At 41.4% G+C, this 103,684-nt stretch overlaps 1 protein-coding gene across 9 annotated transcripts; it reads right to left on the minus strand.

The window, feature by feature from the left end:
• Nucleotides 1-10,039: 10,039 nt before the first annotated feature.
• On the minus strand, nucleotides 10,040-88,814 carry LOC143018296 (uncharacterized). Of its 9 annotated transcripts, none has more exons than XM_076173635.1 (40): nucleotides 88,613-88,813; nucleotides 80,268-80,348; nucleotides 76,106-76,194; nucleotides 75,774-75,850; nucleotides 75,092-75,261; nucleotides 74,857-74,941; nucleotides 73,475-73,596; nucleotides 72,755-72,899; nucleotides 71,571-71,674; nucleotides 70,335-70,439; nucleotides 70,026-70,166; nucleotides 69,089-69,203; nucleotides 68,334-68,485; nucleotides 66,796-67,104; nucleotides 65,738-65,872; nucleotides 64,196-64,354; nucleotides 61,793-62,143; nucleotides 60,205-60,585; nucleotides 58,319-58,699; nucleotides 57,038-57,397; nucleotides 56,403-56,783; nucleotides 54,614-54,994; nucleotides 52,868-53,248; nucleotides 51,267-51,647; nucleotides 47,671-48,051; nucleotides 45,861-46,286; nucleotides 44,079-44,261; nucleotides 43,396-43,554; nucleotides 42,565-42,780; nucleotides 42,042-42,209; nucleotides 41,416-41,646; nucleotides 37,145-37,318; nucleotides 36,469-36,765; nucleotides 34,150-34,290; nucleotides 30,551-30,724; nucleotides 28,015-28,137; nucleotides 21,509-21,628; nucleotides 16,173-16,355; nucleotides 15,526-15,641; nucleotides 10,040-11,486 (listed from the first exon to the last, which is right to left on the minus strand). In XM_076173635.1, the coding sequence occupies exons 1-40, from the start codon at nucleotides 88,649-88,651 to the stop codon at nucleotides 11,471-11,473; spliced, it is 8,133 nt and encodes a 2,710-aa protein (XP_076029750.1). In that variant the 5' UTR covers nucleotides 88,652-88,813; the 3' UTR covers nucleotides 10,040-11,470. The 9 variants fall into 9 exon arrangements, with proteins under 9 accessions (XP_076029750.1, XP_076029749.1, XP_076029748.1 ...); XM_076173634.1 differs by having other exon boundaries at nucleotides 21,509-21,625; nucleotides 56,391-56,783; XM_076173633.1 differs by having other exon boundaries at nucleotides 56,391-56,783.
• Nucleotides 88,815-103,684: the final 14,870 nt, after the last annotated feature.

Raw genomic sequence — 103,684 nt, forward strand, 5'->3', positions numbered from 1 at the left:
CCTGCTCCAAACGTCATCATAATCTGTAAACAGATGCTGCGACTACCAGGCTCCCGCTGACCTCTGCAGGACGCCCAAAGGTCGAGGCTGGTGTGTCGGAGCGATTCTCCCTCCTGATCGTTCAATAAATCTTCTCTTTATCCTCTGTCGAACTTTGTAGGCTATTTTTATATCATTCTGTATGGATCATTTGTTTTATCGAAACCCCTGAAACTTGCTAAGATTCCAATGTATTTCTTATTTAGGTCTCGGAACCAAGGAGAAAGGAATGTTTGTGGGCAAACGCAAAATGTATGCAACAAGAATCTATAGAACAGGTTTTAGTGTGCCGGTCTTGAAAGTGGTATTGTGAAATGAGATCAGGTACAGCACGGTAAAAAGAATTAATTATTTACAATATGCAGGCACGTGATTAAAAACGCGTATATATGCTCTTGTATCGTGCACGCACTTGTGTTTTTTTCTTAAGCACCGTAACTGAACGTCATTCGTACTCCCAAGTGCTAAACTAAACGTTTCAGTATCCCTACATATTCTTTGGCATCCCTTTCGTCTTCTCATATACCCACAGTATGCATTGTACCATCTTGTGCAACTGTATAAGTGTTGTACTCTCCCATATTCACTTAATTTTTTACTCTGAGGCATTAGTCTCCTCTGATGTTAAATCCCAGTTTACTTCGTCATGTGCATAACAAGGAAATTAATTTCGAAAATATTTGCTATGATATTTCAATCCTAGGTAAGCCACAGATGTAGAATATTTAAACTAGTTCTATATTTTCTTGCATTTGTACCCCAGATGTACAGACGACGTGGGTCAGGGTTGGAGGGACTTCGGGATTGCGTTCTACACACTTTTCCTCATACTTTGCTTCTCCCTTGCGGTGTCCGGGCGAGGAGAAGGCAGAGACGCCTGGCACAAAGGCCCAGGGGGGCCAAGAAGAGCTTTCGCAAGACACCACGGGGAGAGGTTCCTACTTCGGAAGCCCGAGTTCGATCAAGACTCTGGAGCAGGCACTTCGGCCACCCGGGTCAGGGTGGCCGTTACGGGGTCTCTTCGTGACGATTGTAAGGGAGGCAAACAGGAAGAGCCTTGTGAGCACATGGCCTCCCCTGACAAAAGTCCCCCACCCCAACCTGTTTAGAATACAATAATCAATCAATTTATTTCTTCGCCCATGAGAACGGAAAGTGTGCAAGATGCTTAGCACTTCATCCTGGAAAGAATGCAAAGTAATGCAAGTCTACCAGAGACCTTGAAGAAGTCGTCGGTAGTTCAGGCTACTCCATCATCGTTACACACGAAGGCAAGCCCGAGAATGTCATACTTCCCACATCCACAAGATTTACCTGCCGGACATTTTGTCGAACCATCAACTAAGGGCAATGCTGTAAAGAAAGTAAAGGTTAACACATTAAATTCGCAGCCAAGACTAGAGGCGGGATCAAGAAGTAAGACCTTTAATGCGTCGACCAGTCTCAATGGACGCTCACCTGAAATTGGGGAAACTGCACAAACTCACATTGAAATTCAAGGCACGGCTGACGTGAGGCAAAAGTCTCATGATCCAGACCTATTCTCGGCCTCCCACTTAACCTCTCTTCAGTCTTCAAAATTCCGCTCTTCGCTCGGTCCAAATCCAGTGAACCCACCAATAACCTCTTCTTAGTCCGGAGGCATAGTACTTCCTGAAATAAAAAAAGTAACACAAGAGCTTCTGAGTGTACCTCAAAGCATCATGGTGGACAAGTACGAATTGCCGAAAAACGATGACATGGAGTTCTCTGTGGCAGTTACGGCCAATGGAGAGGTCACTCTACACCTGTACAACAAACACAACCTGAAGGACTACATACGTTTCACCCTCAGGTACAACGACGAAAACGTAGTTCGCCTTGCCACCTCACACAAGCACTCGGCCAGTCAGGAAGTTCACAAATTTGATATTCCTCACCAAGTTGACGCCAAACAGTGGACTTGTTTCTATGTCGTCCTTGCGCGTCACACGGCTGTTTTCCGTATCTGGAGCGGCGACTATCCAATCTGCGTCTCAGACGACGATGACAATGAAGTCGACTTCCGTGATTTTTCCGTTTTTTCGGTGACATCACGCACGTCGCTCGCTTACTGGGACTTTCTTGGACATCGCAAATGTCGACAAATAATATACTAATACAAGGATACTGTAGTGACAGAAGAAATGTTAAATATTTTAAAGTATGAATAATAATAAAAAATATATAAACGCATACCTACACATGTGGAATGCAACTTCTACAGTGTGGCAGAATATATTTTTCTTTTTCTTTGTCCAGGGTGCGAATTAGGTTGGCTTCACTTGCTAGGGAATACACTGCACTGGTATTTGTACACACACGGCCACGCGCATGTGTAAACAGTAATTTCTTATCTTTTTTAGTGTCAGAGGATCCTCTAGTATAATGATATTCCTTGGCTTTTGCCAGAATAAAATCTCTGTCCCGTACTGGATATTTGGCCGTTCAAGGAGTAGAGGTGACATGGGGTGTGAGACTGTTTATAATCCTGTAGTGCCCAGAGGGTGATCTTAATCTGAATAAAATTGTCAGTCTTTAACCATTATTTCTTTTTAAGTGATGCTGGGGCTTTAAGGTTTAATTAAAAGTTCTTTGAACCCTTAGGGCACAAAAATCCCCCACCAAAAAAAGATAGATTGTAGGCAATTCACTCAAAGAATCTCAGTCGATCCTGCGTTTTCGGTTGGCAGCCCTGCTCACCATTCCCCCCCCCCCCTCCGCAGAGCCAGCTGAAACTTCAAGCCTCTAAACCAGGGGTTTTCATCAGGGGTGAAATTCACCTCCAGGGGGAAATTTTGGGATTTCTTGGTGTGATTTGTGACCACAGTCAGTTTACGGGGTGGGGAAAGGAATTATAGGTTTTGGCCTATCTGGCCTGTCACCTGAGCTGGATTTATACTAATTTGGGAAAAATATATACTAATTTGGAAAAAATAAAAGGGTTTTTAGTAATATTTGCATAGTATTTAGAATGCACCTTTTGAAACAAACAATCTTGGAAAGGAGGGGGGGCGAATGACATTCTGACAAATGGTGAAAGGGGTGAATGGGCCAAGTAAGGCTGAGAACCCCTGCTCTAAACATTTTCATATTTCTTCACTTAGCTCAGTGTTCACCTATTTCAAAGTTTTCCATCTCGATAGTACAAAGAAAATAATTATAGCGAGTATAAGATGAGGAATATAATTTTAATATTTATACAGCATTTTACTTATTAATTATCGCTGTGTCCCGTCATTATGAGGCTAGTTAATAAAAAAATTACATGTGTTCTGTAATATAGAATAGTCATGAATATGACTGCTTTCACATATCCCATAAAGTGACACATAAAAGAGAAAATGAAAGGTTTATAGGATTATCTTTTGATACTGGACGTGTGGCGGGAAGCACAGCGTCCTGCTCCCCTCCTCCACCCCCAATCAATCTCATGAGTCACAATTGGACATGACTTGAGTACATACCGATCATGGTTTTTCGATCTCGATTGGTTTACGGCTTTCATCATCTCATATTCATAATCTTCTCGAGTCTTTGAATACGGTTGTACCAACGTATATGGTCGGAAGAGTGACACTCAAATCGGAAATTGAAATATATAGATATGAAAAAGTTTGTGAGTTACATCGTAGCGAAGGGTGAGCAGGGCTGTCAACCGAAAATGCAGGATCGACTGAGATTCTTTGAGTGAATTGCCTATAGAAATGGTCAGACAAAAATCTGTAAAATTGTATAGGTGTTTTCAACGGTTAATTTACTATTCCTGGGGTGACAGGTGGATATTCTTGTATGCTATTTCCCTCGGGGCGGTGCAGGTGGGAGGCTGTTGTTGGTTCCCCTTGTCACTTTCACAAATTTTTCACTAAGATCTTTCGGTCTTCCAGAATCTCTTTCCCCATCTATATTTCACAATTATCTTACATCTAGTTCTAGTGCTGGTCACGAACAAAGGTCCTTCATGAATTGGGTCGGAATTGGTCTTTTCCCAATCTCTCTGTACTTTCCCCATTTCTGATAAATATGCAAACCATTAATGAACCTTGGGCCACTTTCTCGAAGGTGTCATGCTTGATGTTCATCTCCAGGTCAACCTTGAGTTTTATCTTGCCATCTTAACCTTTGGGACTTGTGCCCCTTGAAGTCCATTGCCAAGATTTGGATACTATGCAATTGGGATCCACTGGCAAGGTGTTCTGCCCATCTCAACCTTACAGCTCCCATGATATTTGTGATAAGCAATTCTGTTATTCATCTTGTATAGTGTCTCCTTCACACTTGGAGGTCTGGATGATGGACGGGTCCGCCATTGTTCGCTATAACTTAGTTTTCAAAGCTGAGTAGCTTATTCTTATTGGCAGGTGATATTCTGTCTCTATGTAACCCTTGTGGTAGGGGAGAAAGAATACTGACACCGAGTGTTTCCACTTGAGTCGTAAAAGGCGACAAAAACGGGACGGGGATAGGAATAGGCCTCCTACTCTCTGTAGCACCAAAGGAGACATTCATAAAAAAGGCAAAGGCAAAAGAGGGCCTGGCAGTTTTCCAACCAGAACCCTAAGGTTTGGGTATTTTGATGTGTGCGTGGGTGTGGTACAGACGACAGCAAAAGAAAAGAGATAGTATGTGTGAGAAAAAAGATGGATGTGTTGGCATTGAGTGAAACTAAGTTGAAAGGGAGGGGCGAGTTTGAGTTTGGAAGTGTAGTTGTGGGGGTGTCAGGAGAGAAGAGCGGACGAGAGAAGGGGTGGCTATACTAGTAAGTGAAGAGATAGGTATGCGTGTGGTGGAGTGGAAGGAGGTTTCTTCAAGGTTAATGTGGATGAAGGTGAAACTGGGAAGGGAGATGTGGGTCTTTGTAAGTGCATATGGGCTTGGTAGTGAGAAGAGTGTAGAGGAAAGGGAGGCTTTTTGGTTATACTTAAACGAGTGCATAAAGGGTTTAGGGAGAAATGTCAATGTAGTGGTGTTGGGAGATCTCAATATATTGTATTGCATTGTGTGCTACATATGTACATATACCAAGGGCTTTTTCCCCCTTACAAGGGAGGTAGCCAAAAAAACAAAGACATAAAATCCACTCCATCCCCATGTATTCCACTCCCATTCACCCTCCTCATTCCTTCTTATCTTGACTCCTCCTGGATGACAGGTCATCCCTGCATCTCGCCCACTGCCCTGGGTCAGAGGCAATGTAGCAAGAGACAGCAAGGCCGCTTCATTTAATCGGCGATCCCCCTCGTGCAGAAAAAGAGAAGACGGGAGAAATCCCTTTGGGCTGCGTCGAAAATATTCAAACATACTCCCTCGCCCCATCCCCACCCACTCCCGTGCATCTCAGCATCATCTATACACAAGCATTCTTCTCTCACTCTTATCTTCTGTCTTCTCCATTCCTTCCTCAACAGACAATCCCCTCTTTGAGAACGCCCCTTTTACCCCATCCATCCACCTCATCCTTGGTCATCCCCTCTTGCTCACTTCTTCCACACCTCTTTTACTAATCTTTCTTCATCCTTTCCATATGTCCAAACCATCCCAATACTCTTTCATCAACCCTATATCCCAACTCCCTTTCCACTCCCGCTCTCTTCCTCACCTCGTTTCTCACTCTATCCACCCTAACAACCCCTGCCACACCTCTCAGGCATTTAATCTCAAACACATTCAAACTCCCCCTCTCTTAGTCCCATGCTTCCGCCCCACACAGTGCTGTCGGTACAATCACTCCCTCATACAGCCTCCACTCCCAAAAGTCTACCCCTCACCACATTTTTCAATCCCCTAAGGCATCCCCCATCCACATTCCACCTCCACTCTTCCCCTTCCCGCCACATTTGCACCCAGGCATCTAAAGCCATCCACCTCCTCCAGTCCCTCCCCTAATACTCACCTCCAACCCGCCGCCATAATCTCCAATTGTACATCCCATCACCACACCCATAACTATCTTCGACTTCCCTCCCTCCCTCCCAAACTCCGTCACCAACCTCCCCAATCCCTCCCCCGATCCCGCCACAAGCAGTTTCGTCAGCAAACAACAACTGGCCCATCTCACACTTTTTTTTTTCCATTTCCCCTAACCATCTCCAATCCCCGGCCCTCCATCCCAGCGTCCACCTCTCGCACCACCACATCCATGCACAAACTGAACAGCCAAGGCCACATCTCCGGCGAAGTCCCACATTTACCTGAAACCACTCACTCTCTCCATTTCCAACTCTAACACAAGATCTACCACTCGTAAAAACTCTTGACGGCTCCCAACAGCCCGCCTCCCATCCCACACATTTGCAAAACCCTTCACAACGCCCCCCCCCCACTTCCACCCTGTCACAAGCACCTTCCAAATCCACAAAGCCCCCCAAAATAAATCCCCACACCCTCCCAAACCCCCCTCACACATCCACCCCACCACAAAAATCCGACCTACGCAGTCCCCACCCGTCCCAAACCCACATCACTCCCCACCAATCACTCCCTCTACTCCCCTCAACCACACTCAACAAATCCGATCCCTCCGAAACCACCACACTCACACCCATCCACCCTCCCTGTAAAGCGGAACTACACAGGCACTCCACCTCTCTAAGACAAACACCAAACAACCTCACCAGCCAGTCCACCATCACTGCACCTCTCACCCCATACCAGTGGTCCTTAACCTGGGGTACCTCAGGTACCCCCAAGGGGTACGAAACCTTAAGACTGGGGTTACGAGACATGATAACCAGTGCAATGGTACTCTATATTCCCAATGACAAAGCAAACAAGGTTTGTATCGCTAATCCTTTTTCATATGTTTCCATTGTATTTGTATTGGATGGGGGTACGAGACATGAAAGCCAGTGAGATGGTACTGTATATTTACAATGAGAAAGCAAAGCAAGGTTTGTATCACTAATCCTTTTCATATGTTTCCATTGTATTTGTATTGGATGGGGCTACGAGGCATGAAAGCCAGTGAGATGGTACTGTATATTTACAATGAGAAAGCAAAGCAAGGTTTGTATCGCTAATCCTTTTCATATGTTTGCATTGTATTTGTATTGGATGGGGGTACGAGACATAAGCCAGTGAGATGGTACTGTATATTTACAATGAGAAAGCAAAGCAAGGTTTGTATCACTAATCCTTTTCATATGTTTGCATTGTATTTGTATTGGATGGGGCTACGAGGCATGAAAGCCAGTGAGATGGTACTGTATATTTACAATGAGAGAGCAAAGCAAGGTTTGTATCACTAATCCTTTTCATATGTTTGCATTGTATTTGTATTGGATGGGGCTACGAGGCATGAAAGCCAGTGAGATGGTACTGTATATTTACAATGAGAGAGCAAAGCAAGGTTTGTATCACTAATCCTTTTCATATGTTTCCATTGTATTTGTATTGGATGGGGGTACGAGGAAGTTTTCTGAGATATCAAGGGGTACTAAGGGCACCTGAGAAGACCACTGGCCTAGACATGCCGCACGACACCCATTCAACCCAGGCGCCGCGCCGTCCGCTCTCACCATTTCAGCAGCTGCTCTCACCTCCACCCTCCCCCGCAACCACCTCACCCCCCCCCCCTAATGCACTCCGCTCACTGTCCCCCTCCCCCTCTACACCTCCCCTTCCTTTCCACCACTTTCAAAATCCTCTGCCACACTCTCACGCCATATCAAATCCGCTCTCCTCCCCCATCCTATGCTTTACTTCTCTCTCTTCCCTGCACCTCTTGTTCCACTCCGCAACCAATGTGCGAATACTCGTTCCTCTTCTTCAACATGGTTTCATCATGCCACCAGTCATCACCCTTCCCTCCACCTCCTCCCGTCCTCCTTGCTCCACACAACCCGTGACTCAGCCCTCGATTCCTCGAACCACCCCCCACCCCCTCGCACCCAAGCACCTCCCCACCCCCGTACCCCTCCACCACAAAACGATCCGACGTCCCCATGCACGTCCAAACATCTCCCCCCCCCGGGTCACCACCACACAGTCCACCAAACCCCCACCCCCTCCATCCCCCACCCTCTCCCACGTGCACTCACGTGGGTGGGAGTGGATTTATGCCTTTGACTTTGCCTACCTCCCTTGTAAGGAGAAAAAGCCCTTGGTATATGTATTTATATACTAAAGGCTCTTCCCCATCTTATCATGGACATACCAAAGTCAAAATGCAAGTACCCACTCCCATCCACAACCCTTCCCCCCCCCCATGTTAGATCCTCACATATGATCCTTTATCCTTGTATCCCAACCACTTCCCTGGTTTAGAAGCAATGCAGCAAGACACAGTACATCCACAGCAAGCCTGCTTCATTTAATCAATAACCCCTTTATACAGAGAAAAAGAATATAGGGAGAAATCCATTTGGGCTGCCAAAATATCATTCATTCATAACATTTTCTCATGTATGTTGGTGCGTGATTTAACATGGTCTTAAATCTCACATTAAATTCATGATTGACAGCAATTATCCTCCCATAGAAGAGCTCTGTAGATCATATGGTCCAATCTATAGATAATGCTATGATCTTAGCTCAGTGTATGTGTGTCTGCAAGCACACATGTGGACATTATCTATATTTTATTCACCTCCTTGTGTTATAGTACAAAGCTATGTTTGGAATGATTGTAGCCACATGGTAGGACAGACAACCAGTAAGGGTTTCCTGTTCTTTCTTTGGCAAGATGGATGAAAGGTGCTCCTTGACTGCAGAACAGATACTGGCCAGAGGTCTCACCCTCCTCTTCAAGTAAGTGGAATCTTCCACCGATTTCAGCATAGACAGTGTGACCCCAACTCATTGTTCATGCCATCTTGCTTCAACACTGGTCTAGGGTCATTGTGCAGGTTCTTGAATCTTGGCAGCCTCAAATTGCCCCTTACACCACTGTCAACTTTCCAGTCTGAAGTTGTGATTACATAATCCTCTTCTTTTCTCCTTTCAGTTTGAACCATAAAGTGTTTGTTTCAAATTCTAAATCCCAATGGCTTTTAGTCGACCACCATGACATACAACAGAAAATTAGTATACAAGACATACTCAATTTGCTGGTTGGAGTTGTGCTTATAGGATCCTCTCTCTTTCCCTCTACTCATCAAACTTTACCTTAAATCTATTCATGCTGTTGGCCTGGATCATATTTTCATCCAATTTGTCTACACCTTTATGTGGAGGGCTATATAGTAAGCATTCTGGTGAAATATCACCTTTGATTAAATTTTGTAATCCTTTTCGTCCTTTGCTTTTGTGATCACTTCATCTTCCATTTTCAATATTTTTTTAAGATTACATATATCTGGCTCAAACCAATTTTCACCTCAAACACCTTGCACTCCTCATTTCCCACACCATTACAAGATGCAGATCCAAATAAAAGATCCTCACTCCATACTTGTACATACATGCATACATATACCAAGGCTTTTTTCCCCCTTACAAGGGAGGTAGCCAAAAAGGAAAAGGCATAAAATAATCCCCACCCATTCCATCCCTGAATACACTCCACACCCCTCTTATCTTAGCACCTCCTGGATGACGGGTCATCCCTGCACCTTGTCCACTGCCCTGGGTCAGAAGCAGTGTCGCAAGACACAGCACATCCAGAGCAAGGCCACTTCATTAAATCGGCGACCTCCCCTCTCCATCCCCCCATGCATAAAAGGATGGGTAGAAATCCCTTTGGGCTGCATCAAATTTTGCTCACACATACTACCTCACCCCCCATTCCACCTCATGCATCACATCATCATCCATATACAACCATTTTCCATTCACCCCTATCTTCTGTCCTCTCCCGTCCTTCCTCAACAGACATTCCCCTCTTCCCCAAAGCCCCCTTCACCCCATCCATCCACCTCATCCTAGGACATCCCTTCATGTTCACTCCCTCCACATCTGCCCTCCATACCTCTTTTACTAGTCTTTCTTCACTCATTCTGTAACATCAAATAAACTAAATGGAAATGAAAAGGCTTCTAAAAGACTAGGAAGATTTATTATTACACTTTGGTAACTACAATAATGCAGTTACTGCACACAAGCAGTCACAATTTTTCATTCAATCCAACAGTAGTTTAAAAATATGAACACTGGAGAATTTATTTACATAAAGTTTAAAGTGTAGTTTCATCACACAAACTACAAGATGCAGTTTGTATGCACACAATCTACACTTGTTATTCTAACTTTAAAGCCTATGGAAGAGCTACCTTTACAGCCATGTGTATATGAATTATCAAACATATATATCATGTGAGTCCCAAACTTACCCTTGTGTACCAGTGTTTTGAATGAATCTTAATAAAGATAAAATCATGAATAGGAAAGCACATAAGAAGTATTACTACGAGGCACACACAATCTTATTTCTAGGAAAAAAGTTAATGTAGGTCCATTATTTTCAGAAAAATGGTGATATTATGCTTAGTAAAAAGTGTAAACTATAAATTATTTATATCTGTATAGGAAACATGTACCTTGTAATAAACTCCGACTTCAGCGAGGTCAAACTGATATAGGATAGGAAATAATACAATAAATGTAATAAAATAATCTAAAAGCTAATTGTGAAGGTACACGACCTTTACACAACCATTTACTTTTGTAGACCAAGATTTTTCTGAAAATAATGGTGTAGGTAGAGAAGATATATATGTATGTATGTATATATATATATATTTAAATTAATTATGTAGAATGTAAGTTGAGAGAAGCAAGTAAATGCCTTGGGGGATTCAAAAGTGTAATGAGAAATAGACATTTGGGAATGGATGCTAAGAGGAGATTGTATGAAGGGATGATTGTGCCAACAGCATTGTATGGGGCAGAAACATGGAACATAAGAGAGAAGGAGTTTGAATGTGTTTGATATAAAATGCCTGAGAAGTATGGTGGGTTGATAGAATGGATGGAGTGAGAAATGAGGAGGTGAGGAAGAGAGTATGGGGTGGAAAGGGAGTTGGAAGATATGGTGGATGAAATAGTATTGGGATGGTTTGAACACATGGAAAGAATGAGTGAAGAAAGATTAGTAAAAGAGGTGTGGAGGGCAGAGGTGGAGGAAGTGAACATGAGGGGGGGGGGTTGCCAATTACATGAAGTGGCCTTGATGTAGAAATGCTATGCCTTGCTTCCGACCCAGGGCAGTGGGTGAGATGCAGGGATAACCCAAGAAAGAAGAAGGGTTGGTGAACGGGAGTGGCGTATGTGGGAGTGGATTTATGCCTTTGACTTTGGCTACCTCCCTTGTAAGGGGAAAAAAAACCCTTTGTATATATATATATACATATATAATTAGTTATAAAATAAGTATTCAATATATCATTCTAAAGTAAAACAATATTTCTTCTTGGGTACTGGAGAGAAACGCCTAAGGTCATGTCAACTACCAGTCCTGCATCTGCTGTGCATCACCTTATTCATTCTGGGAACTGCAAGAAAAAATAAAAATATAAGATTTCTATACATGGCAGACAATATGAGCACAAAACAAAGGGGTAAAGGGGAAGAGACAGGGGGAAACAGGGAGGAGAAACAGCACAAAAATTATTGTAGGTGAAGAACACACACACACACACACACACACACACACAGAGAGAGAGAGAGAGAGAGAGAGAGAGAGAGAGAGAGAGAGAGAGAGAGAGAGAGAGAGAGAGAGAGAGAGAGAGAGAGAGAGAGAGAGAGAGAGAGAGAGAGAGAGAGAGAGAGAGAGAGAGAGAGAGAGAGAGAGAGAGAGAGAGAGAGAGCACATGCCCTGGCAAATGCTTTCAACAATTAGAAAGTAGAATTCTACTAACAGTTACTATATGAAGATCTTTTGGGGATTTTATAGACAGCCAACAAGTAAGACAAATTTAACTAGAAACCAGGTAAAAAAAAATATTTTCTAATGACAGAACATATCTGCCAGGGTTGGCAAAACATTTAAAAGCAGTCATAAGTACAATAAAGATAGACAACTGTTGACCAGTCATGAGTAATGAATGTATCAAACCAGTTTTTCCTGCAACAGCCCCCCCCCACAAAGGAAAGACTATAATTTGGTTAAAAATGTATCATAAACAGAATGGTACAATTTCATATCATGCACAAAATGAAACGATATATATATATATTCTTAAAGTAAGGAGATTTTCAATCCGTACATATGATTTGACGATTTGGTTCAACGTCACAAACTCCCCCCTATCAGGAGGCTAGTACAGTGCCCCTTACAGTGGACTTTATAGCGTGGAATTTAACAAACCATGGTCTTAGTCCAACTCCCCCCAAGCAGGGTTCGAATAGTCATCATCTCGACCTTCTCTGCAAGTAATGATGACCTAACCCGCTCAGCCAGCACACGTCTGATCCACACATACACCCAGGGCTTTTCCACCATTACAAGGGAGGTAGCAAAAGTCAAAAGGCATAATTCCACTCCCACCCATTTCATTCCCACATACTCCACTCCCATTCACCACCCCTCTCTCCCTCTTTCTTGGCTCCTCCTGGATGACAGGTCATCCCTGCATCTTGCCCACTGCCCTGGGTCAGAAGCAATGCAGCAAGGACAATTCATTTAATTGGTGACTCCCCTCTCCGTCCCCTCATGTAGAAACATTGAAGACGGGGGAAAACCCTTTGCGCTGCATCAAAATATCATTCATACATAACCACTCCCTATCCCCACCCACTCCCTTCCATGCAACACAGCATCATCCATACACACAACCCTTCTCCACTCACCCCTATCTTCTGCCTTCTCCCTTCCTTCCTCAACAAACATCCTCCTCTTTCTCAATGCCCCTTCTACCCCATCCATCCATCTCATCCTTGATCATCCTCTCATGTTCACTCCATCCACCTCTGCTTTCCACACTTCTTTTACTAATCTTTCTTCACTCATTCTTTCCATGTGTCCAAACCAGTCCTAACCATCCCAAACAATCCTCAAGATGGTTAATGTTTATAATTATTACTTCATTTCACAGCAACTGGCAATAGTCCTCAGATCTTCCATATACCTTTGGATTACTGTGTTGTGTTAGCATCAGTGTCTCTATGTCAGTGGCTGCAAATGTAGGGAGAGGAGGGCAGTCACTGAATGTCAGTCCTCCATGCATGAATAAAGTGTATGAAATACATCTGAAGTTGATAAAAAATCCTGGGTCCAGACTGGGGACTGAGCATCAGCCTCTCAGGGCTGCACCCCCTGATGGATGTGAGTGGGTTGATGGGTTTTGAAAATGGGAAGCAACTTTGCTGTCCATTTTGCAGGACCACACCGTGCAAGAACTCGTCTTTGGTATTTTTGACATTTCAACTACAGTAAGACCTCTCATTAACGGACGTTGATTACCTGTGTTTGCGGTGTTTTTGTTGTGTTTTCAGTGTTTTTGGTGTTGTTGTTTAGTGCGTGCAATCACCATGCCACCCAAAAACCACTCCAAATCAACAGATTATTCACATCAACAGACACTGTTACCCCCCTTTTAGTCCGTTAATGAGAGGTAGTACTTATTACCAACTCTGCAAGGTTGGCTAGGTATGATAGTCTGTTATAGTTTGAGGATTTAGCACCATATACCCTTCTAATGCCACATGATAACTCGGGAATTCAAATCACCTACCTCTGGCTTCTTGTTTACAGATGTGGCGTCCTAGTCTGCTCAGCCATCACACTTCCAACAAATATTTAGAAAAAAAACCTTTCCAGTGACTACCAAATGGGCTTCCAGTTTCACATGCATATCATTTTGGTAACTAGTATATCTAGAATTAGGTGTCCTACCCCTTAAGAACAATTATATATTAAATTAAGGAAAAATTATATTTCCTAAGTCGTTATATCATACATCATTATTACTAATCATGCATTTACACTTATAATAACTTCATGCTGATTGACAGAAAAATACAAAAATGTTCTTATGACTTTAGAATCAAATTACACCATTCACTTCATCTCTCCTGCCATACAGTCCACAACTATACAAAAGCATATCTATTAATTCTATGTCCAAATCCCATATACCTTATGGGCTACCTTCCCAGTGACTCCACATATGAATTATCATTATTTTTACACCTATACAAACAAATCTTTGCTTTTTTTTGCTTAGATTTGTTTGTACATACATACATACATATACCAAGGCTTTTTCCCCCCTTACAAGGGAGGTAGCCAAAAAGGGAAAGGCATAAAAACACTCCCACCCATTTCATCCCTACATACACTCCACACCCCTCCCACCCTCCCTCTCATCTGAGCACCTCCCGGATGACGGGTCATCCCTGCACCCTGCCCACCGCCCTGGGTCAGAAGCAGTGTCGCAAGACACAGCACATCCACAGCAAGGCCGCTTCATTTAATCGGCGACCCCCCCTCTCCGTCCCCCCTTGCATATAAGGAGAGGACGGGGAGAAATCCCTTCGGGCTGCGTCAAAATTTACTCACACATACTACCCCACCCCCCACCCCCCTACCCATTCCTCCTTTTGTTTGTATAGGTGTAAAAATAATTCTTATGTGGAATTGGGTAGGAGTGGATTTTATGCCTCTGTTTTTTGGCTACCTCCCTTGTAAGGGGGAAAAAGCCTTTGGCATATGTATGTACAAACAAATCATTAATCTGTTGTAAGAGGTTTGCCATTCCATGAAACCTGGCAAAAATAATTAAGTAAATGTAGTGAGAATGCCAAAGCAGATGAAGACTGGGGATAAGGATAGAAAGACAGTTAAGTACAAGGATATAGAAAGGTGGAGTATTTCAAAGGAAATCTAACTGAGAGAGGAAATAGGGAATCTGAAATATCAATGATGGGGAGATGTGGAATGAGAAGAGAGCAGAGAAGACACAAAATAATGAACAAGAAATGAAAAATGTAGCGGAAAAGCAGCGAGACTTTATGAAGTGAGTGCATTTGTATACCAAAGGTCAGCCACTATGAACTTTCTCATTATCCCCACCAACCTATTTCAAACTAGTATCATTATTCTCTACAATCAACACATTCATGTACCCAAATATTCCTCGTATCTTTTCACTTTTTCCCCATACCTAGTAAGTAAATCCGCACTATTATCATTACTCTCCTTCTATTGTCATTCCCTCATGCAATGAAATCCATTTAAACTCTTTTCTAAAAGTATAACATCCCCCTCTCTCTTTTTTTTTCTCCTGGCAACTCCGCCTAATTCCTATATTGTATACCTTTTCTATCTTTTAACATCCCTAGACATTCCATCCATTTCCACCAATACTTAACCCATCTACCTTTTCAGCTCTCCTTTTCTACACTTTGTATGTATAAAAAATATGACAAACAACGTACAACTGCTGACAACATTCAGATGATCTTTCTTTACAGTCTACAGAAAAATTCAGTCTACATGCAGCATATGCTATACAAGAACACTGAAAAACACATACAATGAAAATAAGAAGCCCTCTACATCAGACAAATAAGTAACAAGTGGACACAAACCTTATGGAAGCCTGAAGGACACTATAGCGCCGGGTACCAAGGACTTTGCGGGCAATCCTTAACTTGGAGCGTCCTGAGGATTCTGAAGGGATCACAGGAGTGCCCTCCCCATGAGTCTGTTGGTCACCCAGAGTTAATGGAGGACTGGAGTTAATTTTTGTCTTAAGAGAACAAGCCATACCTTAGTCTAACCACTCTGTCTAGAGACCAAGGTCTACATTGTCAAGCAATGGGTTGGTTGTATACAATTTGCTTGTTAGTATCCCTGTTAGGACTCGTTAGGACTGGACAGACCATATTTACATTCTCTAATCATCCATGCTTACCATGCTATACCAGGCCATGAAAACAAATAGAGATCCACAGACAAATACGTCCAAATAAAACTATGTATGCATATATACAAATACAATTAACAACAGCACCAAAGAAACCAATTATACAAAAATTTTCAGGCCAGACATGGCAACATACATTCTTTTGTATTCATACAAACATACAATGGATGGACACAAGAGTTTAAGCTTTATATTTCATTTCAAGTCTGGTAATACATGCAAAGAGTTTAGCAAAGCAATCATGAACAGCTGGACATATTTCTTAACAACAAAAAGAACATCAGGAAGTCGGTTTCTGAAAGTACTTACTCCTGCAGGCTTCTGCTTCCTGAAGGGTGATCTACCCTTGTTCATGATTTTGCGTATAGAGGACAATGCTTTCTTCCCTGACGATACGGACCCAGTGCTTCGAAGGCTCCGACATGCAGGAGATTTTCCCGCTCGGATTTTGGAATGTGGAGTTAATAATCCAGTTGTTGATTTTGGACTTTTCTGAAATGTGCAAGTTATTAACTGCTAAAGATTAATCTTTGGATATGTGGCCTTCTGCTAGTCTTGACTTACACCTACTAGGACAATGAACTATGTAACCTTGTAATGGTGCAGCAGTTTAAACAGACCATATGTCTGTCTGGCAATGTGTAAAAACCTGTGTAACCTTAAGAGGTTAAGAGACATCTAGAAAGCACCAATTAATAATTCTGAAATCTCAGGACAGGCTTAGAAAGCTGGTGAGATTATTCTTTTACTCAAGAAACACCTTTCCAGCCTTGGACCCAGGACAGACCTATTCGGGATGAAAGACCCCAAAAATGCACAAGGACTTTGGAAATGTTGAAACACGATTATGCGATCTTTTGATTTCAAAAGTCCATCACTCATTAACAAGCTATATAAATCGTTAGTTCGTCCACATTTGGAATATGCTGTTTCTGTATGGTCACCGAATCTCATTAAAGACATTGACAGACTGGAAAAAGTACAACGGCGAGCCACAAAACTGATTCCAAATATCAAAAATAAATCATACGAAAATCAATTAAAACACATGAATCTGTTTTCCCTAAAAAAGCGTAGACTCAGAGGTGACTTGATACAGGTCTTTAAGATTTTAAAGGGAATTGACAACATCAAAAGTGACCAAATTTTCACATTGAATGAGAATCAGACAAGAAACAATGGTCTCAAACTATCCGGAAATAGATTCAATTTGGAAGTAGGTAGAAACAACTTTGCCAACCGTGTAGTAAATGAATGGAATAAACTTCCTGTACAGGTAGTGCAATGTAGTTCAGTTCGAAGCTTTAAGAATCAGTTAGATAAATACCTAAGTAAGATGCTGTAATGATTATAATTTATCTTATATTATTTGTTTTTGTTTTGTTATCATTTGTCTGTCTGATTTTCATTTATTATTAGTTATATGTCAATTAATTATTATTTACTATTTACCTGTTTGTTTATTATTTAACTATACCTATGCATTTATTTATGTATTTTATTTGTTATTTACATTATTATAGTTTTTATTTATTGTTTTATTATCAATATGATTTTTTTTTCGCATCCGACCTAGATACGGATCAAAAGGTCTCCTGTCGGCATGCTCCGCCTTTGTAATCCTTTGTAAACACAACGGCAAAAGCCGACAAGACTGTGAGAATCAACACCGTGTGAGATTGAAACCTTTATTGGTACGATGTTTCGCTTGTTACAGCTTTTTCAAGTACTTGAAAAAGCTGTAACAAGCGAAACGTCGTACCAACAAAGGTTTCGATCTCACAATGTTGATTCTCACAGACTTTGGAAATACCGAAGACTTACAACAGTAACGATAAACACAAACTATAGATACACATATACGTGCATACCAAAAAGTATTCCTCCTTCTAGGGCCAAATCAAAGCATACACACATCTCACATATGCACAAAATCCATTTATTTCTCCTCCCATCCGAGTATCTTAGAGATGAAGGGTCATTGCAGTGGTCCCTGCCACACTACTTGGATCGAAATGCTGTGAGGAACACATCTTCTATGACAGAGCCCAGCAGCTGAATTACACCCACTGGTTCATTACATCTTCTTGTCAGTTCCATAAATTCTTGAGCAGATAAGGAGGGAGGGTTGCAACGTAATAAAGGAGTGAGGGTAAACCAGTTTTCGTTGTCAGAATGATCCTCCATCCACAAGGAACTAACATAAGAGGAGCAACATACGAGTTTAGACAGGTGTATTCACCATGGCCTTTGGATCATGTGAGACTCGTGATTGACAGCTATTTCCCTCCCGGAAGAGAGCTCAGAGCTCGTATGACCAATCTATGGTCATACGCACACACACACCCAACTACCCGCCCACGAGAGTTGGAGTAATGACTCGAAGTATAGCAATACTGAAATTATTTCAGCCCTGGGCAGGATTCAAACCCGGACCACCGAAGTGACAGTCGGAGACTCTACTAACTGCGCCATCGAGTTGTGTGGGATGGGTGAAGATTTGGTGTGTGCCTTGGTTGGGCCCATAGCCTTATTGGGGTGGTGTGAGAGTTATCCAAGGGAAATGGGATGGGCATTGGAGATAGTTAAAGAAAATGGAGAAAATAGGGTAATAAGACTGTTGTTGTTTCCTGTCGACACTGCCCTTGTAACAGGATCAGAGGATGGATTAAGGAAGTTAGTGACAGAGTTTGGGAAGGTGTGTGAAAGAAGGAAGTTGAAGATAAATGTGGGTTAAAAGTAAGGGGATGAGATGTACAAGGGAAGAAAGTCACAGCAGACTGGAAGTGAGTACAGTACTACCTCTCATTAACAGACTAAAAGGGGGGTAACGGTGTCCATTGATGTGAATCTGTTGATTTGGAGTGGTTTTTGGGTGGCATAGTGATTGCACGCCCTAAACAGCACCACCAAAAACAACGAAAACACAGCGAACACAGCTAATTTATGTCCGTTAATGAGAGGTAGTACTGTATTAAGGGAGAGAGACTGAAGGAAGTGGATAGTTTTACATACTTGGGTGTGAATGTGGTTGGAAAGGGAGAAGTGGACGTGGAGGTGGAGTGAGAAATGAGGTGCGGAGGAGCACAGGACTGGAGAGGGGATTGGGAGATAGGATTGATGAAAGAGTACTGGGATGGTTTGGACACATGGAAAGAATGAGTGAAGAAAGATTAGTAAAAGAGGTGTGGAAGGCAGAGGTGGAAGGAGTGAACATAAGGGGGTGACCAATGATGAGATGGATTGATGGGGGTAAAGGGGACATTGGGAAAGAGGGGAACTTCTGTTGAGGAAGGAAGGGAGAAGACAGAAGATAGGGGTGAGTGGAGAATGCTTGTGTATATATGATGTTGTGATGCATGGAAGGGAGTGGGTGGGGATGGGAGGGTGAGGGAGTATGTGTGAATGATATTTTGATGCAGCCCAAAGGGATTTCTCCCAGGCTCCTCTCTCTCTATCTCTCTCTTTTTTTTTTTTTTTTTTTTTTTTTTCACGAGAGGACGGAGATGGGGTGTCAACGATTAAATGAAGCAGCCTTGCTGTGGATGTGCTGTGTCTTGCTGAACCTGCTTCTGACTCAGGCCAGTGGGTGAGATGCAGGGATGACCCATCATCCACAAGGAGCCAAGAAAAGAGGGAGGGAGGGGTGATGATTGGGAGTGGAGTATGTGATTATGAAATGGGTGGAAGTGGATTTATGTCTTTGACTTTGGCTACCTCTCTTGTAAGGGGCCCTTGGTATATGTATTATAGGAGAACCACCCTTCATCTACTCAAAAAATTTATGAAACAAACAAGAAGATAATTTCCTTGGCCTGTGTCTTCTTTATACATTACCTCTCTTATAAGGTGGAGGAAGCCTTTGATACATAGATAGACAACCACTCTATTCACTCCTATCTCCTCTTCCTTGTTAGACAGATATTTCCCTGGCATCCCATGACCCCTTTACGCATCCCCATTGTTGGTGTTCCTCTTGAGCTCACTGTGCTTTTGCACATTTTCTGCTTGTCTATTCTCAGTACAAATCTACTCTCTTCCCACCTCAACTCTGCCTCATACACACACTTCCCACTTGATCCATCCTTTCAACACCTACCATGCTTCTCAAACACAATTGCGTTATTCATTTCTGCCCAAAGCAATTTTCCAGTTGCTTGATATTTCCATATGTATATGGATGAGATGGATGGATGGGGTGAAAGGGGTGTTAAGCAAGGAGGGGATGTCTGTTGAAGAAGGAAGGGAGAGGGTAGAAGATAGGGGTGAATGGAGAATGGCTGTGTATAGGTGATACTGTGATGAATGGGAGTGGATGGGGGAGTGGTTAGGGAGAGGTTATATGTGAATGATATTTTGATGCAGCTTGAAGTGATTTCTCCCTGTCTTCCATGTCTCTGCATGAGGGGATGGGGGTTGGTTGCTGATTAAATGAAGCAGACTTGCTGAGGAGGTGCTGTGTCTTGCTGCATTGCCTCTGACCCAGGATGATGGGTGAAATCCAGGGATGACCCATCATCCAGGAGGAGCCAAGATGAGAGGGAGGGAGGGGTGGTGGATGGGAGTGGAATGGGTGGGGGTGGGAGTGGAATTATGTCTTTTGACTTTGGCTACCTCTCTGGTAAGGGAGATACACCCCTTGGTATATATGTGTGTGTGTGCGTGTATATATATATATATATATATATATATATATATATATATATATATATATATATATATATATATATATATATATACACACACACACACACACCTCAAGGCATCTTCCCCCTTATAAAAGAAGTAGCCACCCCACACAATTTGCTTTCTCTTTTATTTTGGCTACTTGTGGATGAAGGGCCACCCTTGTCCCCTACTGCCTGATTCATAAGCAATGCAGCAATCTATTCTTATGAAATTTTATTTTTTATTTTTTTTCATGAAAGTGGCAGTTGCCGACAAGACTGACAAGTTAAACACCATATTAGGACGGAGCCTTTATAAAGGCTCCGTCCTCATATGGTGTAAACTCGTCAAATTTTAAAATGCCTGGAAATATACATGGTTTTTGTTATATAAGAAACATAAGAACCATAAGAATGAAGGAGACTGCAAGAGACCATAAGGCCTACACTTGTTCAGAATGATACAATCATGGAGGTCCTGTCCATAAATAAATTTGGAGAGATGGTTTGATAGAGAGAGAGAGTAGTAGAAGAAAAATGGGAAGAAAAGAAGATCCATGAATAATATATAGCTTTTCCAAAGCCTTATTTATCTCATTAAAAAAAAAAAAAAAAAAAAAAAAAAAAAAAAAAAAAAAAAAAAAAAAAAAAAAAAAAAAAAAAAAAAAAAAAAAAAAATCATGCTACTGATGTGCCTGGTCCTTGATGTCATAAATGGCAAACTTGTCTACTCCACATTCCTCCATCAATTAGTTGCAGTTAACATCCCTCTCCAACTGCTCCACAACTTGCAACTTCTTTGGATTAAGCATTTTTTGGGTGCACCATGAAGAACAAAAAGCAGAGCAGTCCAGAAACACGGGTTACATTACTTCAGTAAGAGGACACGACAATGGCATATGTGAATGGAGGAAACTGTTGCCCTTCATAGAAAAGACCAAAAATCACATCTGGCTGAGCGGGTTAGGGCGTCGTTACCTGTGGCGAAGGTCGAGGGGATGGCGGTTTGAATCCTGCCACCGGCAAAGTTGAATCAAGGGCATGGTTCATTAAATTCCACGCTACAGAGTCCTCTGTAAGGGGGACCATCCTCGCCTGCTGGTGGGAGGAGTTTGTGACGTTAAACCATATCATCATCATCCTTCCCCCCCCCCCCCAATTCTACCATCTCAAGTATTGGCTGCATGTTATTATGGGGTTAAAAGCTGCTCAGTAGCATCCAGCTGATATTTAAGGGTCTATATGGGGTGCCCCTACGGACCAGAGCCACAAATCATTTTGTCTGTGATGGAGGAAATCTCTATTCAAAGAAATTATTCTACTTAATTATACTGCAACTGTCCCTCCATTATGCTGCCACCCCCCCAACTCTTGTTACTGTCCTGTACCACTTCTCTGAATATTCATTTCCTTTTTCACCAAACCTTGTGGTAGGGGAGAAAGAATACTGCCACAGTGTTCCCACTTGAGTCATAAAAGGTGACAAAAATGGTACTGGAATAGTATTAGACATCCTACTCTCTTTCTGTACCCTAAGGTTTGGGTCTTTTAATGTATGTGAATGTATTACAGATGAGTGTAAAAGGGAAGAGTAGGCATTACGTTTGAGAGAAGATGGATGTGTTGGCACTGAGTGAAATTAAGTTGAAAGGGAGGGCTGAGTTTGAGTTTGGGAGTGCCTTCTGGAATGAAGGGAGGACGAGGGAGAGAAGGGGTGGCTATACTAGTAAGTGAAGAGATAGGTAAGCTTGTGGTGGAGTGGAAGGTTTCTTCAAGGTTAATGCGGATGAGGGTGAAACTGAGAAGGGAGATGTGGGTCTTTGTAAATGCATAGTCCTGGCAGTGAGAAGAGTGCAAAGGAAAGGGAGGATTTTTTATAGAGTGCATAGAGGGTTTAGGAAGAAATGTCAATGTAGTGGTATTAGATCTCAATGCTAGGGTAGGAGATGAACCAATAGATGGAGTGGATGGGAAGTGTGGAGTGCCAGGATAAAATTGTAGTTGTAAGATGGTGGTGGGGATGTGTCTAGAGAGTTGGTGATAGTAAATACAGAGTTTAGAAGGAAAGTCAAACATAAGTACACATGGGAGAGGGTGGTGGATGGAAGGGTGGTAGACAGGGCTTTAGTGGTAACCAGGAGAAGAGTAGGAAGAGTTTTGGATGTACATGTTCTTAGGGGAGAGAGTGGGGGAATATCAGATCATTTTTTGTTGGAAGGTAAGTTGAGAGTGGAGGATAGATGGAGAAAGAAGAAAAGGACATAAGGTAGGGAGGTGCTTAAAGTAAACTGCTTGAATGAGAAATAAAAGGAGGAGGAGGAGGAGGAGGAGGACATGAAGAAGCTGAGAGAAAAGTGGGAGGAAGTGAAAGATAGAGTAGAACTAGGAGTGGAGGAGGAATGGGGACATTTCAAGGAGGGAGTCACAAGGTATGCAAAGATGGTGTGTGGAACAAGGAGGACAGGAGGAAATGGAAGGAAGGGTAGCAAGTGGTGGAATGATAAAGCAAAGAAGGTTGTAGAAAAGAAAGTGGAATATATGAGGATGAATTGGGAGTAGATTTATGCCTTTGACTTTGGCTACCTCCCTTGTAAGGGGGAACAAGCCATTGATGTACTCATATGTATATATAATTCTAAATATCTTCTGTTTGTTTACTTACAACTATATACATAATGAAACTGAGTATGGACACTCAGTATTTATTTTAACTCTATACATCTTTAAATACAAGTGACGAATTACGTTCACTATTATTGTATGGTAACATTGTAGGGCCAAATCTGGCAGTCAAGATGGAGTTGGTTTGGTGGTTGAATGCTAAGGTCAAACCAAACTGACTCCAGGTCACACATCACACAATAGGTGGTCTGTTGAAGGCTGTTGGTACGACTAAGACCCATTGTCGAGTAGTTAAGACATGCATATGCTCATGTGCACACTAGTAAAGAATGAATAATTCACACTTATTCTACAGGCATTTCTTGAAACAGTTGCTCAGCACAGGTACCACTCGCTGACCACAATGAAGTTAATGCTCAAAGAAGATAGAAATATGAGAATTTGACATATATGAATGTACATGGATTTTGAGCAATTTCATTATAGGAAACTACTATTGTTTGAAATAAAATTTACTTAATCTCAAGAACATCTGGATATAGATATCATTTCCATTCACCTAGGCATGATGCAATCTTATGAAGGGGTGGTTTGACTGCGAAGGTTGTAATGGGGGTGAGGAGTAGGGGGTTGAAATTGAGAGGGTTGGTGAGGGTTCCTCTATAGTAGGGGTACTAACTGATGATGGAACATTCTCAATGTCAAGGCTACAGGGAAGTCTTTTGATATGATCTTTGTGAAATACGGTCTCTGTTAGATTGTGCAACCTGAGTACTTTGACTTTATCATTTGACTCCTGTCCAATGATATGAAAAGGTCCTGTGAATTTAGGGAAGAGCTTTGAGTTGGGGGTGTGGTTGAGGGTGTAAATAATGTCTCCAAGTTCAAAAGTACAATCTGTCTGATTTGTTAAGCAGACGGGCCATATCCTTAGCCAGATTAAGAGTACTATGGATTCTCTCGAAATGACTAGTGAAATTTGTTGCATGGGGTAGGATAAGTTATGATGGGAACATGATTGCTGATATGACCTTTGTGTGATGCGCAAAAATGACAAGCATCAATGTGGGAGTGTCCTTCCTCATGGTTAACCAGAAGTAGTGCAATATGGCTTGTGTAATGGAGGAAGTGGATAGTTTTAGATAATTGGGTGCAAATGTGGTGGGAAAGGGAGGAGTGGAGGAGGAGGTAGAATGTAGATTGGGGGAGGCGAGTGAATGCCTTGGGGGATTGAAAAGTGTAATGGGAAATAGGCATTTGGGAATGGATGCTAAGAGGAAATTGTATGAAGGGGTGGTTGTGCTAACAGCACTGTATGGGGCAGAGACATGGAATATAAGAGAGGAAGAGAGGAGTTTGAGTGTGGGATGAGGTGCCTGGTAGATGTGATGGGGGTTGCTAGGCTGGATGGAGTGGGAAACAAGGAGGTGGGGAGGAGAGCAGGGGGAGGGGGGGGTCAATGGAGGAGTGAAGAAAGATTAGTAAAAGAGGTGTGGAAGGCAGAGGTGGAGGGAGTGAACATGAGGGGGCGACCAAGGATGAGATGGATGGATAGGCTGAAAGGGCATTGAGCAAGGAAGCAGACTGGGATGAGTGGAGAATGGCTGTGTATAGATGATATTGTGATGCTAGGAAGGGGGGAGGGTGTGCTTATGCATGATATTTTGATGCATGAGGGGATGGAGAGAAGGGGGTTGCCAATTAAGTGAAGCAGCCTTGCTGCGGATGTGCTGTGTCTTGTTACATGGTTTCTGACCCAGGGCAGTGGTTGGGATACAAGGATGACCTGTCATCCACAAGAAGCTAAGATGAGAGGGAAGAAAGGGTGGTGGATGGAAGTGAAATTGGTGGGAGTGGGTACTTGCCTTTTGAATTGGGTATTTGCCTTGTGAGGAGGAAAAATCCCTTGGTATATAGATATATACATATTCCAAATGGCTCCCTCCTCTAATGAAGTGACAGCTTCTGTTAAAGGCAGCACAACAACATCTATCAATATAGAAGGAGTAGCTTCTATTAATGATGCTTGAGTGATTGCCCTGCACCATGCTATCAATTGCATTTTCCAAACTGAGCACAAGACTGCAGTCTACTAATCAATTCCTTTTCCAGGTACATCACAATCTATTTCTGGGGACTGTGTTGTACATACATACATATACCAAGGCTTTTTCCCCCTTTCAAGGGAGGTAGCCAAAAAGGGAAAGGCATAAAAACACTCCCACCCATTTCATCCCTAAATACACTCCACACCCCTCCCACCCTCCCTCTCATCTGAGCACCTCCTGGATGATGGGCCATCCCTGGTCATTAGATGGCCATGCCAGAGTGCTTGTGTGCTTACATCAAGGAGGCTCATAACAACCATGGAGGTATGGATTAAGCAGTTGCTGTGCAATGTGGCCTGATTCCCTGGCATTAATCAAACAAAGACAATACCCACTTGTATCCAACCTGGCAATTAATGTTGCTCTGCCTGACAGCTCTTATACCAAAAATGTGGTCAATAATTGCTCCAAGTGGACTGAAGTACTTCTTGTTCCACATTACCTTCACTGTGACCACCAACTTCTTGTTATGAATCTAGGTCCAAGAGGGTTATCCAAAAATTGTCATGAACAATGGCCATCAGCTTTTGAGTTACAAGTTTTAGAAATGCTGACGTGGTGTATTTTTCAGAGACATACATACACCTAGGTACTGACCAAGGGAAACGGTACAGGGTTTCAATTGTTCTCAGAAGAGTTGGATGCAGAACTGTCATGCTAAGGCTCCATAGAGCAATCTACTTTCAACTGGCATGCTATCAAGTGACTCCACATTATTCCATGGGGTCGTCTCCATTACAGCATGAGTCTACTATGCAACTCATGCTGCCTGTGAGTGAACATCAGCCTCTAAGTCCTGAGCCTCAGTCTTGTGTGTCAATTCAACAGCAGTGGAACAAGACCATTCCATGCATATGAGCCCATGTTTGCTGCTAGTAAATGGGTGCATATGAAGCATGAAGGATATGTGCCCAAGGATATGGTAATCAGTGAAGCTGGGAAATCTTCATTCTGAACGTCTGACAGCAGCATCCATAATGCTGATCATTCAGCATCAACTTCAGCTCTGCCACCCAACAACAATATAGCTATTGCTGTTTGTGGCAATGACACTAGCAATACTGGAGGATCAACTATTGCTGTCAGTAATGCCAACAATAATGTAGCATCAACTGTCACTGCCAATTATATTATTGGTGCTGGTATTCTTCACAGCACTGACAATGCTAACATAAAATGGAAGACAAGTGGGTGTTGGATGGGTGCTGGATGTCTTGGCTGACTACCTCCTTTATCAGCGGGAAGAAGCTGAGTGGTATGTGTTTGTATAGAAATATCACAAGTATACCATAACCTACTCCCAAAACCAACATACAAGACAGGCCACAGGTTATCTGCAAAAGACCAGAAGCAACAGATTGATTGATTGACCAAATAACATCATCCTGAAACAAGTAGTTGCAACCACAAGCCTAGAAGATGCATAGATCTTGGACACCACCAAGCAATGAAACAATTTCAATATAGAATTGACCAAAAATTTTATATAGCTTACCTAAGATTCCACATTCATTTGACCACATAACTTCTGAAAAATATGATACTGAATACTCTTAATAGGGACCCTTGTGTCTTCTACAAGAACCCACAAATAAACAAGTGACTCATTTCCTGAAGACCATGCCTACCACAGGGTTCCTGCACATTAAGGACAATAAAATTCCATGACTTTTCCAGGGTTTTTTCATGACCAATTTTGAAACTCCATGGCCTTGTTATTCATTACATTTTTAATTATATCACTACATTGCCAATTTTATCTTTTTAATTTAGTAAACAATGCAATGCAGACCTAAGATCAAGCCTTGCTATGGGTTTGAAAGCTTTACTAATGCAGTAAACACCCCCTCCCCAACCCAAGCGTTAGTAAATGGAGAGGAACTGTACATGGATGAGGAAATGGCACTGCCCAAAAAGATGTTCTTGTCCTTTTCCTTTCATCCACAAGGTGTTCAGATGGGAAGAACTATAAATAGATTTCAGATGGTTATATGGTGTATGTATGTTTAAGACAGATTGAACATTTTTAGAAGCTCTGCCACCAAGGGATTTGAACCCTGACCTGTGCATGCATAATCACAAAGTCAAGATGCTAGCGACTGAGCTACGTGCGATGGTTCAAAAGGACTGTACACCAGAAGCAACTTGTACGGTCCTTTTGAACCATCACACGTAGCTCAGTCGCTAGCGTCTTGACTTCGTGATTATGCATACACAGGTCAGGGTTTGAGTCCCTTGGCAGAGCTTCTAAAACGTTCTATATGGTGTATGTATACTTTGACTTGGACAACCCACTTATATGGGAGAAAAGGCCTTAGGGTATATTTATATACTAGCGCTTCAACCCATTACTGTCTCCCTTGAGCAAAGGGAGATGAAGCATGTAAGGTCAGCATTTGCCATAGATTGGTCAATATACGAGTTCTGAACTCTCATTTTGGAGGGTAATAGCTGTTGATCATGAGTCTAGAACATGATCCAAGACCATGAATCAATCACATTCACTTGATATACAGATAGGGAGCTTGACTTTACTAATAAAACTCAGTAAAGAAATTGGGCTCTGGTCATGTTTACTGCATTCTACACATGATAACTTATATCTTTTCATGGCCTCTTTCAATATCACAGTATCAAATGACTTCAGTCTTCACAAAGTTCCGACTTTTCTATGACTCCTGGCAATTTTATAAATTTCCACGACTTTTTCAGGCTGCGGGAACCCTGCTCCCAAAACGGCTCTTCATGACTTACTCTGCTGTTTCTAGAGGTGGTGCTGGAGCCAGAGGTGAAGGACGTGTCACTCTGGTTTGATTTGTCACCTCTTCCTTGACTCCTTCGGGCAGGTGTCGGAGGACCAGGCCGGCAATATGATATCTGCAAATATTTGTCATGAAAAATTAGGCTCTTTGCAATTCTGAAAACTTCGTTTCTTTCAAATGAACATAAATTAATAAGCCCTCTATGGTTACAGTTCATTTTTCACATATTATTCTTTCATACATACATACATATACCAATGGCTTCCCCCCCCCCTTATAAGGGGGGTAGCCAAAAAACATAGCCATAAAAACTACTCCCACCCATTCCATCCCTATCATACTCCACTCCCTTCCACCCTCTTCCTTCCCTCGTATCTTGGCACCTCCTGTATGACGGGTCATCCCTACATACATATACCAAAGGCTTTTTTCCCCCCTTATAAGGGAGGCAGCCAAAAAACAAAGGCATAAAAACTACTCCTACCCATTCCATCCCTATCACACTCCACTCCCCTCCACCCCCCCTTTTATCTTGGCACCTCCTGGATGATGGGTCATCCCTGCATCTCACCCATTGCCTGGATCAGAAGCAGTGTCACAAGAAAGCACATCCACAGCAAGGCTGCTTCATTAAATCAGCGACCCCCCGCCCTTCTCCATTCTTTCTAATGAATATAAATTAATGAGCCCTGTATGTATTGTCAATTTGGTTACAGTTCATTTTTCACATATTATTCTTTCATGATTTACACTAAAATCACTACACAAAATATGGTGACAAATGCCACTACTGTATATCTCCATGCCTATTGTAGAAGGTGACTCAATGGGACAAAATGTGGGGACTAGGGATCCCCTACTCTGCATTTTTCTTTCATGAAAACTCAAGGCATGAGGGTATAGGAGCCAGACTAACCAGAAACTAGTAACCAAGTCATTGAATGTGTAAAGTGGAGAGGGGAGACCATGAATGAAGAAGTTAAATAGTGCAGGTGAAAGTAACACTCCTTGGGGAACTCCATGGTACAGTCTTTTGATACCAGATAACTGGTTATACTGAAATACCCCCAATGACTTTCAACTACGAAATGTGTTAGCCATTTCATATCATTGCTGTAGATGTCTATCTCAGTGATCATTTTTGATACTGTCTGGAGACTTTATCCAATACCTTGTTTATGACTACTATCACTGTAAACCTCACCACACAACCTCACAACATTAAAACTACACCCAAAGACCTTTATTACGCACAGATACTCTCTTCTCTTCCTCCACAACCACCAAATACCAGCCTCCGGAAACATATTCATAATCATATCACTCACCGCTCCATTAACACACTGAAAGACAACACACTGCTGCATGCCAGACCCCCTGATATCCACCCTTCTGAATCCTCTCTCCCACGAAAGGACAGAGTCCACTTGGCCAGACTGCGATGCGGTCACCACCCAGCACTTCTAAGCTACCAGAAGAGGCTGGACGACCGTGTTGTGAACAGCTGCCCAGGATGTAACACTTCACCCCATACCATACAACACATAATGGAAGACTGCATTATACACAATCATGCACGCAAACAACACAACATACACTCTATAAAGGATTTGTGGGAAAACCCAGTTTCGGCTGTGGCCTTCCTTGGGGAGACGGGACTGCTCGGACAGACAGTCTAGGGAACGACAACAACAACAACAACAACAACCTCACCACCACAGAGGGACCAGAAAAGGAAGAGTTAGCAATAGATTTAAGGGAACAAAAACAGTAAAAAGCATCTCATCATTCCTTTACAAGAAGAGATTTTACCCTAAAAATGATAAATGATACATGACTTTGGTCTATAACCATGTCCCAAAACAGTCCCCAAAATATTGACTTATCTATTCTATTCATGGAAGCTCACTAGATGAGCAGGTTATGGCGTCGTTACTTGCGGCAAAGGTCGAGGTGAGGGCGGTTCAAATCCTGCCAACGGCAAAGTTGAACCAAGGGCATGGTTCATTAAATTCCACGCTACAAAGCACTCAGTGAGGGGCACCGTCCTAGCCTCCCGATGGGGGTGTGTGTGTGTGCGTGTGTGTGTGACGTTAAGCCATATCATCATCTATTTACTGAGAGCCTTTTCCTTCTTATAGGGGGGGGGTAGCCAAGCAGAAGCATGTACCAATTCCCACCCATTTCACTCCATTCCACCCCTCCCACCTCAGCTCCTCATGCCCACTGTCCCGGGTGAAACACAATGCAGCAAGACAGTAGATCCACAGCAAGGCTGCTTCACTTAATCAGCGATTTCCCCCCCCCCTCTTTGTCCCATCATGTAGAAAGAGAAGATGGGGAGAATTCTCTTCAGGATGTGTCAAAATATCATTCACACATAAGCACTCCTTACCCCCAATCCCTCCCTTCCTTGTACCACCGGGAAAAGGAAAAATAATAATAATAAATAAATAAATAAATAAATAAATAAAAATGCTATACTTTCTCTTTTATTCAGTGCAAGTGAACAAAATGAAAACACTTACTGAAAGCCTCTTTGATTTTCTTTCTGTGGAGTCATCAAAGGCTTCAAGATCTGGGAGTGACACTTGGGAGCTGGACTTTCGTTTCCGAAGGTTGTATGCTGGTGAATCAAGACCAAGGTTCTCTGTTGCAGCTGTGAGCTCATTGATATTCTGTTTGTCAGCTGGATTGCCATTCTGTGGGAAGGAGTTCATAATTTTTCAGTCAGCTATGAAGGAACGTTCTTACATTAACTCTACATACATACATACATACATATACAGAGGGCTTTTTCCCCCCTTACAAGGGAGGTAGCTCAACCACACACATTCTTTCCATCCATCACCCCTCCCTCCCTCCCTCTTTTCTTGGCTCCTCCTGGATGACGGGTCATCCCTGCTTCTTGCCCACTGCCCTTGGTCAGAAGCAATGTAGCAAGACACAGCACATCCACAGCAAGGCCTCTTCATTTAATCAGCAACCCTTCCTCATGCAGAGAAGAGAAGATAGAGAGAAATCCTTTCAGGCTGCATCAAAATATCATTCACACATACAGTACTGCCTCTCATTAACGGACGTTAATTAACTGTGTTTGTGGTGTTTTCGGTGTTGTTGTTTAGTGCGTGCAATCACCATGCCACCCAAAAACCACTCCAAATCAACGGATTATTCACATCAACAGACACCGTCACCCCCCTTTTAGTCTGTTAATGAGAGGTAGTACTGTACTTCCTCATGCCCCCATCCCCCACCCTCTCCCTTCCATGCATCACAGCATCATCCATACTCAACCATTCTCCACTTAACCCTATCTTCTGTCTTCTCCCTTCCTTCTTTAACAGACATTCCACTTTTTCCCAATGCCCCTTTTACCCCATCCATCCATCTCATCCTTGGTCGCTCCCTCATATTTACTTCCCCCACCTCACACCCCTCAAAAATATATACTGGCCAAAGAAAAGTAATAAATATGTATCAAATCAAATCAGCCATCCTAAGTCCACTGCTGAACAAAGGCCTCTCTCATAGCATTCCACGATTCACACAACTGTGCCAACCTCTACCACTTCACTCCTGCAAACTTCTCTATATCGTCTCTCCACCTTCTGTCTGGTCTCCCTTTTCCATGCTTCCCATCTAGCAGTGTCCACTCAGTAACATACTTGCTCCACTGCTCATCAGGGGTTCATGCTAACTTACCTTCCTAATTCCACTTCTTCCCTTTTACTGCCTCCACAATATCTTTCACTTTAGTCTGCTCTCTCACCCAACTTGTTCTCTTTTGATCTCTCATTGTTATTCCCATCACTGATCTCACCATTCTCCTCTGTGCATTGCTTAGTTTTGTCTTCATCGCCTTTATCAGTATCCAAATCTCACACCCATAGATTATTGCTGGCAGAATGCACTGATTGTAAACTTTACATTTCAAACATAAAGGTGGAGAGTCTCTCACGATTTTACTATACTTACCAAACACTTTCCAACCAATTGTAATGCGTCTTTTCATTTCATTATCATGATCTTTGGTCACTTTCACCATTTGGCCTAAATAATTATACTCTTCAACTTCTTCAACACTCTCACCATCGGTTATAATCTCTTTACTTTCTACTTTTGTGTTGAACATTACTTTGGTTTTACTCATTCATTTTTAACCCCTTCGATACAATGACGCCTACGTAGGCGTCATGAGGAGCAAGTGGGTACGTGAGGATGCCAATGTCAGCATCTTGATTATATATATTGTAGTTGTATCTGTGTGACTCCCATACTCTGTAAACTGGCTTCATCATATTTTCTATGGTTATCAAATTTCACGGGTGAAAGAGAACGAGCAATACAGCGGTAACTTTATTTTTCATAATGCGAGTATTATGACGCAACATCGCATGTCCGGCAGCTAATGCTGCCCGCGAGATTTTGGCCCGGAGTGAAGGGGTTAAACCTACTTTCAGACTCTCCATCTTCAGATCACTCAACATATCTTGAAAGTCTTTTGCTCTTTCTGAATAAGAATGTTATCCACAAATCTTAGGTGGGTAAAATATTCGCCATTAATCTTCAAATATTTCTCTTCTCAACTTTCAGAAAATCTCTTCCAAGCAAGCTGTAAATAATTTGGGCGAAATTGTATCGCCCTACCGTATTCCTTTCGTGATCTTTTTTGTAACTTTATGTAGTCGAATTATTGCGGTACCTTTCACATCAATCTTTTCAAGAACCCTCATGATCTGCTTGTTTGTACCCTTCTTGTGTGACGAGTTTAGTATTGGTGTTCTACTGAGTCAAAGGTCTTCTCATAATCTACAAAGGCTAAACAAAGAGGTATATTGTATTCTGTCATTTTCTCAATTAGTTGGTTCACTGCCTGCAAATGGTCTAGAGCTGAATATCCACTTCTAAAGCCTGCCTGTTCTCTCAGTTGGTTTCCATCTAAAACTTGACTTAGTCTATTTGTAAGGATCTTGGAGAATTATAAGTATACAAGTTTTAGATACATGATCAAATATATTGAAAACCACTGTTCTAGTCCACAGGGATGTCACCAGTTATTAAAATGTTGACAACATACATACATATATACCAAAGGCTTCTTCCCCCTTACATGAGGGGGTAGCCAAAAAGAAAAAGGCATAGAAATCTCTCCCACCCATTTCATTTCCCATATATTCCCCTCCCCTCCACCTTTCTCCCTTCCTCCTATCTTGGCACCTCCTGGATGACGGGTCATCCCTGCATCCTGTCCACTGCCCTGGGTCAGAAGCAGTGTCGCAAGACACAGCACATTCACAGCAAGGCCGCTTCACAAATTCAGCAACCCCTCCTCTCCGTCCCCTCATGCAGGAAAGGAGAAGACAGGGAGAAATCCCTTCGGGCTGCGTCAAATTCTTCCTCATACATACTTCCTCACCCCCCATCCCCCACCCACTCCCCCTCATGCATCACAGTCTCATCTATACACAACCCTTCTCCAATCACCCCAACCTTCTGTCCTCTCCCATCCTTCCTCTACAGACATTCCTCTCTTTTGTAAAGCCCCTTTCACCCCCATCCATCCATCTCATCCTAGGATGCCCCCTCATTCACTCCTTCCACCTCCGCCTTCCACACTTCTTTTACTAATCTTTCTTCACTCATTCTTTCCATGTGTCCAAACCATATAACATATATTAAATATCCCATACGGGTAGGAGGAAAAAGAGAGAAGAAGGAGGAGAGGAGAGAAGAAAGTAGGAGGAGGAAGATGAGATGGAGGAGAAAGAGGAGGAAGAGAAGAAGGAGAAGGAGGAGGAAGAAATGGAAGAGGAGCAGAGGGCAAGGGAAGAGAAGGGCATAAGTAAAGGAAGACAAAGAGGAAGGAAGGAGATAGGAGACAGGAGGAGAGGGGTGAAGAAGGAAGAAAGTAAGACAGAGAGGGAAGGAGAGGGGAGAGAGGAAGACATAGATGGGAGGAAGGGGAGAGAAGAAAGCTGGAGACAGGAGGAGAGAATGGAGCAGGGAGAAAGAAGGGAGGAGAAGAGGAGGAGGAGGAGGAGGAGGAGGAGGAGGAGGAGGAGGAGGAGGAGGAGGAGGAGGAGGAGGAAGAATTTGGTCATTCCAGGATTACTCTTGAACTCACCGGTAACAGGTCATCAGAAAGATCCTTATATTGCAGCTCCAAACAGTAGGAGGAACGCATATGTGGAGGGTAGAGGGAATTCCTCCGCTGCAGTTCTGAGAGGCGGTTCCTGTCTTGATCTTCGGTTTTGCATAAACCCATCTGGGAATACAAGACACAGTTTCAGTCACTGGTTCTCAAATTTTTTCCATCTTTTCCTCTTTCTTCTCATTTAAACACCAGATTTCTCCTTTCACATGAATGAAGAAAAAAGTACCCAAAAACAAAATTCAGTGCTTAATATCATACATACATACATATATACCAAGGCTTTTTCCCCCTTACAAGGGGGGTAGCCAAAAAGAAAAAGGCATAAAATCACTCCCACCCATTCCATCCCTGAACACACTCCACACCCCTCCACCCTCCCTCTTATCTTAGCACCTCCTGAATGACGGGTCATCCCTGCACCCTGTCCACTGCCCTGGGTCAGAAGCAGCGCCGCAAGACACAGCACATCCACAGCAAGGCCGCTTCATTAAATCGGCGACCCCCCTCTCCGTCCCCCCATTGCATAAAATGAGAGGACGGGGAGAAATCCCTTCGGGCTGCGTCAAATTTATATCATAACATGATAAAAAAAAAAAATTAAAAAAATTCCTTCATGCAATTCAGTATGTATTTACCTAATTGTATTATACAGGAAGGGGAGCTATTGCATACTTATTTTATCCAATTTGTTCCAGATATCCACCACTCTGTGTGGAAACTCACCCCCCCCCCAGATCTCTTCTATAACTATTCTTTTTGAGTTTCTTTTCATGTCCCTTATTTTTCTTTTATCCCACTTTAATAAGTCCCACCCATTCCATCCCCACATACTCCACTCCCATCCACTCCCCTCTCTCCCTCTTATCTTGGCTCCTTGTAGATGATGGGTCATCCCTGCATCTTGCCCACTGCCCTGGGTCAGAATCAGTGTCACAAGACACTTCCTTGTAAGGAGGAAAAAGCCCTTGCTATGTATTTACCTAGTTTACCTAGTTATATTTTGCAAAAGAAGAGCTATGCTCGTAGAGACCCATAGTTGTATCTTTCCACGTCCAGTTCTTTCTTAAAGTCATGTATAGTTTTAGCACTCACTGTTTTCTCTTTCAATCTATTCCATGTATCTATCTCTCTGTGTGGAAAGCTATTATTTTTCAAATCTCTTCTGTAACTGTCCTTCTTAAGCTTCTTCTTGTGTCCCCTTGTATCTCTTTTGTCCCATTTAAGTATGTATGCATGAATGTATGTGTGTGTGTGCATATATATATATATATATATATATATATATATATATATATATATATATATATATATATATATATATATATATTACAAAGGATTACTAAGGCAAAGCATACCGACAGGAGACCTTTTGATCCATATCTAGGTCGGATGCAAAAAAAAAATCATATTAATAATAAGATAATAAATAAAAACTATGATAATGTAAATAACAAATAAAATACATAAATAAATGCATAGGTATAGTTAAATAATAAACAAACAGGTAAATAGTAAATAATAATAAATTGACATATACATACATACATACATATACCAAGGCTTTTTCCCCCTTCCAAGGGAGGTAGCCACAAAAGGAAAGGCATAAAAACACTCCCACCCATTTCATCCCTAAATACACTCCACACCCCTCCCACCCTTCCTCTCATCTGAGCACCTCCTGGATGACGGGTCATCCCTGAACCCTGCCCACCGCCCTGGGTCAGAAGCAGTGTCGCAAGACACAGTACATCCACAGCAAGGCCGCTTCATTTAATTCATTTAATCATTTAAAGTTGACATATAACTAATAATAAATGAAAATCAGACAGACAAATGATAACAAAACAAAAACAAATAATATAAGATAAATTATAATCATTACAGCATCTTACTTAGATATTTATCTAAATGATTCTTAAAGCTTCGAACTGAACTACATTGCACTACCTGTGCAGGAAGTTTATTCCATTCATTAACTACACGGTTGGCAAAGTTGTTTCTACCTACTTCCAAATTGAATCTATTTCCGGACAGTTTGAGACCCTTGTTTCTTGTCTGATTCTCATTCAATGTAAAAATTTGGTCACTTTTGATGTTGTCAATTCCCTTTAGAATTTTAAAGACCTGTATCAAGTCACTTCTGAGTCTACGCTTTTTTAGGGAAAACAGATTCATATATATATATATATATATATATATATATATATAGACATATATATAGACATATATATACATATATATATATATATATATATATATATATATATATGAACAAGCATATCACCTCACCTTCATTTCTGCCATGTATTTATTACTGAATAACTCATCTTCATCTTCATCTTCACAGGTGAAAAGGTGTTCTATTCCCCTGGGAACAGACCTCTTCAGAGATGATGACGGGTTATTTTCTTTTCCCTCATTTTTGGTACTAGCTGAACGTCCCCCTGCAGTGGTTGTGGTCACTTCTGTAGCCTTTTTCATGACGGCAGGTTTTGCTGTAACTTTCTCATTTCTTGGTTTTAGGACATTTGAATCAGAGGCGGTTCTCCTTGATGCATTCCTTGTATTTGGTGGGCAGTGACTAGCCTGAAATAAGCAATTAAATGAGTATCAATGATCAAAGTTAGGGAAAACTATACTAGCAGTATATTACTCAAAACATCTATAACAACCCATCTTCTATAACACAAAAACACATTACGATCACTGAACAACCTCCAAGACAGAGTGCCAAAGTCAATACTCTAACAACCCCAAGACATAAACCCCACAGAAAAACCCTCCCACACCTGATAAGAATCACACAAGGAACTAAGATAAAGGAGATAACAAACAAGTGTTGGACAGGCATGGAATGGATGAGGTGCAGGTATGCGACTTGGCTGGCCACTTCCCTGATGAGGGGAAGGAGGACTTCAGTATGTATCATTCTAGAGGAAATTGTGATCCAACCATCCTCACTTACCTGCTTAGAAATAGATTCTCTCCTTGTTGAAGATTTCTCAGGCATCAGGCTAAGACGTAGATTCTCCTCTCGTCTAGCATCGTCAGGGTGCAGGAACCTCCCACTCCCACTCAAATTGGTATCTGATACGGCTCCTCTCACTTTTGCATAGCTTGGGGTCAACACAAGGGGACCCTGGAGACATACAAAGTAGTTATATCATCAAACATAAAATGACTAGGTATATGTTTAGATTAACCTGGTGAATATCATGTTTCTTACTTCTTAAATATCTATCTATATACCAGTAATTGGTGAGGAACAGTGTGGTTTTAGGACAGGTAGGGGATGTGCAGATCAGATATTTGTGGTAAGACATATGTGAGAAAGCTATAGGAAAAGGTAAGGATGTTTTTTGGGCTTTTATGGATCTGGAAAAGGCTTACAACAGGGTAGACAGGAAGGCAATGTGAAGGTACTGCAGATATATGGGATAGGAGGAAAGCTGTTAAGAGCAATCAAGAGTTTTTATGAGAGTAGTAGAGCTTGCGTCAGGATTAGAAATGGAGAGAGTGAATGGTTTGAAGTAAAGGTGGGACTTCATCAGGGGTGTGTTATGTTACCCTGGCTGTTCAATCTTTACACAGATGGGGCGGTGTGAGAGGTGAATGCAAGGGTAGTGGGTCAGGGATTGGAAATGATTAAAGAAAATGGAGAAAAGTGGGAGGTGAGCCAGCTGTTGTTTGCTGACGACACTGCACTTGTACCAGGATCAGAGGAAGGATTGAGGAAGTTAGTGACAGAGTTTGAGGTGTGTGAAAGAAGGAAGCTGAAGATAAATGTGGGAAAAAATAAGGTGATGAGATGTACAAGGGGAGAGAGTGACAGTAGGCTGGAAGTGAGCATTAAGGGTGAGAAACTGGATGCGAATGTGACAGGAAAGGGAGGAATGGGGGTGGAGGCAGAATGTAGATTGAGAGAAGCGAGTAAATGCATTGGTGGATTAAAAAGTGTAATTAGAAATAGACATTTGGGAATGGATACTAAGAGGAGGTTATATGAAGGAGTGATTGTGCCAACAGCAATGTACGGGGCAGAAACATGGAACATGAGAGAGGAAGAGAGGAATTTGAATGTGTTTGAGATGAAATGTCTGAGAAGTATGACAGGGGTTACTAGGCTAGAGTGAGAAATGAGGAGGTGAGGAGGAGAACAGGGGTGGAAAGGAGCTGGGAGATAGGGCTGATGAAAGAGTATTAGGATGGTTTTGACACATGGAAACAATGAGTGAAGAAAGATTAGTAAAAGAAGAGTGGAAGGCGGAGGTGGAAGGAGTGAATATGAGGGGGCGTCCTAGGATGAGATGGATGGATGGGGTGAAAGGGGCTTTACAAAAGAGAGGAATGACTGTGGAGGAAGGATGGGAGAGGACAGAAGGTAGGGGTGAATGGAGAAGGGTTGTGTATAGCTGAGGCTGTGATGCATGAGGGGGAGTGGGTGGGGGATGGGGGGGTGAGGAAGTATGTATGAGAAAAAATTTGATGCAGCCCGAAGGGATTTCTCCCCGTCTTCTCCTTTCCTGCATGAGGGGACGGAGAGGGGGGGGTCGCCGAATTTATGAAGCGGCCTTGCTGTGGATGTGCTGTGTCTTGCGACACTGCTTCTGACCCAGGGCAGTGGACAGGATGCAGGGATGACCCGTCATCCAGGAGGTGCCAAGATAGGAGGAAAGGAGGAGGGTGGAGGGGAGGGGAATATATGGGAAATGAAATGGGTGGGAGTGATTTCTGTGCCTTTTTCTTTTTGGCTACCCCCCATGTAAGGGGGAAAAATCCTTTGGTGTATGTATGTATGTATGTATGTAAGTATATACCAAAAGAATTTTTCCCCATATAAGGGAGCCCTTGCTGTGGATGTGCTGTGCCTTGCTACATTGCTTCTGACCCAGGGCAGTGGGCAAGAAGCAGGGATGACCTGTCATCCATGAGGAGCCAAGATAAGAGGGAATGAGGTGGGGGTGAATGGGAGTGGAGTATGTGGGGATGGAATGGGAATGAGTGGATTTTATGCCTTTGTTTTCTGGCTACCCCCTTTGTAAGGGGGAAAAAAGCCTTTGGTATATATATGTGTGTATATGGGAAGCCAAGTGAAAGACACATAATTACTCCCACCCACCACCCTTTCCTCCATTTCATCTTAGCGCCTCGTGGATGACAGGTCATCCCTGCATCCTGCCCGCTGCCCTGGGTAAGAGGCAACACACCAAGACACAGTACATCCACAGCAAGGCTGCTTCACACAACTGGTAAGCTCCCCTTTCCGTCCCCTCACAATGGGGAAGATGGGGGAGAAATCCCTTCGGGCTGCGTCAAAATATCATTCATACATAAGCACCCCATACTCTCCCTCATCCCTTCCTTGCTCAACAGACATTCCCCTCTTGCTCAATGTCTCCTTCACCCCATCCATCCATCTCATCCTTGGTTGTCCCCTCAAGGTCATTCCCCCCAGCCCTGCCTTCCACACCTCTTTTACTAATCTTTCTCCACTTATTCTTTCCATGTGTCCAGACCATTCCAATACTCTTTCCTCATCCCTACCTGCCACCTCCTTTTCCACTCCCCCTCTCCTCCTCCTCACCACCTCATTTCGCACTCTATCCAACCTAGTAATCCCTACCACATCTGACATTTTATCTCGAACTTTCAAACTTTTCCTCTCTGCCTCTCTTAAAATCCAAGTCCCTGCCCCACACAATATACATACATACGTATACCAATGGCTTTTCACCCCTTACGAGGGAGATGGCCAAAAACAGACATAAAATCCACTCCCACCCATTCCATCCCCACACACTCAACCCCCCATTCACCCACCCATCTCCCTCCCTCTAATATTGGCTCCTCCTGGATGACAGGTCATCCCTGCATCTTGCCCATTGCCCTGGGTCAGAAGCAATGTAGCAAGGCACAGCATACAATGTATCTTAAATATAACTATGCCCTGGGTCAGAAGCAATGTACCAAGACACAGCATACAATGTATATTAAATATAACTAAGTATATCATTTCTATTTATCCAACACTTTCAGTCTTTACAGGTAAAGAATTAAGATTGAGGTTAAAAGAACATATAGTGTAAAAACAGGCCAATTTTCCAGTGGGATTTTTGTACATGTAAGACAACAATCGTATCACTACACCATGAAAACCATAACATCCAATTCTAGTATTGAGAAAAAGTATCTTTCACATTAAACAATCCTTAAAACACAATGTGAATTTAAGCATTGGAGTGTTTAAGTTGGATGGTTTTATAACTTGGAAAATTGTATATAATTCAGGAAGCCAAGCAGATAATATATATATACATATATATTTTTTTTTTTTTTTTTTTTGGGGGGGGGGCTTGAGGTGAAGGTGGGGCTGAACTAGGGTTGTCGCATCACCATTTTTGTTCCACATGTACATGGATAGGGTGGTGTGGGAAATAAACAGAAGGGTGCTGGTAGATGAAAGTGGAATAAAGTTGGGATGACCAAGTTGTTATTTTCAGATGACATTGCACTTGTAGCAGTCAGAGGAAAGACTGAAATAGTTGGTGGTAGAGCTTGGGAGGGTACTGACAAGAGAAAGCTGAAAGCTGTGAGCAAAAGTAAGGCGATGAGATGTACTAGGGATGAAGGTAGCAGAGTTACAGGTGAAAAAGTGGTTAAAAAGTGAGATGGGAAACAAGTTTGTTTTTTTGGGTCATATGTACCAGGGAAAGAAGGAGGTGGGGGGAAGGGGGGCAGACTATAGAGTCAGGGAAGCAAGTAAATGTCTTTGGGAATTAAAAATGTCACAAAAAATAAGTATCTGGGAATGAATGCAAACAGAATTTATTTATGTACCAGTGATTGTGCCCACAACACTGTATGGGGCAGAGATTTGGAATTTCAGGGAGACAGGAGCCTACACATGTTCGAGATAAAGTATTTAAGAAGTATGATTGGGGTAATGAGAATGGATAGTGAGAGAAGTTAAGGTGAGGAAGAGAGTAGGTGTGGAAAGAGATGGTTGATGGGGTTTGAAAAAAAAAAAATAATAATAATAATAATACTGGGATGGTTTGAGTATATGAAAAAGATGAGTTAAGAAAGACTAACAAAAAGTGTGGAAGGCAGAAGTACTCTTTGGTATATGAATGTATATATGTATAACCTATTTCTAAGATGTTAAGGGGTAGGGGGTAGGGGGTGGGGGGTGGGGGGCAGGATATAGGAAATACACCAGTATTTCATAATACCTACCCCAAGGCTATCCCTGTCCCACTGTTTCTTCATTTCTCGCATTCTTCTGTCCGCAAGAGCGACCTGTGCTTCCAAGCTATTTTTTTCTTGAGTTATTCTCCTCATACTGACTTCAGCTTCTGCCAATTTTTCCTTCAGTGGCTGAGTCATGTGAACTTGTTTATCTTTCTCTCTCTTTTCTGCTTCTAAAGTTTCACTCAACTTCTTGATGTGTTCTCGATACTGAGATGCCTGACCACCAGGGTAAAAAGAAGCAAAGGTTTAAGTATAAATCGTCGTTACAAAGTCCAAGAAATCAACAAATTTGCAAGAACAATAATGACATGAAAAAGCTCCAACAACCAAAATTATTTCTAATCCTCCTAGAAAAATCAATCTCCCACCTTTCCTACACCGTCAAACTATGTAACACTTCCTATAATCTACCAAACCAAAAACTCCACTTATTCCTATGATAATATCTAGTCCAAACCAGTTCCCAACTGTCTACATTAACCAATTAAAATACTTTAATTTCAAAAGAAAAACTAATGATAGGGGAATGAACAATTTATGTTCTTTTTCATATAATATGCAAAAAAGTGAACATCACCCTTACTGTCCCAACTATCAAGTGTTAAACTTACCTGCACTGAATATTGTTCTTTAGCTTCTTTCTGGTCTTTTAATTCTATCATAGTCTCCTGCAGCTTCTTCTTCATACATTCATACTTTCGATGGAAAAGCTTATCATCCTCGCTTTTCTTCTCCACGTCTACCAGTATTTTCTGTATTTCACTGTGATGTTTTTCTTTCTGTAAACAAAAATGAAGAACTTCTTTAGCCTATGTAAACCTCACCTGGTGACATTTGAAATGACTAAAATCTACTGAATCCTTTGCAAGCTGTTCCAAATGTGACCTACTTTCTATGTACACGTCCATATCCCATCTCAAATATATCTTTTCATCTACGGGACTGCAAAATGAAATTGACAACCCAAATACTAGGGTTTTGCTTGGAGCCTTCTTCCCAGCCCCTATTATGCATTGACTTTTTGTAGGAGGAATATAAAGAGCAAAGCAAAATCCCAATCAGTCGTTTTTTATGACACGCATGGGAAACAAAGTGGAAGAATTCTTATGCAATTCAACATATTACAAAACCTACCTGAGTCTTCAAGGCAGCGGTAATACATGCTTTGTTCTTTAATTTCTCTGCTTTCAGTTCTTCCTTTAAACTATCAATGGTTTTCTCTTCCTCCCTCTTCACCCTCATCGATTCTTCATTCGCCAAACTCACAAGCTTCTCCTGGTCCACCATACGAGCTTCCAATCCTCGCAATTTCTGCACCTCCATGTCACGCTCATTTGTTACCGTCTTCAGCTGTGAAACAAGTTCAGTAATTTGTCAAGTTTCATATAAAATACAGAAAAATATACAAAGATGTCAACTAACATCACAGTCAGATGAAAGAAAGAGTTAAGTAAGAGAAACTATATATTTCGATTGGTAACTACTGAAGAGGATTGCAGTTAGCAATTGAAATATATAGTTTCGCTTACTTAACTCTTTCTTTCGTCCGACTGTGGTGTTAGTTGTGATTTACAAATGTGTTACTATATTTCTCACCAGTGATACAAAGATGTGCTTGACTTTTTGTAGAAGGAACATACAGAAAGCAAGATCCCTAGTCCCATCACTCTATCTCACTTAGTTGCCTTTTACATGCATGAAAAACAGTGGCAAAATTCTTTCATCCCCCATCACAGGAGGAACCAGAAGCAGAAGATGTAGTAAAGAATAGGTTCAAGGGAGCTTAAAGGAGGGACAGTTGTAGTACAAAAATGTCATCATTCCTCTATGAGTAGATATTTCCAACTCTAAAATCAACAAATGATGGTTAACTCTAGTTCCCTATACAGAAGTACTGACTGCAAAGTAACATGCAATCAATACTTTAGCAAGTCTTACTTCATACACAAAATACCTGCACCTTACCTGCAGCTTTAATTCATGGCATTTGGCAATAAGATCATTAATGGCAGTTGAATTTTCAGCCTCTTTCTTCTGAAGTTTCTCTGAAACTATGCCTCTGTCCCTATGCATGTCCTCAACCTTCACGCTTAAACTCAATTTCTCATCCTCCAGGCACTTGATCTATAAAATGAACATAAATATAAATCCTAGTGTTCAGACACAGAACATAAGTTATGCCAATCAATCTAAGGCCCTCAGCCTCTTGCAGAGGACATGCAGTCTTCAGGTAACCAGCGACAGCCTTGGAACAGCACCACAAGACACTCAGGGAGGATATATTATGCTGTCATCTAGGGAATGTTACTGTGGGTAATTTTAGTATAAGGTGTAATGTGTCTTCTGTGAAGTGGTTACATCTGGTACAGTTTGAATGAAAGAATATAACATAGTCCACACCTTCTAACTTCAAGGTTGACTTTTGTAACAAACTAAACAAAATCTTACCTACTTATATTCATATATAATCCATAAAGGGCTTAATCAATTTCAATCATTGAAATTACCAAATTGATGTAAGAAACAAATCATCATATTAATAGAATACTGGAAGAAATACTTTGAAGAACTGGTAAAAAAAATGAGCAAGGATAATTAAGTTGAAGTGTCAACAATTGAAACAGAATGAAAATAACCAAAACAATTACCTTATCCTTTAGATTCTCAACTGTGCTATCAAAATTAACCTCTTGTTTGATTGTGTTCTTCTTTAATTCCTCTAAGGCAGATATATGTTCGCTCTTCATACTCTGTATCATGTCCTTCAGTTCTCCTGCTTCTTTTTCGTGAGCAATTTTCTCAGTTGAGAGGGTTTGATTTAGTTCAGATAACTAACATGGAAAACAAATAAAACAATCATTAGTTCAAGATTACACACACACACACACACATATGTCTGGAACGGGCTGAACAGTGAAACAGTAAATGCCAGAACTATACACGAGTTTAAAACCAAACTGGCCATGGAAAGATACGAAAACGGGTCATAATGAGCATAGCTCCTGTCCCGTAAAATACAACTAGGTAAATACACACACAAAACTGAATCAACAGGTGGTATTCAAGGAAAGCTATTGAAATGGATGGAAGATTTCTTGTACAGAAGAAAAATGAGGGTAGTACTTAGAGACAAATACTCGTCCTGGGAAGAAATGATAAGAAGAGTCCCACAAGGTTTGGTAGTAGCTCTGATGGTTTACCATATATATAAATGACATGGATGAAGGTGTGGAATGTTATATGAACTTCTTTGCAGATGATGCAAAACTACTAAAGAAAGTAAGTACAGATGAAAACTGTGAATCACTACAGCAAGACCTGGATAAAGTTTGGGAATGGAGTCAAAAGTGGGAAGTGAACTTCAACATCAAGAAATGTAGTATTATGGAATTTGGAAAAAGTAAAAATAGAATATCAGGACAATATAAAATTGACACAAAGAGGGTTAAAAGTTAGCTCAGAAAGGGACGTAGAAGTAATTATCAGCAAAGACATGTCACCAGACAAGCATATCAACAAAAATAGTCAGAGAAACCTTCAATTTACGAAGATTAATGAAAGTGGCCTTTGACTACATGGATGAGGAAATGGTAAAGAAAATATTAGTTACACAACAACTTTCCACACACCTATATTTTCCCCTCTCCATTCCCTTGTATTCGAGGCCTCTTTCACAACATCCATCCATCCATCCATCCCACTCTTGGTCTTCCCTATCTGCCAACTCTCTTTTTACCTTCAGTCTCTGCCTCACCTTCTCATCGCTCACTTTATCCATTCTCGTAACCCCCACCACACTTCTTAAGCACTTCATCTCAAATACATTGAAACTCCTCCTTTCTGCCTCACTTAAATTCAGTCTCTGTCCCCATAAGTGTCAAGGGCACAATCACCCCCTTCATACAGTCTTCTCCTTTCTCATCCCCAAATACCCATTTCTTACGACACTTTTCAATATCCCAAGAGTTACTTGCTTCCTTTTCCCTATAATTTATCTCTACCCCAATTCCTTTTCTCCCTCCTATGGTGGCCACCAATACTTAGAGCTCTTCACTTCCTCTAGCCTCTCTCCATTAAAATTCATCTCCTACTCAATGCCACCCTCCCCTTACACATCTCATCACCTTTTTTTTGTCCACGTTTACTTTCAGTTTTCTCCGGTCACATAACCCCCAAAACAAGTCCACCATTGGCTGTCTCGGTCCTTCCCATGGTGCAACCACATAGACCAGACACTGGAACACCTCATCCTATACTGCCCCACATTGATAATCCTTAAACAATAACACAATATTCCAGATGCAAGGCATTGCTATACCACCTCAAGGACATATGATCCCAAAGGGATTATACCTAGTCTCTGGATTCAGCCAAGAAACTTGCTTATATAGATAGAAACTACAAAAAGCACAGGGCACTTTGGTACTTACCTTCCCATTGATGGAATTCATGTACTCGTCAGATTTTAACTTGGCACCATCAAGAGCAGCAGTTAATTCAGCAATCTGCTTCTCGTATTTTTCCTTCAAGTCTTCGATTATCTTCTCCTTATCGGTAATTATATCTTGTAATGAACTTTCAACCTTTTTGGATTCTTCTTCTACAGTTTTCAATTTCTGAGTCAACTCGGAGTACTTCTGTTCATTTGCCGTAAGTGCAGTTGCATTCTCTGTTGCCATCTTTTCATTCAACTGAACCTGTTCTGTCAGCTGTACCTTCACACTGCCCAACTCTTCTTCGTTTGCGGAAGATTTCACTGACAAAGCTTCATGCTCAGTCATCAGATTCATCAATTTTTCATGTAGAGAAGTCTTCTCTTGATTTAAATTCTCAACTTGGGACTGAACTACTTTGATCTGAAATATTTCAAGTGATATGCATTATATACCAAGGGCTTCTCCTTTGATCTGAAATATTTCAGTGATATGCATTATATACCAAGGGCTTCTTCCCCTTTATAAGGGGGGGTAGCCAAGTCAAGGAATGCACCCTCTCCCCCCACCCATTCCACCACCTTGGTTTCCCTCTTTTCTTAGCTCCTTATAGAGGATACTTCCTATACTATACTTTTATGCATTAGTGTATGTATGTATGTATGTCTGTTTATATATAAATATATATATATATATACTATATATATATATATATATATATATATATATATATATATATACATATATATATATATATATATATATACATATATATATATATATATAAGTCAAACCACACAACCATCCAAAATCCATTCACCTCCCTAACACCTCATGGATGAAAAGTTGTTCCTATCCCAGCCATAATATTCAAGTTAAAATCAATGCAGCAAGACACAATGCCTTCCAGGTTAGGGGCTGACAGCTGGAGCTGGTTTACCCTTTTCCTCATCCACTTGAAACTCTGATAATCAATGATTTCTTTCAATGTCATGAAACTCCCCTCTATGAGGAAGCTAGGACTGTTCCTTACAGAGGACTTTGTAGTGTGAAACTTAATGAACCATACCCTTGGTTCAACTTGCTGGTGATAGGTTCGAACCACCATCACCTTGACTTTTGTCGCAAATGGCAACACACTACCCCACTTGGCCAGCCAGCATCCTTCATAACTGAATTAATCAAATCCTGATCTCATCTCTCCTTCGTCCATCTAAAATGATCACATCATTATTTGAACTTCATTGTTTTTAGTGTTTCCCACTGTACATGTATTTACCTAGTATCAATTCACAAATCTAAAACTATCTTATATTCCCCCATTTGGTTTATACATATATTTCATCCTGTTCAAACCTTCTTCTGTCCATCCCAGATTTGAATTATATATTTTCTAGCTCTAAACACCCTAATGCCTACTAATTATCTGTAGAGATTTTCAAAAACTTTAGTTAGTCCAGTTATGTCTTTTCCCTTCTGTTGGTTTTTGTACAACTGATACATAAAGCCTAAGTCCCAACCTTCTAATATTTGTCACCATTGTATCTTTACATACATACATATACCAAGGCTTTTCCCCCTTACATGGGGGGTAGCCAAAAAGAAAAAGGCATAGAAACCACTCCCACCCATTCCATTTCCTATATATTCCACTCCCCTTCACCCTCCTCCCTCCCTCTAATCTTGGCACCTCCTGGATGACAGGTCATCCCTGCATCCCGTCCACTGCCCTGGGTCAGAAGCAGTGTCACAAGACACCATTGTATCTTTACAAAAATACCAAATATTGTTGCAAAATTCAACATACCTCTGATTGAAGGTTAGCACATCTTGTCTGCGTTTCCTCAAGAGTTTTCTCTCTTTCGGCAATGCAGGCACCCGACGAGGCAGTTTGAGTCTTGATCTCCTCTTGTACCTGAAGCAGCTCTTCCTTCAATTTCTCTCTCTCCTCTTCCTTGGCCTTCACCACTTCATCTTTCTCCTTCAGGACTGTTTCATATTTCTGTGCTTGTTCAGAGAGCTGGTTCCTCAGGCTTTCAAGCTCTTCAGACATTTCAGCCACCTGGATGCCACTTTCCTTCTTTTCATTCTCAAGATGAACCTGCTTCTTCTGTATATTTTCCATTTCATTATCCAAGTTTGTTCTCTCTTCAATCAGTTTGTTCATTTTGGCCTTGACATTCTCCATCTGAGAAAAAACAGAAACATTCACAGTAAGTACATATAAAACACATGTATGCATGTTCCTGTGTGCACACACACAAATTGAACAAAACAATAGTGTGTGCAAACACCATACATGAATTTAAGAACAAACTAGATGTTGTGAGATACAAAGATGGGTCACCATGAGCATAGCTCCCCTTCCCATATAAAATAACTAGGTAAATACACACCTTGGGTGCAAATGTGGCAGGAAAAGGTGAAGTAAAGGTGGAGGTAGAATGTAGATTGAGAGAAGCGAGTAAATGCCTTGGTGGATTAAAAAGTGTAATGAGGAATAGAAATTTGGGAATGGATGCTAAGAGGAGACTGTATGAAGGAGTGATTGTGCCAACAGCACTGTATGAAGCAGAAACATGGAACATAAGAGAGGAAGAGAGAAGGGGCTTGAATGTGTTTGAGATGAAGTGTCTGAGAAGTATGATGGGGGTTACTAGGCTGGATAGAGTGAGAAATGAGGAGGTGAGGAGGAGAACATGGGTGGAAAGGGAGTTGGGAGATTGGGTTGATGAAAGAGTATTAGGATGGTTTGGACACATGGAAAGAATGAGTGAAGAAAGACTAGTAAAGGAGGTATGGAAGGCAGATGTGGAGGGAGTGAACATGAGGGGACGTCCTAGGATGAGATGGATGGATGGGGTGAAGGAGGCTTTGGGGAAGAATGGAATGTCTGTTGAGGAAGGATGGGAGAAGACAGAGGACAGGGGTGAATGGAGAATGGTTGTATATGGAAGATGTTGTGATGCATGAGGTGGAATGGATGTGTGAGCAAAATTTTGATGCAGCCCGAAGGGATTTCTCCCCGTCCTCTCCTTTATATGGGGGGACGGAGAGGGGGGGTCGCCGATTTAATGAAGTGGCCTTGCTGTGGATGTGCTGTGTCTTGCGACACTGCTTCTGACCCAGGGCAGTGGACAGGGTACAGGGATGACCCGTCATCTAGTAGGTGCTAAGATGGGAGGGAGGGTGGAGGGGTGTGGAGTGTTTTCAGGGATGGAATGGGTGGGAATGATTTTATGCCTTTTCCTTTTTGGCTACCTCCCTAGTAAGGGGGAAAAAGCCTTGGTATATGTATGTATGTACATACACACCAATTCAGCTTCAGGAAAGAAAGATCATGGGTTTCCAATCTAGTGATTTTATACATACATACACATACATATACCAAGGCTTTTTCCCCCTTTCAAGGGAGGTAGCCAAAAAGGGAAAGGCATAAAAACACTCCCACCCATTTCATCCCTAAATACACTCCACACCCCTCCTCATCACAATCTAGTGATTTTATATTCAAGGGAAATCTATGTACTAGATAGAGATGGCTGGATGGACTGCATTTACCTGGATCTAGAGAAAGAATATGATAATGTACCTCAAAAATTATCATGAAACACGTAAGAATTAATAGAGATTTTGCTGAAATTTCTAATTACTTTTTTTAATCCCTTAAGGCATTTATTTGCTTCTCTCAATCTACATTCTACCTCCACCTATAGTCTCGTAAGAAATTTTGATCCCTTTTAACATTCTTCTCTCAATCCCATATATCTGCAATACCTCCCAGTACCTTCCTGTCTACCGTCATAAGCCTTTTTCAAAACCATGAAACCCCCCCCAAAAAAAAGAAAATCTTTTGCCAAAGCCTTATCACAAATCTGCCTTGCCACAAAAATCTGATCCTAAATCCACACTGCTCTTCATCAATTACTCCCTCTGTTCCTCTCCTAATCCCCTAAATTAAAACCCTCCTGTAACCTTTTCCAACTACACAACAGAATGAACCCTCTAAAACTACTACAATCACATTAGTCCCCTTTTCCCATGTGAAGCGGAACTACATAGGCAACATAAACCCCAAGTCCTGACCTTCTAACATTTGTCACCATTGTATCTTGGAAGAAAGTCTTAAAGGAGAGAGACTGATGGAAGTGGATAGCTTTAGAGGTTCTTCGGGTCACATGTGGCTGGAGAGGGAGGAGTGGAGGTGGAGGTAAATTGTAGATTGAGAGAAGCAAGTGTCATGGGGGATTAAAAAATTGAATGAGAAATAGGCATTTGGGAATGGATGCAGAGATTATATGAAGGGGTGATTGTGCTCACAGCACTATATGGGGCACAGAGGAAACGTTTAAACGAGTTTGAGGTGAAATGTCTGAGTAGTATGGTATGGGTTACAAGGTTGGATAGAATGAGAAACAAGGAGGTGAGGAGGAGAACAGGGTTGGAAAGGAAGTTGGGAGATAGGGTTGAGGAAAGAAGTTTGGGATGGTCTGGACACATGGAAAGAATGAGTGAAGAAAGATTAGTAAAAGAGGTGTGGAAGGCAGAGGTGGAGGGAGTGAACATGAGGGGGCAACCAAGGATGAGACGGATGGATGAATGGTATGCTGAGCAGGGAAGGGAGGTGGTGGGAGATCGGGGTGAATGGAGAGTGACTGTGTATATATGATTCTGTGATGCATGGGAGTGGGTGGGGGTGGGGTGGGGTGGGGGGTTTGGGAGTGGTTATGTGTGAATGATATTTTGACACAGCCTGAATGAATTTCTCCCCCATGTGCCCCCCCCCTTTTTTTTGTAAGATGGGGTGGAGAGGGGAGGAGATGGTCACCAATTAAGTGAAGTGGCCATGCTACAGATGTGCTGTGTCTTGCTACATCCCAGGGCACTGGGCGGGATATAGGGATGACCAATTATCCATGAGGAGCTAAGATGAGAGGAAGGGAGGGAGGGGTGGTGGATGGGAGTGGGTATATGCCTTTTGACTTTGGCTACCTCTCTGGTAAGGGGGAAGAAGCCTTTGGTACATAGACATTATCTTTATAACATACATATATATATATATCTATGCGAATAAATCACAAAAACACGTGATTCACAAAATGTGTAATAAAACCACTTGGAAAATAAAATGAAAGGTGACCGAAAATTTTCGTCTATTTAAGACATTAAAAAAAAAAAATTTAAATGTCTTAAATAGACGAAAACGTTTGGTCACCTTTCATTATATTTTCAAAGTGGTTTTATTACACATACATACCTACATATACATATATATATATATCGACTTTTTTCCCCTTACAAGGGAGGTAGCCAAAAAAAAAAAAAAAAAGGCATAAAATCCACTCAAGAAGGATGAAACCATCTTTATAAGAATACCAAATATTGTTGCAAAATTCATCATACCTCTGATTGAAGGTTAGCACATCTTGCATGTGTTTCCTCAAGTGTTTTCTCTCTTTCGGCAATGCAGGCACCCGATGAGGCAGCTTGAGTCTTGACTTCCTCTTGTACCTGAAGCAGCTCTTCCTTCAATTTTTCTCTCTCCACTTCCTTGGCCTTCACCACTTCATCTTTCTCCTTCAGGACTGTTTCATATTTCTGTGCTTGTTCAGAGAGCTGGTTCCTCAGGCTTTCAAGCTCTTCAGACATTTCAGCCACCTGGATGCCACTTTCCTTCTTTTCATTCTCAAGATGAACCTGCTTCTTCTGTATATTTTCCATTTCATTATCCAGATTTGTTTTCTCTTCAATCAGTTTGTTCATTTTGGCCTTGACACTCTCCATCTATAAAAAAAAAAAAAAAAAATTCACGGTATGTACATATAAAACACATATGCATGCATGTTCCTGTGTGCACGCACACAAACTGGACAAAACAATAGTGTGTGCAAACACCATACATGAATTTATGAACAAACTAGATGTTGTGAGATACAAAGACGGGTCACCATGAGCATAGCTCCCCTTCCCATATAGCTAGGTAAATACACACCAATCCAGCATCAGGAAAGAAAGATCATGCATTTCCAATCTACTGATTTTATATTCAAGATAGAGATGGTTGGATGGACTGCATTTATCTTGATCTAGAGAAAATATATGATAATATACCTCAAAAATTATCACGGAACACATAAGATTTTATTTTGCTGAAATTTCTAATTACATTTTTTAATCCCCTAAAGCATTTACTTGCTTCTCTCAATCTACATTCTACCTCCACCTATAGTCTCGTAAGAAATTTTTAACCCTTTTAATATTCTTCTCTTAACCACTTCCATACGGTGACGCCTACATAGGCATCATGAGGAGCAAGTGGGTACGCGATGATGCCGACGTCGGCATCTTGATTATATTTATTGTAGTCGTACCTACGTAACCTCCATTCTCTCTAAACTAGCTTCATCATATTTTCTATGGTTTTCAAAATACACAGGTGAAAGAGAACAAACGAATGAGCACTGACTTTATTTTTTATAATGCTTCTGACCCAGGGCACTGGGCAGGATATAGGGATGACCAATTATCCATGAGGAGCTACGATGAGAGGAAGGGAGGGAGGGGTGGTGGATGGGAGTGGGTATATGCCTTTTGACTTTGGCTACCTCTCTGGTAAATGGGAAGAAGCCTTTGGTACATAGACATTATCTTTATAACATACATATATATACATATATGCGAATAAATCACAAAAATACGTGATTCACAAAATGTGTAATAAAACCACTTGGAAAATAAAATGAAAGGTGACCGAAAATTTTCGTCTATTTAAGACATTTTCAAAAAAAATTGAAAATGTCTTAAATAGACGAAAACGTTCGGTCACCTTTCTTCTTTTTTTTCAAAGTGGTATTATTACACATACATACATATATATACATATATCAACGACTTTTTCCCCCTTACAAGGGAGGTAGCCAAAAAAACAAAGGCATAAAATCCACTCAAGAAGGCTGAAACCATCTGTATAAGAATACCAAATATTGTTGCAAAATTCAACATACCTCTGATTGAAGGTTAGCACATCTTGTTTGTGTTTCCTCAAGAGTTTTCTCTCTTTGGGCAATGCAGGCACCCGACGAGGCAGCTTGAGTCTTGACTTCCTCTTGTACCTGAAGCAGCTCTTCCTTCAATTTTTCTCTCTCCTCTTCCTTGGCCTTCACCACTTCATCTTTCTCCTTCAGGACTGTTTCATATTTCTGTGCTTGTTCAGAGAGCTGGTTCCTCAGGCTTTCAAGCTCTTCAGACATTTCAGCCACCTGGATGCCACTTTCCTTCTTTTCATTCTCAAGATGAACCTGCTTCTTCTGTATATTTTCCATTTCATTATCCAAGTTTGTTTTCTCTTCAATCACTTTGTTCATTTTGGCCTTGACACTCTCCATCTGAGAATAAGCACAGAAATACAGTAAGCACATACATGTAAAGCACACATGCATGTATGTACCCATACACACACACATCAATTCAGCTTCCAGGAAAGGAAGCTTATGTGTTTCCAATCTGCTGGATTTTTATTCAAGAGAAATTTATGTACTAGATAGGAATGGTTGGATGAGTGCATTTACCTGAACCAAGAGAAATTAGGAGGAGAGTGAAATTAAGGGAGTAGGCAGGGGATAGGGCTGAGTTGTTGTTGTTGTTGTCATCGTTCCCTAGAATGTCTGTCTAAGCAGTCCTGTCTCCCCAAGGAAAGTCATGGCCAGAACACGGTTTTCCTACAAATCCTTTATAGAACATATGTTGTGTTGTTTGCGAGCATGATTAAGTACAATGCAGTCTTCCATTATGTGTTGAATAGAGGATGGTTGTGTATGGATGATACTTTGATGCAGCCTGAAGGGATTTCTCCTCCATCTTCTCTGTTTTCAGTATGAGGAGAGGGAGGGGAGGTGACAGTGTAAGTGAAGCAGCCCTCATTTGGATGTGTTGTGTCTTGCTGCATTGCCTCTGACCCAGGCAGTGCACAAGAGACAGGGATGACACAACATCCAGGAGGAGGTAAGATGAGAGGGAAAGGGATGATGGATGGGAGTGGTTGTGTCTTTGACTTAGCTACCTCCCCTGTATGGGGGATAAAGCCCTTGGTATACAGATAGATAAAACTACTATGAAATCAATCAATCTGTAGCTCCAGGTCTCTAGTAGAAGACCCATAGCAGCCAGGTAACCAACAACAGCCACTTCCACTGGCTTGGCCCGCAAGTCACTCATTTAAGAGATATTGTCTCATATTGATAAAGCTAGAATGATGAATGGAATAAACTTATTAACCATGTAGTAAGCGCTGAAACTATCAGTTGTTTAAAGAAATGATTAGACAACTTTATGGATGGGGATGACAGATGGTGATGGATATGGAGCTGCCTAGTATAGGCCTTATGGTCTCTTGCAGTCTCCTTCATTCTTATGTTCTTAAGGCAATGCAGGATGTGTTCATTGTCTTCTGTGTAGTGATGCATCTGGGGCAAGCGTATTCGGTGTTGGTACCATTCTAAAGTTGGATGGTAGCCCAAATACAGTCATGCTTATGCAGTTCTTGTTCGACATGAAAGCGAGTTTGATGGAATAAAGAGTTTGTTGGTTTGTCTTGGAGTGCTTCTTTTGTGACTTAGTGTGTATATGCTTTTGTATGGTTGTGTTGCATAGTATTATGAAATTAAATGGCAATACAATCTTCACATTTTCCTCATGTACAATATAACATCATAATCCTAATAAGAAATTTCAAATGTTACTGTTCAACAAACCTCCGACTGAAGCTCTGCATTTCTGATTTTCATTTCTTCTACAGTTTTCTCTCTTTCAGCTAACGAGGCTTCAGAAGAGGCACCTTGATTCTTGATCTCCTCCTGTACCGTGTGTAGCTCTCTCTGTAATCTCTCTTCCTCCATTTTCATGATCTTCATCTCTTCATTCTTCAACTTCAAGACCGTCTCGTGATTCTGCGTTTCTTCGGAAAGTTGGTTTTTGAGGCTATGAAGCTCTTCGCACATTTTAGACACTTCGATGCTAGTTCCTTCTTTTTCTCTCTCAAGATGAGTTTGCTTCTCTTGCAGATCTTTTATTTCCTTGGAAAGATTTAACTTCTCTTCAATCAATTTGTCCACTTCAACCCTGACACTTTCCATCTGGAGTAAAAAAAATCATTTCACATGTAACTAAACATATGTCATTTAGAAATTTATTAATATGACCTATATAGAACATATATATATATATATATATATATATATATATATATATATATATATATATATATATATATATATATATATATATATATATATATATATATATATATATATATACACATACACATATATATATATACATATATATTCAAATATATATATATATATATATACACATACACATATATATATACACATACATACATATACCAAGGCTTTTTCCCCCTTACAAGGGAGGTAGCCAAAAAGGGAAAGGCACAAAAACACTCCCACCCATTTCATCCCTAAATACACTCCACACCCCTCCCACCCTCCCTCTCATCTAAGCACCTCCTGGATGACGGGTCATCCCTGCACCCTGCCCACCGCCCTGGGTCAGAAGCAGTGTCGCAAGACACAGTACATCCACAGCAAGGCCGCTTCATTTGAATGTGTTTGAGATGAGGTGTCTGAGAAGTATGGTGGGGGTTACTAGGCTAGATAGAGTGAGAAATGAGGAGGTGAGGAGAACAGGGGTGAAAAAGGATTTGGGAGATAGGGTTGATGAAAGAATATTAGGATGGTTTGGACACATGGAAAGAATGAGTGAAGAAAGACTAGTAAAAGAGGTATGGAAGGCAGATGTGGAGGGAGTGAACATGAGGGGATGTCCTAGGATGAGGTGGATGGATGGGGTGAAGGGGGCTTTGGGGAAGAGGGGAATGTCTGTTGAGGAATGAAACCCTTTTCCAAATCCATAAAAGGAAAGGGAGGGAAAAAAAAAAAAATCCTTACCTTTTCCTAAAGCTTTCTCACATATCTGCCTTACCACAATAATCTGATCCACGCAATCCCTACCTATCCTAAACTCACACTGTTCCTCACCAATTACTCCCTCTGTTCCTCTCCTAATCCTCTCAATCAAAACCCTCCCAACCACTCTGAAACTACCACTCACACTTGTCCCAATTTCCCTCGTAAAGCGGAATTATACGGCACTCTACCCTCTTTTCGACAAACATTAAACCTCACCACAGTCCACTATCACTGTATATCCCTTTTCTTTTAGACATTCTGTATAACACCCATCTAACCCAGGTGCCTTACCTGCTCTCATCATTTCAATAACTGCTTTCACCCCCATTTTTCATTATTTCTCCTCCATTTTCTTCATTCATCACTCATTTTCTTAGTGCTTCCCACTGCAACTACCTTTCCCTACCTATCCTCCTTCACATTTAGGAACTCCCTAAAATAATTTACCCATCATCCTTTTATTGCCTTTTTTTCCATTATCATCTCTCCATCACCTACACCATCTTAACTCTCCAAACAATATTTAATTTCATCCTACCCCGTTTAGTACCTCAGTCTGAAGGGTTTTGTTTTTCTCTCTCAATTCTTCCAAAATTTTGTCTTTTTCAGCAATGTAGGCTCCAGATGAGGCAGACTGGGTCTTCATCTCCTCCTGTATCTTGTGCACCTCTTCCTTTAATCTCTCCTCCTCCTCGTCCTTGGCCCTTTTCACTTCATCCTTTTCCTTCAAGACTATCTCGTACTTCTGAGCTTGTTCAGACAGTTGCTTCTTGAGGCTTGCGAGTTCCTCAGACATTTTTGACACCTGGGCTCCAGCTTCTTCCTTTTCATTCTCGAGGTGATTCCGTTTATTGTGCAGATTTTCCATTTCCTTGCTCAAATTGGCCTTCTCCTCAGTAATTCTCTCCACTTCCGTCTTGACACTCTCCATCTAAAGAGAAAATAAATTGCTAAATACCAAAATGTGCAAGCCTGATATATTGTTTTTCACACAAAGGAAAATTTCCCATGAAAGGGACTTGCTTGTTTAATCACCCAACAGTTGATTCATCCCCCCCCAAAAAAACAAATGAAACAAGAAAGTTGAAACCAGTCCTCACCTCTCTGAAGACCTACAAACAACTTATCTACAACTTCAAAATGCTCTTCCTTGCCACCTCTAAACATGAAGTGAAGAATTCCTACCTTGTTTTGCAGTCTGCACTTTTCGGATTTAATTTCTTCAATCATCAATTCCTTTTCAGCAACCATAGCTTGCAAAGAACTTTCTTGTTTCTTAGACTCTTCTTCTACCTTTTGTAAAGTATCATTAATCTCTGACAATTTCACTTCATATGACTTCTGCATTTCTTCTTTTTCAGATGATACCATTTCATAACGCTGAACCTGATCAGTTAGCTGTTTCTTAACGCTGCTCATCTCTTCTTCATATTCAGAAACCTTGGTGCTAAGAGATTCATGCTCACTCAGCAACCTCGTCTGAGCTTCATGAAGGGATTCGTTCTCTTTCTTCAGGTTCACAACTTTTGACTCTGTGTTCTCCAGCTGGAATAAAAGATTAATGACCAATTAAATTTTTCATCCTACGATACATTTCTAATACACTTCCCTCTCTGTAGAAATAATCAGAGCTGGGTGTGTTCCTCGGTGTGTTCCGCTTTAGTTTGGCTGCAGTTAGCGCTCCCAAACTATTAAAGCAATATAGGTCCTGGTATAGTATGTGGCCGATGAAATTTTTCTTTGGTATAGTATGTGGCTTACTGGACTTTTATTTCAGTATGAACCTCTCTCTTAAGCTTTAATAGTTTGGGAGCCCTAACTATGGCCATACTAAAGTAGAACGCACTGAGTAACGTGCCCAGCTCTGGAAGTGATGCAGCAAGAAACAACACCTCCACAGCAGGCCCTAACAGCTGAAATTGGTTTACTGCTTAATTAAACGGCAAGCCTCTCCCATCCATTCAACACTTTTCAAAACAGACGAGAAGAAATCCCTTTGGGCCACATCAACTTATCATCCATTCATAACCAGTCTCCACTTACAACTATCTCTTGCCATCTCTCTTCCCTGCTCAACAGACATTCCTCTTGTACCCAACACTCCAGTTTAAGTTGACATTGATATATTTCATGTCCAACCTGAAGACAGAGAATGTCAGCCCCTCTTGGGTGCAACTTCAGATGGAGATGAGTGTGTTGACAGGTTTTGTATAAGTAAATGGGCAATAGGGACACGATTCTCTCTGACATCCATCTTGCAGGAATACTCCTAATAGGGACCATCATTGCAGACATTGTTCCATTATTCACCAGAGACCATAAAATAATATCACCCTTTTGGCAGGATGCAGTTGAGGGGGGTGATTACTGAAGTATTGGATTATATGATATGTGTATGAATGTACTTTTGGATGGGTATGTTGTTGGGATACTAAGCTACATCTTGAAGATGTTTGATCAACTTACCTTTGACATAAGGTCCTCACTTTGTGCTTTAACTTCCTTGAGGATTTTCTCTTTTTCATCAGCAGAAGCTTCTAAACTGGCAGTCTGGTCACAGATCTTATTCTGCAAAACTTCTACTTGTTCCCTCCACTTCTTCTCTTCCTTGTCACACACCTCCATCTGTGCCTCCTTTACCTTCAAGATGGTCTCATATTTATGCACCTCTTCGGAGAGCTGGTTCTTCATATTTTTCAACTCGTTTGACATATCTGACATCTGGTTGGCAACAGCTGTTTTCTCGTTCACTAAAGTAGCTTGGACCTCTAGCAATGTAACATTTTCTGTCTTCAGGTCCTTTGCTTCTTGTTCTAATGTATTCAATCTTGCGATGTAATTCTCCACCTTGAGAGAATAAATATGAAAAAAATCAATAAATAAATCAAATAAACCAGCTTCAGCTTAAGATGACACAAAAATAAATACATACATAATAAGTAAATAAATAAATAAAATAATCCAGCAAGCAAATATGTTAACAAAGCTGATTTCTACAAATATGCCATCAAGATTATAGACAAAGACAAAGTCTAAAATACTAATAACTTGAAAGATACTATTACACATAATGATTAAAGGAAAGGTAATAATTACCTCAAGCTGGCCACCCTCTTATAAAGGAGAAAGGGCCATTGGATACACATATGTATTCCTGAAGTTTCATACATACATATACCAACAGCTTTTCCCCTTTACAAGGGAGGTAGCAAAAGTACATACATACATATACCAAAGGCTTTTTCCCCCTTACACTAGGGGTAGCCCTCCAGAAAAGCTGTTGGTATATGTCAAAGACATAAATCCACTCCCACCCATTTCATCCCCACATACTCCACTCCTCTCCACCACCCCTCCCTCCCTCTCTCTTTTCTTGGCTCCTCCTAGATGACGGGTCATTCCTGCATCTCGCCCACTGCCCTGGGTCAGAAATAAAATTTCACTGACTGGGAATCCTTCAACAGTCCCCAAACCCTCCTACACGTCTCTTTGGTAAAAAATACTGGAATGTTGTCTGAATCATATTAGTGCAGATGTATCTGTCATTGGCTACTAGTACTAGTAGTAGTAGTAGATAGTAGTAGATAGTAGTAGATAGTAGTAGTAGTAGTAGCAGCAGTAGTAGTAGTAGCAGTAGCAGCATCAGCAGCAGTAGTAGCAGTAGTAGCATCAGCAGCAGTATCAGGATGGAGGTCTTATTAGAAAAAAAAAGTAGTAATAGTAGTAGTAGTAGTAGTAGTAGTAGTAGTAGTAGAAGCATCAGCAGTAGCAGTAGTAGTAATCAAGTGGATGGGGTAGTGTGGTGTCTTCTGTGTGGTGGATGCATCAGGGATAGTTTGATTCTGTGGTCAATCCTATTCTGTAATGGTGCTGCCTTAGAGCTGGATGGCGTCCTGAGAAGAATAGTTCTGTGGGGTTGATGTCTGTATTTTTTGGGAGAAAGTATTGAGTTTGGCCTCTATTGCAGAGCTTATTTAGTGATCCTCTATTGTAGAGCTTATTTAGTGACCCGTCATTCAGGAGGTGCTAAGATAAGAGGGAGGGTGAAGGGGTGTGGAGTGTATTCAGGGATGGAATGGGTGGGAATGATTTTATGCCTTTTTCTTTTTGGCTACCCCCCTTGTAAGGGGGAAAAAGCCTTGGTATATGTATGTATGTATTTAGTGATCCGAGTGTGAATGTGTTTTTGTGTATACCATGTGTCGTCTACGGGTGACCCTTTCCTTTTTGAGAGGAGGAGGAGGAGAAGGAGGAGGAGGAGGAGGAGGAGGAGGAGGAGGAGGAGGAGGAGGAGGAGGAGGAGGAGGAGGAGGAGGAGGAGGAGGAGGAGAAAAAAAAAATGAATCTGGTACCTGAGACTGAAGGTCAACATTCTTCTTGCTAATTTCTTGAAGAATCTTCTCTTTTTCAGACGCATAATTTTCAGAAGAAGCAACTTGGTTCTTCATCTGCTCACTCATCTTCTGAATTTCTTCCTTCATTTTCATCTCTTCCACCTCCTTGATCTTCACAAGGTCCTCTTTCTCCTTCACGAGTGCTTCAATCTTCTCTACGTGCACTGAGAGCTGACCTTTTGTGCTTTGCAATTCTCCAGTAAGGCTGGACATCTGGTTATTGATTCTTTCCTTCTCGTTCTCTAACACGGCTTTCACTCCTTCCAAAGCAACCTTCTCGGATGTCAAGTCTTCCTTCTCCTTTAACGTTGTCTCAAGCTGGATTTGCAAATCTTGTACCTGCAAGTCAAAGTATAACCTTATAATCTGATTATGGGAAAGATAGGAAGGGATCTTTGTTCTGCAGTAGACTCTTGAATAACTGAGTAATTGGTTAGTTTTCATTCATTCGTTACAACTGCTGCTCAGGCCAGAGGCAATGCAGCAAGACACAGCATCTCCAGAGCAGGACCTGGTAGCCAAAACTGGTTTACCCCCATTGCTTCATTATACTCTGCCCCTTTATCTACTTGAGAAATACATACATATACCAAAGGCTTTTTTCCCCTTTCAAGGGAGGTAGCCAAAAAAAAAAAAAAAAAAAAAAAAAAAAAAAAAGGCATAAAAACCACTCCCACCCATTCCATCCCCCTCCCACTTTTCTTGAATCCTCCTGGATGACAGGTCATCCCTGCATCTCACCCACTGCCCTGGGTCAGAAGTAGTACTGCAAGACACAGCACATCGACAGCAAAGCCATTTCATTAAACCAACGACCACCCTCAACAGACAAGAAATTCCTTCAAGCAGGGATGACCAGTCATCCAGGTGGAGCCAAGAAAAGAGGGAGGGAGGGAGAGAGGGAGGGAGGGGTGGTGAATGGGAGTGGAGTGGGTGGGAATGAAATGGGTACGAGTGAAATTATGCCTTTTGACTATGGCTACCTCCCTTGTAAGAGAGGAAAAAGCCCTTGGTATATGCATGGGTATGTATTTGATATCAAAGGGAAGAGGGTAGAGGGGAGTGGAGTATGTTGGGCATGGAATGGGTGGGAGTGGTTTTTATGCCTTTGTTTTTTGGCTACCTCCCTTGTAAGGGGGAAAAGCCTTTGGTATATGTATGCATTATCCAAAACAATTTAGATAATTCCTCTGTGTCTAAAAAGCTGTGTTTATCTTTGTATCTTGTGCACTGTGAACATGCAATGCGAGCAGAATACATAACTCCATTTAATATGAAATCCAAGTGCGATAACTACCTTAAAAGAACAGAGAATGTGACAAAAACATGCCAAAGATTACCAAGCAAGACTAGACATTCACATGGGGGGTCACGGGTCTCCTACAAGAGACCTGGGGCAAGAGATTGATCTACTTTCCTATCATTGCAAATCACTTCCGACACATGCACTTTCATCATGCATGTACAGTACCAATGCAACAATGACATAGAAAACCCGATCTAACATAGGGTAAAGAAGACTAGTACTGGAAGTTCCATATCATACCTGAGTCTGCATAGCTAAAATATTTTTCTCCCCCTCTGCCAAGAGGTTTTCCTTTCGAGTAATTAGTTCTTTCAAAGACCCTACTTCTGACTTCCAATTCTCTTGACACTTCTGTAACTTTTCATTGAACTCAAAGAGCTGTTCTTTATTCAGTCTAGTCAATGATTTTTTCTCTGTAGTAGCTTCAGTCTTGATCAAAAACTGTTCCTCTAACAATTTTGTTACTCTGGTCGCAAGCTCCTCCTTCTCATCTACAAGTTGAGACTGAGTATGATAGAGTTTACCATTTTCAGTTTCAATTCTGGTTTTTTCTTCGTTCAAAACTTGAATCCGTTTCTTTAAACTCTCCACCTTCAAAGTAGTTAATGCACTTGTGAGTATCATGACAGATTCTATGACGTGCAAAATTAATAATTATTTACTATCATCACCATTATTGGCAATTCCACGTATCTCAGGAGTATCTTCTTTCCTTAGGACATTGCTGTTTAGTGATGGGCTTGTTGGTAGCTTAGGACTCTAACCCATGCTCTGAATGCTCGGGAGCCTCTTGTTTGTCAAATGGCCAAGAGTGTTCAGAGGAACATTTGGTCTCCATAGTTACAAACAAGCCCATCACTACGCACATGGATCCTGATGATGGAAACTACTTCTCAGATACAAGTAATTGCTGATGGTTGTGAATACAATACCACAATCTATTGCAGGTATTCATAATATTTCTCTCTCTCCTGCCTTCCATCCTACTCTCATATAAGTGTTCCTCAAATTCATTTCATTAGGCTGTTTGGGTGCTTACTGTTTTATCTTTTTTTTTTATCGGACCTGAGAGGTCTGTTGGTCTGCTTTGTTATTGCAATTCAGTTCCTCATTTCCTTTACTGAAACTCTGTATCACAAAGCCACAGGGATGAAGTCTAATATAAACAAAATTACTGATAGAACGGTTTCTTTCAGCCCCGCGATTCACCTCATGGCCTACCGTGATCTATAATTTGAGGAACACTCCTATATTAACACTAGGAAGCAGGAGCTATCTGCTGATACCTCTTTGCCCAATGTTTCACCCCCTACCTATGGGTGCAGTCTCCAGGAGTTGGTACCTAGTCAATGGAACAGGCCCAGATTCACTTAAATTAACTCTGAATAAGTATTTTTCCAAACAGGAACACCTCCGCACTGTTGCTTATTCTTTATTTCATATATATATGTATACATATATATATATATATATATATATATATATATCATATATATCATATATATATATATATATATATACATATATATATATATATATATATATATATATATATATATATATATATATATATATGTATATAAAGGGGGGAGGTACAGTGATGGTGGACTGTCTGTTGAGGTTGTTTAATGTGTCTAAGAGGGTAGAGTGTCAGAGGACTGAAGGAGTGCCTGTATAGTTCTGCTTTATGAGGGAAAAGGGAACAAGTGTGAGTGTAGTAGTTTCAGCGGGATCAGTTTGTTGAGTGTAGTTGGGAAGGCTTATGGGTTTTGAGTGAGAGGATTAGGAGAGAAACAGAGGTAGTAATTGGTGAGGAACAGTGTGGGTTTAGGTCAGGTAGAGATTGCATGGATCAGATTTTTGTGATAAGGCAGATATGTGAGAAAGCTTTAAGAAAATGTAAAGATGTTTTTTCGGGCCTTTATGGATTTGGAAAAAGCTGACAGAAAGGCACTGTGGAAGGTACTGCAAATATATGGGATAGGAGGAAAGATTTTAAGAGCATGAGGTGTGCTGAATGTGCTGTGTCTTGCTGCATTGCTCCTGACCCAAGGTGATGGGTGAGATGTAGGGGTGACCCATCATCCAGTAGGAGCCAAGATGAGAGGGAGGGAGGGGTGATGAATGGGAGTGGAATAGGTGGGGGATGAAATGGGTGGGAATAGATTTTATGCCTAACAAGGGGGAAAGAGCCCTTGGTGTGTGTGTGTGTGTGTATGTATGTATGTATATATATATATATATATATATATATATATATCCAGCTTGCTATGTACCACATACTACATGATTATTAGATCAACAAGATGACAGATTGTGAGAGATTATAATGTCTTGGTTCCTTCATGACTACACATTTCACAGTTTGATACTTGTAAAATCTACTATGCAGCTGCCATGATACACCAATGTTTTATGAGGGGCAAAATTTCCTCCTTGACTGATTATGTCACCAAGCTTGTGTATTATGAAGAATATGATGAAAAACAATGTCAAAGTGCACAAGAGGGTCTAAACATTACTTCTTTCATTAGCTAGTCATCCTTCAAGGGTCATGGAATTCTAGATTACCTTAGCTACACAAAAGCATAATAGAGAATCAAATCTAAATGGAGTTAGGATATAATAACCTGATTCTCGTACCTCTGAGCGTAACACGTCATTTTTGGAACTAAGATCTTCCAGCTCCTTGTGATTCCTCTTCTTCTCTTCTTCTAGTTTCGTTTCAAGTTGACATCGTGATGCTTCAGCGTCCTCCAGACAAGTAGTCACTTGCAACTTGGCTTCTCCCTCTTCCTTCAGCTGTGTTGATAACATGTGCAATTATTATAATCTTATTTTATGTATAAATACATTATACATATACCAAAAGCTTTTCCCCCTCAAAAGGGAGGTAGCCAAAAAAAAAAAAAAAAAAAAAAAGGCATAGAAACCACTCCCACCCATTCCATCCCCTACATACTCCACCCCCCTCTACGCTCTTCCCTCCTTCTTATCTTGGCATTTCCCATTATATGAGGCAGAGACTTGAACTTTAACCTCTTCACTCTGGGGCACATCGCACGTCTGGCAGCATTAGCTGCCCGACGTGCGATGTTGCGTCATAATAATCACATTATAAAAAATAAATTCAGTGCTCAATCGTTCGTTCTCTTTCACCCGTGAACTTTGATAACCATAGAAAATATGATGAAGCCAGTTTAGAGAGAATGGAGGTTACGTAGGTACGACTACAATAAATATAATCAAGATGCCGACGTCGACATCATCGCGTACCCACTTGCTCCTCATGCCGCCTACGTAGGCGTCACCGTATGGAAGTGGTTAAGGAAAACAGAAAGGAGAAGCCTAAATGTGTTTGAGATGAAAGGATTAAGATTGGTGGGGTTTTCTTAAGCTGTAGTCTTGTCGCAGTCAAATGTTAGGCTGGTTGAAGGCAAACTCTGATGGAAAGAATATCTATTAAGAAGTGAATGTTGGTCGCCAATAATGATATCGCGCTCAGGGGGGATGACAACTATGTGTATCAAGTTGTGTCCAACTTGGTCTGCTTGCAGAGGAGAGGGGAGGAGGTAGGAAAGCAAGGAGGCAGTGAGCTAGGCTCACAGTGTGATGCTCCAAAATCTGAATTTTCGATGTTCATCTATTCTTTATGGACACAGGTAGGTCACGACCCATGCCTTTAATTGGTACAAGGTTGAATTCCATGTATGGGAAGTTGGACGCAAAACGTTTTTATGCTGCCGAGTCACTAATTATAGGTGTGCATGTTCCTCAATGAATCCAGTGCTCATCATCACGTGGTCTGGCAAGGCTCTGGTTGAGTCACTGGTGGGACTGATGCCAGTACTCCACACGAGTTCCTCGAGGAGGCTTTGTCCCACCCATACACCTAAAGGAAGCTTTGGTTGATCCAACGCAGCTGAGTGGCGCATTCATGTCCCATGGGACCTCTTTGCAGATCACAAGGTTGTGGGATGAGCCAGCAGAAGAGATGAGGAAGGGAGGAGAGATGAGGAAGGGAGGAGGGATGAGGACTGAGGAGTGAGGACTAAAAGTGAGGCCAAGTTCCTGACAGGGTTAATTAATCAAATGTTGCCTCAAGTTTCAACAAGAGGAAAACCTGTAGTCCCACAGTGGTTGGCAACAGTCACAACAAAATACAACGATTCCATATCCACTCACCTGTTTTTCCAGGTCCTTGATGCTTTGGGTCATCTGGTTTTCCAGTGAATGAAGAGTCTGAGACAACTCAGTATGCTGCTTCTCTTTCTCAGATAATGTTTGCAGCAGTTCCTCTTCCTTCAGCTTAAGATCACTCTGTCGAATAAACAAATTAATACAGATATATGTTTATATACTAAGGACCTCTTCACCCTTATAAGGGAGATAGCCAGCACAAGGCTGCCACTCCCACCCGTTGTTTCCCTCTCATCGTAGCTCCTTGTGGATGAAGGGTCATCCCTGTCTCCTGCTCACTGCCTTGGGTCAGAAGCAATGCAGCAAGACACAGTACATCCAAGGCAGGGCTGTTTCATTTACACAGTGACTTCCCCTTCCTGTCCCCTCACGTGGAAAACAAGAGAGATAAGGAGAAATCCCTTTGGGCTGTGTCAATTTTTCATCCATACTCAACCATTCTCCACTCACACCTATCCCCTACCTTGCTCAACAGACATTCCCCTCTTACTCAAAGCCACTTTCACCCCATCAATCTATCCTTTAAAGTCTCTAACAAATTAATGAATATCATTACCAATACATATCTCCCAATCTTTTCTTATTTTTACATACAATATCCTTGATGACACTTCCTTCTATTCAACCACATACTGACACATCCTGTCACTTAACAAAAGCCACTAATTTCACCGCTCACCCTCTCTCCACTCCCAACACCCTACTTACTGCACTTCCACAGTGGTAGCACCTTTATTCCACTACCACAGGAGCATAAGAAATTGAAAAGGTGGAGACTTCGGAGGAGTAAAGGACAAACTCAAAGATACAACAGAGAATACAGAAAACAAATGTAAAAAAGGCCTAGTATTTCTCTACAAGCAAAGATTTATCTCAGGCACAGATGAATGCTGTGGGACTCTGGTCCATAAGGGTGTCCATAAAATGTTGACTGCATACCACTATGAAATCAACACCCCAGTACATGTTTGTTTCTGAGATAGGGTTACTTGGGTTATGGAAGACAGAACATAAGAACCTGTTCAATTTTTAAAGATACCAACCTGCAGCTTTGCTGTCTCAAGCTTGAGGTGTTCGTGATCAACATTCAATTTTGAAGCCTCTTCTTGTATTTGAGAATAATTTCTCTGCAGCTGATTGTGTGTTTCAAGAATCTCTTGGTGTCCATTCTCCAAATTTTTGTGCTTATCCAAAAGATTTTTATGATTGTTCTGAAGTTCACCATAAGTTCCCTGGAGCTGTTTGTGATCATCTTTTAAATGAGTGAGCGTTTCTAATACAGTTTTGTGTTCCTTCTGAAGCCGCGTATGTGCCTCGGAAATCTTCTCTTGCAATTCTAGATTTAAAGTAAGCTGCAAAAACACAATAAAAAATATTAAATATAAATACAGAATAAGAAAAATATCAAAGTTAACCTTGCCCCTACTGAAAAGGAAGCAGGCAGATGGGGATGATGAATGAATACTAAGATGGTTTGGACACATGGAAGAAATGGGTAAATTAAGACTAATAAAGAGTGTGGAAGGTTGAGGCGGATGTAATGAACCTGAAGGGAAGACTGAGAACAAGATGGATGGATGGGATGAAGAGGACCTTGAGTAAAAGGGGAATGTCTGTTGAGCAAGGAAGGGAGAAGGCAAGGTAGGTACGAGTGGAGAATGGTTGTAAAAGAATAATAAATCAATGAAGCCTGAAGGAATTCCTCCTCGCCTTCTATATTCATGCATGAAGGGATGAGGAGCGAGGGCAGCTATATAAATGAGGTGGTGAAGGGTAAACCAGTTTAGGCTGCTGGGCCCTGTGATGGATAGGTTGAGGTCTTGCTGTACTGCTTCTGACCCTGGCAGTGGGTAAGGGACAGGGATGACCCCTCATCCACAAGGAACTACAATAAATGGGAAACAGCTGGGTGATGGAGATGTGCAGGATCAGTGCATGCCTTGGCCAGATACATTCCTTATAGGGGGACGGAGAGGGGGGGTCGCCGATTAAATGAAGCGGCCTTGCTGTGGATGTACTGTGTCTTGCGACACTGCTTCTGACCCGGGGCGGTGGGCAGGGTTCAGGGATGACCCGTCATCCAGGAGGTGCTCAGATGAGAGGAAGGGTGGGAGGGGTGTGGAGTGTATTTAGGGATGAAATGGGTGGGAGTGTTTTTATGCCTTTCCTTTTGTGGCTACCTCCCTTGGAAGGGGGAAAAAGCCTTGGTATAAAAAAAAAAAAAAAAAAAATATATATATATAATCAGCAAGGGACACATGTCATGGGAGTGAAGAGGTTCCTCTTCTGTGCCTAACCACCTTCTTATGCTAGTAATGGCTAAAATGATGAAACAGAGGAAGAGGAAAAAGATATAGAAGATATGGATGAAAAATAAGATGAACCAAATTTTTGTGTCATCAATCAATCCACTGCCCCAATCTCCTGCAAGAGACCCGTGGCTTCCAGGAAATTGGCAACAATCACCAATTTGGCTAAAAAATCCACAAACAAGACAAAGTCCCACCACGGGCATTCCACTGGTGACGCCAATGATTTTTAGAAATGCATGAAAGAAGGAACCACACTGAAATGCACCCACCTTCTGCTGCAACTCTTCTTTAGTAGAGGTTAAACTGTAGAAACTGGTTTTAAGATGACTATAATCTGTCTCAACAATGGACAGCCTATGTTGGGTTTCCTTAAGTATTTTGTCAACAACTACATCAGCCATGCATTCCCCTGACGTCTCCTCTGAAATATCAATAATCATAATCACCAACAATAATACATACATATACCAAGGGCTTTTTCCCTCTTACAAGGGAGGTAGCCAAAGTCAAAGGGATAAATCCTCTCCCACCTATTTCATCCCCACATTCTCCACTCCCATTCACCATCCCTCCCTCCCTCTTTTCCTGGCTCCTCCTGGATGATGGGTCATCCCTGCATCTCACCCACTACACTGGGTCAGAAGCAATGCAGCAAGATACGGCACATCCACAGCAAGGCTGCTTCATTTAGTAGTTACTGGGTATAATAATAATAATGACAACCGTTCTTTCAAATTTTTTTGACTGGAAATGGAAACCCACAGCAGCTGGCAACACTCAAGTTGTATGTAATTGGCAATTGCTGACAAGTCTATCAGAAGTAACACTACGTCAGGAAGGAGCCTTTATTAGTAATGTCTCACTTGTTCCAGTTTCATCACGTACTTGATAAAGCTTAACACAGGAAAATTATACAGATAAACAGAGATGTACCAGTTATGTGACTGGATGGAGCACTAATGGCAATTTCACAAAAGGCAACATAACTGCCTTAAAAAAAGTAACATTCATGACACAAACGTACCTGGGGCCAGGGAGGTGTCACAGGCCATAGGTGAACCAACGTAAGACTCTTCGATGGTACGGTTAGCACGATCTCCCTGCTCCAGAAGACACTGCTGCAGCTCTTCTAACTGGCCCTGTAACATCAAAACCACTAAATATCACTGGGCTACAATTTGTAAATGTATGGTACATACATTCAATTAGAAGCCAAGATAAGAGGGAGGGAGGGGAGTGAATGGGAGTGGATGAAATGGGTGGGAGTGGATTTTATGCCTTTGTTTTATTGATTACCACCCTTGTAAGGGGGAAAAAGTATTTGGTATATGGTATATGTATGTATATACATTTGATCCCTTGATATGTATGGTGTTGGATGGGTGAAGACTGGGTGCCTTGACTAGGCAACCTCCCCACATACAGGGTAATGAGCTTCTTTGTATATGTATGTATTATTGTGGGACGGTTTCTCTATTAATGGCTTATAGTGGTAGCAGGGAAGTCACCACTTATCAGCCCTCCTCATGTGATCTAATTGAACAAAATAAACAAATGAAACAAAATGTATAGATAAATAAAAGTAGGTCCACAAATGCATAAATGACCATTTCTATATAAATCCAATCCTTCATCCCAAAAACTGCAGGTATCCACACACAAAGAATACATACATACATATACCAAGGCTTTTTCCCCCTTCCAAGGGAGGTAGCCAAAAAGGGAAAGGCATAAAAACACTCCCACCCATTTCATCCCTAAATACAATCCACACCCCTCCCACCCTCCCTCTCATCTGAGCACCTCCTGGATGACGGGTCATCCCTGCACCCTGCCCACCGCACCCTGCACCCTGCCCACCTGCCCACACACAAAGAATAATCACAACAAAACATTGCTACTCAAAACTGGGTAGGTACACAACAAAACACATATATCAGTAGCTTCAGACATGAACCAACCTTTATATCCACAATTTCTGATGTCTGCTTATCTATCAACACCTCCTGTTCCATATAAGCCCTCCTTATGGTGGAATCTTCCTCAATAAGTCTATCTCTCTCGGCTTGGGTCAGCATTAAATTGGTCTTAAGTTTTTCATTCTGTAAAAAAGTACATAACATACATGATGATTCTGGCTTTACATATGATGGACTACTGTTGATCTATTACAACAATTTTTATATGAATTAATGTATCAAATATAGCCTCTGCACGTCCCTATCTAATTCCATATATGGAATTAAATCTTGACAATTGGAATAACTTACATGTGTGGTGAGGCTGTCATTAGTGTCCATGACTTGTCGTACTGTTTCAGACAAACTGCTGTTTTCGGTTCTTAACAGGGCCAGTTCTCGCTGCAGGTAGCCTGACTGTAAAATATATTTAAAATTCAAAAGCACATACCTCTCAACCTATATCCTGAGATCAGATGAACTCTGATTGTGACAGTGGGAGATGAGACAAAATGCAAAGATAAGGTGAGGTACCTGCATCACTTGTCATCAAGAGTGTCTTACAATGGGAGGTGTAATTATAGTGAAATGACAAGTGAGAATGCTTAATGTGTACCTCTCAGAAGTGTTCCAGTGGACTGGAGAAGTTCATGTATGGTTCTACTATTAAACTAAAAAATTTCAACACACTGAAAACAAGAGACACACCTTATACATATTGTTCCTCCTATAGTCTATTTCATTCAGCTGAAGGGAAGGCTACTGATTGTAAAGGGTCTCAATTAAGACCAAGTTGAGATCATGGTCATGGGTAAAGAAAATGGAGGAGGAGACAGCCAAAGTTAAATGGGACAAAAGTAACAGGATAAGATGTACAAGTAAGGACAATGGTGGCAGGTTGGAGGAGAGTTTAAGTGTTGAAAGGCAAGAGGAAATGGCAAGCTTTCAATATACGAGGAAGAGCTGTTGAATAGGATAGATCAAAGAGTGATGAGGTGGTTTGAGTTTAAGGAAAGAATAAAAGTCAGTGGAAAGGAAAAGTGGATGGGATGAACTTGAGAGAAAGACCAAGGATGAGAGGAATGGACAGGGTGAAGGAGACACTGGATACAGGCGTGGATCCAGGAATGTTATTTGGAGGGGGCCCGAACTGATAAACGATAACCAATACTTGAAACACACCGATATTTCAACCCCAAGAATAATAATGCTGTTGGCTTAGAGATTGGTCCAGAAACTTAAGCTTGTTTTGCTCGTAATTGTATGTAAAATCATATATAATTCACAAATATAATTCAAATCATAAATTCGCACTAAAAAATGTTTATCCAAGGAGAATCAAACTCGAGATGAGTGTACCATACTTGGGGCGTTGGGAGGGGCCCGGGCCCCTTGGGCCTCCCCCCCGTATCCGCGCCTCACTGGATACGAGGAAGAGACTGCATAAGACAGGAGTGAATGGAGAGTTGTACACAAATGAAATGATGCAGCACTGAGTTCAACTTAGATAAAAAGAGATATACAACTAGTTACTCTTGTCCTACGTACCTGTTCATTAAGCTTTTTCTCGTTATCTCCCACTGCCATCTCCAACTCCTCTCGATAGCGTTTCAGACTGCTGTTTTCCTCTTGCAGCTTTCTCATGCTTTGTTCTAAAACATCAAAGTACATCAAATTAACAGGCTATTCCAGTATGCATTGGATATGTTCATAAATACCTGTAAACAGGAACTGGGGCCGAATTTATAAAAGACCCTCACCCCTAAGTTTAGACATGAATCTTCAAAATGGCAGATTTTACCTAAATCCCTATGTCAGCAACCTGAATACTTACATCTAGACATTCTAGACATAACCATTTAGGATGCCGACATAGAGATTGTGGTAAAATCTCCACCATTTTGGAATACTAAATGTCATAATAGACAAAAACATTTAGTATTCCAAACTTTGGGGAAGAGGGGAATGTCTGTTGAGGAAGGAAGGGAGAGGACGGAAGACAGAGGTGAGTGGAGAATGGTTGTATATGGATGATGTTGTGACTGCATGGGAGAAATGGGCGGGGGGGGGTGGGGGGGGTGGGGTTGTGTGTGTGAGTGAGTTTTGACGCAGCCCGAAGGGATTTCTCCCCGTCCTCTCCTTATATGCAAGGGGGGACGGAGAGGGGGGGTCGCCGATTAAATGAAGCGGCCTTGCTGTGGATGTGCTGTGTCCTGCGACACTGCTTCTGACCCAGGGCGGTGGGCAGGGTGCAGGGATGACCCGTCATCCAGGAGGTGCTCAGATGAGAGGAAGGGTGGGAGGGGTGTGGAGTGTATTTAGGGATGAAATGGGTGGGAGTGTTTTTTATGCCTTTCCCTTTTTGGCTACCTCCCTTGGAAGGGGGCAAAAAGCCTTGGTATATGTATGTATGTATGTATTCCAAACTTTATTTTCCCTGTGGTTTCTGCATGATCATTCAGTCACGCATTTTTGTGATTATTTTTGCAATATCATATATATATATATAAAGTTCAAATTGATAAGAGATGCCTTCCAAGTTTGGTCAGGTGAATGAATGCCAGCCCTCTGGGGCTGCATTAATGGAGGTGAGTGTTGATAAATTCTAAAGACAGGCAAAGGGAGATGGTCTCTCTGATGTCCATGTTGTGAGTGCATGGTATGTCCTATTCCTTTCCTACATTCATCACTCCAATCTGCACACCACAAAAACAAGTTTTCAAGTGTCTTACCAAGTTTGGCGAATCTTTTGTTTAAGAATTCATGATTAACTTCTAGGTCTTGCTTCTCCACCTCAACCTCCTGCAAATCATGCTTAAGTTTCCTGATTTCTTGTGTTTTAGCGTGAAGCAGCTTCTGTTGTCGAAATGGGGGACTCTGAGGGGAAAATTAAGAAAGAATACATATGTAAGTTATGCACATAAATGATTACACATAAGCAGTTTATGCATGTATATGTACATATACACATACATCAATATACAAAAAGCGTTTTCGACCTGAGGGGGTTGGCTGATTGATCTGAAGTCCCATTTCATACAAAATTAAAAACTATTTAATTTCCCTCCCACTTCAGCATCTTGTGGATAAAGGTTCACTTTAAGAAAGAAAGAAAGAAAGAAAGAAAGAAAAAAAGAAAGAAAGAAAAAAAAAAAAAAAAAAAAAAAAAAAAAAAAAAAAAAAAAAAAAAAAAAAAAAAAAAAAAAAAAAAAAAAAGGTGCTGATTCTTGCTGATGCCGATTAATTGGCACACCCCTAATTATAATCTATCTCAATTCACCCTGACCACACCAAGTGCCACTCCTTTCATTCACGCCACCACCAGACTTTTTATCCATCTGTGTGGTGGCTCCTCACTAGTAGAGACCTTACAACAAATTTCAATAAATGCATAAGATTAAAAAAAAAGCGTTAAAAAAAATTCAGGTCATGTACCATAACCAAGTCTTTACCTGCAGGAGTTCTTTAAGTGGGGATGGCCTCTTCCCACTCATCGGAGAGCTCGTAAACACTTGCATGGGCCCTATCTTTGACGACAGCACTGGAGGTGTGTCACATCGATTCATTTGAGGATCTGTAAGTATGAAGGGTAAGAGGAATCAGTGTTAAAATACAAAACTTGAAGGAAACACGAGAAACGCTCAACAACCAGCTCCTTGTCCTCACCATGTTTATCACATTCCCATGTTTGATGACCTTTCTTACCCATCAGGGTTCTACCCCTTCCCTTCATTTCTTCCCACCTTTAGTACAACACTGGAGCAACGAGTTTGATACAGCAAGTCCTCGTTATACAGTACATATGTGTTCCTGAATACCTTACCGCAAATTGAAATTACCAAATACCGAACCATTATAACATGTAATAATAGGATATGGCAGACATACCTTCTCCCAGCTCTTTCCTCTTCAAAACATGAGCAGATACCGTATCTGTGAATTTTTCTTACCATAAATAGAATCAAGGGTAGTAATTACTAAATACCGTAACTGTGAATTTACCGGATAAAGAATTATCGTATAAGGAGGACTCACTGTATACCATACCACACAGCACTATGTATAATTTCTCAAACAAAATCAGAGGGACCAATGACAGGCAAATGCAAATGATGGTCCCCTGGGGGCAGACATTAGTATTATTTTCCTGCTGCCTGTCTTCAAAACATGTCAATATGCTCACCAACATCTAGAGGTAGCCCCATAAAGATGGCATGGTCTTTGGACTAGGCATGAGATGTTTTATTACCTTCTACTTTTCATACAAGGAAACCAAATAACTAAAGTAAATAGGGTGTGGCTTGGTGCTGACATATTTTAAGTAATTTAAGGATTTATTGTGATTAAATGTGTGCATTTCAATCCTGGTCATAGCAGAGGAAGGACATCCATACTAAGTAAGTCCCCAAATGCCAAAACCTAAGTCTTCATAAAGAACTGTCTTAACCCTCAATAAGAGAGTTCATCAGAGAGGGACTATGTCATGACACATAGATAAGATGAAAAAATCCCACTGTCGGAGGAAGTAAAGGGATGAAGAGGACCACAGAGAGCAGTCGAAATATACGGTTAATTCTATTTTTCATCCGTTTACTTTCTCCAACAGTGGGATTTTTTTCACCACAAGAGTTCATGATGTAAAACCAATTAACTTTAAAACATTCCTGGAGAACTATGCGGTGAACCCCAGATATTGTGAAGCTGACGAAAACATCACTTCATCCATCCCTTACCTCTCGCCATTCGCTCCTACCTTTTGTGCTTTCTCTTCCCCATTCGATACATACTCCACGTACAAAGAAGTTGATAAACACATAATCGCAATTCAACTTACCGTCTGCTTCCTTAATGAGGACATTGAAGAAATTCTGGCTGAGCCGTGCTCCTCTGTTCTGCATCGCCTCAAGGATGTACTTCAACTACAAATATATCATAAAGTACAATTTTATATTTTCTCAATACATCAGATCAATGTACACCAATATACAGAGCATTGTGTAAAATACCTATGAATACATAAATGAACAGGACCACTAGATTCACAGGTATGTACTAAACTTGTTAATTACCTTAAGCTGTATTGCACACCCCAGGACTTCATTGTTGCTGAGTTTATTTCTAATGTGGGAGTCACCAATGATGCCTGTGTACAGCAGAATGAGCATCAGCTTCACTATCTCCTGCTCATTTCCCGAGGCAAGTTCTTCGTAGCTTATAACGTCTCCATCTACATAGTGTTCTGCATCAGAAAAATTGCACTAAATATTGGTCTCCTTGTAATCTACAATCATGAGTATTAAGGAATGAAACAAGTTGTATTTCTATCTGTCAAAATGCCTATTTCTCATGACGCTACATATATTTACCAATATTGGCACATTCATTCATAACAATGACAAGAAGGGGTTAACCAGCTTCATAGCAGGAAGACAGTGCAGTAACCTTGAATAACCAAATCTCAGGTATAATATATATATATAAAATCCTTCAGGGTGCAATACTATCACTTTCACAGAACTACACTTCCATCCTTATGTTCAAGACACTATCCAGCATTCTGAATTTGTTGCTTTCTTTCTCTTATACATAGGAAAAAGTACTAAAAAGATTGTATGTCCTAAAATTATTGGGTTTATTGTTCAATTGCAGATGTTGACATGATTAAAAATAGCCTAGCTGGGTGTTATGAGGATTTGCAGATAAGGGTGAGCAGTGGAGGAGGAGTAAAAAAAAATAAAATAAAAAACTTACCTCTTACTAATTCTTTGATAAAAGGAAAAAGATCTGCTATGCCATTATCTTTAACTGCATAATCTTTTCCTGGTTTTCTGGAGAGAGAGAGAGAACAAAAAGAAAATAAGCTACACGTCCTTTGCCAAAGTTGAAACTGCTGGTAGATTTGTTCAGTCTTATTACACTATGTTCTTGAAGCCAATGGATAAAAATATACTATATGTGAGTGATAATACAGTATGTAATGTCAGCATATTTCATGTGAAACTGTAGTAAAAATATACCAAACATTAACTTTTTTAAACATTTCATTACATAATCTCTTAAATCCTAAAACATGCTCAACTTACATATAATTCAATAACTGTGATATAACTTTGCCATCATTCAACTGTTCAACTGCATTCAGCTCCCCAATACTTAGGTTGAGGGCATTCACCTGCAAAAAAAATAAATAAAAAAATAAATAAATAAATAAATAAATAAAAAGTTCTCATGAAATGAATGGATAAATATAATCAGTCCAATTACTGTGCTCTGAAATAAAATTGACACTATGACTGACCCAATACTTGACTAAAGAATTGTGAATGAGCTATAATAGATGATAACAATATTAACAACAGCAGAAAGACGAGGGGAGCAGTCACCAAATTGTCTACTCTCTCTATGTGAAAAGGTTAAGGAAACAGTTTAAGTACAATGGCTTAAACAGCTCTCAGGAATTATTTGCAACATTGATCACCCCATGCACCAATGAATCCAAGAAACATCCAACAGTAAAATTGAATGGACAACTCCTTCATCAGACAAAAGCCCTAAATTCTGGTTCTCACTTTTGATATTCACAGATCCTTCAGACCACATATCAAAAACTTAATGGTGAAAATGAACAAGAAAATGAATCTATTAAGAACATAGGAAACACTGGTTCTGGTCAGCAGAAACACAATCACAGTCTGCACAGTTCATAAGAACTACACTTGACTACAGGTCTGCATAATGGTTCCCTACATTTAAGAAAAACACTCTCCACGGAGTTCACAAAACAAAATGTTACAAATAATAACAAGTTGCACTAAAACCACCCAATAGAAGATCTATACAGAGGAACCTGAGTCCTTTCTATGGAAGAGCACATGAAAATGGTAGGTGTAAATAAGATGAAAAAGAAGGAATAAGGAGGAGGATCAAGAAGAATCAGCAGCATACTATTCAACCTACCATTAGCATTGCACAACACATTCATACAAATACGCACACACTCTCACATCACAAAACAATCACTCCAAGATGAACCACTGAAATCCACCAAACATCTTATACATCACTCTTCAGAGAAACCCCTCCTTTGACATGGAAGAACCAGATAAGTATGACTATGCTTCATCCATTCATAAATTAATACCAATAATGATTAGAGCTGGCCACAGAAGCAAATTGCCCCAAATACAATTACCACAAAGAAGACAACAAACACCTTGCCCTACTCTACTCATACCCAGACAACACAATTTCTTCCTTGAAAGAATTGCAGGCCAATCCAGTGGCTACTGTTGGCTATCTGCTAACAAAGGGTTCCCTTCAAGAGAGAGCAAGAGACCTGGGGCAATGGATTGATCAACAATTCCCATGGATGTATGGGTGGCTATGGGAGGGCTGTAGATTTCAATCTCATGGAGACAATTATCATTAAAAGTTAGGCAGCTATGCAAGGTTGCCTAACATCCCTGTAGTAATGCACTTGAAAAACTTTGCAAAATAAAAATTAATCATCCTTTAATCCATGTAAGTTGACTCTGTGGACAGCCAACCATATAAAATAAGTGTATACAGTTTCCAATAGTTCAGCAGACATCAAGGAAATTCATGTACAACAAGACTTGGTCTTGTACTTTTCACATGCAGTTATGACTTCATAGTGTACAAAAGATATGAGTGAATGGATAAAGATATGACATGGCCCAAATGAATGATTCAACCCACTTCACAAATTATTCTGAGTGAATATGAAGGAGGGTATAACATACAGTGAAGTGGAGGGAGTACATCATTAAGCAACTGAACCCTGTATGGATACATCCATGTACATAACCCTTAAATCTGTATTCTGGGAGTCTAAACTCAATATCTGTAGGCCAGGAATACAGAATCGTGTCCTGTAACTCCCTGTTATGGGGGCAGTGATGATGCTGTGATAGAAAGAGTGCAGTAATGTCTCATGCAAAGCAAGCCTGGGCCCCAAGACTCTAGCTTAAAGCAATTTGTCACAAAATACAAACAGATGGAGTACAGTATCAAATTACAAGACCAACAAGCATCATATACCTCAGACACCATCACAACAAAAACATGTTATCTTACTGCCCTACACTCAATCACTTCAGACAATACTGCAGAACTGATGTATGAAATGAAAGGGGGTAAAATGCAAAGAGAAGGAAGCAAGTAAATACCCTGGGGGAAAAGTGTCGTGAGAAACAGTTATCTGAGGATGGCTGCGAAGAGAAGACTATATGAAGGAGTTATAATACCTATGAGATTGTATGGGCCAGACTTGGAATTTAATTGAGGCAAAGGAGAAACTTAAGTGTGTTTGAGAAGTATGGTGGGTGTTACACGGATGGATTGAGTGATAAATGAGGAGGCAAGGAGGAAAGTGGGGAGGGGGGGAGGTGGAAAAAGAGCTGGCAGATGGGATAGATAAAAGTATACTGGGATGATATGGGCATAGATAGAATGAATGAAGAAAGATTAGCAAAACAAATGTGGAAGGCAGAGGTGGATGGAGCCAACTTGAAGGGAAGACCAACATTGACCGAATACATGGGGTGAAGGGGATTTTGAGCAAGAGGGGAATGTCTGTTGAGCAAGGAAGAGAGATGGAGAGACAGATGTGAGTGGAGAATGGTTGTGAATAGAATATAAATTAATGTGGCCCAAAGGGCATTCTCATCTTCTCTATTTTTGGATGAGGGGGTAAAGATGGAGGGATTGCCGTCTCAATGAAGTTGCTGACCCTGCTGTGGGTGCATTGTCTTACTGCACTGCTTCTGACCCAGGCAATGGGCAGGGATGACCTTTCATCCACAAGGAGCTAAGATGAAAGAGAAATGCCTTGGCTGGCTACCTCCCTTACACAGGCAAAGCAGCTTACATATACAGATTGATAAAGAGTTCTCGACCTTCTTCCCATTACACACCCCAAGAGTCACGAGACTATTGACCCCTACCCCCATTAACCTGAGATTAATTAAATATGTATTTGAAACAACGGGGTGTCTGAGAGGTGTGGTGGGGGTTGCAGGGTTGGATAGGGTGAGAGGTGGAGAGGTGAGGAGGCGAGGAGAGCGAGGAGTGGCAGGTGGGGCTGACGAAGGAATATTGGGATGGTTTGGAACATGGAAGTACTGAGGAGGGATTGGTAAAGGTGTGGAGGGCAGAGATGGATGGAGTGAACATAAGGGGGCAACCAAGGATGAGATGGATGGATGGGGCATTGAGCAAGGAAGAAAGAAGGCAGGAGATTGGGTTGAGTGGAGAATGGCTGTGTATAGATGATACTGTGATGCAGGGAAGGGAGAGGGTGGTGGGTGGGGGTCAGGGAGTGGTTATGTGTGAAAGATATTTTGATGTAGCTCGAAAAGATTTCTCCCTATTATCAATTTCCCTGTACAAGGGGACATTTTTTTTTTTTTTTTTTTTGCTAAGTGAAGTGACTTGCTGTGTCTTGCTGCATTGCTTCTGAGCAAGAATAATAGGCAGGATACAGGGGTGACCTATCATCCATGAGGAGCTAAGATGAGAGAGAGGAAAGGGTGGCGGATGAGAGTGGAATGGGTTGAGGTGGAGGTGGGTATAGGCCTTTTGACTTTGTCTACTTACCTGGTATGGGAGAAAAAGCCACTGGTATATAGAAAATATACAATGGCACCAGAATGGATATCAAATGGTCCAAATTATAATTACTTTATTCATCAGTTAAGCAATGTACAGTGATACTAAACATGCAGGAGTGAAACTGTAGTTACTTTATTACAGACCACTATTAAACTTCAGAATGTTTAAGTAATTTTTTACTAGTCATCTAAGTATCCTACAAAAATGTACCGTCCCACAAACCCCAGGCTCCCTGAGATAGATAGAGCTACAGGCCGACCTGTTGGGTGTGGTTGGTTAACTTGGGACCACGAGTCCCCGGCAAAAGATACGAGGCCATGGACTGACTGACTCATATTGCTTGACAATCAACAGTTCATCGAATGAAAGCCAACAAAATCTGGATTTATATTTTGTGATAGTATATGGTGAGGAGCAAATGCCAAAGAGCATACAGCTGCATCATAAGCCAATGAAATCCGCATTTAAATTTTGAGATAGTACCGACCTACTTATGATGACTCACCATGCAATGGCACATTGAAGACAAAAATTAAACAAAAGCACTGCAGCGTTCAATGTGCGATTAATATACAGGCCTTCTGGCATGCAGTTTTCCCTATCTATTTTTACCTTGTCGAGTCTACCAGAATATGTGAATGATGCTGAAACTGGTGCTATAGTTGTGTTGAGATCATCGGCACCATGAAGCAGCTATCATGTTGAAGAAAAGTCATGGATGGATGAATGAAATTATATTTGTTGAGACATTCTGACAGATTGATGTAAGTGGAGTAGGAAACACAGGCGTCTTAGTCTGAGTTTATTCCTGACTCCACTTACGAAATTATATTTATTGAAAAGGTTGTCTTTAATTGGAAACAATAAATCAAACCCTATCTCAAACATATACCTCTTGATTTATATGATTCTGAAATAACATAAAGTTTCATTTGGAAAATGGGAAAACTTAATGAGATGTGGTTCCTGGAATAACAGACAAAGTCTACTATTTCTATCATTTTCTCAATAAACACAGGGTGACTTAATGGGTTGAACCAGTGAACATGGATTAATTCCTCAGAGCCACACAACAGATTAAATCAAAAACCTTCAAATGAAGATGTATGTTGGAAGGTGGGAAAACCCTAGAGAGTTTTGGGGATACATGAACAGAACAAAAACCAAAGATGATGTTGTGGTAGACCTCCCTCCCCCCCTGGTGTTTACTCATGACACAGATGTTTAACAGTACCTGATGTGGTAAGACAAACCAATGCTTCCCTGGACAATGTTGAAGCACATTACACACTCCAAGAGTCACGAGACTCTTGATGATTCTTAAATCTAATCAATTTCCTGGCCCTAACAAGTTACACCCAAGGGTTTTCAAAGAACTGACACACGAGTTATCAGTGCCTTTATCTGAATTATTTGGTCTAACATTGGCAATAAATAAGATACCTAATGAGTGGAAAACTGAAATAAGTTACATATAAGAAAGGTGACAAATGTTGTCAAGGTAAATATTGGTCAGTTAGCCTCACATGCATAGCTGTGAAAATGTGATTGAACATGAAAGTGACATTTATCTGTATGCTGATACCAAAAATTTCAGAATAATTGATAATAGTGATTCAAGAAAATTCCAGGAAGATATATATGAAATAAGAAAATGGTTGGATAAATGGATGCTAGAATTTTACTAAGAAATTTTTATGCAACTGAAAATAAATAGTACCCGGTAAATATTGAAAGTGATGAAGTGAAATACAAAATGTCTGCTGCAAATGAATGCATGGAATAAACTGAAAAAGACCTGGGAGTGTTGTTGTTGTTCCCTAGACTGTCTGTCCGAGCAGTCCCGTCTCCCCAAGGAAGGCCACAGCCGAAACTGGGTTTTCCCACAAATCCTTTATAGAGTGTATGTTGTGTTGTTTGCGTGCATGATTGTGTATAATGCAGTCTTCCATTATGTGTTGTATGGTATGGGGTGAAGTGTTACATCCTGGGCAGCTGTTCACAACACGGTCGTCCAGCCTCTTCTGGTAGCTTAGAAGTGCTGGGTGGTGACCGCATCGCAGTCTGGCCAAGTGGACTCTGTCCTTACGTGGGAGAGAGGATTCAGAAGGGTGGATATCAGGGGGTCTGGCATGTAGCAGTGTGTTGTCTTTCAGTGTGTTAATGGAGCGGTGAGTGATATGATTATGAATATGTTTCCGGAGGCTGGTATTTGGTGGTTGTGGAGGAAGAGAAGAGAGTATCTGTGTGTAATAAAGGTCTATGGGTGTAGTTTTAATGTTTCTTGGTGTGTGTGGGTGTTCTGCTATGTAGTGTAGCGGGTGTGATGTGTTTGTGGTGGCTGCAGCAAGTGTTTGTGTGCCTCTCATGTCGAGGTGGTCCTTGACTTTGAGGACTTTTGTTTCATGGTGTAAATGGTCTGTAGGTGATGTATTTGTGCAGCCTGTAATTGTTTTTAGGGCTTTGTTTTGTATGATTTGAAGGGTGTTGTGGTGTGTCTCACTGAGATTAGGAGCCCATGCAGGACTCGCATAATTCATCACTGAGCGTATGCATTGTTTGTATATTGTTATATTAGTTTCTTTGTTTTGTCCAAATGTTGTTCCAGTGATTGACTTGAGTGCGTTAAGTCTAGGTGTGCATTTGTTTTTTATGTTTGTGAGGTGTTGTTTGAAAGACATGGATGTATCGTATGTTACACCAAGAATTTTCGGTGTGTTTGTGTGTGGTATTAGAGTGTTGTTGATGTAGAGATGAGGTATGTATTTGTGTTCTTTTGTCCAGTTGGTGAGAAGTGTTGCTGTAGATTTGGTTGGAGCTATTTTGAGTCTGTTTGTGATGAACCATGTGTTGAGTGTGTCAAGGTAAGGCTGGATTATTTCTGCAGCTTTGTCTGTGTTACGATGTGTGCATGTGATTGTTATGTCGTCTGCGTAGGAAGAGATTTGTATTTCTGAGGTGTCTGGCGTGGGTAAGTCATGCATGTATAGATTAAATAATGTGGGGGATAGAACTGAGCCCTGTGGTACTCCGTTCTTAATGTTTCTGATGTGCGATGATTGGCCATTATATGACACATGAGCATTCCTGCCTGCCAGATAATTGGCCAGCCATCTTTTGGTGTTATTGTGCATGTCTGTGTTATATATTTTATTTGTTAGGTTGTGGCGGGGGATAGCATCAAAAGCTTTACTAATGTCCAATGTTATAAGAAGTGTTCTGTGGTGGGGCCTATCTGAATTGATGCCATCTAAAATTCTTTGTGTGAGGTTTGTCAGAAGAGTGTTTGTGGAGTGTAGTGGCCTAAAACCGTGTTGTGAGTCAGCAAGGGGAATATATGGTGTGACAAGTTTAAGTATTAGGCGTTCAATGACTTTAGAGGGGGTGCAGAGAAGTGTGATTGGGCGGTGCGATGTTGGGATTGTTGGGTCTTTGTTCGGTTTTGGAATGGTGATTATTTTACCATGCTTCCAGATGTCGGGTATAGTGTTGTGTGAATAGCTGTAGTTTGCAATGTTTGTGAGTGCGTGTATACCTTGTGGTCCAATGTGTTTTAGGTGGATGTTGCTTATGTTATCAGGGCCACAGGCAGATGAGTGCTTGAGACTATGCATTATGAGTTTTGTCTGACTGTCTATGAAGGGTGTATAGTCTGAGTCTGTGGGAAAGTCTTTCTTACGTCGAATGGTGCGTCGGTCGTCAGGGTGAGATGTAAGATGGCTCGTCTGTGCGAAATGACGTATGAGTGCGTTTGCTTGTTGTCTGTTTGAGGGTAGATTATCTGTTGTTGTGATTATTGCTGCGTGAGAGCGTGTAGTGTTAGTGTTGGATAGTGTGATGCTGTTGAGTGTTTTGTACAATTTGCTGGTGTTTGTTTTGTGATCAAGTGTATTGATAAAGTTTTGCCAATTTTGTGTTTTTTGTTCAAGTATTTTATTGGCAATCACAGTGTTTAGTGTTTGTATTTGGTCTGCTATGTTTTGAGGGATAGGTGTGGGGGTATCGTGTTTAAGTGTGTCACGTTGTCTGATGAGGCCTTGGATTTCTGGTGTGAAGTTGGGGTTGTGTGATTTTCTGTTGCCTCTAGGGATGTATCTCTTGTCTGCGTTTTGTATGATTGTATTAAAAGCGTGCACAGCATTGTTTATGTTTGTGATTGGTGTACTGTTAAGTGTTTCAAAATGTTGTTCTGTCTCTTCATTAAAGGCTTCCCAGTTAGCTCTCTTGTAATTGGTGTAAGTGTGTCTGTGGCCAGCTGGGGTGCATCTTGTTTTGGTGGTGATGATGATTGGAAGGTGGTCAGAACCAAGGGCTCCGACCACTCTCCATGATGTTGTTGGGGTTAGGCAGGGGGAGCAAAAGGTGATATCAGGAGAGGAGGGAGTGTAGAGGGCTTGGTATGGGAGTGTTGATTGATAAGGTGTTCTTTGAAGATCATATTGCCAAAAAAACTAGATTGATAAAAACAGAATGGTGGGGCCGATCTGTAGAACATTCTTAAATTTGAACAAAGATAAATTTAGAACTCTGATTCTGACATTGGCAAGACTTCAACTGGAATTCGCCCACCAAGCATAATCTCCACACCTAAGTAAACACATCAATATGATTGAAAATGATCACTGGAGGGTAAGAAATTTATATGTGGTCTTAAAGATTTATCATACACAAATAGTTTGAAGTAAAGCTCCCCACATTGGTATCCAGATGCACTGAGAGGTGGCATGACTTAATGTTACAGATTACCTTGAGGGAGGGTGGCACTGAGATGCACTGAGAGGTAATATGACTTAATGTTACAGAATATCTTGAGGGAGGGCGGCAGCAATCTGATAAATGTTCAGGGTGACACAGTGATCTCTATAACATTTTCATTGCATGAAATTTATTTAGCAATTTAGTACATGTCTGCAGAAGAAACATTCTGAGAAGCCACATCCTCAATTTCATCCATATCGATACTGTTACTTTTGTATAAGCCATTTACTATCTACTGCTGACATACAGAACATCCCCAGTGAGATACTCTCGGAGATCACTTACCTCTGTAAGATACTCTACCAAGAAGAGGAGTAAATCACGTTCGCGAATGGGACTTCCAGGATTCCTGTTCTGATCTAAACAAAACACCCAAAATTCCAACAACAAGAAAGATTATGAAATGTACTTCTACAATGAAGAATAATGAATCCACTTATAGACCCTATTGCTACATCTTGATAACAGACTTTGCCATGCAAAGGTAAAAACAGTAGGACTAAATACCAATGCACATTCATTTGAAATATTCTTTGTACAAATATATCAAATTAATCCTTCTAATTTGTGCACGGTCATAGTAAGGAAAGGCATATAAAGACAAACAGAAATAACAAAATCAACTGGGATGAGATCAAGAAGAAATGAAAACTGGCAGGGGTATCTTGACAATAAATCCACACAGCAAATGATCCAGATCCTCCAGAAAATGTGCTAGAACATATGCAGCTTGCATGTCCCGCTCAGGGGGGCAAGAAGGACAACACTACAAATCCAGAGAGAAAGGAGGATCCTCCTCAAGAAATGGAAATATTTCTCCCACAAACTCTAGAAGGCCAATACAACACCAAAGCAATCAACCTTTAAAAACAAACTAATTAATGTTGAAAGTGAGATACTAAATTCACATGAGGAAGGGCGTAAACGCAACGAAAAGGAAGCAATAAGCACGATAAAAACTAAGAGTAAATACTTATTTACATATGAAAAAAATAAATAAAAAATAAATTCTCAGGTCAGCCCATTAATAGATGAAAATGGGGACATCATATAGGATCACTAGCTGATAGCTGAAAAATTAAGACAGCAGTACGAATCTAACTTCATCATATATTCACCAACATGGTGATAGACTCTCCCAGAATAATCTTTGCTGAATCAAGGGAGGTACAATGTGTGACCCTCAACTTTTCCAGCAAGGACATTCCAAGGGCAATAGAGGGACTCAAATCATCCTCAGCCGGGCAAGATGGCATGACAGCAGTCCTTCTAAAAGCCTTCAGGGAGGAATTCTTGCCCATACTACACAGAATATGGAGACAATCCCTAGATCAGGGGTTTCCAAACTGGGAGTAAATTACCCCTCTGGATAATTTAACCAGTTTTCTGGGGTAATGGAGGGGTGACAAAAAGAAAATAATAACTTGAAATTCAACAAAACCAAATTTGAACTGATGAAATATGGCAAAGGCCTCACAATATCCAATCCTACACCACGGCTCATTGAGAGATCATGAACAAGGCAATATCAGGGATCTGGAAGTAATGCTAAGTCAAGTTTACCACACACATTGACAACATTGTTGACAGCACCAGAAAATGATAAGGTTGGATCCTCCCAATATTCGCATCAAGAAATGAAGAGTGCATGATTACACTGCGGAAAGCCCCGGTACTACACAAATTTGTGTGCTGCTACCAACTGTGGAACCCAGACAGTGTAGGGGTGACGGAGAAACTTGAGTGTCCAAAGAACCTTCACCAGGAAGATTGAGTATGTAAAAGACATGAACTACTGTAGGTAGGTCAAACACCACCAGAGGCGCCACCGTCGATGACGAGCACAATAGCGTGTCATTTTATGCGCACGCCATTCAAACGGCCAAATTTATATACTGCGGGAAAATTAATTAATAAAAATGTTGTGTGAGTGTATTTACTACGATCGTAGTAAATTTCAAACATTCACATCATCAGTTACATGTCGGTCAATAAAAACATAAGATAAACATGGCGGCCTGCATTCAGCAGTAAATCGAAAATTGGTATATGTTTCAACGTAAAAGATGAGCTAACATATTTACGGTTGTGGCAACTGACCTTAATAAAGAAAAACTACTAGTATCGCGAATTATTCTAATACCAAAATAAAGGCAGCGTGTTACGGTAGAGCTGAGAAATCGGAGGTTTTAAGTAGTTTTTTTTTTCTATCGGGTCGGATTATCGGATAACAACATCAACATCAACCCGCCATCTTATCAAACTTCACTCTATTAAGTTTCTTACTATTATGTTATTAGCGTAATAGACTTATAGTTGAATTATTTGAACTATTTTCTTTAAAATGTGTGATTTTCATGTAATTTAATCACAGAGAAGTTACGTTTTTATCCTCCGTAATATTACGGACCACAGCTACGATTCGTCCTGCCCGCTATCTATGATCACTGGTGGTATGGATCAAATTACACTATTAAGTTTGTTACTATTGTGTTATTAGTGTAATAGCTTGCATATAGTTGAATTATTCAAACTATTTTCTTTAAAATGTGTGATTTTCATGTAATTTGACGGTATTTGTAGCTGTGGTGGGTAATTTTGCAGAGGATAAAAACGTAATTCTATGATCAAGTTACATGGAAATCACACATCTTAAAGAAAATATCTCAAATAATGCAACCATATGCTAAATTTTTATATAAAATTGTGCCTGTCAGTAAAAACCGTCATTGTTTACGTTCGATCGGCGATTCGTCAGACCGCACGTTTCGGCCCGATTTCCGGGGACAAAATAGGCCCGATTTAATTCCATTCAAAATGCAATATCTCGAGAACAAGGACAGCTAGATGGATAATTCAAATTGCATTATACTCATAGCGACTTTTTGCATCCCATGAGAACTACTTCAGCTCAAATATCAGGAATTCCATTTTCATGTTGACCTAGCTAACTACTGGGATAGACTCAAGCACCTCAAACTCTATGCACTCCAAAGGCACGGAGAATGGTACCTGATCATTTACACATGGAAAATGGTAGAGGGTCATGTTCCCAATACTGGAGTGACACTCTGCCAAAAGAGGACGAGAGGGTGATCTTGCTATGTTGAAGGAATAGCCAGCAGCACAAGGAGCACCATATCACTCCAAGCAAACTCTGGTAAATTTTTGGAAATGCACACCTACGTGACATAGCATTAGATAATTAAGTATTAATTTTATGAATTATAATACATCCACATAATATATATTTTTCTTGGCAGACATCAATAACAGAAAAGGTTGCTAACAGTGATACACTTACATAGTTGCTGGGGCTGCTTGAGACACCATCTTAGCTTTGATAGAGATTTAGTAGTCAAACAAATTAAAGTATGATAAATTCATATATTCTAACCTAACCTGCATTTAGTAATGTGATACCTGTAATTCTATAGACCATCAGGGTTGCTGTTGTTGTCGTCAAGGATTTTAACATCCAGTTATAGTATCTTCTCCGATCAGACTGCGGGGTATACTAGAGTTGATTTGATTTGAGAAATGCATGAATCTCAGCTCTGTAACACTGTTTTAAAAATACCTATCATGCGAGGTACTGATAGAAGTACCAAAGACATATTCCAGATCCTAGGCTATGGTCTCAGCTTCATTAGTTAGTGTGTTTGCTTTTAGGCATTTACTTTTTAGCAGGACTGGACAGATAACATGGTGTCTCGATCCTATGATCATAGCAACTTCATTGGTAGTGTAATTGCTTTTTAGCAATATTTTTTGTTATTGATTTCTGCCACGAAAATCGTATGTTAACATTAAACACATCATAATGATAATCATACCTTCTAAAAATAATATTAATTTAATTTTGTAATGCTATATAGCGTAGGTGTGCACTTTTGAAAAAACACCCAAACTCCTTCACCCAAGCAGCCCCAAAGCATTTCAAGTCTCTCCAATTACCTGAAGAACACATCCTACACAGTGGAAGTATTCAAAAGACGGCTGGAGGCCTTCCTACAAGAAATTGATTTGATGACAACTCCCACACCAAACTATGGTAATACGTGACCCCAGTATAACAAGCTGATACATCGTATACTAATTCAATGACACAGCTAGGGAGGAACCAGCTGCAGTTCATATAGATAAGGAATATTAGCAAAGATCTTCATAAGGTAACAGTAAGGTAAGGTGTTACTTACGCAGCTGATCACTACATCTTCAACTGTCGTGTTATTCATATTATAATTAAATTAGTTCCTTTTCACGAATTTCTGGTATAACATCCAGATATTTCTAAGTCATGCGATATAAATGGGTTATTTTTCTTCTATAGAAATGCACTTCTCTCCATTGGTACCACTACAAACCAGTAACTGATTTTTAAACTGAGGGGAGGATAAACAGAAACAAAGTATTGCATTGTGGGTAATCTATGTGAACGGTAAACGGAAAATGAGTTCAATGTACAATATCTATGTAGCTCTAAAATAATATATCATAATTATAGTATTTTTCAAAAATATTATATGATAAAGCATATAGATTTTTATATACTAGAAAAAAAAAGAATAAATGTAGTCAGTTGGAAACCTTCAGCTACCGTGGTCCGTTGGGGATTTGATTACTTTTATGAGTGTAATGAATATTCACGAAAGCTACAAATTGTAATAGATAATTATCTTCACCAATGTACAAGCATAGTTTTAAGAAAAAGTGTTAAAGTTTCTATAGATAGATATATGCTATTTACTTTTGTAACACGCCAAATGACCAACTGAACATAAATTTAGACTGATTTTTATCTCAGTATACAATCATTTTACAAGGAATTCAAGCCAATAACCAGTACGAATGACATTATCGACAAATGTAAGGGATATAGACTGAGTCACAGATAACGATAAAGTAAAATACTAGGAATTACTCAAAAAAAGCCCAATAAGGGGTTTATTTCTATTGACGTCCCTCAATTCATAGAACGACCGCTCTTCCTTATATATATATATATATATATATATATATATATATATATATATATATATATATATATATATATATATATATATATATATATATATGTTGCATCGTTTGGCCGCATGTATATCTATTGCCACATTGAAATATTCTAATCTTCCCGGTGGTTTCAAGTTCAACTTCTCTGCCTACTTGGAAAAGGTAACACTGTACTTTCAAATAGTCATTCTTCAGTGACTTGTCATTTACCATTTAACATTCATACGAAATGTATTATAATCTATATATTTCAGTTGAAGCATACCTATGGCTGATACCAGTTACACACGAGTACATACATACAGAGTTACATACTAAAAAAGTACTGTGGGAGTGAAAGAACACACTTCAATATTTCTAGTTTTTCAAAATGGTACAATGTTGAAATACTTTTCACTGTTTTCAGCACCTCTTCGTGTGTACACATACATATACGAGTATATATACATATTTATATATTTGTATATATATATATATATATATATATATATATATATATATATATCTGTGTGTGTGTGTGTGTGTGTGTGTATGTGTATATATGTATATGTATATATATATATATATATATATATATATATATATATATAAATAAATACATACAAGAAAAGCGTCATACGTTCATACGTGAACAGGGCATTCACGCACTGCTCCACATGGCCTCTTTTACACCAAGAGCTTCAACGCTTGCAGCAAGTCCTGGTTAACAATGGATTCCCCAATAAGGACGTGCAAGAAGTCATCCGACGAAAAATGGAGAACTACCTAAATCATGACACCGTCCCTCCCAAGAAACGCCCCTCAATTATTCTCAATTACAGATCTTTCATGAGTACGGCTTACCGAACGGACGAAAGAATCCTCAGAGAAATTGTTGAACGCGGTGTACAACCATCCGACCCTGGAGAAAAGCTGGAGCTTCGGATTTATTATAAGAATTTCAAAACGTCAAACCTCATCCTGCGAAATAACCCGACCCGTAACCTCAATCAATTACGGTGGAGTAATGTCGTCTATGAATTCATCTGCCCGCACGAAGACTGTAAGCTTCGTCCTCTGTCTTATATAAGAATGACGACGACTTCAGAAGACTAACGTGCCATCTACAAGCTGGTGCCCCGAAGAAGCATTTTTTGCAAAAACATAACTCCTCCCTGACCAGATAGATCCTGGTGGAGAACTCAAAGATCATCGACTCCGCACACAATTTTCATCGTTTGAAGATACTGGAGGCCCTCCATATTCGAGAGAAGGCTCCTACCATAAATGTACAGGGAGGTACAACCTCCGTGGCTCTAGCTTCCCTGGGTGGACAAATGGCCATCCCAGCACCCCACAGAGCGCCACGGGCATAATCCCCTCATAAGATTTTTTATTTTTCATCACTGTTTTGTGTAAGCTTTCCCAATTCATCTGTTGTCATATATATATATACATGTATATATATATATGTATATATATATATATATATGTGTGTGTGTGTGTGTGTGTGTGTGTGTGTGTGTATATATATATATATATATATATACATGTATATATATATCTATGTATATATATACATATATATATGTATATATAATATATATATATATATATATATATATATATATATATATGTATGTATTAGAATATATAGGCAGTAAGTTCTCTTTTAAACAAGTTTGGTTAAAGACCAGCGCTAATTCAGTATCAAATGACTTCTTTGTAGTTTTCTCTATCTTCCGAATAGTCTTCTTATAATCAGAAGGGAGGTCAAACACGAGGATACCAAGATCCAGAGTATATTGTTAAGAAAATACTATACAAAATGTGAGTTTTGGTTGATTCATTCAACCATCTTCAGGAGAGAATAGGAGCTAATACAAAACTTTTGTAGTAAACATGGTACTAGGAGAGGCAACATATACTAGCGCTCCGTGGAAAGGTGACAGTAGCCACTTAGGGCGGCGCCGAATGGAGCTGCGAAGTAGGGTGGGTCTGTTGCTATTTGGTGGGATTATATCTACGGTGCTGGGAAGATGTCTGCTGATACTCTGTGGGATTATGTCCGCGGTGCTGAGAGGATGTCTGCTGAAACTCCGTGGGGTGGATCTGTTGTTGGGTCTGCGATGCTCGGAGGAAGTTTTTGAACGGTAGAGTTCTTATGCAGGTGGAGGGTACCAAGCGTGTCGGTCTGTATGTTGATGAGGGGTCTGTTGTGAAAAGTAGACTTTCTCAAAAATGTGTAGTTTTCTGTGATTGCTGCAGTGTCTAAGTATTTTCGTGTTATCCACCAAGCGTTGTCTTGTAAGGGTTTTGTTGTGAGTTTGATCCATATGTTTATGTATGCTGCTCTCACGAGCATGCATTGTAAGTCTCCTGCTGAGCGAATACTTTAGTTGACCGTTAGCACCGATTCATCTGACACTTTGCTGGGTGGGCCCTAACATGAGCCTCCAAGAACAATGTCGCCTCTAAAAGCAAATCTCGCCGGTGGCACCCATGTCGAACAAGTCTTGTACAAAAGATATGACAAAGTTCACCTCAGCCATACACAGTAGTACTAGGAGAATCCCTTCGGCTTGGATCATTGCTTTCGACGGAAATAGAGACGTGGTGGCGTGGCTAAAGAGAGCCGAGTTGGTGGCTGAATTGACTTATATCGGGAATGTAGCAAGCTTTATAGCGCTCAGTCTGGAAGGTAATGCATTAGCAATCTACCTCGAAATGAAGGAGGCCGACCAAAAGGACAAGGCGAAAATACATGCCAGGCTGAAAGAGCCTTTCGCGCAGAGTATGTTCGATGCATATGGTCAGTTATCCAAATTACGATGACCCGGCGAGCAAGTCAACGTATTTATTAACGAGGTGCGGAAGCTGGGAGGACTAGCTGGGTGGAAAGACACTGAGTTGGAGCAGGCAGTTAAGTTGGCATTTTTGCAGATAACGGACATCAAAACAGCAAACATGGAAACCTTAGTAGCACGCGCTAGAATTCTGACAAGTACGGGAAGAAGCAGGCACCTGGTTGCAACTACAGCTAAACGCCAAGCTGCAGCTACAGCTCTACGACCGTCGGAAGACAGAGAGAGAACCTCGGGGGTTCAGGGGTGACTCTAGTAAACAAGGGGAGGTGCCGTGGCGACTTTGCAAGGGACTGTGGAGAGATGTCAGGGCAGACACTATGTTATAAATGTAGTGAACAGGGGCACATTGCAAAACATTGCGACCAGAGAAACAGATGCGGGGAGACTGCTGCGCCGGCGGTCGACCCCATGGTGTAGAAAAGGCGTTCCCTGATATTTTGCCAATTGTGGAGATCTGAGTGGGAGGAAGACGAACAAGCGGACTGGTGGATACCGGCTGCTCGACCACGATTGTAACGACCGACTTAGTTGAAGGGTTTAGATGGGAAGGCATACGTTTAGTGACAGTCGATGTAAAGGAAGCGAGATGCGATGGTTCTCAGGAAGTCGAACTGGTGGTGGGGGGGCATCCCGTTACGACTGAGGGTACTTGTCCTCAGAGCGATTATGGACGGACTTGAAGTGGTGGTAGGGATGGATGCAATCAGACAGCTGGGCGAAGTTAAGTTTATTAATGGCTGTAGTATAGTGGTATAGTGTAGGACTAATACGAACTTGTGGCATAGTGTATATGTGGCTTCACAGATTACTCTGCTACGCATAGGGGGTTAGCGTAACGAGTGCCCTCTTTTCTGGATTACGTAACGTAAACAACGCGGGGTTAAGGATCCACGGAGTACTCGTCGCTAACGTTTATTGGCAATAGAAAACACGACTTTCTCATCTTCACACAACAGGTGCTGCCATTGAAACCATGGCAGCACACAGTAATTGGGAGGAAGAGTAGAAGTAGAAGATGAAAAAACTGTAAAACAATCCAGAGCGACGCTCGTTACTAACAGCTTTTATACAGAATTACAAATAATCTGAACATGAAATACGAGCAGCTTAAGGCTAAATTCATTATGACATACAAGAAACAATATACCAGATCTAAAACTAAATTCGGCTCAAAACTCACCGAGTAGGCCGCGAAGGGAGCGGGTATACAACTGAAGGCGTTTCAAACCACACTGGCTGGAGGCGTGACGTGACATCACACCACCGCAACCGGTTCTCACACACCTTCTTAAGTCTAATTCTTAAAGTGAACATTGTACAAATAATGAGATGCTATCTTGCAGCACAGCTTGCAGACAACTTACAACGATAGTATTCTTAAGCAGACGAAGCTTCTGCTCGCAGCATACTTAAATTAAACATTACGAAAAACAAACTTGAAAACCTCTTCCGAGGGGAAACGAGCCTTACGACAAAAAGATATGTAAACATGGGGATACACGGACATATAAAAAAGCCCCGTTACCTCTCGTAACGGCACACTCCCTTCCTAATTTTCTAGGGGGAAAAATTACCAAATCTATTGACCTAGCAACACAAGCTCAGAAATGGGTCTTACATATTCATGGGCTTTGTTGTTTACCACAACTCTTACTTGGACCTTCCTGACTAAATCATCCTTGCCAGGGAATACTTTGTTTACAATACCCAAGGGCCACTGTCCTTGGGGACACTCTTGATTTTTTACCAACACTACATCATCCACCTTTACATTTGGAGAGGAATTGACCCACTTGCTTCTGGGTTGCAAAGAGGAAAGATACTCTTTCTTCCATCTCTTCCAGAATTCCTCAGCAAGGTGATGGACATGCTTCCATTGAGATTTGTATACTGCCTTAATATCTATCTCTTCAGGAAGAGTTACAGGAATATCAGTTTTCTGAGTGAGAAGGATGGACGGAGACAAAATGAAAGGACTACTGGGGTCCGAGGAAACAGGAACTAAAGGTCTGGAATTCACGATCTTACATACTTCTGCAAAGAAGGTTACTAACGCCTCATGTGTTAATGCCTTGGGGTGATGGTTAGTCAGTATCACATTCATGATGTTGCGGACTATCCCCACCATACGCTCCCATGCTCCACCCATGTGAGAAGCATGAGGAGGGTTAAACAACCAAGTGCAACCTTGACTTGACAAGAAACTATTGACATCACCACCTTCATCGGTAATGGCAAGCAAGTTCAGTGCTTTGACAGCACCTACAAAGTTCGTGCCTCTGTCAGAACGCATCATCTTAACTGGGCCACGAATACAGATGAATCTCTTTAAGGCATTAATGAAGGAAGAAGTACTCAATTCTTCTACAGTCTCTATGTGGATAGCTCTGGAAACAAGACAGGTGAACAGAACGCCCCATCTTTTACTTTCGAGGAAGGAACTTCTAGTGCGCCGAGTTTTTATATGCCAGGGGCCAAAAAGGTCAACTCCTACATAGGAAAATGGCGGATTGGGAGTAAGTCTATCGACGGGTAAGTCTCCCATCTTCTGAACACACACCTTACCTCTTACCCTTTTACAGGTGACGCATTTGGAAATGACCTTAGAAATGGTACGTTTTCCTCCCAAAATCCAGAAACCACCTGTACGGACGGCTCCTTCTGTAATCACACTCTCCCTTGGTGGTGCACTGTCTCATGGTAGTGACGGATCAACAACAAGCCTAAGTGGGATTCCTTTGGAATAATAATAGGCCTTGCAAGCATACCCAGTATATCACCGCCTTGACTCAACCTGCCTCCTACACGAAGTAGGCCCTTCTGGTCTAAATAAGGAGACAGAGATGCAATGGGACTGGAAGGAGGTAAACAAACTTCACCTTGCAATTTAGTCATGGCAGACGAGAAATAATCCTTTTGGTATGTCTGAACAATGAAATCAGCTGCATCTTCTAGTTGATCGGGTGACTTATGTTTGTTGCACATATGCCAACCTGAACAACACTTGTTACCTTGTTTGAAAGAACGGGCTATATGCTTAAGGAGAGCTACCGCTCTTACAAGTCTCCTCCAACAGGAGAAATTAGAGAACCTCTGAGCTAATGACGCAATTGCAGGCTCTACATTGCTTTTGTTTGCACTAACAAGGGGTTCAGACTCAATTGTGTAGTCTGATACCTTTACTTCTTTATCTGTCTCAGGGCTTACAAGAGGAAAACTTCCACTGGTGGATACAACATCCTCAAATAAGCTTGAGGGACCTGACAACCAATCACTCTGATTTAGGTCGGTTATTTCAAGACCACGGGTAGCCAGGTCTGCTGGATTACAATCTGTAGGTACATAATGCCATTGGTTAGGTTCGGTGGACGACCTAATGTGGTCTACTCTGTTACTCACGTAGACATGAAATCTACGCCTTTCATTATGAATATAGCCCAAGACAATCATGCTGTCAGAATAGAAATGTCTTGCGTCTAAGGGTTTGTCCAAGCAATCCGAGATGGAATTGCTGAGATTAACTGCCATCACTGCAGCAAACAACTCTAACCTGGGAATAGTATGACCATGGTTGGGAGCTACTTTAGCTTGTCCCCTCACAAAACACACCTGGTAGCTTTTGGTATCACTGAAAACCTTAAGATATGATACAGCTCCTACTGCTACTCTGGAAGCATCTGAAAAGGTATGAAGCTCTATCCTGTGAGCTTGAGACAAAGAAATACTAGCAAACTGACGATTGATGCTTATGTCCTTGAGGTCCCTTAAGGACGTTAGCCATCTGGACCATTTGGTATGGATCTTAGCTGGTATGGGTTCATCCCAACCACACTTTAGATTGGTTATCTCTCTTAGGAGTAGTTTTCCCACTATTATTACTGGAGCTAAGAATCCCATGGGGTCAAACAGACTATTTACAACAGACAGTATCCCTCTTTTTGTCGAAGGCTTGTCTGAATCCATGAACTTATAGACGAAAACGTCTCTTTGGATGTCCCATAAGAGGCCCAGGCTAGACTGCATAGGCATAGAGTCAGAAGTTAGGTTCAGCTCCTGAAGGTTATCAGCCAGCTCACTGGTGGCAAACTTTCCCAGCACTTCCTTACTGTTGGAAGTGATCTTGTGCAAGCGCAGGCGTCCTCCTTCTTGGAGTGCTGACTTAGAGTCTTGGATTAACTTGTAAGCAGTCTCCGCATCTGGCAGAGATGCTAACCCATCATCCACGTAGAAATTGTTCTCTATGAAATAGCGAACTTCAGGAGAGGCATTTTCTACAGACTTACGCAAGCCATAGGTGGCAATGGCGGGAGATGGCGTGTTCCCAAAAACGTGAACAGTCATCCTATACTCAATCAACCTTTCATCAGGGTCATTATTCTTGTACCAGAAGAATCTGAGATAATCTCTTTGCTCAGTCTTCACTTTGAAATTGTAGAACATCTGTTCTACATCAGCTGCCACTGCTACAGCTTCCTGACGGAAACGTAGAAGAATCCCGAGAATACTGTTTGTCATATCAGGACCTGACATCAGCATATCATTTAGGGAGAACTCTCTGGATTTGGCAGAAGAGTCGAACACAACCCTGATCTTGTCAGGTTTCTTAGGGTGGTACACCCCAAACAATGGAAGATACCAGCACTTCTGATCAGACTTCAATGGTGGTGCAACCTCAGCATGCCCACGATCTAACATCTTTTGCATGAAGGCCATCATATGCTGACGTTTTTTCAGGCTTTGTGCTGAGGCTACGATGGAGAGACAGTGTGCGGTGCCACACAAAGTCTCTATTATTACTGGTGGCTACAACATTGGGACGGAAAGGCAGTGGCGCGACCCAATGACCACTTTGATCCTTGCGGAACTCTGAGTTCATAACATCCAAGAACTTCCTGTCTTCAATCGACAGGGCAGCCTTGTCATCATCTTTGGTTACCTTGAACAAATCATCCTTTAGTTCAGAAACATGAATCTGGTTACCACATGGTGCGACTATAGAGGGACGTCTATCATGTACGAAGGATGTTTTGAAACTGCTAATGACAGGAGGCCTACAAGTGCCATGGAGACACACTTCCCCAATGATTGCCCAACCCAGACTGGTCTGTTGAGCTAGAGGGGCATTGACAGGTCCAATTCTCTGGTCAAAAATGTAATGAGCTGAAGGCACATCTCGACCAATGATGAGTAGAATCTCAGCTTCAGGAACCAGAGGTGGAATACATTCGGCCAGGTCGGACAGATGGGGATAACCACGAGCTATGGCGGGGGTGGGTATCTCTTCTCTTACATTGGGAATGCTGTCGCATTCCACTAACTGAGGGATATGTACCTCTTGTGAGTTATGCCAAGACACGATGGTGTAATTTTTTGTGGTGCGCCCAGAAGCGCCCGTTACACCTGCACAGGTAGCTAGACGATATGAAACCCGTTTGCTCAGCTTGTCAAACAAATCGAAAAACTCAGACCTTGCTAAAGAGCAATTGCACTGATCGTCTAGGATGGCATAACACCACACTCCGAGCTCTGGCTTACTTTCAGGATAGACCTTTACCAAGAAGGTCTTGGCGCAGGACTTACTCATGGAGGTGGGGTTACTGCATATCAAGGTACATTTGGAATTGACCGCAGCATCCTCTCCCCCCTGAGTCTTTACTATGGGGGTAAGAACATTTGGAAGCGGCACTTGGTTGACTACAGGGGGGCGAGGTGTTTTATCTTGAGCAACCTCCCTTCCATGCTGTGTAACCGCTTGAGTCGAACTCCTCTTCGACCTGGGTTCATCGTGATGTAAGGCAGTCACATGAGTATGGGCCTTACAGAGTTTGCAGAAGGTTCTCTCCTTGCAGCTGGAAGGAGGATGATTACCTTTGCAACATTTGTTGCACACTCCTTTATCGTTTAAGAAAACCTTCCTCTCACTCACAGACATGGCGCGAAAGGCCCTGCAGAAATCCAAATGGTGTACGTAGGCATCATGGTAGACGCAAAAATCTCCCCTTTCTGCCTTTCTTTGCTCGGTAGGACTAGCGGCGCCAACAGACCTGTCAGCGCCCGTGGTCGACTTACTGCCACTGGACAACATGGTGTCAGTCTTCTTCACACGCACTTGAGGAAACTTAGAGGGAGGTGGCTTCTCTGGTTTCACAAAACCATCGGCTCCAAGGCTTTGATAAGAGAAACATGGATCATTCTCGACCCTTGCCATCTCCTTCACAAACTCAATGAAGAAGGAGAAAGGTGGGTACGGCACGCCGTGAGCAGTCTTGTAGTTCATGGCTCTGCCAGTCCACGCTTTCTGTATACAGGGTGGAAGTTTTGCGACAATGGGATTGATGCCTGACGAGGCGTCATAATATGCAAACAGTGTACTGTATACAGGGTTAGCCTTCAAGGCTTCTATCTGGTACAGAATGTCACACAGGTCGTATAACCTTAAGGTGTCTCTAGGTGAAATCCTAGAGAAGTTGGCAAGCTTCTTTTTAATTGAAGTCTCAATGATCGAAGGGGCAGCAAACCTGTCATCCAAGCGCTCCCAAATTCTACTGCACGCCAGGATTGGATTCTTGGCATTTGAGTTTCTAGTTGTACGGGCCCATTCTTTAGACTCAGGACCTAGGTACTTAACTAACAGGTCTATTTCCTCCTTACATGAGGTGCCTAACTCTTGCACGACTTCCTTGAAACTCTCCTTCCAAACAGCATAGTCTTCCGCAGTATCATCAAACGTAGACAGCCTGCTAAGAAGTAAATCCTTCCGCAAGAAGAACTTGCTCAAATCAGCAGAATTGGAGGTTGTCCCCAATCTAGGAGATGCACTCCGGGGAGGTTTTACTACAGGTGGTGACGCATAAGAAACATGGTTAGCAACAGGTTGCTGCGCAGGTTGCACAGACCTCACCTTTACCTTTTCGATACGAGGTTCAAAACTGAATGGAACATTGTTAGCAGGCTGTGAGTTAACTCTGAAATCAGAACAGGGCTTGAAAACAGGGCTTTCAGGATTCAAGCCTACCGGATCCTTCTGACTAGCGGAAACATCAACTATACCACCCTGTTGCTCCACATATAGTTGGGTGCGGGTAGCGACTGTACCTTTTAATTGGTCCCAGTCACTGCATGTTTCCCAATCATCGTCGGCTCCCAAGTGCCTAAGTTCGGCTTCGGCTTCTTCCAACTCCCTTTGCTGTGTCATAACTTTGAACTTGGCCTGCAATTCAGCCTCTTCTCTTGACCTTTGAGCTTCCTTGTCAGCCTTCTCTTTCATAAGCTGACCCTCCTGTTCGGCAAACTTGACTCTGATACGAGCGGTCTCCACCTTGGCTCGTTGCTTCCTTGCAACACTAACACTGGTGCTACTGGAGCGACCTGACCTAACCGACCTTCTTGAACTGCCCTTCATGGAAGGGGGCATACAACACTCAGAGTGGTCGACGAGGGATAAAGGAACTTGACTGGACTTCGGGTCATCTTGTAAAAACGGTTCAGTGTGGTGTTCCTCTTCCGTGACATCAACTGGGGAAGAGGAAGCATAATTACTGATTACCTGACGAAAAGATGCCTGAAAATCCCTGTCTTCGTGCTTCACTGATTCAGCACGAGCCAGACTTTCTGAAGTACGTTCACGCATTAAGAATTCCAGGTACCTTTTTACAGTATCCTGGTACACAGCGTGGGCCCTATACAACCAAGGACTATGATTCGGTTCTTCCAATAAGGCTTGTACTCCTTCTCTACTCGCCTTTACCCTCTCTTCATGCTGATCAGACGCTCTCTGAAAAGCCTCTTGCCCTTCAGCCGTGAGGACTCTGACCCTACCGGAGACGGGTCCTTCATCTATACTGTGGTTGGAAGACATATTGCCAAGCGAGAGAAACAGTGAGAGACAAGACAGTAATATGATAAAGAAGACAAGGAAAACTCGAACTTAATCGAAAACCACGGAGTACGTTACCACACTCCTAACTATACGACTATTGAGGTAGACAACAACAGATTAAACCCTACATTTGGTTCAATCTAAAAATGCACATTAGTCGCATGCTTATATTAACATATGACAGGATTTTAGGCAAGGTAGCTTGCCTTCAAAGGAAAAACACATGCTTAACTGCGACGAGGTGTTATGTAAACACTGTTGGGGCTTGGCAACCATACGTTGTTGCCACATCACACTCGCGCGCCGATACGATCACTAAGACTGCCACATCACACTCGCGCGCCGATACGATCACTAAGACGACACAAGATCACTACACTTCGGCGCCACTACACTACACTTGCGCCACTACACACAAGCACACACACGCAACTTATGCCAGGAAGGCGGCACATCAAGTTCATGTGGTGACGACGAGGGGAATCTAGACGTGGCAACGGCGTGCAGGGCGTGGTCTGGCCATATCCTCAAGATGGACTTGGCATACTGCATGGCTAACTTTTAACTCCTTCGCAGCGGCTCTTTTCATTCACCTCTTCACGAAAGCGATTTTCTTGGCAGAGAGCGCCAATGGCCATCGTTTTTTCATTGTGGCTTCACAGATTACTCTGCTACGCATAGGGGGTTAGCGTAACGAGTGCCCTCTTTTCTGGATTACGTAACGTAAACAACGCGGGGTTAAGGATCCACGGAGTACTCGTCGCTAACGTTTATTGGCAATAGAAAACACGACTTTCTCATCTTCACACAACAGGTGCTGCCATTGAAACCATGGCAGCACACAGTAATTGGGAGGAAGAGTAGAAGTAGAAGATGAAAAAACTGTAAAACAATCCAGAGCGACGCTCGTTACTAACAGCTTTTATACAGAATTACAAATAATCTGAACATGAAATACGAGCAGCTTAAGGCTAAATTCATTATGACATACAAGAAACAATATACCAGATCTAAAACTAAATTCGGCTCAAAACTCACCGAGTAGGCCGCGAAGGGAGCGGGTATACAACTGAAGGCGTTTCAAACCACACTGGCTGGAGGCGTGACGTGACATCACACCACCGCAACCGGTTCTCACACACCTTCTTAAGTCTAATTCTTAAAGTGAACATTGTACAAATAATGAGATGCTATCTTGCAGCACAGCTTGCAGACAACTTACAACGATAGTATTCTTAAGCAGACGAAGCTTCTGCTCGCAGCATACTTAAATTAAACATTACGAAAAACAAACTTGAAAACCTCTTCCGAGGGGAAACGAGCCTTACGACAAAAAGATATGTAAACATGGGGATACACGGACATATAAAAAAGCCCCGTTACCTCTCGTAACGGCACAGTATAGGACTAAGAACTAGTGCAAGGGTGGAGTGCTGCGTGCCCGACCCCCAGAATTTCCCCACTACAAGGACCCCATTCATAGACCTAAGAAAGCTTACAGCACCTAGCACCTTCGCCCACGGGCAGTTGCTCTGTAGGCCTTTTGGGTACTTGACGTGCCTTCTCTGTACGCATAACCTACCGATTAATAAACCCACGAACCGCACGACCTGTTTCACTACTGCCCTTGCAACATGCTTGCAAAGAATGGCCAGGTGAAGCTTGACCGGGCCAATGGCCAGAGGAACAAAGTGGACAGAGCAACGCTCGACACGGTTAAGTATGAAGACTTCCTCGCTACATTCGATAGGGTCAGCTGGAAAGTGGAGTGGCACCTAAAAGGAGGGGTGCCTATATGTCTTGTTATAACCTAGTGACTGGTGTAGTGTGTCTGTAATCGCGTCTGATCAATCTTGCTCCTTTATTTTGTGTGGACCCTAATTTGTATATGTCATTGTTAGTGTGTGGATCCCAAACGGTGTCGCAATACTCTAAGTGTGGCCGAACGAGTATCTTATAAGCAAAAAATTTTATGCCTGCGTTGCATCTCCTGAGGTTCCTGCGCAGGAATCCCAGGGCTCTATTGGCTGTAGCCCTGACGCTGCTCACATGTGTGGCCCACCCCATGTCTGCTGAAATGTGGACCACCAAGTATTTATGGTGGGAAACTATGTCTAGGTGAGTGATATGTAGTGTATTGGAAAATCAGATAGGTCGGTTAGTACGGGTGAATCTGATGTAGTGACATTTGTCAGATCTAAATGTCATTTGCCAATTGGCTTCCCAGTCTTCAAGGGCACGTTGGTCATTTTGTAATTGAAGACAATCGTGTCTGTTACCTATCTGTCTATATACTAATCTATCGTCCGCAAAGCATCTAGTAAGAAAGGAAGAAAAGAGGTCCCAAGACAGTCCTTTTTGCCAATCAAAGCGGTCCATTAGATGTCTATGGATAATATGTTCTAAATTTGTGCAGGGGACTGAGGTAATCAAAACAGGTCTATAATTGAATGGGAGGGTTGTGTCACCGGATCTGAAAATTGGTGTCACGTTTGTCCAGAGGCAGTTACGGGGAAGAGATCCTGTTTAGATTCTCTGTGAAAATATAACCTGCAGGACGGGGACCAACACACCAGCATTGGCCTACAGTATCTTGCAGGGTATATTGTAAGGTCCAGTCGCTTTGGTCGCGTCTACTTCAGATAGTAGTTTTTCGATTCCTTGGGTGTTTATAACTAGAGGAGGAACTGTTGGGTGTGGTCCGGTTAGTCTGCATGTTCTTGTGTGATGACGGACTGAAATTGCGTGTTTAATGCAAGTGCTTTTTCATGTGAATGTGTAACCAAGGAGTGGTTGTGTAATGATGTAATACCGGTAGAGTATTGTCTGCGTGCTTTGATGAAGCTGTAACATTTATTGGGTTTTTGTCTTGTTTGTGAGGAAAGTGGCAGTGTAACTAGTTTCGGCACGTCGCATTTCTTTCTGGAATGTCTTTGTGTGTTTCTGTAGTCTTCCCAGTGTTTTGTATCGTTGTGCCGTTTTGCTTTGTATGCTTTTACTTTGTTTTGTTTTGTCTAAACTAGTTCCGAGTCCGATTCAAGTTCGTTTGCTGGTACCGCTAGTGCCTTGGTTGCTACAAGAACTCCACCGTGGTCACCGTTTGTTTGTCTTTCCTGTGTCAAGTCATTGAATAGGGATTGTCAGCCCGGAAGATTTCACTGTCCGTAATATCTGGTTTGAGCCATGTCTCTGTCCCTATGACAGAGGTTTTTTGTTTGTATAAATTTATGACGCTCATAGAACGACAAACCTAGTGCAGAAGGTAATTTCTCTTTATACATAGTGTGCGTGACGCGCAGGTCACGTTACTACGTACAGTGAAGCTGTACGGCAATAATAAGAACATAAGAGCATAAGAGAGAAGGAGACTGCATGAGACCATAAGGCCCGCACTAGGCAGTTCCATTACATCCTGTGAAGGGAAATATACTGGTAATCAAGGTGAGGTAAGCTTTAGCATCCACCAGTGTGGGTGTCGAATTAGGACTGTTTAGATCATTGTCCGAAGAGAGAGTGACACATATGTATTAGGT

The sequence above is a fragment of the Oratosquilla oratoria genome, chromosome 34 (genome assembly GCF_046742065.1).
Source record: "Oratosquilla oratoria isolate Oo_2021 chromosome 34, ASM4674206v1, whole genome shotgun sequence".
Classification (NCBI taxonomy): Eukaryota; Metazoa; Arthropoda; class Malacostraca; order Stomatopoda; family Squillidae; genus Oratosquilla; species Oratosquilla oratoria.

Coding starts and splice junctions, on each gene's coding strand:
- LOC143018296 (XM_076173633.1), bottom strand. CDS start 88,651: ATGAATAACACGACAGTTGAAGATGTAGTGATCAGCTGC. Junction 70,440..71,570: donor AGAAAAAGCTTAATGAACAG/GTACGTAGGACA, acceptor TATATTTTACAG/TCAGGCTACCTGCAGCGAGA. Junction 65,873..66,795: donor TTGAGACAGCAAAGCTGCAG/GTTGGTATCTTT, acceptor TTTATTCGACAG/AGTGATCTTAAGCTGAAGGA.